This window comes from Heteronotia binoei, chromosome 3 (assembly GCF_032191835.1).
Source record: "Heteronotia binoei isolate CCM8104 ecotype False Entrance Well chromosome 3, APGP_CSIRO_Hbin_v1, whole genome shotgun sequence".
Taxonomy (NCBI): Eukaryota; Metazoa; Chordata; class Lepidosauria; order Squamata; family Gekkonidae; genus Heteronotia; species Heteronotia binoei.
This window is the reverse complement of record NC_083225.1, coordinates 155,774,595-155,918,773: the sequence shown is the minus strand read 5'-3', so window position 1 is coordinate 155,918,773 and position 144,179 is coordinate 155,774,595. Positions and strand designations below refer to the sequence as shown.

General features: G+C 42.2%; 2 protein-coding genes across 4 annotated transcripts; one reads left to right on the top strand and one right to left on the bottom strand.

Annotated features, from left to right (window-relative positions):
* Positions 1–39,248: 39,248 nt before the first annotated feature.
* RFXAP (regulatory factor X associated protein) lies at positions 39,249–143,903 on the top strand. Of its 2 annotated transcripts, none has more exons than XM_060234674.1 (3): positions 39,249–39,944; positions 41,520–41,627; positions 42,201–44,991. In XM_060234674.1, the coding sequence occupies exons 1-3, from the start codon at positions 39,432–39,434 to the stop codon at positions 42,309–42,311; spliced, it is 732 nt and encodes a 243-aa protein (XP_060090657.1). In that variant the 5' UTR covers positions 39,249–39,431; the 3' UTR covers positions 42,312–44,991. The 2 variants fall into 2 exon arrangements, 1 of the variants encoding a protein (XP_060090657.1); XR_009555201.1 differs by lacking the exon at positions 39,249–39,944 and adding an exon at positions 143,882–143,903 and having other exon boundaries at positions 41,493–41,627; positions 42,201–42,369.
* SMAD9 (SMAD family member 9) lies at positions 55,304–77,923 on the bottom strand. 2 transcript variants are annotated; one of them, XM_060234666.1, is made up of 6 exons: positions 77,326–77,923; positions 74,368–74,622; positions 72,822–72,959; positions 69,305–69,526; positions 67,206–67,462; positions 55,304–56,026 (listed from the first exon to the last, which is right to left on the bottom strand). In XM_060234666.1, the coding sequence occupies exons 1-6, from the start codon at positions 77,735–77,737 to the stop codon at positions 55,883–55,885; spliced, it is 1,428 nt and encodes a 475-aa protein (XP_060090649.1). In that variant the 5' UTR covers positions 77,738–77,923; the 3' UTR covers positions 55,304–55,882. The 2 variants fall into 2 exon arrangements, with proteins under 2 accessions (XP_060090649.1, XP_060090651.1); XM_060234668.1 differs by having other exon boundaries at positions 55,306–56,026; positions 72,849–72,959.
* Positions 143,904–144,179: the final 276 nt, after the last annotated feature.

The window sequence follows — 144,179 nt, the reverse complement described above, 5'->3', positions numbered from 1 at the left end:
AGCCATTTAGCCACAGCTTGCAACGCCAGGTCCAAGTTTTCTGGGACACAGGCAGGCTGGCCATCCATAAGTAGATAGAGCTGGGTGTCATCAGCATTCTGATGGCAACCAAACCCATACCTTCGGGCAATCTGGGCAAGGGGGCACATATAGATGTTGAACAACATCGGGGAGAGCACTGCCCCCTGAGGCACCCCGCAAGCGTGTGTCTCTGGGACAGTTCATCCCAATCACCCCCCTTTGTCCCCAACCTTCAAGGAAAGAGGAAAGCCATTGTAAGGTCAGCCCCTGAATCCCCGCATCGGCAAGATGGCAAGTCAGCAACCGATGGTTGACCGTATCGAATGCTGCCGATAGGTCTAACAACATCAGTACCGCTGAGCTGCCTTGATCCAGATGCTGCTGAAGATCATCCACCAGGGCAACCAGCACTGTCTCCATCCCATGACCCGGGCAAAAGCCGGACTGATGGGGATTAAGAACAGAAGCATCCTCCAGAAAACTCTGTAGTTGCAACGCCACTGTCCTCTCAATGAGTTTACCCAAAAAGGGCAAATTCGAGACCGGCCAGTAGTGTGCCAATTCGGCCAGATCTAATGTTGATTTTTTCAAGAGAGAGTGGACCACCGCCTCTGAGTGAAGGATGGGGTATAAAGCCAGCCTCCTCTTCCTGTTAGTTGGTTGGGTGGACTCTTAACTGTATTCAAACTGCAGAATGAAATTCTTGAGTGTTCTATTCTGTTTCTTTGACAGATATTCATGAAATAGAACCAGCAGGAGTGTCAAATATGGTATGCTTCCTTTGGGTCAGTTTTTGGGGGGAAAGGTGTTTTTTTTAAATTGACCACAAACATTTCAAACAACTCTTACAAATGTAATTTGGCCACCAATGGTCTAGGCTGAGAACTGTGTTTTGTTTTGTTTTGTTTTCAGTTTTTGAGGCATTTTGGGAGAAATTACTGCATCCTGAGAACACATGCATACTACTGAAGGGAGTTGGAGGTTTTTAAACAGAGATAGATGGTCATCTGACAGCAATGCTGATTCTATGAGTTTAGGGGGAGGTATTTGTGAATTGAGCAGGGGGTTGAACTAGATAACCCTGGAAGTATCTTTTCTTTTCTTTTCTATTTTCTTTAAGAACACAGACTGGAAAACATATTTAGAATTGGCAATCTTACTTCTACTGAAATGTGAGTATTCATATTAATATATTCAAAACAGTTTTCAGCTCAACATTAGGAAAGATTTCCTGACAGCAATTCCTTAGTGGTACAGGCTTCCTCAGGAGGTTGTGGGCAATGCTGATTCTGTGAACTCTTAGGCAGATCATGAGAGGAAGGGCAGGAAGGGTTGTATCAGGGCTTAATTCTTGTGGCCCTTTCTTATATGTCCAGGGAAGTGCTGATTGCCACTTTGGGGCCAGACAGTAATTTTTCTCCAGGTCAGTTTGGCCAGGGATCCTGAAGGGTTTTGTTTTTGTTTGTTTGTTTGGAGCAAACAAATCTTCCGGGCGTGGAGCAGATGTCACTGTGGGGCATGGTGGGGAAGGTGTTTGTAAATTTCCTGGTTTTCAAGTACTGTAACTAGTAGCGACATCAGTAATTTTTTCCCCTTTCCTTGCAGGAATTGTGATTCTCTAGGTTCTTACTTAAATGGAGATACCAACATCAAAAATGAACATAATGAGCATAACAAACAACTGTTTCTTCCTCCCTCCTTCTTTGCCATGGAGATTGCCAACCTTCAGATGGGGCTTGGAGATCCCCCACTATTACAGTTGACTTCCAGATGACAGAAATCAGTTCCCTTGGAGAAAATGGCTGCTGTGAAGGGTAGAACCTACAGCATTGCTCCCTGCTGAGGTTCCTACTCATTCTAAACCCCACCCTCCCCAGGCTCCAACCAATTTTTTTAGGTATTTCCCAACCCAGAGCTGGCAACCCTAGATGTGACCCAAATAGGAAATGAAAACAGATAATATAGTTTGGCTATATTAGTCTTCCAGGATGAACAGGTTCCTGGAATCACTTTACTTTCTGGATCCTTCCATCTCCCCACAAATATAGTATCATCTTTCAGTCCAATGAAGTAGTCTGCCATCCCATATAGGCAGAGAGTGTATAGCAAATTAGCATACAATATAATGAAGATGTTTTAGTAGATGCAAAGACCAAACAGGAGTAAAAAGCTATGTTTATATGGTCACTGTTTGTTTTGATTTAATTACCCAGGCGGGGATATAGTGAAGCAAATATGTCAAAATAGGTGACTAATGTGTAAATGTATTCTTAATTAATTGAGATCCTGTTGTTAAAACATCTTCATTATGTTGAACATTAATTTGCTGTTCACTTTCTGCCTATATGTGGGGACTGTTAACTTCCATTCCAATGAAACTGAGGAAGTGTGCATGCACACAAAAGTTCATACCTTGAATAAAACTCTGTTGGTCTTAAAGGTGCCACTAGACTGAAACGTTGTTCTGTAGATCACCCATAAAAGTGGTGAAAAGCAGTCTTAAGTGATCTCCAGGGAGAATTCCATTCAGTTTTCCTGAGTATATCACTGATCAAAAACATTTTCAAACAATATAATGTTTTTATTTGTAAGGGAAATGGGGGTGGAGGAAGATTGCAAGTAATGAAGTATTACTTTTTCATCCTGAAGAGCAAGGTCAACATCTGGCTTTTTGCAAATATTAGAAAAGTGTAAGATTTGTGCTACTGCTGCTAACACAGGGCTGGCAGATCACACTCAATGTAGCACTCAGGATACACCCTTGACCTGAAGCAGGTACTACTAAAAACTGAGAAAGCCTTGTGTGGTCAGTCATTTTTGTCTCTTATTATCATGAGTAATAAAGTCAGTCTCAGTGTTCTGAGCCTTCCCTGCAAAACAGGCACAAAGATCCTCAGAATTTCTCAACGAAATAGCTATAGGATTTGTCTGTCTCTTACTCAGAACTTAAGCTTGCCTTTCCACTATTCTCGCATTGCAGCATTCATTATTGTAATTTGACACCTTGGGGACTGGAGGGAATAAAGTGGCAAGTCATCCAGAATGTGTTTTTAATAAACCCCAGCTCCCTGGTCACCTGGAATGTTGCCAGTCTGTTGAACCCAAGTGACTTTCCATGCAGACCTAGCAGCTTTTAAAAATCTGACTACAATGGGTGGGGGGGACCACAAAATGTTGACTCAAAGTCAATATCCACTGTGAAAGCTTTAAGCTTCCATCCCATCCATCTTGTGATGAAGTACCAGCCTGCATTTCCCATGTTATGTTTAATCCCATTAATGAGCAGGAAGACATTTTGTCCACTGTGCTTCCCTGCTTAGCCTTTGGATTTTTAATTTAAAATAGAAAAATTCTCACCGAGTCAAGTGCTATATAAAAGGTTATTGACAGTGGAACTGTTACTAGAAAGCAAAAGAAATTCCCTTGTTAAATGGGATATGCTGTAGCTAATTACACCAATTCTGCTTCTGGCTGCCACCTTTATTGTAGAGCGATATACTATGATTTGCTTGGTCATTTGGCTACCACAGTCAAAGGCTTGGAGGATTTGATCCTTTGAATAATTTATTCTGTGTTAATAATGTTTATAGCAAAACTTAACATATTGGGGGCCCACTAGCACCTTTTATAGCAATTCTGTCAGTATTTCCCTTACAGCACTTATGGTTGTCTAATTATTCATTAGATTTTTATGCCACCCTTCGTCCAAGGAGTTCAGGCCAACACAGGCTATCCTCTCCCTCAATTTTATCCTTACAACAAACCTGTGAGGAGATTATGCTGAAGGAGTACTAATTGTTCCAGCATCACCAAGTAAGCTTTATGGCATGGTGGGGATTTGAAGTCAAGTCTCATCCACTCACAGTCATGTACTCTTAAGTGTCCTTATACCTTGTAATCCACTTTCTGTATTCCTTATAGCAGCGGTGTCAAACATGTGGCCCAGGGGCTGAATCAGGCCCCCAAGCAACTAGCTGTCATCTGCTTCCTTCTCCCTCTCTCTTGCTTCCTTCTCCATCACAGCTTGCTTTGCCAGGTTTGCTCAGTTGCACAGGAGCTACAGAGGAATGCAGGGAGGCAGAGGTTGCTTTGCCAAGCTCTCTCAATCACACAGCACACCTACTGAGCCAAGCCTCTCTTCTGTCTATTGGCTGAGGCTCCTACCCCTCATTCCCTGGGGAAGGAAAGAAAGAGCCTGAGCTTCCTTTGCCCAGGTCCTTGGATCCCATGGGAGAAATACAAAGAAAGCACCTTTAAGACCAATGAGTTCTAATGTTTTAAGCATGTTTTATTTATTTTTATGCTTTACAGCCTTATTATGGTACTGAATTTTATTATTAATACCATCACTTTTCTTGGGCCAAAAACTGCTGTATCTTGTGAAATGTGCCCTTCCCATCAATGATGCACTTTATTTTGTTCTATTGTTTTGGTTTTTAATGTATTGTTTTAAATTGAAATTGTAAGTTTTAATTGTTCAATTTATGTTGCAATCAGCGGAATATAAGCCTACTAAATAAATAAAAAAGGGTTTTTAAAAAACAAACTTTAATTGTGTTTGTGTTCTTTATAAAGTTTATATCTCCGCTACATAATCTTTTGGTTTAAAACAATTTTATTGGTAACATATGGTAATAAATATTTCTTACATCTTTAATAACTTCTTTTATCTATCCCATATATGACTTTCTATCCACCCCTCCCCCCCATTACTTGACCCCCGCCGGTGTTATTTACTTAAAATGCTAATATTTAAAGGCACCCTTAACTATTAAAACAAAAATTTATATTCTTCTTCTTTCTAAAACTTAATCATTATCAAAAATTGTCCAATGTCCTTTTATTTTCCACTTTTTTTCTACATATCTTCTAAACTTTTTCCACTCCATCTTAAAAATTTCTAAATCATAGCCTCTTAATATTCTTGTTAATTTGTCCATTTCACTCCATGTCATAACTTTTATAATCCAATCCCATTTCTCTGGTATTTTTTCTTGCTTCCACAACTGCGCATATAATTTCCTAGCAGCTGAAAGCAAGTACCAAATTACAGTTCTATCTTCTTTTGGAAATTTTTCCATTTGTAATCCCAACAGAAAAGTCTCTGCAACTTTCTTAAATTCATATCCCAGGATCTTAGAAATTTCTTGCTGAATCATGGGCCAATACTTTTTTGCTCTTTCACAAGTCCACCACATATGGTAGAAAGAACCTTCATGTTTTTTACATTTCCAACATCTATCTGGCATCTTATTGTTCATCTTTGCCAATTTTTTAGGAGTCATATACCATCTATACATCATTTTAAAACAGTTCTCTTTAATACTATGACACGTTGAAAGCGTCATAGAATTCTTCCACAAGTATTCCCAAGTTTCCATCTGTATTTCTTTATTTACATTAATTGCCCATTTAATCATTTGAGATTTTACTACTTCATCCTCCGTAGACCATTTTAAAAGTAATTTATACATTTTTGAAATTAATTTTTCATTGTCCCCAAGCAGAACTTTTTCCATTTCTGTTTGCTCTTTTCTTATTCCTTCAGTTTTAATATCATTTCCCACCAAGCTCTTTATTTGTTGCATTTGGAACCAATCATAGTTATTATTCAGCTCTTCAGCAGTTTTCAATTCTATTTTGCCACCTTGTATTTTTAATAATTGATTATATGACAACCACTTTTCTTCACCTATCTCAGCCGTTATTTTTATTACTTCAGCTGGCACTATCTATAACGGTCTTCTCTCATCTCCATATTTCTTATATTTCATCCATGTATTTAACAAATTATTTTTTATATAATGGTGAGAGAAAAAACCGTCCATCTTCTGTTTTCCATAATACATATACGCGTGCCAGCCAAATTTATTTCCGTGACCTTCCAGCACTAAGAGTTTTTTGTTTAACAGCGTTATCCATTCTTTTATGTACACTAAACAAACTGCTTCCTGATATAATTTTAAATTTGGTAGTTGAAATCCACCTCTCTCTTTTGCATCTGTCAAAATTTTCATTTTGATCCTTGGTTTCTTCCGAGCCCATACAAATTCTGAACTTTTTCTTCGCCATTTATCAAATTGTTTACTATCTTTCACAATGGGAATAGTTTGAAACAAATACATTATTCTTGGTAGAATATTCATTTTAATTGCAGCTATTCTACCCAGCAATGACAAATTAAGTTTATTCCATTTTAATATATCTTCATCCATTTTACGCCATAGCTTCTCATAATTATTTTTAAACAGATCAATATTCTTCATTGTTAACTCCACACCCAAATACTTTATCTTGGAGGTAACTTCACAACCTGTTAGTCTCTGTTATTCTTGTTGCTTATTTATTTGCATATTTTTACATAGAAGTTTTGATTTTTCTTTATTAATACAAAATCCCACCAACTCCCCATATTCTTGTATTTTTGTATGGGGTTTTCATTTATAAACATTATATCATCCTTTTATTTTTAATCCTTCTATTTCTTTATCTTCTTGGATCTGCATCAGCAATATTTCAAGAGTCATTATAAACAACAATGGGGAAAGCAGACAACCTTGTCTTGTACATTGCTAATTATCATATCTTCTGTAAGATCTGCATTTATACATAGCTTTGCACATTGTTCAGTGTATATTGCTTTTACCATTCTTATAAAGCTTTCTCCCAGTTCCATTTTCTCCATTACTGCAAACATAAAGTCCCAGTTTAAATTGTCAAATGCTTTCTCTGCATCTGCAAAGAATAATGCTACTTCCTTTTCTGGATGTCTTTCATAATATTCTACAATATTTACAACAGTTCTAATATTGTCTCTTATTTGCCTTTTGGGAAGAAACCCCGCTTGATCTTCCTTTGTAAAATTTATCAAATGTTGTTTAAGCCGTTCTGCCAATATTCTTGTATCTATTTTATAGTCATTGTTTAATAGCAAAATTGGTCTGTAATTTTTAACATTCGTGACATCTCTATCTTCCTTTGGTATCAACGAAATAACGGCTTCCTTCCATGTGTTTGGTATTTTCCCTTTCATTCTTATCGTGTTCATCAACTTCCGCAATTTCGGTATTAACTCATCTTTAAAGGTTTTAAAATATTTAGCTGTATATCCATCTGACCCAGGTGCCTTTCCATTTTTCATTGCAGTAATTGCTGCTTCAATTTCTATTTTTTTAATTGGATCATTTAAAACTTTTCGCATATTTTCTGTTAAGGGTTCTATTTTTATCTTTTGTAGATACTTATCCATCTTTTCTTTATTTATTTTAACACCTTTAAACAACTTGGCATAATACTTAAAAAATTCTCTTTTTATTCCCTCTTGGCTAACCACCTCTCTTCCATCTACCACAATTTTATTAATAATTTTATTTTCTCTCTTTTTCTTCAGTTGCCAAGCCAAATACTTTCCAGATTTATTTGCTCCCTCAAAAGATTTCTGCTGCAGTCTTTTCAAATTCCATTCCAATTCTTTATTTAACAAATGTCTCATTTGCATTTGTACTATTGTAATTTCCCTTATAATTTTCTTTTTCCCTGGCCTCTTTCTCAACTCCCCTTCTTTTTTCTTTATTTCATTTTGAATGTTCAACAGCTGTTTTTCTTTTGCTCTCTTGTCTTTATTATTCAAAGTAATCAATATTCCTCTCATTACTGCTTTATAGGCATCCCAGACCGTCTGAAATTCTATATCCTCTTTGTCATTCACTTGAAAGAAAGCTTTAGTTTCATTTTCTAGGTATGTCACTATTTCTTTATTCTGTAGTAAATCTTCATTCAATCTCCATCTTCTCAACTTCTTAGACAATTTTGTAATCCACATTATTGGATTATGTTCAGCCTCAATTTTGGGTAAAATCTCTATTTTCCTTGTTGTAAGACCTAAATCTTTAGTGCCCCACAACATGTCAATTCTGGAAAAAGTTTTATGTCTTGCTGAAAAAAAGGTATAGTCCCGCACTTCAGGGTTAAATTTCCTCCATATATCCTCCAAATTTTCTTGTTTAACCAATTCAAAAAAAGACTGGCAATTTTCCTTCTTTGTTATTATTTTTTCCCCTAGACCTATCCAGTGAATTCTTAATGGTTCCATTAAAGTCTCCCATTATCAAAACTTGGTCATAAGCCAGTACATCAAATTGTTGTATAATGTCTTTTAACAAAGCATCCTTTGCACCATTAGGTGCATACAGTCCCAATAACAATGTTTTTTTGCATTTAATATTATTTCTACTGCAACAAATCTTCCATCTTTATCTTTAAATACTAATTTTGGCGCCAATTCTTGTTTAATATAAAAAATCACTTCCCTTTTCTTCTGTTCAGCCAATGAAAAAAATTCTAACCCCAATTGTTTATTCCATAAAAATTTGTAATCCTTTTGTTTAATATGCACTACTTGTAAACAAACTATATTACAATTTTGCTTTTTAATCCAATGAAACGTTGCCCTTCTTTTTTGTGGTGAATTTAGTCCATTTACATTCTAAGACAATCATTAGTAATCCATCATGGTGCAAATTCTTTATATTCTTCATAAAATCTACGCAGTTCCTGTGCAATTGTAATTGTGATTCTTTTCCCCTGAAGTTCAAAGCTCAAACCTTCAGATATTATCCATCTAAACCTCATTTCATTGTCCCGTAATTTTTCTGTCAGTTTTCTGTATGTTCTTCTATCATTTATCACTTGCCTTGGCAACTCCTTCATAATTCTTACTCTGCTGCCTCCCACTATCAATGTCTTTTCAAAGTTTTTGTTCATGATCTTTCCCACCATTTCTTTTGTCATATATCTTATGACAACATCTCTTGGTAAATTATTTTTCTTGGCACAGAGTGAGTTCACTCTGTACATATAATCATACCTATTTTTAGTCTCTTCAGGATCTTCCTCCAAAAATTCTGCAATTATTTTTATTATATATTCTTTCAGGTCACCATCTTCCTTTTCAGGTACTCCTCTCAGATGTATCTGAGTCTCCATCAGTTTGCAGTCATGGATTGTCACTTTTTCTTGTATTTTCAACAAGGTAGAGTCATGTACTTTCATTCTCCCTTCTACTTCCTGCACTTTTTTAGATGTTTCCTCTGTCTCCTTTCTGAGATCTTCCATATCTTTTTAAATCTCTTCTATAATTTCTTTTTTTGATGCAGTTATCATCTCTCTCATGCCTTTCATCATTCTAGCCTCTATTGCCTCTAATTGATCCTGCATTTTCTCCAATGAAGCAGCCCTTGTACGGGTTTGCTTGTGTTCTGACATTTAAAAACACAGAAAACTTTTATCTCACCAATTTGAAATTTAACTATCAAGTTCAAAAGATTAGAGCTTGCTTTTTACAACAAGCCTAATTTCGCCATCCTCCGAGCTTTCCAGACCGAAATATTAATTTTTAAAGTTTTTAAATCCTTCAAAATGGCGGTTGCGACTTTTTGCTTCTCTCTAAAAAAAAATTTCCTTTTAAAGGCTTCTAAAGTCCATTATAAACAATATGTCCAATAGTATTTATCCTCTTATCATCATCTCAATTATTTCCAACAGTTTTTAATGTCCCGAACACTTTAAAAATATTATTTTAATTTTGACCTCCTTGCAATGGCTGCTGATGTTTCTCAATGGTATTATAATCCTAGAGTAGGCTTTTTGTCAGCTACTTCCTGCTTTGCTTGCCACCAAATCTCATTTTCACTGGTAAAGAGATCTCACGATACTTGACGTACTTCCTGTGTTGATTTTATATGCTGCAGGTCTGTGACGATGGTGCTCTTTTTTCAAAACCGAAAGTAGACCAAACAATAAATTCCTTTCCACTATTTAGCTCTGTCCTTTAAATTTACAAAGTCCAAATTTCACCTCTTCCTCCCTTATTCTTCCAAGCTTTCTAGATTTCCATTTCCCACCTTCTGAATTTATTCTGTTTAAGTTAACTGTAAATAGTCCCGGAATGAAAGATAGTAATCTCTACCTTTTCTGCCAATTAACCAGATCCACATCGGTCTTCTGTAGCTTTAGATGTTTAGCAATGTCCAAGAAGGTTAGGATTCTGTCGAGCTTATGTCAAATAAATGACTCTGAGAACTTCTGCAGATGATGAAAGTGCAACTCTTCTCCGGAGACCCCTCAAAGGAGCCCCCCCCCCCCCCCGGGACTCCCTTTTAGCCAAGGTAAATCTCCTCAAAGTTTTCTGTGCATATCTTGGACTAATCTCTAACTGAGAAAAGTAGGCAGTAGGCATTAATTTGCCTTCCACTACCCCAAACAGAAGTTCCAGCCTGCTCCCGTTATGAGAAGCAGCTCAGCTCGGCATTTTCCTCCCCCAGAAGTCCCTCTCTGCTATCTAATCTTAAATAGGAACACACATGGCCCAGCCTGACAAGGTCTCATTTATGTCATATCCAGCCCTCATAACAAATGAATTTGACACCCTGCCTTATAGTATACTTTTGCCTTAGCTCATTGTTTGCCTCATTGTACCTGTAGCCCTGTAGCCCTCATAACAAATTAATTTGACACCCCTGCCTTATAGTATACTTTTGCCTTAGCTCGTTGTTTGCCTCATTGTACCTGTAGTCCTTTCACATTGTTCACTGATTGTTTTATGCTGCCTGATTTCACCATTTTATATCCTTTAATCTAGATCTCAGCCAAAAAGGCAGACTATACATAAATTAATTTAAAATAAACACTAGAATGTACTGATGTACTTGTCACATCTTCACTCCAGACACTGATAAAAAGAATGAGCATCCTCGGAATTTTAGAATTTAGAACTGAATGAGGAAACATATTGACACACCAAAATGCAACTTACGTTGTGCGGGGTCTGCTCTAACAATGGCATGTATGGGTCTAGCTAGCAGCAGACTTGATAGCTGTAGAAGGCTATAAAATCAGTAGCAGCCATATGGACCCCAAAATCAAGGTACAAAACAAATCCCTTCAAGTTTTTTGTGGGAAAAGGACACCCCCCTCAAATGTTCCTTCTTGAATAATGTGTCCAAACATGTCTTTTGGGGGTTTTTTTTTGCTAAGGGTAAGACTCTTGTGAGTGAAAGAATAGGGACAGTTTGTGCCCATTTCCCATCTTTTACTTCAGATCCCCACATTATGCCTAACACTGTTCCTGGTGGAGCCCTGAACCCAATGAGCAGCATTTCAGGGGTCCAACATGGACAATAGTGAGAGAATGAGGGAAAATTTTCTTTCTGCAAGCGAAATCCTGCTAATAGTTGCTTGGATATAACTTCACAATTGCAAGACAGAAATAATTCCTAGAAATGTAATAGAGCAAGATCAATGCTAGAACTACTCAATATGGCCAAGATGACCACTTAGGGTGATCCTGGAAGAGATCCTTCTATGACATCATAATTTGCCTTGTTCAAAAGTCTGATAGTCTGATTAATTCAGTTATGCTTCCTATGTAGTGAGATATTTTCAGGACTATAGTGAATAATTTGCAATGAACATTATGAACATGTTGGGCTTCTATAGCTACTTCCCAAGTGTCAGAGCAAGCAGCCCAAAATCCCAGGCTCAACAGCTCTTAAGCCTAAATCCAATAAGAAAACTGCATTGTATTTAAGCCTGTTAAGTTCCCACTGTCCTACACAGAAAATATGAACAATCTCTTTCTCTTAGAATATGTGTTTACTCAACACAAGTTGAGCTAGATTAATTCATACTCACAAAAAGCTCTCTTTTTTTGAGGAATAAACAGCCATAAGATTTCTATGGTCATATAAGCATGTCTTCATACCAGTGATTCATTATCTGAGCAATGCATATTTTCACTGGCAATGGTTCTCTGGCAAAAAAAACGGTCTTTGCCAACATATGCAGCCTGAGATCTTCTAGCTGGTGGTTCCAGAGACTGAACTTGAAACCTCTATATGCAGAACATTTGCTCAGTCACTAAGTAACAGTCTGTTCTCCACTGTTCCTCTGTTTTAAAGAAAATAATACAAACTTTAAACTGTGATATTTGTTATCCCTCCCTTAGCTATAGCCTCCCCAGACCTTATTAACCATGTTCCTCCTATCCATCTCTGTCCTTTACACACAGCTAAAATTACTTTGGACTCCAAGACCAAAGGCACTTCATATCGGACATGGTGAACAACTATGTGCTCACCTAGGCTTGGCAGTCCCCAGGTCCCAGCGGGGGTTCTCCCGCTTTCCCAGGCTCCTTCCCACTCCCAGTGAGCTGGCTAGCGGGGGGAACCTTTGCTCCCACAGCCACCATGTGCCTTTCCACCTCCAGGCGCTTCAGACTCCACTTGGAAAGGCTTCCTCTTGGGATGATGTGTCTGTGTCTTTAAGGCTGAATGGGGGTGGGGAGTATGCAGAACAACATGGCTGCTCCCAGTGGTTGTGAAAGCAGCCCAAACCCTCCCTTGGTTGCACAATCTTTTCAGAGGTCGTTTGCATAGGAAAGGTAAACTTGAACCTTCGGTTGCTCTGTGTTACTTTGAAGAAGTTGGAAGGTCAACAACTCGTGAGTAGAGATGTCAATCCCTCACTTCAGGGTCGTCATAAACAGTGGGGGAAGATGTCTGCTGGGCACTTCATTATTCCCGACGGAGATCGATTTCCATAGGGTATAATGGAGAATTGGGCTGGGATATCTGGGGCTCTGGAAGGGCTGTTTTTTGAGATAGAGGCACCAATTTTCAGCATAGCATCTGATGACTCTCCTCAAAATGCTCTCCAAGTTTCAAAAAGATTGGACTGGGGGTCTAATTCTATGAGCCCCAAAAGAAGGTGCCCCTATCCTTCATTATTTCTAATGTAGGGAAGGGATTTAAAAGGTGTACGGTACCTTTAAATGTGATGACCAGAACTCCCTTTGGAGTTCAATTGTGCTTGTCACAATTTTGCTTATGATTCCACCCCCTGTCTCCTGGCTCCACCCCCAAAGTCCCCAGATATTTCTTGAATTGGACTTGGCAACCCTATGCTCACCACTACATATGCTCTGCAGGAAGTAATGACCTGTCTCAGGTTCCTAACTCATAAACCTATACCGTTACACAGGACAAGGAATACATATTTGTTACCTGCACATTATTCTATATTTGTAAAATATTTTTGTCTGCCTCTAAAAAGTACCATTTATGAGGTAGCCATAAGGCCCGATTCAAACATTCAAGTGTGAGGTGTTGCAAAGTCCTCAAGTGAGAACTGTACAAGGTCATTGATTTTAAATATGTTGTGTATAAAATCAAAGAAAAGTCTACAAATATAGCTTCTTTTAGGCATAGTTACAGACAGGACCTATTGACTTGGACTAATGCCATCAACAGCCCACCTTGCTTCCTCTGCTTACACTTAACTTAATCAAGCGACAATTAATTCACCCAACCCATTAGCTCATCCTGTACTGGTACTTAAAGTTCATCAAACCTCTCCCAAATCATTGTCCATCCCTGGTAAGCCCATCAAGGTATTGTTTTGGGATCATGTCATCGCAGCCTGAGGGTGCATTTTTGCACCACATCCCCCCATATGAGTTTCTTTTTCTCTCTTGCAGAGAACAAAATGCTGACCACTGCTCCATCTTGCTCCTTCTGTGGACATCTCCAAGGCTGGTAATTACTAGGGGTGTGCAACCCCACCCCCCACGGAATTACATGGATTCGGAAATACACAGGGCCCAAAAGATACGAAATACCGTGTATTTCCTATTACCGTACTCAGAATAGCCGCATATACGGTAGATGCGCGCTATTTCCAAATATACGGCCCCATTATACCCTATGGCCATTGAAATCAATGGCAAAATAGGGTATATTGGAAGCCACCTGGAGGGCAGGGGGTTTGAGGGAGAGCCCCCAAATTTGCAGGGGACCTTCAAGGGACTCTCTCCTACAAACCCTCCAAGTCCCAAAAAGATTGGGCCAGGGGGTCCCATTCCAGGGGCACCCAAAGAGGGTGCCCCTATCCCACCATTATACCCTATGGGCCATTGAAATTAATGGCAACGTAGGGCATAATTAGAGGCTACTGAGGGGCAGGGGGTTTGAGGGAGAGCCCCAAAAACTGCAGGGAACCCACAGGGAACTCTCCCCTATAAAACCCCGAAGTCCCAAAAAGATTGGGCCAGGAGGTCCCTGTCTTTGCGCTCCCCAAAAGGCGCATTGCCACCAATGATAGTGAAAGCCCAATTAGCCACTTCCTCCACTATAATTGCTGTGGGGAAAGTGGCTCTGGCCAGAGCGTAGTTTGAGAGAGAGGCCCCAAAACTGCAGGGCAGCTTCTGGGGACTCCCCAGTATGAAACCCCCCTGGCCCAAAAAGACTGCACCCATCAATGGGCACCCCAAAAGGAACACTGCTCCCAATGGTGAGAAAAAACCATCTATACGGAAGTATATCTATATGGAAGTATACGGGGAGCCATATACGGCTCCCGTTTAATGGCCTGAAAATGGAATCGGAAGTATACGGTGCCGTATACTTCCAAATCAGGGGTGATTCGGTGGTCTATGCGGTTCGGCCGAACCGAATGCACACCCCTAGTAACTACTGTCTTCCCCCCCCCACACACACAAAAGCTTTCCTTCTTTTCTCCCTTCTTTCCTCTTTGTTAGCGCTTGTATGTGGTTTTACTGTGTGTTTGTGTATGCATTTCTGTCCATTTCTATTTTCTTTTAATACAAACCTTTCCAGTTAAACATCTGCCCTGGTTTATTTGAGAATTCTCTTAAGGGAAAAATCTCCATAAACATAGGTGGAGATCCCAGTTCCCCTCTCTCACTCTGTCTCCTTAAAACTATTTCCCCCAACTAATTAGGAATCTGCCTCTTTGGGTAACAAGAGGTAAGGTTCACTCGAACGGGATGCCCCAGAAGCCAAACATAACTGCATTCTTACTAAAAACATTTGCTTGAAGCTCTTCCACAGTCAATTGTACATACCGACATATCAAAAACAGTAAACTTTACTGAATTTATTTCCCAGCCCACTGTATGTGCAATAATATTTTTTTAATTGAAGTTATATCTCTTATTCTTTTCTCTCTTCTATAAAGGGGATAGCTTTTCCGCTGAGTAATTTAGCCAGTGAGCCCACAAAGCTATAAATCTCTTCAGTGTTATTCTGTCATACTGAACTCCATGCATCCCGTTCACAACACCTACTTCACTAAAATGAAATTGCTTTGAAGCCTTGTGTCTTCTTCCCATTAGGAGTTCTGCCTTTCCATATTCTGTTGAGCCCTTTGATATGGTAATGATGTTGGGATGAGGGATCTCCTGCTATGTTTTAGATGTGGTAAAATCATCCTCCCCACTTTCTGTTGTACACTAAAGACAGCTGGACATGTTTCAAAACAATGTCTCTGGAAAATGAGCATTTACAGCTGAAACCTCATGATACTTAACTAATGAGTTGCACAATGAATTGATTCCAGCAATATGGCCCTTTCAGTACACAGAGACATTCTTCTCAAGAACTGCTAGGATGGATTTGTTCCAGGAGACAAGACTTCTTTCAGCAGAATCTAAAGCTTGGCTCACACACAGAGACACACATATGAACACAGTTTAGTCACTTGGTTATTCAAGAACTCAGAGCCAAATGGTGTCTTGACGCCATTGGGAGGAAGGTGGTGTTGCCAGCTCCAAGTTGGCAAATTCCTGGAGATTTGGGGGGTGAAACCTGGGAAGAGCAGAGTTTGGGGAGAAAAGTAGAGTTGCCAACCTCCAAGTGGAGCCTAGAGATCTGAAATTACAGATGATCTTCACACAACAGAGGTCAGTTCCCATGGAGAAAATGACTGTTTTAAACAGTGGACACTCTGGGATTATACCCTGCCAAGATCCCTCCCCTCTCCAAATCCTGCCCTTTTCATGCCCCACCCCCACCCCCAGATAACCAGGAATTTCCAAACTGGACCTGGCAACCCTAAGAGACCTTAGCAGGATGTAATGCCATAGGTTCGACCCTTCAAAGCAGTCATTTTGGGGGGAAATTCCTGAAGATCTGGTGGTAGTTAGTGCTTGAGGAGGACAGAGCTTGTGGAGTAAGCCGGGTCAGGGATTCCAGTCATATGGGGGTGGAGGAGATATGGCAGTGGGTCCAGGTCTTTGTGGTTTGGAAGAGGCAAGAGATGCAGGAATGCTCAGACCCCTTTCCACCTGCGTCCCATCCCAAGGCATGTCAGTTGTGGGGCTAGGACAAATTACCTGGCTCTGACATTGGTGTTGATTAATGCCAGATCTATCAACAACAAGACTTATACTCTACGGGACTATTTAGTAGAGCAACAGATAGATCTGTCATGTGTGACTGAGACCTGGATATGTGATGGGGAAACTGTAACTTTGAACCAACTTGCCCCTCCTGGGTTCTTGGTTCTCCACCAATCCTGGATGACCAGGCGGAGGGGGGGGGTTGCATTGCTCATTCATGACTCTTTTTCTTTCAGGGCACTCCCTGCCCCAAATATAACCGGTATTGAATGTGTCGGCCTGGTGTGGGAGGCTGAGGAGAGTTTGGCAATCTGGGTGGTGTACCGGTCGCTTAATGCACCCCCAGAGAGCCTGCCTGCCCTGTAGGATGCGGTATTGGCCTGGGCATTGAATTTCCCCAGGTTATTGATCCGGGGGGATTTCAATGTCCACATTGATGATGCGGCATCCATGCAGGTGCAGGACCTAGTGTCCTCCATGGAGACACTGGGACTCAGCCAGATTATATCAACCCCCACTCACCAGGCTGGTCACACACTGGATTTGGTTTTTGGGGCCGGGATAACACCTGGTCTGATAGCTGCTGATTCAGTTCCATGGTTAGATCATTATGCCCTGAAAGTCTGAGCTGACTTGCAGCCCTCCTCCTGTTTAGGCAACGGGCAGATTTATGCTCGCCCACGGAACCAATTGGACCCGGGGCAGCTTCAAGAAGCTCTGCGAGATCCAATGCCCCCTGATTGGCCATTAGATGAGCTATTTGAGAACTGGTAGTCCCAATTCTCTGCTGCCATCAATGACATCGTCCCCCAGCACCCTCTACGTCACTGTACCAAATCAGCCCCATGGTATACCCTCGAGCTGAAAAGGATGAAACAGCAACTTAGACGGCTAGAGTGAGTGTGGCAGAGATCTTATGATGAGGAGGGACCCATTATGGACCCATTTATGAAGGCCTATGAGAAGGCAGTGAAGTCTGCTAAGAAGGAATTCTATGTGGTCTCCATTGCATCAGTGAAGTTGCACCCGGCCCAGTTATTTAGAACAATTTGAACATTGACTACACTGCCAACAGGCAATCCAAAAGTTAGAGAATTGGATATAGGCTGTGAGGTTTTTGTGACCTATTTGTGACTCTCCGCCAGATTCTCCCTGCCGCAGTTGATACAGTACGGTAGCTGGAAGCCCATTGCCCATCTATGGGTCCCATATTGGACCACTTCAGTCGTCTTACTTGGGAAGATGTGAACAGGATCTTGGCTGCAGCGAAGCTGACCACTTGCCGATTGGACCCATGTCCATCCTGGCTTATTAAGTCAGGTGGTGGGGGCATCCAAGACTCTTTAGCTGATATTAACCTTTCCTTGGAAACAGGGATTTTTCCAGCTAAACTTAAAGAGGCAGTGGTCTGTCTGCTTTTGAAAAAGCCATCGTTGGACCCTGGTCCTGACCAATTACCACCCACTCTCGAACTTACTGTTCCTGGGTAAGGTAATTGAGAAAGCGATGGCAGAGCAGTTTCACGGTTTCCTGGAGAATACTTCTACCCTTGTTCCCTTCCAATTCGGCTTCCGTCCTTGTTGTGGGATGGAGACTGCTTTGGTCGCCCTCACAGATGACCTTAGAAGGCATCTGGATCGAGGCGGGTCAGCGCTGCTACTGTTATTAGATTGTTCAGCAGCATTTGACACGGTCGACTATGACCTCATGACCTACCGCCTTGCCGATGTTGGAGTTCAAGGGGTGACCTTACAGTGGTTTTCCTCCTTTCTCCATGGTCAGGGATAAAGGGTGGAGATTGGTGAGCAGACCTATCGGCAGCACCCACTTGAATGTGGTGTGCCGCAGGGAGCTATTTTCTCACCAATGATGTTTAACATCTACATGCACCCCCTTGCCCAGATTGTCCGAGGTTTGGGGCTGGTTTGTCACCAATATGCAGATGACACCCAGCTCTATCTGCTGATGGATGGCCATTCAGACACCACCCCAGACCATCTAACCAGGGCGTTAGAAGCCATGGTAGGTTGGCTGCACTTAAGCCAGCTGAAGCTAAATCCAATTAAGACAGAGGTCCTGTACCTGGGTCGGGGGGGGGGGACCAAGATCGGGCATCCGACTACCCACCATAGCTGGCGCCCCTTTGGTGCCAGTTCAAAAGGTGAGGAGTCTGGGGGTGACACTGGATGCCTCCCTTTCTATGGAGGCCCATGTCACAACAGTTGTGTGATCTGCCTTTCACCATCTGTGGCAGGCCAACAGCTGATGCCCTATCTGACATCCCAGGACCTAGCTACAGTGATCCATGCAACAGTCACTTCCAGGTTGGACTACTGTAACTCGCTCTATGTAGGCATGCCCTTGAGGCTGATCTGGAAACTTCAACTGATGCAAAATGCAGCAGCACGGCTCCTAACTGGATTGCCTACATGGGCAGGCAGTCGACTGATGCTGTACACACTGCATTGGTTACCGGTTGAGTACCGGATCCATTTCAGAGTTTTAGTACTGACATTCAAAGCATTATGTGGCCTGGGACCCACATACCTGCAGAATCGCCTCTCCCTATATGAGCCCCGAAGGGCGTTGTGATCGGCCAACCAACACCTTCTGGTCATCCCTGGCCCCAAGGACATCCACCTTGCCTCAACTAGGGCCAGGGCCTTTTCAGCCCTGGCCCCAATCTGGTGGTATCAGCTCCCGGTAGAGGTATGGGCCCTGTCAGATTTGTTACCCGTCCGCAGGGCCTGTAAGACAGAGCTGTTCTGCCAGGCATTTAGTTGAGGCAGGCGGGCGCCCTCTACTCTGTTGCCTATACCATCAGCTGCCCCCCCTCACAATGATCTATCATCTGAACCTTTATATATGGGCCACTGAATGATTACACCTAAAGCCGCACTATGTGCAACCCACCTCTGCTATTTAATGTTGATGTAATGCTGTTGTTTTAGTTGTATTTATTGGTTTTATTATATCTTTATGTGATTTTTATCTGTATGTGATCCGCCCTGAGCCCATCTGGGAAAGGGCGGAATATAAGTGAACTAAATAAATAAATACAAATAAATAAGCTCAGCAGGGTTATGATATCACAGAGTCTGCCCTCCAGTGCTGCTCTTTTCCTAAGAGAACCTGACCTCTTTTTTCTGGAAATCAGTTGTAATTCCATGCCCCACCTGGACGCTGGCTGCTCTAGAAGAAGGTGCATTACTCTTTCTGCTCATCCTCCAAAGCTGCTTTTCTGCATTCCCCTTTGGGGAAAAAGACATTATGCTAGAATTTTGAACAGGAAATTAGTCTGAAACACAAACCATGAATGCTAAGCTTATGCAGAAGAGTTAAGGAGTTCCTCATGTGGTCTCCTACTCAAGAATTCAGTCTCCTGAAGCTGCTTACATTTTAATTTTTTAAAGTTAGGGCACAATCATATCCAATGTACATGTTGGTCCTCAGCTAAATGTGTAAACTGTGTCAAATGTGAAAAGCTTTGTGTCTGTGAAGTTCCTGGATGACGTAAAAATGGTTAGATCAGTAATGACTCACATACACGCAAGTAAGTGAGAAAGGAAGATATGTGAATCAACCCAAAGAAGTCTGCGGCTGAGCTGTGGATGCTGCTGTGCCTGGGATTGGCTTATTCATAAGCAGCATTCTTTATAATTGACTGGGCTAGTACCACTTTTGAAATTCTCTTCCTTCAACAAATATTTAAAGTTCAATGTTATTGCCTGCATAAATTCTGATATGTGGAATTTCCACAGTAAATGTCAGGCCGAGCTCTTCTTTTATTCATAGTGAGATATATGCATAAATGTTTCATTCAAAAAGAACACCCCACCCCTCAACTGGTCCCCTGCTGTCAGAGAATCACATCCCAGGGTTAGCGAAGGCAGAGGCAAGCTAGGCTCAGATGCCCCATTTCTTTATTCAAAAAAAGGAGAAGAACTGAAATTTTGAGATATGAGAGTCTGCCTGGTCTTCTCTCAGAAGAGGTGCCTTGAAAAAACACCCAGGGCTTTGAGGATACTTTCCAAGGGTTAGCTATGTTAATCTACTGTAGCAAAATAAATTAGGAGTCTGGTGGCACTTTAAAGACTAACAAAATCCATACCAGCATAAGCTTTTCTGAGTCACAGCTAACTTTGTAAGAAGCATGAAGGGCTTGGTCATTAGGCAGATATATTCGTACTCAAAGCCCCAGGCAACACCAAAGTGACAGTGGAAAGATATCATAAAGAGAGGCCAGTTGAAAACGGTGTTGAGGGCGCCTTAAATGCTAACATAGTCTATTCTAATATAAGCTTTCATGAGTCAACTCACTTCTTCAAATGCATATAAATGTACATCTCCATGGTGGGTTAGACTCCTCATGTAAGGGGGTTAGAGAAAAGTCTAAGCCAAAATTACCTAGCCTCCCTCATTCTAAATCCCATAACCATCTCTGTGGACCTAGGGAGACTGCTTCCACTGCTGTTTCTTTGACAGACACAGACTTTTAAACCCACCAGGGATCCTCTCCAGAATTTAGAAAGTGACTCTGTCAAAGGAACAATTTCAAGCAAAGTCCATTCAGGCAGGACATAACACTTGTCTTATTGCATAGGAAGGGCGCCTTTCTAGGCTTGCCAGCTCCAGCTTGGAAAACTCCTGGAGATTTGGTGGGCACTGGCAGCAGTGAGTAGAGTCTGGGAAGGAGGAGGGCGATCTGTTGGGATGCAGTGAGCTCCCTCTAAAGCTGCCATTTTCTCTGAGGGAACCAATCTCTGTAGTCTGGAGATTCATTGTAATAGCAGATCTCCAGGTCCCACCCCAAGGTCTGCAACAAACCTTGGGGTGGGGCCTGGAGATCTGCTATTACAATGAATCTCCAGACTACAGAGATTGGTTACCTCAGAGAAAATGGCAGCTTTGTTGCAACCTATTGGTTTCAGTAGTACATATATGCACATAAATGTGTTTAGGATTGTAGCAGAGAGGAATAAGCTCCAATGGTTTGGACCTCTTGCCTCCTAAAGGTTGAGCTTTCTATGCATTTTATATTAAAGCATCTAGTCCAGCCTTTTGTTGATAACCCCTGCATCAGATGCCTGAACTTCTAGGATGGGTTGATTGTCCAGACCAGACCAGACAGCCACCAAGGGTGAAGAAGAAGAAATTGGATTTATACCCCACCCTTCTCTCGGAGTCTTGGAGTGGCTTCCAATCTCCTTCCCTTCCTCTCCCCACAATGGATACCCTGTGAGGTAGGTGGGGCTGAAAGAGCTCTTTCAAGGACTGCTCTTGAGCAGAACAGCTTCTGACAGAGTTATGACTGACTCACAGTCATTCTAGCTGTTGCATGGGGAGGAGTGGGGAATCAAACCCAATTCTTGCAGAATCCATGCACTTAACCACTACACAAAACTGGTGCCACAATTCAAGGCATGCTCAGAGGAGCCGAGAATTTTTCAGGTGCAGCCACACTTGCTGCAATTTCTTAAGCAGTAGTGCAGGAGGTGCACACAGCAAAATGACTTGAAGGTTTAGTAGCAGAGAATGAGGGATGCTCAGGAAGCAAGGCAGCCCAGCCTAGCTATGATTCTCAGCCTCACTCAGAGACAAAATGGGGTCTGATGTTGCTTCACTTGAGCTGCAATTTTGTATTTATATAGATATTTATACCCTGTTTTTCTCCCCTACACAAAGCAGCTTAAAATGTCATACTTGTCACCTCCTCTGTTTTTATCCTCAAAACACCTACCTGTGTAGTAGATGAGGCTGAGAGAGAGTGACTGATCTGGTGGACTGGTGGTCCACTGGTGGACTGGTGACCACTGGACTGGTGGTTAAATAGAAAGCTTCCATGGCAGAGTGGGGATTCGAACCTTGTCTCCCATATCCTAGTTTGACACTCTGTCCACTGCATCATGCTGACTTCTTGTTCCCTCCCAAATCTAGTGGGATGCTAGTGTCAGCAGTTGGTCCCCCTGACTAGGTAATGAAAACATTAAACCAAAGTTCTCCTGGCTGAATTTCACCAACCAAAATGAGCTACTCCAGTCCTATTTGTAACCTGTCACTAACATCTCTTTAAGTGCTCCTTCTTAATCAGCGATGATTCTGCCTTGACTGTGACATTTGCTAAGAATTCCAGAGCAAATCCTGGAGGGATGATGGCAGTTGAACATAACACTTTTGCTAATGAAGTACTTTACTCACTGATGGTGTCTGGAAAAAAGACTCCTCCAGGGACGGTCTTTCATTGGCTCCGAAGCACTTTCCCGCCTGATGAAAGCATGAGAGGCCATCATCGGCGAGTGAGCAGAATGTGAAAGTGGATGATTTTAATTTGCTGTGGCATTACACAAAATCTCTGCAGCATCATATTCAAAGCACTTGTGGTGCCCAAAGGGAAAAAAAAATCAGTAGGTATAATGTCAGTACCTGATGCAATATTCATAGGATCAGCATCATTTGATGGCAGCTGTATTTTAAGGGGCAAGGTTTGGATTCATTTATGCTGTCTTTGTGAAGAGCCATTTGACTGACACACAGACATGTCTACTTAAACAATAGCTGTCCAGAATGTAGCACCAAAAACAGCCAGCTGGCATCTTGCAGGTGAAATATTACTTTGGAAGCAATTTTATTCAGCTCAAAGAGTCCCTATCAAATTTTAATCAAGTTATAAGAAAAGTTTACTCAGTTTTCCTCATAACGAAAATGCAAAAAGTTGCTCAAACTGTTAGAAAGAAATATAATCCATTCTTCAATACTACATTTCTCTTCTTAATTTTGTATGGAGGTCCAGGTCACAGAGGCTGCCGGATCTGCCTTCTACCATCTATGGCAGATCAAGCAGCTAGCACCATATTTATCCCCCCCAAGACCTGGCTACAGTGACCCATGCAATGGTCACTTCCAGACTAGATTACTGTAATTCCCTCTACACTGGTTTACCCTTGAAACTGATCCAGAAACTGCAGCAGGTGCAGAATGCGGCAGCTCGCCTGCTGACTGCATCATCTGTACGGGTGAGCATGCAGCTAGTGCTCTGCAGCCTGCACTGGCTGCCTATAGAATACTGGATCCATTTCAAGGCTTTTGGGTCAGCTCAGGAACCTGAGGGAAGAATAGACAGATCCCCCTTTAACTTAAACCACTGAAATAGCACACAAGGCTTTCTAAAGTTCAAAAATAACAAAATATTTAATTCATCATAAAGGGGAAAGGTCAGGTGGCAATCAAGGGTAAAATTTCTAAGATAAATCGATATAGGCACAGATTACAATTCATATGTTTCAAGCAGTTGAGACTTTCTTAAGCTTTTCACAGTGACTTAGAATCTTTAAAATGAGAGGCTTTTGTTTCAGTGTTTTCTGAATACTCCAGTATACTTTCTTGAGTGTATTTGGCTCTTTTGGTTTCTAGAAAGTAGAAATACTCTGTCCAGCACCCAGACTCCTTCACTAAACACACCAGTACTCTTCTTGAGTTTTGACTCCTCAGGATATACAAAGCAGTTTCTAAACACACCAGACCAGGGGTCACTCCACTCCTTAGAACTGTCTCCCTTTTCCAACTGGGTAGAGAGTTTTTTCTCTTACTAGAAGAGCTATCCCATTTTCTGAGCTGAATGGTTGTCTTCACTTAACTACCCACTCCTCCTGCCAACCTTCCCAATACTCCATCTGGGTTAAACTGCTCTCAGGGCTAAACACAACCCCCATAAGTACAAAACCCTTCTCTGTCAGGACTCCAGTGAAACTGTCAGTATGAGATGCTGTGGAGAAACGCCATCTTGGTTAGTGTTGGTGCTTGGTTGGAGAGGAACATGAAACTACTAGGAAGGCTGTGTGGCCTAGCCTTCCCTTCACTCCCCCCCCTCCCTTCCGGAGTTAAACCATCAACTCTAGAGGGAAAGCCTCCTAGAGGGGCAGGAAGTTCTTTAGCCTTCCCCTCATTCCCTCCTCCCTTCTGGAGTTAAACCAGCAACTCTAGGGGGAAAGCCTCCTAGAGGGGCAGGAAGTTCTTTTGTTCTTTTTATTTTAGTTAGGCGGGAAAAGGCCAGTTCTAAGCTGGCGCTCAAAGGAAGAGGTTGCCAGTGTGGGGGCTCCTGACTGTGGGAGAGGCCTACGCAAGAGGAGGAGGACCCCAGGCAGTCAGACCGAGTAAGTCATCCACAAGGCAGGGCAAGTTTAGACCAGGGACAGTAGGATGCATTTAAATCCACCTTTTATTTGTCATGCTGGTTGCTGTGCGGGTGCTGTGCTGTGCTAAACTTTTACAGGCAACTGTTTTTGTTTTGTTTTGTTTTTCTTTTCTTTTCTTTTTCTCTTTTAATTAAATATTTTTACTGTTTTGAATGCTGGCAGTCAAACTCTGTACCACATAGATCCCCAACCGCTTTAGACCACACTTTATGAAGGGGGCCCCAGGGAAAGGGGGAAGGCCTGTGGTTGGATAAGGTGCCAATCCTCCAGGGGTTCCCCGAAGAAGTGCTGTGGTCTCTGTGAATCCCAAGTACAGGGTGGCAGAGGACCTTGAGGCCTGGCCTCAGAGCTGGAGAGGGGGGATTGGGAGTCCTGTTCCTCTTAATCTGAACCCCTAGACTGAGCAGGTGGTGGCAGCGAGCCCAAGTGGCCAAAGGAGAAATAGCTTCCTCCAGGAGTTGGCGACTCAATAGAAAGTTGACGGGACTGGGTCTGAAGGCAGAATCGGGCCGGTTCCGTCACAGATGCTTTTCAGTCAGGACTGAATTCAGACTCCATCAGCATCCAATCCTTCTCTGTCAGGGCTAGACTCAGACTGCCCTCTCCTCAGCATTCAGCTCTCAAGTATTTCTCTGCTCAATTAATGCTAAGCAATCAAATTCCTTGAAGCAGCTTGTCACTCAAGGCTCTCTGGCTCTGTGAGGAATTAACCCTTCACTGTCCATTACATGTTTACACAGCACTTCTGGGCTTCTAAAAGTGCAGTCTGTCACAGTGACCTTGGGCTAATCACATACTCAGCCTAACCTACCTCCCAGGATAAAGGGCAAAGAATAAATGAAGTAAATTACAATGACCCTGAGAGATAGGTTGAGGAAACAGTGACAGACCCAGTGATCTCAAAGTCTCAACAGAAATTCAAACACAAATCTCTGAGGAGAAGACTCAATGCTCTCTACTTCTGGTCTTGACTTTAATTGCATTCAGTTACTGGTTTGTACCATATAACTCCTCCCTGACCTGGATGGCCCAGGGCAGCCTGATCTTGTTAGATCTCACAAGCTAAACAGGGTTGGCCTTGATTAGTATTTGGACAGAAGATCAATAAGGAAGGCCAGGGACAGCCAGTGGCAAACCACGTCTGATTGTCTCTTGCCATGAAAACCCTATGGGGTTCCATAAATTGGCCGTGAATTGACATCACATAGATATACAGTGGAAAAGAAAAATCCCCCTGACTGGTAGCTGCAATACAGAGTAATCAAAATATAACTGCTAAACAGAGAAGATGAAAAGCACAAGATCTTCATGTCTTTAGAGCCGAAAGGCATTTTGTTTGCTTTCAGAGCTAAAACTCAAAATGCATCTGACAATTCGTCACATCAAACTTACAGTAGATTATTATGTCAAGTGTATAAAATCAGAGGAATGTCAGACATCACTATTGAAACCATCTATTGAATCCTTAATTTTAAAATGACAAAAAATTGCCCATGGGAGCATCAACCAATCAATTCCTCCCAGCACCAAAAATAGCAAAAATGTTGGCAATTTCTTCAGCATGCTTGTTAACTGGATATGAATTAACAAGGCCAAATGTAGTGAATGAGTAGAATTAATCTGTGCAATGAATTGTCAGATAATGTTTCAGACTAATACTTCTTCAGTAAGACTTAGTATCAGTCCTATGTATGTTTCATGAATGAGCTCCTTTGTTCTTTACAATAGATTGTATAATAAAAAGAGATGATGACAATATTTCATTCTAATTAGGCCTCTTGTAGCTTAATGTCTTCACTGCTGGCCCTACTCATATTCTCTATTTTCCTTATAGCAGCTGTTAAGGTATCTGGCAGGGCTCACTGAATGACAGGGCTATCAAAAATACCTGAAATTTGGAACATGACTTACCTAGCAATTTTATAACACTCTGTAAAGTGAGAGTTTTGTTATCTCTTTTTTCAAAATGGGGAGTTCAAGTGGATCCCAAAATGCCACTCTCAGGCCAGCTAGGAATCTGTGCAGACGCTGGAGGACTGTCTTAGCCTCACACATTGGCAGGTAAAGTTGCCAACATCCAAGTGGTGGTTGGAGATCTCCCAGTATTCCAGCAGGACTTTTTTTGAGCAGGAATGCACAAGAACATAGTTCCGTCTGGCTTGGCATCAGGGGCTGTGACCTAATATGCAAATGAGTTCCTGTTGGGGGTTTTCTGGCCATCCCATGAACTGGCCTTCCCATGCACTCACATGCCCTTGCCTCTGGGACCAGCAGGAGAACAGTGGGCGAGGGAGACTTTGGACTACATGTCAGGGCCAGTCCTGCCACTAGGCCAACTAGGCAATTGCCTAGGGTGCCAGCCTTCTGGGCACACAGATTTGGGTGCCCGCTATGTGACTCAGTAATGCCATCCGTGCATGGGGGGCACCAAAGTTAGCCTTGTCTAGGGTGCCCAACAATCTAGGGGCAGCTCTGCATGTCATCATCACACTTAGGAAAAAACCTGTACATGACATCAGTGTGTCAACCAACACTCTAGAAACTCTAGGCTATGAGAGAACATGATGTAGCTCTTTGTTAATGTGAATTGTAGTCTTCTCATAGGGACTATGATGAGAAAAGTTCATTGATTCTAATGGGTTTTTGCTTAAGCTGTGAGACAGATGGGGTGGGAGGAATTGTAGTCTCTGTTTTAGTGCAATTATTCCTGCAAAAACGAGAAGGCGAGATTTTGAAAATTATTATTGTATTGAAATACCAATTTTCCATTTGAAGCCAAAATGAGCAGATGGAAGCAATTTTAGTAACTATTGTATATCTGTAACATGTGCTTCAACAAACCCAAAATGCTACAAACGAGTTTTTTTTTTTCCCTCTTCCCCCACTTTTAATTGCATAGAGTATTTATTGTCTTCAAAAGGGCAGATGCCCTTAGAATTGGGACTGGGCCAGCTGATTCTGAATTCACATGAAACTCTGAACTGCAATAGCACAAATGCTAGTTTCAGGATGGCAGGGCACTGATTGTGTCACAGCTGTTCATTAGCGGAAATGCAGATTATATCTATACAAGGAAAGTTACTTACTAAAAGAGCAGCTGTTATTGGGGAAGGGTCACTGCCATTTTTCCTTTTCAGCATCCTTTTCACCAAGTCAAGTGATCATTGGTCCGCTTAGTATCCGATCTAATTGGATTGAAAGAAACCTGTTCCTTCATCTGCTGCCTGACATACTTTGAACTATTAATGCTAAGGATTGACTCTCTTATATGCCACCTTTCTCCAATGGGGAGCTAAAGGGACTTAGAATATTATTCTTCCCAGGCCTTGGATTCAGCGGGAGCTCACAGGAGTACAACCTTTCTGACAGTTCCACCTCCTCCTTCCAACCTTGTACATTGAATAGTAGGTGCAGCTGCATAACAATCCCTGGAGGAGCCCCACCACCTTTTTTTCTACAAAATGACCAGATTCTTCCCTCCTCTTCCATTTTATCCTCATGTCAATCCCATGAGGTAGTTTAGGCTGAGACAGTTTAATTGGCCCATGCTTAACAGAAAGCTTCTGTGACAAAGGCACAGAGATCAGTTCCCGTGGAGAAAATGGCTGCAATACAGGTAGAGTTGCCAGGTTTGACTCAGGAAATATCTGAGGACTTTGGGGGTGGAGCCAAGACCCAGGGTGTGACAGGCATGATTGAACTCTGAAGGGAGTTCTGGCTATCACGTTTAAAGGGACCATGCTTCTTTTAAATGCCATCCCTTCATTGGAAATCATGGAGGATGGGAGCACCTTCTTCTGGGGCTCATAGAATTGGACCCCCTTGTCCAATCTTTTTGGAACTTAGAGGGGTGTGTGGAGAGGTACCAGATGCTATGCTGAAAATTTTGTGCCTCTTTCTCAAAAAACAGGCCTTCCATACTCACAGACCAATTCTCTATTATATCATATGGGAATTGGTCTCCATAGGGTATAATGGAGTGCCCAGTAGACATTTCCTCCCCCCTCTCCTGAAGCAGGGGAAGGGCCTTCAAACCCGTGGATCCCCTGTCCCCAACTGGGGATTGGCGACCCTAGTTGAAGACAGACTGTATGGTATTATACTTCACTGAGGTCCCTTCCTTTTCCAGGCTCCATTACTAAACCTCTAGAATTTTGCCATCTGAACTTGGTAACCCTGTTTCTACACTCTTGTTCTGTGTATCACTGAGCCATGCTCTTTATTCTTTGCAGCTCAGGCTTTGACTTTGAGACTCAGCTTTGGGCACTTATTCTCAGGCCCCTAAGGTAGGAAGCTAAGCAAGCTCACAATCTTTATAGCTGTAGAAAAGAGCAAGAGTCCAGTAGCTCCTTAAAGACTAGCAAAAATTTGTGGCAGACAGTGAATGAGCTTTCATGAGTGAAGAAGTGAGAAGTGAGCAATGACTCATGAAAAAGCATATTTTGTTAGTCTGAGGGCTGCCACCCTCCAGGTGACGGTTGGCGATCTCTGGCTGTTAAAGTTGATCTCCAGGCAGCAGAGATCAGTTCTCCTGGAGAAAATGACTGCTCTGTGGCATTATACTCCACTGAAGTCCCTCCCCCTCCTAAACCCCACCCTCTTCAGGCTCCACCCTAAAATCTCCAGGTATTTCCCAACCTAAAGCTGGCAACCATAAATTAAATCAATAATCCTCTAAGTACATATATATTTTTCCTCATAAATATGTATTTACATTAAGGTTGCCATGTCCAGATTGGGAAATTCCTGGAGATTTGGGTAGGTGAGAGAGCTCAGCTGGAATATAACATGCTACAGAGTCCAGCCTCTGAATCTACCATTTCCTTCAAGGGAATTGACCTCTGTAGCCTGGAGAGCAGTTAGAATTCTAAGAGAACTCCAGGCCCCACCTGGAGTTTGCCAACCCTTATTTACATGGTACACATGGTGTGTGGGGTGGGGGGGGAGTGGATTTCAGAGCTCTGATTGCAGAAAACAAGCAGGAAGTGAGTTCTGTCAAACTAACCCAACATGCTTTAATAGAACGATGGAGAATATTATATGAAGTTGCTTTCTGACATTTCAAAGGCTATGGTTTGAGGGGGCTCTTCTTAATTTACTGAGCCAGAAGGATATCCAGAGCCAATCTTTACAGTTCTCAGCTGGAAACAGCTTCCTAAGAAGCTTTAATTACCTGGCACAGCAGCTGAGACACGTGCTTGGATCACGTCTACAATTGTTGGCTCCTGGGCTGGAAGAATCTTCTTCCATCAGTTGCAGTTTCTCATTTGAGAGCATTTTCTTTTTTTTCTTGCATGAGGCAGCCAGGTGGTAGCTTAATTACAGACACCAAGTGTGATCTCACTAGTATTCATGAAGGGCTTCCAAATACTGAAATTATTCTGATCTGTTGTTATTTTCCATACAGATTTGGAGTATATTAAATGCACGGGCATCACTAGAATGGATTATGATTTTTTTCCCCCTCCCAGAACAGGAGACTATTTTGTTTTGATGTGGAAGCTGGCTGCATATTTATTTTTTATGCATGTTACGGTGAATTTTAAGCAGAAAAGAGCAGATAAAATCCAGGTGCCTGGGGTGGAAGCACAGCTATCTATATGCATATCAAATAAAATAAATAGAAATGAGAATCTTGTTGCATTATATTGGGATTGGAGTCGTGATATGCCAAAATGAAAACTACTACCCCAAATTGTACTATTACAGAGACAAGCAGACAATAAAGGAAGGCATTTTGAAATGGAAGCATCCACCAAAAGGCATTGGAAAACTGCGAGCTGGAGGTGCGGAACTTGGGCACAGCAGGAAGAGTTTATCACGAAAAGTGGCAGTGCACAGGAGTTTATGCATCTCATGTTCATTCCCACTGACCTTGGGTGGTTCAGGCAAAAGTATTTTCCTGTTTTGCCCTCCCTCCCCCCCAAAATTAGATCTGTCTGGCCCTCCTGCTGCATGGCTATGTATTTAATGCCTAAAAGGCACTTGCAAGGCATAGAGCAGCAGGTAGCAGGTTTTTGGCACCAATGAAGGGCAGAAAATTGTTGTGAATTCTACTTCTTTTTCACTACAAAGGGAACCACTTGGATTTTCTTTATCAGGTGCCAAAAAAGTCAGGAGCTTTTCCTAAGTCCTAAACACTTGAATTAAATCCTGTTCATTTAAGCAGAAAGGAATGAATAGTTTCAGAGGAAAAGTGGCTGAGATGGAGAAGTATTCCTCCTCCTCACTAGACAATGCTTTACTCCAGGGTGGGGTTTTTTTGTAGCAGGAACTCCTTTGCATTTTAGGCCGCACCCCCTGATGTAGCCAATCCTCCTGGAGCTTACAGTAGGCCCTGTACTAAAAGCCCTATAAGCTCTTGGAGGATTGGCTACCTTAAGGGTGTATGGCCTAGTATGCAAAGGAGTTCCTGCTACAAAAAAACCCCTACCTTACTTGTAGGGATAAGTTGAGACTTCAAAATGGCCCAAGAGCAGGGCCCCCAATGTGATGCCTAAGGGTGCCATGGTGCCCGCTGACACCTTTCTTGGTGCTCATCAAATGTTTTTAAGTGTGTGGGGCTTTTGCAAGGACAGGCTTATAACTGGCCATTGGAGATTTGATAGGATGTGCAAATTAGGGGTCCCAAATCCCCCGCTAGGCCTGGAGACCCCCGATTTGGAGCCTCCTCCTCCCGCTGGCAATAAAAGGGAAAGCGGGGGGGGGAGGGAGAGAACGGCAGCCCTTCCCACCCAGCCCCGATCGCAGCAGCCAGAGCTCTTCCGTTTTCTCAGGCTGCTTCCCGCCCCCAGTCAGCTGGCCGGTGAAGGGAGGGGAGCCCAGCCACGCCCCCAAAGGACCATGTGCCTTTGCACCTCCTGAGGTGAGTGAGTTCTGTCTCCTGCATCAGATTTCCCAGAAAGGGGGGGGGCGGGGTGGAGGGGGGTGGAGAGGGAAACGTCTTCTCATAGGGTATAATGGGGAATTGATCTGGAGGTTTCGGGGGCTCTGGGGGAGCTGTTTTTTGAGGTAGAGGCACCAAATTTTCAATATAGTATCTAGTGCCTCTCCCCAAAGTATCCCCCAAATTTCAAAACGATTGGACCAGGGGGTCCAATTCTATGAGCCCCAAAAGAAGGTGCCCTTATCCTTCATTATTTCCTATGGAAGGAAGACATTTAAAAAGGTGTGCTGTCCCTTTAAATGTGATGGCCAGAACTCTCTTGGAGTTCAATTATGCTTGTCACACTCTTGTTCCTGGCTCCGCCCCAATGTCTCCTGGCTCCACCCCTAAAGTCTCCTGGCTCCACCCCCAAAGTCCCCAGATATTTCTTGAATTGGACTTGGCAACCCTAGTGCAAATTTTTACAATTGATACGGCAGCGCAGACGGAAGCTAATCTTCAGCAGCCTTTTTTGTAGCTGGCTCCACCTCCTGTGGCAACCATTTTGTAGCTATGCCCACCACGCGGTATCAGAATTCCAAAAGTGTTCACAGGCTCAAAAAGATAGGGGCCAACTGCCGTACAGTGTGTTAATGGTGGTGTCAGATGACCAACCCACATCATGTGATAACGTTGCTTTCTGCCCAGCTTTGTAATCCTGCTGGGGTCTAAAGATAGGAACAAGGAGGTGCTGAGGGGATGATTCCTGTAATTAGGAGGCAGTGGCTGCTGTTTGTCTTCTCTCACATGGAAGGTGGTTCTGATGGCACTTCCATCTCCTTTTCAGCCATTGCCACCTTTTTGAAAATGGGGTCGCTCATCCACAAAGACATGGTTGACATGGGCCTATCCAGACTAAGATCCCAACACCTAGCAATAAGATCTGCACAAATCCTGCAATCGCAGCATTTCAATCTAGGGAATGAATGGTTGCAATCATGGACGCAGTCAGTTCCATGTTATCCATAACCTGATAAACACCAACAAGAGGCTACAGGATTTGACTTGCCATGTAAAGTATGGAAAACAGCTAATAGAACAGGCTTGGGCAGTTGGTAGGGCTTGTGCCTTGGCCCTGAAGCCACTTGGCCTGCTCCTGGATAGGGTTTTAGCAGGAAGGGACTGGCCCTCATCAGAGATCTTTTTTGTCATGGCTGCAGGAGGAGGTTAGGTGGCTGAATGGAGTCCACAGCCAATGACCTTACTGCCTCCCCCCACCCCCCACCTACAAACACAAGTTCACTTTTCTCTCCAGGAACCTCAGATAACTGAAGCAGAAAGACAGCCACTGAGGGCTCCTGATTGACCAAGGATTTCTGAGCCAGAAATGGAAGTCCAGGTGACTGTGGATTTTTCTCAGCACTTTGGACATGCCAGAGTTGCAAAGCTGATTCTGTGAATTAGGCAGATCATGAGAAGGTGGGCAGGAAGAGTTGTATCAGTGCTTAGTTTTCATGGCCTTTTCTTGCACACTCAGGGAAATGCTGATTGGAACTTTGGGGTCAGGCAGCAAGTTTTCTCCAGGCCAGTTTGGCCAGGGATCTTGGAAGGGTTTGGGGTTTTTTTTGCCATCCTTTGAGCATGGAGCAAGTGTTGCTGGGGGTGTGTGGGAGAAGGTGTTTGTGAGTCTCCTCCATTGTGCAGGGGGTTGGACTAGATGACCCTGGGGTCCCTTCCAACTCTATGATTGTATGATTCATATGCAGGTTGCTTGCATTTGACCCTGGTGTTGGAAAGATTTGGAGAAGGGTCTTATCTCAACTCAGGGGCACAAGGCAGAGTCAAACTACACTGGCCCTAACCCCATTTTTAGTGTTGAACAGGCTCTGAAATGCACAGCCACATATACTAGAAATGGGAAATTATTGATTTCTTAAAAGCAGGTGATTATATTTTTAAAAGGCAATTAAACCAGGCAACTGGTTTGTTAAGTAACACAGAAATCTTTTCTGATATACAAAAATGGGGCTGCTTCCACACAGTATTTTTAATTTTCTTGCATGGAAAGCAGGAAGCTTAAACATCCACATGAGGTCAGGCTCATTCTAGTGCTCGCCCTTAAAACTGGACTAAAAGTAAAGATGTTCTAATCCAGCTTAAAAGGGAACCCATGGAGTCCTTACAGGAGAATGTCTGGGTGGATACTCCCTTCATCACCACTACAGGGAGGGGGACAGAATTGCCAACTCTGGGTTGGGGAATTCTGGGCTATTTGGAGGGTGGAACTCGATGAGGATGGAGTTTGGGGAGGCAGGAAGCTCAGCAGGGATATTATACCATATAGTCCACCCCCTCCAGCAGCCATTTTCTCCAGGGAAATGGGATCTCTGTCATCTCAGCTATAATTCTAGGAGATCTTCAGGTCCTGCCTGGAGGCTGATGATAAAGCCTAGAGTTCCACAATGAAGAATAGAAGTACAACCAAAAAATGTGGAAAAATAACTAAAGAATCCTGAAAATACTTAACAATTCAAAATATATATTCAATAGAAATTCAACAATATTACAATGCAATTCATTACCCTTCTACAAAAGCTCATTCCATTCTACAAAAGATCATACAACTCCAATACAATGTGCAAAGATAGAAATAAAGTTCATAAAAAGGCTCTCAATTCATATGTGTCAATTTCTTGACTTTAAAGCGCTCAAAGACGTTCACCCGACTCTGCGGGAAGAATAAAGTGCTAGTGCGGTCCAAATCTCGAATGCAGACGATTTAAATTCTAAGATCATTTCTTCAATCTTGCAGATGTTAAATTGAAACTTTCATCAATTTATAAAATTGTTGAAAATAGTGGGTCCTGATAAGCCTCAATAGTAAAGCTGCCTGTGATACTGTTTCATATTCCTTTGGCTAAGAGACTCTTCCCACATTCCATCATCCAACAAAATGCTCTGGAGTTTTGTAGAATGGAATGAGCTTTTGTAGAAGGGTAATGAATTGCATATGAATATATTCTATTGAATATATTTTTGAATTGCTAAGTATTTTCAGGATTCTTTCGTTATTCTTCCACATTTTTTTTGTTGTACTTCTATCCTGCCTGGAGGCTGGCAATCCAAAGGACAGAATTATGCTCTGCTTTCAAAATATGCTTTTATTGGCAGGTTTTGGTTAATTTTAATGGTTTTATCTTGGTAAAGCTGTCCCCATATGTCAGCTAAGTCAGGCTGCTACTGAAAAGCACAGGAGCACAGTCCATTTAAAAAAGCTGGTAACCTTAGCACAGGGATCCATTATGTCAACAAGAGAACTGGGGGAGGGGAGGGTACAGCATGGCACAGGTAAATGCCAGGAAGAAAGGTTAAGTGATTTCTCTCTGGTTTTGCATCTGCAGATAGCTTCCTTTCTACATAACCCAAAGTTGCATTGGTATTGGGAGTCTTATAAAGCAGTACAAGCAGCAGAATTAAAAACACAAGAAGACAATGGGATTATGAAATCCTTTGTGAAATGTAATTTTAAGAGAGTGGGATACGGCTGAAAACCATTGTAATCAATTCTGCTTAGAGCTAGGCTGTAGCAACATTTCAGTACTTATGTTGCATTTCCTCACACCTTCCACCTACCTATCTTTTTTCAAAGCAGTGTTGTAAAAACCTAAAGAACATTCTTGGTGTGCGCCTGCATTTTTTAATGGTACAAAAAAGCTTATAAAGTAATTTGCATTTAGATGGTTTTCTGTTTTTAAAAAAAGAACCTCGAGGATATATACATTTTGTAACCTTGTTTTACACTGACGTCTTTTATGTTACACCTAGTTGACAAAAGCACAAAAAACGTTTTGTATAATTTTTTAAAAATACTGTTCTAGGAGGGGAAGATAATGTTTCTTTTGCAGTTAAATTTTAAAAGCAAATCCCAGAGGGATAACCATGTTAAGTCTATTGCAGCAAAAACAAACAAAAGTCTTGTAGCTGCTTAAAGACTACACATTTCTATTCCTGTGTAAAGTTTCACAGACTAGGAAGTGAGTGCTAGTCCAAAAAAGTTTATGTTGAAATTAAAATGTGTTAGTCTGTAAGGTGCCATAAGACTCCTGTTTGTTTCAAAAGCAAATGTTGTGGGCAAGGAATGTGCCACTTATGCACCTGTGAAGCCCTCTTTTACCAAGTCAGATGACTGGCCTGTCTAGCCTGGTGCTGTCTCACTTCTCTGACTGGCTGTGTCTCTCTGTGATACCTGGATTCTTTTCCTGTTAACTGTTGAAATCACTTACATGAACTCTCCAGAGAGCCAGTTTGGTGTGGTGGTTGTGCAGACTCTTATCTGGAAGAACAGGGTTTGATTCCCCACTCCTCCATTTGCAGCTGCTGGAATGGGCTTGGGTCAGCCATAGCTCTCATAGGAGTTGTCCTTGAAAGGGCAGCTGTTGTGGGAGCTCTCTCAGCCCCACCCACCTCACAGGGTGTCTGTTGGGGGGGGAGGTAAAGGAGATTGTGACTATTCTGAGACTCAGAGTATAGGGTGGGATATAAATCCAATATCGTCATTGTCATCTTCTTCTTCTTTGTCTTCTTCTTCCAATGAGCTACAGCCCCCTTCCACTCAAAATGCTTGAACTACATTATTAGACAATACATTTAACTAACTTTTGGACTAATGATCCTTATTTGCTAACAGTAACATTTTGGTCTATTTTGTGCATTTGGTGAACAAAGGGTTAACCACAGACAAGTACTGCTATAATTTTAACTCAGTATTTTGGACCCACACTTTGTAACCTGTACCTTTTGGCTCCATATTCTTCTCTTCCTTCTCTGTAAAACATACCCTTCTCTCTCCGCTCTACCCCCATTTCTATTGCTGCTTTTCTCTCTGTCCCCTCCACAGCTCTCTCAAAGTCATAGTTCATTCTGTTTTCTCACTTTTTAAATAGGAAGCAAGGACATCCCTGTAATGAGCACGGTCTCATCTTTTACTTTTTGCCTTCCCTACAGAGTCATCCAGGCATTGTTCTATGGAGCCAGGCCAACCAGTTCAAGTTCTGTATTTGCTTCTTTTCATATGGAAGTGTGGCATCATGGCCTATGTTATGGGGTGTTGCAAGAGACTGGGCAGGGGGTCAGTGTTCCATGGATCCTCAGTAAGACACAGAAGCCAGGGGTGGAGCGAAAGAAAGTCCTATTTTTATTTCTAATTGCAGTTGCTCACAAACACAAGGGAAAGACTCATCCTAGAGAGGCAGCAGAGGATGCTTTATACCTCAGAAAGGCTGAAGTTCTGGGTTGGGTGCTGAAACAAGTAGCCTTGTAAGGTTGGGGCTGGAGTAGGCAGACCTGCATAGAGGAGGGCAGACACCACATATGGGCCTCCTCAGGCCTCATTTTGGCCAGGAGCTCACAGGAGCAGAGCTCCAGAAACTCTAAACTTTATTGTGCTCTTTCCATTTATCCCCACCCCCCAAATACTTGCTTTTGGATTCCATTGTTGAAACCCCCTGCAAGAATTTTGCTGAACTCTAAGATTTGACAACCATTCTAATATTTCCCCCACAAAAAATGGGAAAAATCCAAAACATATAAAGCAGAGAGATGGAAATCTTCATCATGCCCTGTGACCACATAGGAGAAATTTAAAAAGTAGTTCCTTTTTTATGTATCGAGTCAATAACCACAGAAATAAATTATCTATCTATAAGTATGAGGGGAGTAAGGTTTCATTACGGCAATGATAATTAAAGAAGCATTTTAAGGTAGATGCCTTCCGGTGATGTCAGGGGTGTGTGGCATATGCAAATAAGTTGTGCTAATAAGCTCCGGCACCTCTTTTTCTACAAATGACCCTTGGGCCTCCTCCTCTAGGACTACACCCAGGCTCTCCTTGTGTTTGGTCTACCTTTCCTCACAAGGATAGACTGCCAGGGCCGGATTAACAATTAGGCCAAGTAGGCACTGACCCCATGCCTTTAATCCGCTTCAAGGTTTTAGTATTGACGTTCAAAGCCTTGCGCGGCCTGGGACTGGCATACCTGCGGGACTGTCTCTCCCTATATGAGCCCCAAAAACCATTACGATCAGCCGGCCAACATCTTCTGATCATCCCTGGGCCCAAATCCCTCGACCAGGGAATCAGCTCCCTGGGGAACTAATTCCCCTATAGGGAATTAGCTCCCTATAGAGATTCAGGTCCTTCCAGATTTGTTACCATGCTGGAGAGCCTGCAAAACGGAGCTGCTCCGCCTGGTCTATGGTTGAGGCAAGCAGATGTCCTCATCCTATTATACCATCTAACTGGCCTCCTACCAATGACTGCCACTTCAACTGGGGCCAATACTGTTGACATCTTAGGGCAACTTAAGGCTGCCCATGATAATTACGCCTCATGTGCTCAAACCATCCATGCCATCTTAAATAATTAATTTTAATTTATTGGTTTAATTGTTTTAACTATTCTGATGTTTTATTGTTGATTTTACTGTTTTAGCTTGTTGGAATCCGCCCTGAGCCCTTATGGGAAAGGGTGGACTATAAATGTACAACATAAATAAATAAATAATGGGCCCCAGGCCAGCTTTCCCCCCTGGTTTTCCCCCTGCTTGCAGCCCTCCCAGCCTGCACATGCAGCAAGCAACGAAGCCACTCTTTGCCTGACTTGCCTGGTGCAGCTGCTGCTAGCATCGTCACCAAGTTTGCCTCTCTCTGCCTCTTCCCCACAGTTTTGTCAAAGGTCCTTTTGAGAAGGGGCCCGCAGACTGCACCGGGGGCTGCGGGTGGTGGGGCAGGTGCTCCAACTCTGAAATAATTTGTGAGAGGGCCCTGAGATTTTGACTGTCTAGGGCCTCTACAGGGTTTAATCTGGCACTGTAGATAGCAGAGTGTGGCTGGGTCACCAGCCACTTTGTCTGCCCACAGACTGGCCTCCTGCCTCTCAGGCTTAGAAGGACAGACTGTGGGGCTGGCCCCTTGGTCCCTGCAGTAATGGCCTGAAACAATCCCCCAAAGGTGGGCACAATCCCAGAAAATGCATTGGCGGGCACCACATTGGGAGACCCTTGATCTAAGCACGTTTATGACTACATAGTGCAGCTGTGATGTACAAAATGAAACCTTCAAAGCATTAGGGTATATATTTGCTTCATGTAGCACCATGCCTGCTAAACCTTAGGTGCTAGGTGAAAACTTATTTCTTTAAAAAATCATAGACCTCATGATTTTTTCTCCTTTCAATGATATTTACATTGGTGTCGATTTTTTATTACTTTTAATTATTTGGTCTGATGTACTATACCATTTTAATTCTCTACTTCTGTGTTTAAGATATTTTATAATATGCTGCTGTTAATAAGAAGCTATGCTTTCTATTGCTGTTAATTGATCTTTTATAATGTTTTAATGTTTTGTTAAATCCCATGGTAATTGTGAGCTGCCTTAGGAATCTTCTGATGGGAAGGTTTTGGTTACTATTATATGTTAATTTTGTTCTACGAGGATAATATTAGATATGAACCCAAAATACTACACTTTAGGAAACGTGATGACATCAATACAATCACAACAAAAATTTATTTCTGTCTTATGACACTTTCTGTATTATGATTTGTGCCTTGGGAGTCTTTGTTTGCATTTCTTTCCAATTCTATAAATCTAGCTCTATTGTATCGTTAGACAGTCTTATGCCGCCTGATCCATTTTTAAAAAATGTTTTTAATCCACCCTGAATCTCAGCGGGAAAGGCAGGCTATAAATAAAGTAAATGAATAGATACACAAAATATGCGAGCTTCACATCTGTATAACAATGCAAACCAATTTTCTTTCCGGTCCAGCAGCAACGTAAATACCTATTGCAGCCCACGGTAGAGGTTCTTCTGTTGAGCATGCGCATTACCGGATGAGGGGGGGTGAGCTTTCGTTGAGGTTGCGCAGTCGAGTGGAGGAAGAACACGCGTGCGCAAGATTTTGCGCTTGCGTAGTGGGTGGTAACCTGTTACCACGGGCGCTGTTCGTTTGCCGTTGCTGTGGCAGCCGGAGCCTTTCGAGGCCTGGCTGGGAGACTTTCGGGCGGGACGGAGGCCCCAGGCGGTACCAGCGGCAGCTCCGCCGCTTTCTCCTCCCCTTCCCCATCCCCGCCGCAGCCGCTCACGCTGCTGGTGATGCAGCCCTGCGGCGGGGGCGGAGACGGGGAGGCAGTGGGCGCCGTGCTGCAGCCTCAGGGGGGCCCGGCGGGGCAGGCCTCTTCCGAGGCGCCCCCGACTCAGGGCAGCCTCATGCTCTTTTACGAGCTGGGCCCCGCGGGCGAGGCGGAGGCGGAGGCGGACGGCGAGCCCGCAGGCGGCGAGAGCGCAGGCAGTCCCGGCGGCGGCCTGGAGGATCTGGACGACGAGGACGAGAACGGCGCCCAGTCTGGCGGCCGCTGCAAGAGCTGCACCTACCAAGGCTGCAGTGAGACCACCACACAAGTGGCCAAGCAGCGCAAGCCCTGGATGTGCAAGAGGCACCGCAACAAGATGTACAAGGACAAGTACAAACGCAAGAAGAGCGACCAGGCCTTGGGGGGCGGAGGAACGGTAGGCCCCGCCGCCGCCACCACCACCACCACAGCAGCAGCGCAGGGAGGAGGAGGAGCCGCTGCCGCCACTGCCCCGGCAAGCAGTGGGCGAGCTGAGGTGAGGGGCAGAAGGAGAGCCGTCAAGAACAGCGGCAGGCAATACGTTGTGTTAATGGGTTCAACTAACTGGGCCTGGCGTTCGAACAGGGTACAGCCAGAATATGGGCTGTTACTGTCTTTCCAGTAATAAAGAAGAAACGTTTCTTTAGTGACTCGAGAGATGATGGGATGCTGTGTATTTTTAGGGGCCTGGAGAAATGACGCTTGGGTCAGTACCGAAGGTGCCGCTCTGTGAAAGTGGCAGGCTCATATGATCCCATATAAAAATAAACAAATACCCTAAGTCAGTTCTCAAATCATGCTTTACCTTAGAGACTACACTTTCCAAGTTTTTGGGAAAATACAAGGAGCTTGCATATAGAGCGATCCATGGGCTTCTAATCTCTGGAACACTGCTTTCCATCCTCTCTCCCTGCGCCCGCCACCCCCCCCCCCCATCTGTGTGTAAGACAAAGCGAAACACTCATGTCTCACGTTCTGGTATTGGCATAACTTGCTCTTTCATATATTTGAGGATATCCCCATTCCATTCATGGCAACATGCATAGTTCTGTTAAAAGTTAATGCTGTAGGGCCTGCACTTAATTCTGTGGAATGCTGCTGCTGTTGGATGCATTGTTACGCAGCCACTCTGAGGAAACTTGTACTATGCAGTAGGCTGTGGTAACGCTTGCTATTAACAGAATAGCTATGCCAGTCCACTTTGCTACACTACTGCGATGCTAGATCAACTTGAAGAAACCACAGGTCCCTGATATGCCTCCATTCTAGAGTTGTTTCACACTTCCTTTCATAAACATAATTGCTGTTAACATTGGTATGGGGACGTGACACCTCCAGATACATGTGATGGACATAGGGAAGGAACAGACTGTTGTCCCCATTGTATTGTGGAACAGTGTTAAAGATGTATGAGGAAGCACTCCTTAATTTGAGCATTTTTTGTTTTTCTAATGGCTTCTAGGATTATATTATAATCAAATTGACTAGACACATTCAATTTAGATCTGTGTGTGAAGTCTGCATCTGATTCCCACAACAGTGACCTTTGCTAGAATAGCCCTTGTTCTTGATCCTTTTTCATGAAGGGCAATACTAGCTTTGTTTTGATATGCGAAACTGTGTACTAAAGACATATCAACATAGAGAATTGTGTTGAAGTGGTCAAATAGGAGCAGATGTTAAGATTTGCTTGAGCCTGAATGTTCTCATTATTTTTGGAGGGATGTTTTAGTGAAAAATGTCTTAAACCAGTTTAAATCTTACAATTGTAGGCATGACCTTAGTTATCACGTAGTAGGATTATAAACATAATGAATTGTAGCTGTGCATCAGTGATGTTTATATTATTTCCCTCACCTTTTGATAGAAAAGTCAATAATAGTGAATAACATACAATGCCAATAATATTGAATAACATACAATGCCATGCAAAATGGAGGCACTTTTAGAATAATGTAATGCTAGAATTTTTCAGGAGACTGATGTCTCGTGGTAGGGCTTTTTTCTAAATGTGTGTTTTAATGACAAAGGAGTTAAGTTTTTATTTATGTTTTCTTTATTTTGTACTTAGGATTGCACTGAAAATACAGGTTCTGCATCAAAGCAAAGAACAGGTTCTATTGGTGATCGACCAGCAAAGCCTACACTTTTGGAGCAAGTGTTGAACCACAAAAGACTGGTAGGTTAATGAAGTGTAGCAGTGTGTCAGTGATGTTTATATTATTTCCCTTACCTGTTGATAGAAAAGTCAATAATAATGAATAACATACAATGCTAATAATAGTAAATAGCCTACAATGCCATGCAAAAATGAGGAGGTACTTAGCAAGAAAACTCAAGCTTCAAAGAGTCCTAAGCATGCTTACTTTTAAAAAAGTAATGTTTTTAGGTTGTATACATCAAAAATGGAATATGTTATTTCTTTATATGCTTTAAACCAATCAGTTGCCCCAACTAGTGTTTTAATTTATTTTCCATTCAGGCTTCCAAAATTTAAAAGTTTTAAAATTATTTAAAACTTGCATTTTCCCCATATTTATCATCTAATGTTTATTACCTTCAAAGAGAGAAGCCATGTTAGCTACCTTACCAAAAGTTTTAAAAAAATGATTGTTCATAGCGTTTAGTCCAAGTTCCAAAATTCCAGAAATTCTGAAGCTGTCAGAGGAACCCCATTTTGGGGAAAGACATGGAAATTTGGGGGGAAATGGAATATAGGGTATCTAACTTAAAGCTATTCATCTCTTTCTAGTCACTTCTTAGAAGTCCAGAAGTTGTCAATTTTTTACAAAAACGACAGCAGCTGTTAAGTCAACAAGCTTTGGAGCAAAGGCAACAACAGTTCTCTGGAGCACCAGTGTGATAGTGGAGGATCGTTGAACATTTTCATATTAGAAAATAACTTCACCATTTTATCTGTTGTAAGAGAACATTGAACTGCTGTCATTGTGGAATGTGGTTTTACTTGCTACTTAGATTGTTCCAGGTTTGCTGACTTGTCTATTTGCCCTTTGTGTTTCAGTAATGGTGTTTGGCTTCTATTTATTTTAAATTTATATTAGTTTTTATGGATTTTTCCTTCACAGAAATATTCCATTAATTTTTTGGAAACTGTTCTGAGAAGGAGGCATATAAATTAATAGACCAAATCAAAAATGATTGCTTAAATGTTTTGCTATGTGAAAGGCTTAATATCTTAATTCTTTAATGGCAATCATTGAAGAAAGCAATACTTACTTTCTGTGGAAGTTGTAAAATGTAAACTTGGAGCCAATCCTGTAGCATATATTGCTGAGGGATGTATGTAGGGTGGGTGCTGGGCTCTCGGGTTTATGAGGAAAGCTCAGCAAGTTCTGGCCTACTTCTCCAGTGTTGGTGATTTGTCCCTCTGGTCAAACTAGTTGATTGTCATCTATTACATTAATTTACAATGTATCCCATGTTGGTATTAATTTTGTATACATTTTGTAAACATGGTTTTCAAGAATTAGTATGGTTATTTCAGTATATTACTGGCATCAATCATTAAAAGGCATTCATTTGAGCCTATTTATATTAATTTTCTATTTTAATAAGACTTATTTGTACCAGTGAACAAAAAATGTTCAGGGATGTATTAAAAGTGTCATTTTTGTAATTTTCAGGCGATTTCTGAACATGTTTAGAAATTTTTTAGTCTTTTTGAATAATAGGTATGCCATCTAAGAATTTTTGTAATCATATTTTTAAGATACAACAGTTGTGTTTAATATATTGGGCAGAATCCTACCGGGTTTTCTGCTACTACAAGAGGGGTAGGAAGCAATCTTGCCCTTCCGCACTGCAGCCTTGACCATGTGATGTTTTGTCCACTTGGGCTGTGTAATATCCAGAATAGTTTTAGGAGTCAAAAGGGGGACTTCCACCTTCTGCACCAATGAAATGCCTGGTAAAGCCAACCCCTTGTATTTACATTGGGGTCATTCCACCATCATATTAACCTGCTAGTTGCAGATAATCCTGTTGTATTTCTAGCATGCTTTTTCTAGAGAAAAAAATGGTATGCTGTGCTGAGATGCAAATAGTTATGTACATTTAAAATGCCCATGGTGCTTACCAGTTCTTACTGTTTGATTGAATAACAACTGGAGTAACATTTTTCAAACTCCACCCGAAGGGTATAGTTCATGCAGATTCTGTTTTTCTGCTTACTGTATTTATTTCATAGTGCAGCACTTCATTGGCCGTGGCCTGCTTGTGCAGTAAGGGATGGCTGAAATGTTCCAGCATTTTGTCGCTACTGATTAGGTGCCATTCTTTTCCAACAATGCTTAAGAATGTCTACCAATCAGAAATAGCAATTCTCTTTAATGATTTTATACAAAATTTCATAGCATTTCCTGCACTGAGAGTAGTTAGCTGGTCACACATCTCTACTTTAAAGTTAACTGAGCCCAAGTATAGATGAAAGAGAATTTTGTGAAAGAGGAACCTGGGAATACATACAAAATTTAGAGAACTGCTTCATCTAGACAAAATCATTTTCAGAGTTTACTTGGAAACAGGAAGTATGTCCTAGTAACTTTTCAGTAGTGTTTAAAATGATGTTTAGAGTAGAATTAACATACCATTTACAAATATGACTGAAGATCCCTTAACTATAGTGATGTGCAATGTGTTCTTCTTTTGCACAGACACACCTCCATAAATTTCTAAAGGTGAAAGTAGACCCAGATGCCAAGGAATTGGAATCCTTTGTGTGTGGGGAAGTTCCATGAGCCCATCTGTGTCTGTAAAAAATTATGCTTGAACAAGACAGTGGTTGCCACCACTGCTGAAGTTGAAATGAGGACGAGGAATGTTGTATAAATAGAAGTGGTTGCTGTGAGCACTAGTTGAGGGCCACATTCCTTGTTGTGTCATGGAAGCAAACTAAATGGTGAGAGGTATTCTGCATGGTACGTGGGATCTACACAATCTTTGCAAATAGATGTGGCTTAAGGATAGCTCTAACATACATTGTCCTGTCCAAATTGTTTGTAGCTTTTTATCTGTAGTGTTCTCTGCAGTTCTCTTTTTGAAGTGCTTACCCTTAACAGTAGTACCCACATTTTTGATCTGTGAATATTAACAGATGTGGTCTTAAGAAAGCATATCCTGCTTAAGCTCAGGGTGGACTAGAAGCTATGAAAATGGCTATAAAATATTTTTATCCATTTAATGTCCAATGTAGGAAAAACCACTGGATAAAAACTAGAACAAAATCAACAGCTGAATTGGGCTTTTTTTAAAAAAAAAAAAAACTTTGTTCAAATGAATACCACTTTATTTTGTTGCTTGCCTCTTAGAATGGAAAATAGTGTTGATAAGGTCTGAAATTCATTGTTTGTATTGAAAGACTGCTATAAAAAATAAGTTTGGATTTTTGTGCATTATTTAACTGAGCAATTACAAAAAGTTTTCACTGTAGTGTAGTAAATTCATTATCAATGGCTCATACAACTTGGAATTTATCTTACTGTTACCATATAGAAATGCTAAACTTAAATATATTGTCTACAAAACATTTGTGTGTGTGTGTGCGGACAACCAGTTACTTACGAGTGTCATCAGAAGTCTATATTCCACCATAACTGTTTTGCATCCCAGTCAGGCAATATTGCCAGACATTTTTATCAGCTGTTCCAGCTATGAAACAGGCTGAAAACTGGTTTGGGGAGCAATCCTTCTGAGGTAAGCAGTGAGCAGGCAAAAGCAGCTTGTCACTCTTGGGGTCTCCAACTTTCTGGTACATGGAGGTTTGCATTCGAGTGCCCAGTGCCTTTTACCATTCCTTTTTTGCAAAAGGAAAAAGAAGACGACTGCAGATTTATACCCTGCCGTTTTCTCTGAATCAGAGACTCAAAGTAGCTTACAATCTCCTATATCTTCTCTCCCCACAACAGGCACCCTGTGAGGTGAGTGGGGCTGAGAGGGCTCTCACAACAGCTGCCCTTTCAAGGACAACCTCTGCCAGAGCTATGGCTAACCCAAGGCCATTCCAGCAGCTGTAAGTGGAGGAGTGGGGAATCAAATCCGGTTCTCCCAGATAAGAGTCCGCACACTTAACCACTACACCAAACCGGCTCCCACTACACCAAAAAGGAGACCAGACATCTCCTGTACCCATTCATACAATGCTTTATATTCCTTACACACATGGTAAATGGATAGAGAGGGGGAGTGATAAAGCTGAGTAATATGGGTACCTGAGCTTTGCTGGCTAGTAAAGCACCCAGCATGGCCAAAATGCTAGTATGGAGGATAAGACCAAGAGGGGGCTGACAGAAGGAACCATGGAGACCAAAAAAAACAATGTTGCTATTGGGTTTTTTGCAAAAAAAGGGACAGAAAGAGCAGTAGGCGGTGCCTTTTGAGGCACAAAGAACAGTGTAGGTCTGAGGGAAAACACTTGAGGATAACAGCAGCAAATAAGCAGGTTGGAGGACTGCAGAGAACTTGGGAGCCGCATGCAGCTCATGGGCCACAGGTTGGGGACCCCTGCTCTAGCTCTTATTATTTTTCCTTCCTAACAGTATCTTCCAGCTTTGATAGTATCGCTTTTCTGTTTTGAGTAATGAACTAGCATTGTTCTAATCCTGTAGATCTCACATCTTTTTGGTATGTTTCTGCTTCTCCAGATCAGATCAGAATAAACATCTGTTCCAAGGCTAGAAATGAACACCAAAGTAAAACTTCTTCACTTAATTAACTTTATTAACAGTAAAAATAATGCACTATCACTGTTACAATAAGGTAATTTTAGTCAAAGAATTTGTTCATTGTGGCATGTCAAATTTATTCCCTGGCCTGCTTAATGAGAAAACCAACTTCGGTCGCAGCAAGGTTAGTGGAATACTACAGAATCCTTTCAATGCCTATTGCAGAATTTAGAGTGGCTTTGAAACCTAAAGTTTAAAAAGTTTTGAGATGTCATCTCTTGAGGCAAAGTTATGGGTGACACTTTATACAGCCATCTTTGTTATCTGCAGAAGTAGTCTGTAGAAGACTGTAGATTTATACCCCGCCCTTCTCTCTGAATCAGAGTCTCAGAGCGGCTTACAATCTCCTATATCTTCTCCCCCCACAACAGACACCCAGTGAGGTGGGTGGGGCTGAGAGGGCTCTCCCAGCAGCTGCCCTTTCAAGGACAATCTCTGCCAGAGCTATGGCTGACCCAAGGCCATTCCAGCAGCTGCAAGTGGAGGAGTGAGGAATCAAACCCGGTTCTCCCAGGTGAGTCTGCACACTTCACCACTACACCAAACTGGCTCTCTGCAGCATGCTGTTAATACTCCCCTCAAGAATTTAAACAATTCTGTAGCAGTTTTGCTCTGAAAACAAAATGAGGGGCAAAGCTAGTGTCTTAGATCCTATGAGCTACTTGCTAGATAGTCTCTGTTGTGGAGCACATTTTCTCTTCTTCCACTTCAGTTTACACAAATGTTTTTCAATGGGTGCCTTGCACAGATGGACATTTTAGGGAAGAGGAAGCATGCTTTGCAGCAGAAACTACCTAGTGAGCATGGAACTCTCACTGGATCCAAACCATAGGAACCAATCAGAGTAAACGGTATATTGCATTTTATTCTAACTGCTGACTATTTTCCTTGCAATACCACTGGTAGTCAAAAACAGAACCTTACAAAGCCACATGCATAGAAGTTACAATTGACTATGGGGTCTTAGGATGCTTCAGAGCTCATATTAAAAGAGTAGAAGCTTCTCCCCACTTCTCAAGATTAAATAGTAGATATAATAGTATGTACTCAGCCTTGTCCCTACCAAGTACAGTAGAGTACATCTACTCATATCTTACAAAATACTAAATTTCATTATCAATAGCTGCAATGAACATAATCTTAATGTATTAGTAATTATTTTTCATGTCCATTGAATACTGTTGCTCTGTGAATTAATTTTCTGCTATGCAGGTAACCATTCAAACTGATTTGACATTGCAAAAGGCCAGTAGTTTCAACAAACATCTATGGAATTTATTTGCACTATTATATATTATTTATACATAAGTTGCTATCCCATTTAAGGGATGGAACTGGCAGAGAGGATGCAAACAAATGCATATCAACATTCATAAATAATTGTAGTTTGTCATATTGGAACATCTCCAAACCCACAAGGCAGATGAGTATCTAGGACTTCTTTATCCATGTTTCAAAGGAGAACTAATGGCCTACTGACAGTTGTTTAGGATAGGGTGTTCTAAAGTACCAAGCATCAATTCTTTCCACTTCTTGTATTTCAGGGTTTCTACAGGGCTAAGGAGGGGAGGATGTATGACAGGATAAAAGACTATCTGCTCTCTTTCCTGATGGAAGGACTTTTCTTTAGTAAGTTATTTTTCTTGGGCTCTCCATAGGAGTGAGGGCTACAAAAGTATCTGGCTGTAGGAAGAGGATAATGAATGCAGACTCAACTGCCTACCTAACGTGGATTATGAGATCTGCAAAACTTTGTTTGCTGCTGTTTGAGGTTGGAAGAGAGCAGATACCTAAAATGCAGACTTCTGTCCCACAGTTCCAGTTTATCATGAATATACTAACCTAAGAGTGGGAAGCTTGACATGTAAATGTACCCATGGATTGTATTTAGGTCCTACTTTGCTCATACTGTCAAAGGAGGAACAGCAATTATGGAGAACTGCAAAGTTCTAAACATGTCCAGTCCTTACTGGCACATAAACGTAGGAGTAGTTGACATGACTGAGAGCTCTTGGACAAGAAGAGAAGATGTATGGCATTTAATAAATTATAAAACTATTATACAAATATACATCATAAGCAGCATTTCTCCTCAAACTCCCTATATCTTGGAAGTATAGTGGTGCTCTTTAAGATAAATGAGTCTAGTAGGTTAGAATGCATGTTTGTAAGGTTTTAATAGCCAGTATATATGCTGTACAATTGCTCATACTGTACAACCTGTCAACTCACTAGAGGTGCAAGTAAACTGGTACAGGCTAGCACAGAGTACCAGTAAGAAAGTGAATGAAGTGCAAACTCCTGTCTTCAGCTACAAGCCCCCTGAGAGAGGAAGTACCAGTAAGAGACGTAAAACTCTTGCAGTTAACGTAGAATTCACATAACATCACATATTCTGTCCTCACTGTTCCTTGGAGGGCTTGCCAGCAGCACAGGCTGGGCCAGCAGCATAAGGAAGGTGTGCAGGGGGGCTGGGCCTCCAGACTATTAGTTCAGCTTTCTGTGGGTCTCTGTCTGGGGCAGGGGACATGGGTATGCCTGCTGTCTGTGGACTGAATTTCATATGCCCTTCTCTATGTTGACTTCCTAAGGAAGAAAGTGACCCCCTTCCCCCCATTACACCAACAACTTCTGCAGTGTCATTTGTGATATTTAAAATGCTTGTTTTTTCTTTAAAAAAAACAAAACATCACATATTCTTGACAGTGAGAATTGCCAAAGATACCTTTTCAGTAAACTAAGAATGTTCAACCTGATATTAATCAGACATGAAACAGCTTTACACTGAATTAGATCACTGGTCTGTCAAGGTCAGTACTGTCAGCTCCAATTAGCAGTGGTTTTCTAGGGTCTCAGGCAGCGGTCTTTTAATCTTTTAAAGTGAAGATGCCACCAACTGAATGTGGGATCTTGTGCAGGCAAAGCAAGATGTTTTTCAACCACAGCCTATCATCATCCATAAACCTGTAATCCTGGAGTAATCATCAATTACATAAAATTCTGGCCTTAATAGGCTTTAGCTTCCCTTTGACAGATAGTTGAGTGCCTTAGCTATGTAAGTGTGAAGGATCCTAGCATTTGATGAAGCAAACTTGAATCCATGCAACTATATGCTGAAAATAAAAATGGAGTGGACTCTTAATCCATTAAAGCAAAATGCTAAAATAAAAATGTGTTCTTCTTTAAGATGCAGCAAGGATTTTGTTTGTTTGATGCAACAGCATAGCAGCTGCCCCTCCAGAAATTTCTTTCAACCATCAGTAAACACTCAATTGTCATCACTGACAATGCTATTTATTAGGTGGCAGATTTCTTGGAAGGCTAACTTCACTCTATACTTAATTTCTAAACTAAGCAGTGCTTTACATGAAGCTTGCCTCTTTTGACCTCAACCCATTAATTGTAATGGCAGATGTGTTTGGTTAATTGTAGTTACTGAAAGGGGAATGAAAAGGGTCTATTTAAGTGCCCAAATATGACACCTATTGCTAATTTATATGTTCCAGGGCTAAGTTCCTTCCCTGCCTCAAATTAAGTCCTACCAATACTTCAAGAAAAACAGCAGTTAAAATCCTCTTATTTCTTTTGGGCCTGTTAATAGACCTATGTTCCATGAGAATGGGATCCAGACAACAAATTCCTTTTATGTCTGACAGTTCATTATGATATAATTAACATAATTTAACTGGAGAATTCATGAATAATAGTTTAATTTCCTCCCCCCCCCCCCAGCAAAGCTAGTTTACTGTATCATGATAATTACTGGAGAATACTGATCTCTTGCAGTTACTGGTTAAGATTCAATAACATCACTAAAATGCTGATTTGTGGATAATGTACCCTCTACCTACAGGAGTCCATTTTACAGGCAGATTTCTTCATAGGAAAATATCAGACTTGAACACTATATGTGATTCTTTTTTTATGACACAGATTGAATGCTAGTTACTCCCTGATGATAACAATGTTCATGGAAAACCTGAATGTGCTTTGAACTGCTGACATACAGCTACCTTGACAAAACTATGTCACCTTTTCCTTAAACCAGCTATCAATAAATATTCCCCCCTCCCAACAGTAAATGGCTTTCCAGTGGCTTATTTATGAGCAGATTCTTTAAACATAATACTGGCTAAGAGCTATATAAAAACTTCTGGACACAAAAGGTTCCATTTAAATTGGAAAGTCATTACAGAAGCAAGAAGCAGTCAAAGCATTCCTATGAGACCCCCTGACTCAAAGACTGAAGGCTCAGACACAGTGCCATTTGTAAAACAGGGAAAGTAAATGGTTTGTTTTATGTATTTTTCAACTTTAATTTGTCAATAAATTTTGTTTGCTTCTCTGTTTTGGTTTTATATTTTCTTTTTCTTATTTCAGTGGCTGATTGGAACTCTCACAGTGCAGGTAATTTAATACTCATTACCATTATGTATGAAACTAACAATGTCAGCAGATTCCTAAAATTTCAGAGGCAAGTTTCTCATGATTATCACATATTACATACATCTTAAGGGTGTGAAAAGAGCCTGTGTTTGATTCTTAACACAGCAGGTATGCCAGCTATTTCAGAAAACATTTGGTTTATTAATTAAGACTGCAATAGATAACCCACACAGTGTTTTATGAGAGAAATTAGGGTAAAAGAACCACCTGTTCAATAAAATAATCTATAAAGTGATCTCCTGTGTGGAGGAATGTGTTTTACAATGGAGGTTTGGACAAAACTTTCACCTTGAGTTTTAAAAAGCTTTTTCTCTCTCAGCAGAGAAGGGGGGTGGGAATCACTACTAACCCAGCTGGACTTCAGAAATGCTAATTGCTCCCTGGCCAGAAACAATAAGATGGTCAAAGTCACAGCTCCAGCTGAACTGACAATGACAGCAGAGAATAGTTTGGAAGTTTAAAATGCTAGAAATGTGTCTTCCTGGAGACTTCAGGAAAGGCTTCTTTGACTCTCACAAGGGGTGGGCAAATAGAATAAACCGCTTGGCACAGATGGAAGAGGGTCTTTTTGGCTGATTCCATCTAGAGGGGAACTCTTATTCTTACACTTGAGCTTTTGCTGAATATGGCCATTGCCGTGCAGTGGTCTGCAGGCCTGAACACATACACCAAGGCAATCAAGTTGGGTAGCCATGTTAATCTGTAGCAGGAGAAAAGAGCAAGAGTCCAGAAGCACCTTAAAGACTAGCAAAATTTGTGACAGGGTATAAGCTTTTGTAAGTCACTGCTCACTTCTTTAGATAACTACTGGATAGCTACTGGACTCTTGGATTAATCTGGCACTAGACCTTTAATCCTAGTTTAGCTCTGTCCCCAAGCTGACATTCTACACTAAAATCATAGGAGTTACAGAGTTGGTTTCTCAGATTCTCTGATTCTAGTGTAGAATGTCAGTTTGGAGACAGAATTAAACCTGGATTAAAGGTCTAGTATGAAATTGGTCTTGTTCTTTTCTACTACCAAGGTAAGAGGAAGCTTTTGAAAACACTGTAACTTCTACGTTAAGAAGCCTAAGAATAAAATCAGCTAGGGGATGGAATAAGGGAATTGCATATGTACGCTTTCCTTTTGGATCCCTTCCTCAGTCTGTTGCTGTGCTGAGTGTATGTATGTGGACATTTTCTTTTTAATAAACACTGTATAACATTTAATGCTGGTAGCTGTTTTCTGTACCACTTAGACCTTCATTATTCAAACATTATTAAAATAAGCAACCAGAGTGACTAGGCAAGCAGCTAATTCCCCCAGGGGTACACAAATGCAACAAGCTGTGCCTGCAATAACCAGACACTGGGTAGTGGGAAACGCAGGCACAAGGCAAGGCCTTAGAATGCCTATGCAAGGAATGGAAGCCAGAAATCCTGGTGGGTAATTCCTACAAAGGCCAGGTTGGTGTCATGTGCCAGCTGGAGACTTGGATGTTCACTAGTGCCCAGATGCTTCAGAGGCCAAAATGGAACAATACTTGCAGGTCAGTGGGGCTTTTCTGCTCACCCTGTTTCATCCTGTAAAGCAAAATAGCCCCTGAGACTTTAATGGCCTTCGCACATTATGGGGAATACAGGCAGGTCTGGGATCCCCACACTATGTCAGACATTAACACAGTCAATTTGCATTGCAATTCCTGCATGTGAGGGTCAGAAGAAGCTCCAGCCTTGCCCCCCTGCACCACTTTCCCAGCCTAAGACAGCCTGGGGAGGAGGCACTATTAGCCCTCCTGGGGAAACCCACATATATGCCAGGGGACACATGGCATTCCCTAATTGCCCCCTGCTCCCTCCTAGAATGGTTCTAGGCATAACTTGTCCTTCCTAGACATGCAATGTAAATGATCTGGTAAATCTGGTCCATAACTTCAGAGGGAGGGCCTTGTTATATACTGATACTATGGCTCTTTTTTCCTGTTCACATATAACCCCAATGACCAGTTGAAAGACTAGCTTGTCTGTTCCCAGTCCTGTAAGAATATGAAAGTTATGCATTAGTTGAATCCCAGGAACTTTTGCTTGCAGATGTAGAACTTCCTTGGTTTCTGTTTCCCACAATCTTATGACACCTAAAAAGCCAATATGGAGGTTTGGGAAACCACCTCATTGACAAAATGCAGCCACGGGGAATTGAAGTGAGGAAGAATTAAGCAAAATAACCCCCCTCCTGCTCTTCCACATACAAGAAACTTGCTCTACCAAACTCCTGCTAGTAGGAGGGAGGTAAGGAAACATTTTGGCTGATTCCACCTCATTCTCCTCAAGGTCCTCCTCTAACCTGTGCCTGGTTGCATTCTCTCTATGAAATTCCCGTCAGCTTGGCTGGAGTGGGGAAGAGGGGGAAGAACGTGGAAGGTTGTGCAAGAGGCAAGGAAGACTTTCCTAGTTAAGAACAAGTTCATATGTTCAAGCCCAGCATGTCTCTTGCCTCAAAGACATTCTTTGATAATGTCACATGATAAAATCCACAGTGGAAACACTGAACAGGAATTTCCCATCCTAGTTCTTAGGAATATGCTACACTTGGCTCTGCTGGAACCCTACAACAGAGAACATCTCATGAATAAATGCGAAATGCTTTACAAACACATGCATACGTTTGTACTCCTTTTTGGAATCACAGTTTAAGCCCCTTTTGAAAATGTACCCTTGGCATCTGCACAACTAAAGACATTTCTAGTGTTTTTATAAAAAGAAAAAACAAAACAAAAACTGTTCTACATACGGAGTAAAATTTGGTATAGTGAAGCAATAAGCGTTTCTTTAATTTTTAATACTGAAGTTAGCTAATTGTTAATTAGATATATTTTTGGTTCTTACTAATATGCACACTGGAAATATTTAAATAAAATTATTGTTACTTTAAGTGTAACAGAACTAGAGGCTAAGAGTACTAAAGCACAGGTTTAGACCGAGGAATGGGCTGGACAAAGCTTTGCCTGAGGTCCTTCCTGTTAAGACTTGGACACTACAGCAGGCACTCAGGTTTGGCAACTAAGACAGAAATCCTGTCCTCTACAGCTTGAAAATGGCTTGTAAGAAGATGAGAAACTTAGAGATCAGCAGCTGTTTCCTGTATGACCAATTTAAGAAACAAATGGTGGTCTGGTACATCAGTCCTCACTCCCTAAAGGGGAGTGCCATCAAGTTTAGTTGCCCCTGACACCACTTCCCCCACATATCTTTGCCTGTTACCACTATCACTGCCAGCCTAGAAGCAGAAGAAGCATTCCTTAGAGCGCTGGGTTTGGCACAAGAACAGCCAGTTGGTGACTCCTAAACTAAAACAAATCTCTCTCTAAAGCACTACAAAATGGGCTACTAACATGCTCTACCAGCAGCCCAATATTAAAGAGCAACTTTTAACTGTAGAGACAAACACAGTGTCCGGCACTGTGACACAAAATCATTCTGACTCCCCCCACATGAAAAACTCTCAACCAAGCCTCTTACTTTCCAATTAAAGTCTCCTAAAACTGACCTTGGGGTAATGAGCCATCCAATGATCTGCTTCTTCCTTTTCCCTTGCTGCAACTGTGAAAGTGACCTTGGGCTGGCGGGTTATGCAAGCAGTGGCTCCTAACCCTTACAGAACTGGGAAAGAAAGTGGTTTCTACATTTGTACATCTTTGTACAAAATGGTACCTTGAGTTATCAGCAAGCTAGAAACTGAAGCTCAGCATATCTATCAAGTATATGAATTCTACACAAGGTAAATAAGAACCAACAAGCCAGTTTCCAAGCCAATAAATGCCAACAAGCCAGTTTCCTAATCCAAACTGCTTTTTGATCATGCAGTTCATCAGCAAAGGACAGTATGTTTATAGGAAACAGTAGTTTTGTGTAGATCTAAGTACTTTAGCACATTAAGCCTAATTCAAGGGGATGCATGTTCCATAGTCACACAGTGCAGAATCAGATGCTGTGTGCAGAACTCACCACCCAAAGAACCTCAGGTTGGAATATGACAATAAATAATCAACTGCAGCCAGAAACAGCAGCTGCATGATCATCTGTTGTAATTTAACCATCTCCTGATATCACAGGATGGTGCATCCTGACCCATTTCACTCCCTCCACCAGCAAGCACCATGGGGCGAAGTGGGGAAATGTACCCTGCTTTGACATCAGGATGTGAGTAATTCTGACATTATCAAGAGAAGAATTTAATATGCAGTTGTCTTCTTCAGTGGTGGCTGTGTATTTAACCCTATCCCAATGAATGGCACTGGTGGGGAAAAATACCATACCGACATCAGGACATAAGACAAATTTGTCCTAGACATTACAGAGAAGGGTAGGTAGGATCTCAGGTAGGAACCAATTTCCTATACTTTCAGGTTATGTTAAGTAATATAAGAGAGGTGTATGATTGGGTGCCACTGAAATTGGCAGCCATGTATTTAATATAGCATGTCTCTCCAACCTCAGATTTCATTTTAAATATTGCAAACACAGACTTGAAATGATGTGACTAACACCTTGTGAAATCTTGCAGATGTGTATGAGTCAGTGATGAGAGGGTTTGACTGCTAGGCATAGCTTTGACTCTACATAATTGAAAGAGGGAAAACGAATGGCACAAAAGGCAATACACTGAGTAGATCCATGGCGTATGGATCTATCTGTGCCATTAGCCATAACAGTTTACTGGCATCTGCGTAACTGGAGGCACCATGCCTCAATCACCAGGTATGAATGACAAAAAAAGATGTGGTCAGAGCCATGTGGACTTTCACAAGCATCTGACTGGCAGGAGCTGGAAACAGAATGTCAACTAGAGGAAACATGGCCTGGCTTTAGCATGAAAGTTCTTATGAATTTACATGCCATTTAACTGGACGTGCAAAATTTATGTAAATTATAGAGGTTTGCTTCTGTTGGTGCAGTTTTGAATTTTTTAAAGCAATATACATAAACACTGGCCTTACTGAAACCAAAAACATGTCTGTTGACTCTGGATTTCTGTAACTTTTTCCTGCAGACAGCAATACAATGGATCAGACTGGCACCATATTAATAATCACAAAATGGACCATAAAACATTCACCAACACCACCCTTCCAATAATAGACTATGTATATACACATTCATATATTTACAGCTACATACAGAAATTCAGGGTTGCTGCAATGGGAGAATTCTACCGGCAGCTGCCTGCAAATAGTGTTCATCCCACAGACAGGCTACAGAAATGATTCTTAGGAAACAGAAGAGATTGGGTTGTGCGGAGAACCCATTTGCGTCAGCACTTTATCTAGCCATTGCAACGGTCCATGGAGGTGGATCTCAATCCAGCACGGCGTACTTGTAACATCCTGCCGATGGTATTCTGCTCCCCAGCCCTACAAAGAAATGATCAAAAAGGTGATTGCTATTTTGTCCTCTAACTAATCAAGGAAGGTCTAGTTCTTTTGCATTCAGTGCAAAAACTGCATAGTCGTTTATGACTAGGATTGCCACAACCAGTATGGGTGGGGAACTTAACAGGGCTGTGAAGAATTTTATACACATGCTTGAACATCACTTAAACATCTCTTCAGTGACTCGCAGCTGACCATGTTCATGGTTTTTGTTGAAATACACTGTGTTTTCAGCTTTTGTAATCAATGCAAAAATAAACCTTTTCAATCATTTTTATTTTATTTATTTGTTGGATTTATTTTTATTTGTTGGATTTAAAAACCCAATGAATCAATCCTGCTCTTCCTGCCTTCCCACAAGGGGGCTCAAGGCAGGTAACATCAGAAATTAATAAGCATTAAAAACCAATTGATACAATAAATTCTTAAAAACAAACAATTAAAAGATGGCAAAATACACATTACATTACAGTATAACCCCATGAGCTGGACAGATGGTAACAGGAGTCACAACCAAGTTAATAATACCAATACTCTACATGGGCGGATGAATAGGGCGGCTTTTAGCAGGGAGGCCAAATAATTGGGGGTGTCCACTTCCTCAACCAAAGTTGTGGCAGAACAGCTCCATTTTACAGGCCCTGTGGAACTACAGTAGGTTCTGCAGGGCTTGATCTCAGGTGGGAGCATGTTCCACCAGGTACAGGCCAGGATAGAAAAGGCCCTGGCCCTGGCTGAGGCTAAGTGGAAATCCTTTGGGCCAGGGATAACCAGTAAATGTTGATCAGCTGAGTGCAAAGCTCTCCAGGAGGTATATAGAGAGATGGTCCCTTAGACATGTTGGTCCCAGATTGCTCAGATCTGTTTGGTGAACTCTCCCCAAGATTATTCACCCTTGAAGGAGCAGTAAAGCTCTTCTGCCTTCCAACAGACAAATTCCAACAATATTGAGCTCTTCAGACACATTGACTATTGAAGTGCAAGGAGCAAGCAAAGGCAGCCATGTGACTAAGCCACCTCAGGATACAGAGCTGAGAGCAGACGTGCTCCTTCTCTAAGGTTGCTGCAATTGCACTATTGGCACAGCAATTCCATTGGCGGAAGAGGGTACCTTTCAACCACAGATCCCTCTAAGTTGTGCTAGGGGGTGCTGGTACAATTTTTTAAAGGCTGCTCACAGATTTCTGTTTCTGCCCACAGATACCATTTCAGCCACTGGAAACAATGGAGGCACTTCTTTTTGAGGCTCAGAATTGTAGTCCCTGGTCCGATCTTTTTGAAACTCAGGGAGGTTCTTGAGGAGCAGCATCAGCAGCTGTGCTGCAAATTTGGTGTCTCTGCCTAAAAAAAAACCAGACCCCCCCCAAAACCCCAGATACCCCCGGATTGATTCTTCCCATTGACTATAACGGCCCCCATAGGCTAAAATGGAGCTGGATTTTTTTTTTTTTTGCCCACCCCTATTATGCTTTTCACTATGATTTCCAAACTGTCTTGAGTCACAGGGAAAAGTGAGATATAAATGTTTTAATAAATAAGTTGTTTGGACAGGTTGATAATATTTAAGCAACTTCCTGTTTTTTAGGTTAGGCAGGATTCTGGCAGTGATTGTTCCTCCTCTGTTATTGTTCCTCGGAACTTTCTGAGAGTTCCGTCTCCTCCTCCTGAGAGTTCCACCTCCTTGTCAATGGAATAGTATGTGCAGCTGCATAACAATCTCTGGATGAGCTCCACCACCTATTTTTCTACAAAACGACCCCTGGTTATACTTGATCTGTAATGCTGGTTGTTACATTTCACAAAAAACAAAAACCCAAAGTAGACTGCAAGAATTCTCCCCACCCGCAAGTGCTGATATGTTTTCTGAGGGTCAGTGCAGGCCTGGTCTACTGATATAGTGGACTAGGCCAGGTAGACCCATTCTCCAGATGTTAGGTCTACCAATATAGTGGAAAGCGGTGGGTAGACCTATTCTCTGGAGGCCAGGTCTATCAACATAGTGGAAAGGGCTGGGTGAGATTTGACAGATTTGTTTTCTCTTACGTTTAAATTATTCTTAACATATAGTTTAAATATAATTGAAAAGAATTTATTCTGATATTTTTACAAGTTTATGGATGTAATCTAAAAAACTAATTTATGCAGTAGTCAAATGTAGATTCACTCATAACTTTAATGCCACTAGCTTTGTTTGCTCACAAGTCTGTTCTACTGGAAGGGCAGCTATACATTGAATTAAATAAATAAAGTGAAATTTCTGCTCACAACATTGCAGAGCTTAGAGGAAATACTGCTTTCAACTATCGACCCGCACTTCACCCCAATGATATCTGCAAGGGTTCCCTGACCTTGAGCAAAATTTCAAGTAGCTCATTTGGCTGCAGCAGGAGCAAGCAAGCTGGAAAGTCTTGTTCCATGAGCTTCACTCTTTTTGCAGTGCTTTGGTTCTGACCCACTGCAATCCAGTTTATTGCACAAATTTTTGCTTACAAGTACTCCAACTTAAAAAGGGAAATCCCCTTCACCATGGGAACTGTTATTGCTGGATCTGCTCTAAAAATACAAAATAACTTTTGAGGTTTATATATTGTACATCTGATGTTTCTGGAATAAAACAATCGCTGAACCAGCATCAGATCCGTTGTGAAGTTCTTGTCTCATTAAGTGATTCTCCATCCCCCTCTGGTGGTGGTCTGAAAACAGTTTCTGGTTCATTTTTGTAAGTATTTGTTCTGTATAAGCCACATGGCACTGGAGTGCTTGGTGTGTCTTTTTTAACACAGTAATTTGCATCCTTGGAGCTCCTTACAGTGCAGTTGTCCAGGATGGCAGATGAAATAGTTTGTTCCACATTTTCAAGTGAGTCCCAAAGGGACATGATATAATGAAAAACGAGTTCTGTTCACAAAACTGGGCCCAAAGAATGGTGAGAGCAGGGCCAAACAATATTAAAGTCTTGGCATATTAGCCCTGTGTGACAACCAACAGGCTACTGGCAGGAAACCAGCAGAAGTACAGGGAGGCATGTGACAGTGCACTGTCACTTCCAGGGAAAACACGGAAGTGCTGTCATCCCTCTCTAGGAATTGCTGGAATCTGGCAATTCCTAGAAAGGTATAACATCACTCCAGGTTTTTCCCAGAAGTGAAAGGTCTGATGAGATCAGCCTTTACCATGCAGCTTTCCTTCCCCAAAGGTATTGAGAAGCCCTAATAAGTGCAAACACTATATAACCTTAAAGGACCAGATGCATTGAGGCACTAAGGGATGGGTGAGAGAGGCCCACTCCTCCAGGAACTCCAGCAAGGTTAGGGAATTTGCAATTCTAATACATAAAAATCTGCACATGGATGTACTTGATTCCACACACATACTGAAGGGAGATATATTTGCCTTTTACTTAAACAAACAATTCATATTTGTACTGAGCAATAAGCATCTAGTGTTGGTGGCCCTTTTCCCACTTTGTTATGATAGAGAACTTGAAATTACACTGTGATCACAAGAAGGAACTATAATATAGTGACGGGTCCTCTTTAAGACAAAAGTGGCAGGTGTTTCTTTACCTCATCAATGTAGATCACCCCTGCAAAGCCCTAAGCTTCATCAAGATTTGCATGATGTACAGTGCTTTACTTTAACATTTAGACTGAGACTAATACGTACATTTCTCAAAACTCATTTTGTCTGCTGTCAATTGGACTATTTTCTTTTTAGGGGCTTGTTCCAACTAAAGTGCTTTCTTGCTTTATTGGTACCTGTGTTATTTCAAGTCACTTCTGTTTCACTGATAGTCTGGGAGATCTTCCTTAAGGAGATTAAACACAATGACTAAACACAATGCTCCACAATGAGGTTGAAAAGGAGAATGGAGCTTCATAATAAAGACTTCCTATCTACCAGTGTTACTCATACGGTCACCTGGCCCATTTGTGGGACACTCCCAAAGCATATATCTAAGGGGATTTACCATTGCTTCCATCTCTTGCAAAAAAAGTCTGTTGAAAAGCTGAATAAACAATAAACTAAATTACAAGATGCCACAATCTATTTTTATTCTGCTTCTACTTCTGAGAACTACAACAGTATGATGAAACTTAGATATGAAATTAACAATTTGCTTTTATTGTAGTAAACAACATTATTGCGTGTCAACAGAAAAACAGCCAAATTACTGGCTTTTAGACTAGAACAAATAAACATTGGACAAGTTCATGCCACTCCAAAACCAGTTAGTGACCAATTCAGGAAGTTTTATTCAAGTCTTTAAACTAGACCAGGTCTCCTATGCAGAGACTGTTTCAAAGTTTCTGAGCAACCTGTCAACTTTGAACAAGAAACATCATGAATTTCTGGCAGCTCGTCCAATAGATTCTGAGATTCCAACAACAAAAAATAATTTGAAAAGTAGTAAGGCTTTGGGCCATATGGGTATCTTGTAAAATAGTATAAGGTCCTCAGCAGTCAACTGGTACCCCTCTTGGTTCAGACTGCAAAAGATGCACAAGATGTTCTGCCAAAATCAATGAATGAAGCAACTATTACAGTTCTGCTCAAGCTAGCTGCTCTAACTACAGGCCAATATCTCTCCTAAACACTGATGATAAAATCCTTGCAACAACTAGCAATATACCTTAAAACATGTGTTACATGTGTTGTTCCATCCAAATCCAGTAGGATTTGTCTTACAGAGGCAACATGCTAATCATGTGGTTGATATTATTGCTTCTTCAGAACTTTGGCGTGATTCTTTGTTGGATCCTGTTGCTGGATGCACAGAAGACCTTTGACAGGTTGAATTGGGAGTTTCGGTATTATGCAACACAGTCCTTTGTCATCCTGTCAGAATTTATTAAAGGTCCTTTATAAAGAACCTTGTTCTAGAGTAATTACTAATGGTTTCCACTTATATAGTTTTCCTGTTTCCTTTGGCACATGTCAGAGTTGCCCTCCTTTGACTTCTAGTGTTCTTTTTGAGGAAGAGTAGGTTTTTATACCCCACTTTCTCTACTGTGACCTTGACAGCGGCCTCAGACCAGGGTGTCTGCCAAACTTGCAAGACCACCGTCCCAGGTTCCTCCTTGGCCATTGCAGCACAAGTATAATCAGATACTTTAAACCCTCTGCATCGTTAGTTAGTTCTGAGCATCCAGCTCTGCGAGGCTTCAGTTTCATGCTCTCCCAGCCAGTTCTTCGATGCCTCCCTTTCTGTGACTCCAGCAACCTCCCCCACTTCATCAAAGCCAGCTAGCCAGTCTGCTTTTGCATTCCTGATTTGTCATTTCCAGTCCCTTCCTCCCCAGTCATGTTGTATGCTATCTCCAGCTACTGCCCTGCTTTGATAGGGTCTTACTTGTATGTCACATCTATCTTAAGAAGTCTCAAAGTGGCTTACAATCACCCTTCCCTTCCTCTCCCCACAACAGACACCTTGTGAGGTAGGTGGGGCTGAAAGAGTTTTGGGAGAACTGTGACTGGCCCAAGGTCACCCAGCAGGCTTCATGTGGAAGAGTGGGGAATCAAACCCAGTCTCCAGATTAGAGTCCACTGCTTATAACCACCATAACATGTTGGCTATAGAGCCCATGGCATGTGCCATCTGGCAATCAATGGGAATGGGACACTGAAATTCAGGCTCATCTTATGTGCAGATGGTGTACTAGTTCTGCTGTCTGATCCTGAGCAATCATTACACAAACTACCAAACCTCATCACTGAATTTAAAGAGATATCCCCATTAACTGTGATCAATCTCATCCCCTGGAAGGCATGAGAGGACCCATTTCATTGGATATTCACAATCTGTCACTATTTAATTTTGACGCTGGATCTGTCAAATACCTTGGCCTTATTGTTCTAAGAATTCCTTAGTTCAAGTGAATACAAAGTAGATTCTGGAACAGCTTTCCCAAGATTTAACTATGAGTGTCTGGGGAAGAATTAGCACGCTTAAACTGAATGCTACTCACATATTTATGTCTTGAGAGGTCTTCCAGTACATACACCCCAAAGATTTTACAAAAAGCGATTTTGTTCCATAAATTTATTTGTGGTCCCTCAGGCAGGCCTGAAAAGCTTCAGCTACCAGTGAAATAGTGAGCAAAGTGCTGTGAAATTGCAGCCAACTTATGGTGACTCCAGCAAGGGATTTTGAAGGCAAATGAGAGCAGAGTTAGTTTTTCATTGCCTTCCTCTGCAGAGTCTTCCTTCCAAGTACCAAACCTAAGCTTCTGAGATCTGACAAGATCGGCCTATAGTGTGCTGCCTTCCCTCTTGCCACCAGCAGGAGGCTTTAATCTCCATAATCTGCATCAAAAACACTCAGCCTTCTTGCTCTTCAATGTGAAATATTGGACTCTAGTTTCAGAGTAGAAAACATCCCAAAAGGCTCACTAAAAATGACCCAGCTCTATCCCCTATGTAAATAGGCAACCTTGGGTTTAAATCATTGCTTCATTTATTCTTTTGTAATTGAGCTACTAGGGTGGCACTCTATTGACCTTTCTCTAGTCCAGTCCTCAGAAATTCTCCCTAGATTATTATAATTATTTACAACTTTTAAGAAGTCAAACAAAACACAATCTAGATTCTCCCAGCCCCAGTGGAACTTGAAAGTGAATACTCCAACCCATTTATCCCAATGAATATGCGTTTAAATCCATTAAAGCTGCTACCCTGGATTTGTGATTAAAGCTCACTCATAAATAAATAAAAATGCATAAAATCTCTTATATAAATACACTGGTATCCTCTTAGATTTAGTCAGACACCTACAAACAATCTTGTCCACATGCTCTGGGGATGCCTCAAAGCCACACGCTTCTGGAAAGATGTTGTATAGTGAATTATATCCCAAACTGTGCCTCCTCACACCTAATAATCTAATCACAGGCTACATCCCAGCTTTATCAGCACTTCCCAATCATCACACATTATGGGTTCATAGGACAGACTTGGTTGCCCAGCAAATTATCTTACAGCACTCGAAATCTTGTGTTTCCCCCCCTCCAATAGGCCACATTTTGTGCAGCAGGAATATAAAATGTACAGTGAGAAATACTTTTGTGCAGTTGGCAATATGGGCTTTAAAAAAGAACACAATTATTTTTTAAGACAGATGGATACGAAAAAAATGTAAAGAAATAGAAAATTAAGATGATTACGGTTACCTCAGTCTTCATAACCATATATTAACATTGTATTAATGGGACTAACTACTTGAGACTAATCAGCTCACATGAAGTTTGAAAATGAAACACTTTATAAATGCAGCATTTACACAGCAATACAAACACAGAAAAGGAAATCCTGCCCCCCCCCACTGTGTCATGTGTCATGTCAAAATCTCCTTTGATTCAAGATGGCTAGATCATCACCATTTGGGACAGGGTGAGGTGAGCAATATTGCTTGCAAGTCTCTGAGAAAATTCCTATAAACCACATCTGGGCTCTTGCTTTATCTGTGTCTTTCATTCTGTGTTCTTGTTTATTCATCCATAAAAGCACTGATGCCCTTGGATCCCATTCAGTCATAGCATATTGTGATAAATGTAGAGGTATTCATTTTCTGACTCAATAGAGATTCTGTTTCTGTTTATGGACTTCAGTATGACATTTGTACTGATGAGATGTACAACATCAGCATTATGAGGCTTTGCTGCTAGAATATGTGCCATGAGAATGGCCACAGTTCTCTATTTGAATAACGCAAGAAAAACTGACCAAACAGGACAATGTCATCTTACAAACTTCATCAATGTTTTCAAGTTGAAAGTGAAAGTTCCACAAGTTCAGGGTCCATACCTGGCAACTTGTGAACTGCTTCCAGGTTTACTGAAGGCTGCAAACTAGAAATGGCTTCATAATCAGCAACATATCAGCATCAACTTCAGCGTGCTGATTCAGCAACTCAACAAGTGAATCAATATGACTTTATTACAAACAGCACCATCTTTCCTGTCAGAGAGTCCAAAAACCTGCCTTATCACCTGTGTTGAGAGATGCTCCATCTGTGACCAAGTAGTATACATGCATGAGGATATGTCTAGCTGGTTTTGATCTAACTGTGCTGTGGCTGGCATTCTCAACTGTATTCAGACTTCTCCTGCACCATGGCTAGAGTTCACTGGCACCTAGAAAATACTGCTTTTCATTGCCAAATCTTGTAATGATTTTCACCATGACATAAACATTGTTGATTCTGGTTTGGTCCATAGGGACCAATGTATCTCTAGTCAATGTCTTAACGAAGCTGTCACTGTCACTTTCTACAGTGCACTGCAGAAATTCCTTGTCAGCATTTGGAGAAGTACTGAAAGTCCATCTCAGTCTTGTGTGCCACTTCTGCAGTATTAGAGGGAAAAACAGAGACGAACCTACTCACAACTACTCTTGCAGGAAATGAACATGCACTCAGAGTCAGTTTCTCTGTATCTTCCTGTGTGCAAGAAGAGGCCACCAACTTTTCTGCCAGTTTTTCATTTCATTTCATAATGCCTTTCTCATAGATGTGAGAAATATGTGATGTCTCAACAGGTGTCAAGGTTGACAGGTGCAGTGCTTTAGCGCAGGGGTGGCCAACGGTAGCTCTCCAGATGTTTTTTGCCTACAACTCCCATCAGCCCCAGCCAGCATGGCCAGAGCTACCGGAGAGCTACCGTTGGCCGCTCCTGCTTTAGTGCTTTCAGTGTAATAGGATCATTCCAAATGTTTTTGAATTGTCCAGTCCTGTAAATATTACTGTCACATTCTTTTTCAATGGAAGGCACCGGAATAATCTGGAAAATAATTTTACTGTGTCAGGAAACATGTTCTACATCAAATGTAGTGTTGGACATTTAGATTAAAATGTTCAAAGGTGTTGTCTAATTTGAAAGCTGGTTTCATAACACCCGTTTGATCTGACATTCCACAACCAGACATAGTTGGCTTGGATGTATTGCTTTCAGCATCTCCAACAACAGTGTGAGTGCCCCAATTTCTTCTTGATCATTGGCAGATGAAGGAGCATTCGTTGTGCAGCAGTAAGTGTATATACATCAGCAAACACTAGAGGTTCATCAGCAGGTGCAGATAAGAGTGTAGTGGTGAGTGAAGTGCCAGCAAGTGGTGCAAGAGGTGTGTGAGCTAGCAAAGGTGGTGTAGGTTGGAAGGTAGAAGCCAGCACTTCAGAGAGTTTGGTCTTGCACTAGCAGTCTAGGATTGATGTTTTTTTTCATTCTGGTACAAAACAGTATAACTGGCACCAAAAAGAAATTTTAGGTAGGAAGGCTATACAAGGGATTAACAACTACTGAAAAAGTGGGTTAAAAGAAAACGGACCAACTGTTTTCCCCTCCCTTCTATCTAATTGTATCCTTATAAACAATCCTGATACTTGACCTAATCAGTAGGAGACTCCAAAGATGTTTGATGAAGACGGAGCTTCACTCTAGCAGCCTGTAAACTACTGTCTCCAAACCCACAGTTCTTCTTAACAGCCCTTCAATGGATTTCTTCCTTCTCAGCAAGCACCTCAGTACAGAACAGGCCTACTAGATTTCCAGCTCTTTGTGTAGACTCTACCTCCAAATCTAACTTTACTATCTGCTCTCAAGCACAACAGCAGGAATTATAGTATAGGCCACAAGTCATGCTACAATTCCCAGGCTTCTTTGCAGCGTTGTTGTTCTTGTTTGTCAGTATACATTTTGATCTACCTCTGTCAGAACTCATGTATCACATGACTGGAGTTCAACATTTCAAATCAGACCTCAAATCAGCCAGGCCCAGCCTAGCCCAGCAGACTGCCTTATAAACTGAATGTGGCCAAAGAGAATCCTGGAGACGCAATGAGTGATAGAGATGTAAAAATGTTTGTGCATTTTGAGCATTATCAATAAGACACAAGATTGTCTGAATTCCCAGCCTTCTAATGCAGTCACTTCAACCAGAAATCAGTACCTGATTTCTAAAAGGCTCTCTACCAGTTCCGGGAGACATACTCCCAAAGATAAAAATTAGACCCTTTTATTTTCACATCCTCTCCTCCTTTCTTTGGGGTCACTTTGGGGTCAGGTAGCAATTTTTCTCCAGGTCAGCTTGGCCAGTGATCCTGGGTTGTTGTTGTTTTTTGCCATCTTCTGGGCATGGAGCAGCGGTCACTGGGGTTTGGGGTGGGAAATATCTGTGAATTTCCTGTATTGTTCAGGGGGTTGGACTATATGCCCCTGGAGGTCCCTTCCAACTCTACGATTCTATGATTCCTGTCAGTCTCTTTCTCTTAATTTCTCGAATCATTCCAATTTCCCCTTCCCTCTTTTACATTATTCGTTTTTCAGTCAGAACAAATTTAGGAAGCATTCACAGGATTGCAGATTTTTGTGGTAGCACTGGTTTCTTCTGCAATAGGGAGAAAACCTTAGAATAAATCCTGCTTCCCTCTGTGGATGATTGGGTTAGTGATACATTAGATGTCTGGCAAGCTTTCTTTTATCTCCTTGATCAATGATGCCTCTCGCTATGTTAAAGTAATGTGCAGACCCAGCAGCTTTTCCCCAAGGGAACTGAAGCCATTCCTCCTGGCTTGCCTCCTAGCAACTGCAGGAACTCACCGCTCCACAATGGAGACCAAGAATACCACTAATTTCATGACTGTTTTGATCATATTTTACTTGCATCAACAGCATTCAACATCTCAGACACCCAACAGAAATGCGTATTTTTTACCTGTTAATGCACATGAAAAAGAGGGAAATTGCTCTCAACCAATCCAAAACAAAACAAATTGTTAAGCAAGTATCAAAACAGATTATAAACAATTGAATGTAGGCACATAGCCAACTGGTTGCAGATTGTAAATCACCCCAAAATGAGAACTGCAGTATGCAGATCACAGTATGTTTTATTTTATTTTTAATGTCTATTTGTTTCATCATTAACAAACATTTTATTTGAAACAGCTGATGTTTAATTACAGGGAGATATCAAGCTTCTTTGCTTTGAGATAATTTACAGTTTGCAACCAGTTGGTTCATTTCTTATATCCAGCTGCTTGTTTGTATTTATTAATGGCAGAACTTTTAAAAGAACCCTCTGCAAGTAACAAAATATGTCTACAATAAAAGAGATTAATGATGTCATTTGGTAGTGCAGTTTCACTTTGGAAGAAAAAAAATCTTACTTTAACAAAGCTCATCCGGATGGTACACATCTTGGTTAGCTCATACACCACCTCAAAGCCGTGATTAACTGACTGGGCGAGCAACTGGGCAAAGAGCTGGTTGTTGAAAATCTTTAGGCTGCAGCCACTGGGGATCTTGCAGACAGTAGCTGGGTGGAAGCCATGCTGATAATTACAATTGCGGCTCTGCACAAAAATGCTACTGTCACTCACACACTCGGCATATACCTCTCCTCCAACATAATAGAGGTGAACACCTTCAAAGTGAGAGAAAGAAACAATGTGTACTTTTTTGCTGTCTTCATCCACAGATTATTTGCTCTTAAAAAACCAAAAACAAACAGTAGCTCCAAAGTGTTCTATGCACAGTGCTTAATGCATTTTAGGGTACTTTACAGAACACAAAAAATACAGGCACCATAAAAATACAGGCACATCTACAAATAGGATTGCTCTCCAATAGAAGCAAGAGTCCTTTGCCACCAGGTCCTGGCCCCTTCTGCCGATCAGTTGGCCTGTGGGGTAGGGTTGCCAAGTTTGATTGTCCTGGCAGTACGGGATGGGAGGGAGCTATCCAGGAGTGTAAGGGGGGGGCGGGACACAAATGTCACGCAGAAGTGATGTCATCATGCTGGGGACATTGCACACCAACACTCTAGCATTTTGCCCAAAACTGTATGGTTATGATGGAGCTTTTGGCCAAAATGCTAGAATGTCAATGTGCAGTGTCCCCAGCATAGTGATGTCACTGCATCGATCACACTGATGCAAGATGGGCCTCTTAGAGGTGGGACTTCCCCCACTGGCCAGAGGTGGGCTGAAGCCCAGAAGATTGGGGGATTCCCTGGCCAGACCGTGAATCTGACAACCCTACACTGGGGAGACTTACCAGTAGAAAGAGGAAGGCCCAGACAATGTTACTTCTGGTGCACAGGAAATCATGTCATCATGCCAGTGACACTGGTGACACTGATATTTGGGCAAAAACTCTATGGTAGAAGCCATTTTTACCACAGGGGTTTTGCGCAAATGCCAGAGCATCACTGCACCATCGCAGCATGATGACATAATTTCTGCTGCATGCCTAGGTCTCCCACCATCTTCTTTTAAGTTTCCCTTATTCCCCGCCAGTTACCAGAAGGGAAATGGCAACCCTATCTACAAGCCCAGTACTTAAAAGTGGCATGCGAATCTGACTACAGAGTGGGTTATTAACTGTGGTGCAGACATTCTGCATCTTCAGTTTCAAACAGCTTGATTACTTGAGTAAAAGATAGGGCCCTTGCATTCTGAATAGTAAATGAATTGCTCCTAGCTGATTTGCTCCTTATACTTTATTTACTTCATTTATACACTGTCTTTTCCCCCCATCAGTCTCGTCTCCTCCATTTTATCCTCACAACAACCCTGTGATCTAGGTTAGTCTGTGCATGTGTTACCAGCTCATAGACACCCAACAAGCTTTCATGGCAGACTGGGGATATGAGCACAAGGTCTCCCAGATCTGATACTTAGATGCTTATGTAGAACCCATGTCCAACTAGACAACTTAGCATCAGAATAGGTTATCTGAAGCTCTGATTTTCTTTCTTTTCTTTCATTTTTTAAAAAGGTTCTGATTTTCTAAATCAGGGCTTGGCTGCTGGCCCAGGTACTTTCACTACTTATCTTTCTCCTCTGGCCTCTGCTATCCCTCTCTCCATTTCTGCTAAGCCCCTCCTACCTTGAAGACTGCTGTGACATCACCGCACTAAGGAGAAGGGCTTTATGGCCAACACAAAATGGAATTTTCATTGACATTCTGGCAAACCACAGAAGAACAAAGTTCTTGAGCAACTCACTAAGTTATATATTCTATGCACAACAGATAGTCACAAACTCTCCTAGGAGTCTCATGAACCATGCAAAGTGTACAGTATTTACCATGAAGAAAATATTTCAGACACACCCTAAATAGCCATGTGGCTAAAACGAGCTGCACAGAGATCAGGGTCAAATACTACTTCCAAGCACCGTTTCTTCTCATAACCAATGATAATCATCATAACAATAATATTACAGTTCAAAACATCTCACAATGAAGAAGGGTTTGCTCTTACCCTTTCCGATGTGTCTCCTAGTGTTTTCTATAGTAGAGTTCCTGTTTACATTAGACAGCAGCCCCAGGCAGAACCTGTTCTTATTGTTTGAAGGATCTGTAAAGCCATCTATAAGTATACTTCGAGAAGAGGCCTGAAAAGTCTCCCCTACTCGGTTATTGAGTTCATAATAGGCTACTGAACACCAGTGCTGCGGCTCTTCATAACAAACAGGTCGGAAGTCTAGAAGGACAATATAGAAGGTTGAAATGAAATCCCACAGTGACCAGAAAAGAGCAGAGTTCCTGTCTCTTCAGCACAACAAATATGACCATTATCAGAAGATGCCTCCATGATAAATTCTAATTTTCCAACTCAGTTATTCCAAACTTTACTTGCTATATTGTGATGACTTGCAACCACTTGGTAGCTGCTTGAAAATTTACCATGTGGCAACTGTAACCTGGGAGGGTAATCAGTAGCATGTAGCAGTTATCCCAAGTATCCAAACTCCTCCACTTCTCCAGATTTCTGACAGCTGCCTAGAGGTGTTTATCATGTGATTATGCCTACAGATGTTGCCTTGCTAATATGATTCCAGACACTGAGATGCATCTCACCAACCATCAGTGGAAGTCATAAGAACATAAGAGAAGGCCTACTGGATCAGGGCAATGACCCATTCAGTCCAACACTCTGTGTCACACAATGGCTGAAGCTCAGCTGCCATCAGGAGGTCAACCAATGGGGCCAGAACTCCCACTGTTGCTCTCCACAAGCACATAGAATATTAGTGCAATACACATAGTATTCCAACTATACTTTGGGGCTTAATAGACACTGCCGGACCTCTTCTCCATGTTTATTCAAACTCCACTTGAAGCTGTCTATGCTTGTAGCCACCACCACTTCCTGCAGCAGTGAATCCATATGTTAATTACTCTTTGGGTGAAAAAGTACTTCTTTTTATCTGTTCTATGCCTACTGCTCATTATTTTCATTGAGTGCCCCTTGAGTTCTTGCATTGTGAGAAAGGAAGAAAAGTACTTCTTTCTCCATCTTCCTGCAGCAGTATCCAACTAAATTCTAGGATGATGTACCTTTATATCACCATGTTCCTGTTATTCCAGCAATCCCTTTTGACTCCTGGAAAGATTATCCATAAATTTGCAGGACCCAGGACCCAGATAGATAAAAAGTAATACAAACTGGAAGACTGCAGTGAGGAGGGGGGATTGAACAAAATCTTTGGCAAGTGAGCATAAGTGTGTGGGGGGGGGGGGGCGGGATGCAATTTCTCCCTCTTCACTGCCTCATCTCAGTCCAGATACCTTTTGTCTGTATGGTCCCCATGAATCTGGACATCATCTGCATCATTCTGGCGGTTATTTGGATACAACCCATTGTATTGTTCAAAAAAGGAACTCTCACATGTACACGTTTTCTTTTCAGACGAGATGAATATGTGCAAATGGGTTAATAATAATAAGTTTTTAAGGTTAAGGAAAATGGATGCGCATGCCCCCCTTAATTTAGATGTTCCCCTCAATTTCCTCGTTATTGTGTACAGACACCCTCAGAACACAGTAACTATTTCTGAAGTATCCATTTTACAAACACTGTGTGCAGTTTGGATCTCCATAACTCAATAAAAGTGGGTTGGCAGAGCAGCAGGAACAGAGTTCTGCTCACACAAGAGGAATTTCCCACCTCCACCTTTTCACTGCCTTTGAAAAGCAACTCCCGGTTGTTGGGGAATCCTCCAGAATGGTACAGAATACAACATGGGTTGCGGGAGGCACAACTGAGGGGAGAAGTCAGCAGAAACCAGGAGCTTTGCCCCTTGCGAGCAGAAACAGTTTTCACTAATGTACTATAGATGTCAAATTTTATATTAGAGGAGAAATAGAAAAAGACAGTTAAATAATTTATTTATATCGTAGTTTCTCCAAAGCTTAAGAAACTTCACAAAACCAGAAGTGGCTTAAATAGAGGCTTTTTATCTAATAAGAAAAAGAGGACTGAGTGGAAGCCACTAAATGATGTGGAGATCAAAGAGAAAGTTTGTCACACTTGTCAAAAGTAACTCTCACAGTCCTCTGCAATGAAGGAGGCAGCAAGAAAAAAAGAACTAGGTCTTCACACAACATAGAACACACTGGGAATTCACTGCCACAGGACACAGCGCTGACCAGTAGGATATATGGCTTTTTAAAAATTCTTTGTTTATTTATACCCTGTCTCCTTCCTCAATAGGGACCCAAAGTGGCATACACCATTCTCCTCTCCTCCATTTTATGATTAAACGTGATATACCATTTTATTTATTTATTTAATTTCTAGCTCACCATTCTGGAGGCCCCAAGGTGGTTTATATTGTTCTCCATTTTATCCTCCCAACAACCACTCTGTGAGGCAGGTAAGGCTGAGACTGTGTGACTGGCCCAAGGTCATCCATTAAGCTTCCACAGCAGAGTTGGGATTCGAACATGGGTCTTCGAGATTGATACTCTAACCACTACTTCACCCTAGTTCTCATGCAGCTTGCATTATAATTGCTCCATAAGGAGAGGAAATGAAACTGTATTTCCTAAGCAATAGCCCCACTGCTGCTGCATGATAAACTGTTTTAAGAAAGCAGCTTGTGAAGTTTCATGGGAGTTGCTTTTGAAAGAAATAAATCACATAGTCTATAATAGTACTCTGGATCCCTACAAGTAGTTCTACTAGAGAGAGTGAGGCGAGGTTTCCAGGAAAAAAATGAATTGGAGATACTCTCATGCCTTAATGTGCTGGGACAATCTCATTTGATATCATGTGTGTGTTTTAGTGTGAGTGAGTATTTGACAGGAGATCTTTAACATATCTGATTAATGTAAACAGGCACACATCTACGACTTTAAACCTGTACAATTTGACTGGAATTTTCATAAAGTTGCTAATTTTTTTTTTAACAAGAAACATTTATAAAAAAAATGCTTGCACTAGTTGTCCACAGAAAACTACAGCAATGGAAAATTTTCTGCTTCACATTACTATTCAGAGATTATTTATTTGCTATGGCTAGCAAAAGCATAACCTTTTATTTAGAGCTGGAGCAATGGTCTGAGTCAGGGGTGGTGATTTTAAAAAAATGTTTCTTAAGAGACTAAAGGGGTGCCAGATGTTGTAGTGAACCATAGAAATGACAGGTTCTTCATCTCTACAGCCCTACAGAGAATGAACTAAAAAGGTCACTGGAGTCTGTTTTGCTACCTTGGGCTTTCATTACCAGCCTAATAACTGAACTGTTTGATCTGTCCTGTGAAACAAAAAAACAGCTAACACTGAAGTTTTCAAGCCACTGCACACAGTATGATCCTAAAAATATTCCAGACCAAGCAATAGATCGACACAAAGAATCTTTTGGAATAAAAGATTTGAGTTTGTTGTTGTTAAGGATCACTGCTGTTAATGATTTTAGGTACTTCAATCAATGGACTGTCAATCAGGCATTGTCCACGTCTTTCCCTAGAAAGCAATACAAATATTTACATACGCTTGTGTTCTTCATCTGCAGATTTACCTCCATTGGGCAAAGACAACACTAACTGACTCTCTGCAGGTGGGTGTACAGGACGTCCAGTGTGGTTTCCTGGTGTTTCTCTTGCATGATAAGGAGGAGGTGGTGTTTCAACTGGGAGGAAAGGCAAAAAGACACTGGATTTGACACTTTATTAGAAGACCAGCATATGCATTCACTAGAGAAGGGCTTAAAACACAGCACTGGTTCTTCTGCTTTTTCTTAATGTCTAGGTTATGGCTGATTCAGCAAAAGAACTGGGTGAAACCAGCATCTATATATGAAGTTCATACCTCTGAGATTCTTGATAATTTTTAAAACAAAGAATGGAACAAAAATATATGAATTAAGTAAGTAAATAGCAATAACATGGCATTTCTAAATATCAGTTTATCTGCTTCCTTTATTATCAAACAGAGGCAACATGGGAGAAAGTTTTAGAACGAAGTGGTCAATTAACAAATTTGTGGGACCCTATGGCATTCACCAAGGGTTTGGGGCTGTGACTCACAGCCAAATAGACATGACAAGATGAAGTCCTGTCCACCCCACTGTTTTAAAGCTATGAGAGCCTGCAAGGTGGGGCAGGCTGAGGTATTCTTTTGTAGTCTTCCCTACCCTGTCTGCCTTTAAGTAGCAAAATAGCTACATGCTCACATGCAGTGGCTATTTCAGCACTTGTAAAGGTAGAGAGGGGGGAAGAAGGAGGAGGAGATTGGATTTATACCCCACCCTTCACTCAGAGAATAAGAGTGGCTTACAATCTCCTTCCCTTCCCCTCCTCAAAACAATCACCCTGTGAGGTAGGTGGGGCTGAAAGGACTTTGAGAGAACTGCTCTTGAGAGAACGGCGACTGACTCAAAGCCACCCAGCAGCTGCATGCAGAGGAATGGAGATTAGAGTCCGCCACTTTTAACCACTATACCAAACTGACAATAGGTTCTCTTTAAAAAAAGAAATATTGCAGCAAAATCTAGATTCTTTCTTATGAAGAAAGGCAAAGTGTCTGGGGCATCTTGCTTTAGAAACAAAGATTACTTGGGGTTAGATGAAAAGTGTTTTAAAAATATGACTGGTAGGTACAGAAGGTGGAGGAGATTCCTTTGTCATATACTACTATAACATTTCATTGTCTGGTAGATTATTAAGAATGGACAAAAAGAATTACCATTTCATACAATGCGCAGTATGGACCATCCTGCCACACTGTGTCAGTGTCTGTCTAGGGATGACCACAAGTACTTAGATGGCTTTAAAAGTGGGATTAGACAAATTTCTGCGCACACACAGAGTATGGTGATGGTACCACAAGAGTTCCAATGCAGTTATGATTCCCAGGCTGCCTACTTCTCCTAAATCTCTGAAAGCCCCTTTCACCTCCAAGTATCATAGTAAAACAATTGTCATGTGCTTGAAACACTGGAGTAATTTTCTTCATTGAAAATTTAGCGAATTTCCTTGCTCTCTGAAAAAAGCATTGGGTACTAGAAAAGGTGTCCGTGTCTTGAGGTTTTCCCATACCTGTGACTTGATAAGGACTTCCTGGTGCAGAAGAGCTTCCTGGAGAGTCTGGGTAGCTTGCGCTGTTAGGTGACTGAGAGAACATATTGGGTGATGCTGGAAAGGGAGTGCAGGGAGGCTGCTGGAAAGAATCAGGATAGGTTGCATTGTGAGGCATCAGAGGCTCACTGTGAAGAGACGTGTTCCGGAATTTGGCAAGGAGGCTGAGATGTGGGTTAAACTCACTATGTCTTGGAACCAACACTGGAGGCAATACTAGAACAAGAAAAAGAAGGCCCACATCATCCTTCTTACACTATTCCTGGAATGTTGACATCAACATGTTAACTCAGAGTAAAGAAACGAAATGCAGTAGGAATTCCACAAGAAGAGACCTATGAACTCACAGATTCCCTACCCCATCTCCCAGCCAGCATCTTCCAATCATTTCTTCATTTTCTCCCCACACCTAGTTTCATGTTTCCAGACCCCTCCCTCGAGTCTCTCTCTCAGACAGACACAGGCATGAAATCTATTTGTGAAGAAGATGCTTAGTCTCTTGTTCTTCACAGTAGGTTTTCTCATGAGTAGAACCAACTGAAGCTACAATTAAAGACCCTCTTACCCCTACATGATTCCAGGGAATAGTGGCATCACTCCTATCACAGTAGCTGACTCAGTGAAGCCAGGAAGAAACCTGCAGAAGCCACTGTCAACAGCCCGAATTACTATTATTTTAAAGTCCCATCCCTTACAACTAAAATAAAAAAAATATAAAACAGACTTCTTCCTTTCCCAGCTATCGTATGTCATACATTTGACCTACAAGAAGATTTATCAAAAAATATTAGGATGTTTATTTAATCTTTCCAACCAATATTAATCATTCAAGAGAAAATGTCTGTGCAAAGACTAATTATAACATTCAGTATTTCCAAGATAGAAACTTATATTACAGTTCAACAAGATTCCCACAAAAGACTTGTTACATGTAAACGGCTTTGGGATACACCAATCAGGATCTGGAATCATGGAGTTGGAAGGACCTCCAGGTTCATCTAGTCCAACTCCCTGTACAATGCAGGAAATTCACAACTACCTCCCGCCAAAAAAGAAGATGGCAAAAAAAAAACACCCTCTCCCGGATCCCTGATAAAACTGGCCTGGAGAAAAATTGCTGCCTAACCCCAAAGTGGCAAACAGCATTTCCCTGGGCATGTAAGAATGGGCCATGAGAACTAAGCACTGATGCAACCTTCCTGCCCTCCTTCTCGTGATCCGCCTACGTTCACAGAATCAGAATTACTGTCAGATGGCCATCTAGCCTCTGTTCAAAAACCTCCAAAGAAGGAGAGCCCACAATCTCATGGCTTCCATTTAGTACTAAAATGAATATGAAAATCAGATGTGTCTGCTTTGGAAAGCAGCAGTAAAATAATCAGAACAGGAGAAAAATTTTAATTTGCAACTTATGTTTCCCCTGCCCACAAAAATAATCAACAGTAAGAGAAATATAAAGTAGCAAGGATGGGGGGGGGGGGGCAAAGTAATAAGAATTTCTGAAACTCTGCTTTAGCACCATCAAAATAATGGCTCTTTTTCACATTAACTGCCTTTCAAATTTCTTGAATCTGATTTGTGACTAGTTTTTGTAAAATTGGGTCAAGCAGCCACCAGTGTACAGAGATGGGGCCTGTTCACATAGCCAACACAGGTTTTGTTGCTACACAAGAAGTACTAGACAGGTTGTGAATGTTGGCTCCAAATCAGTGGCAAGCTGGGTGGGCATATTTGCATAATATGCTTGCACATGCTAAAGATGAAACACAGTGAAGTGCCAAACCTGTATCCTACAGGTGTGTACCACTATGCAGCCATCACTTAGCTCATAAAACACTTTCATGTATCTACCACAACCCAGATGGCTGAACCTAATTTGCTATTACAAAGATCACTAGCAATCACACAACAAATAGGTACAAGCCTTGGGGCAGTCAAGCATAAATTCAGTGGGAAACTAAAACCAGCCAAAACTTCAGCACCTTGGACAAGGACAAATATAAGAAAGGCTATGAGAGAGGCATATAAAGCAAATGAAGAATGGGTGTTTATTGTTTAGCCTGCATTTGAAGCACCCAAAATCACAGTTGCTTAAAAAAAATATTGTACAAATTGCACAACCAACTTCCTAAGTCCCAATACTGGGTGGACATAAATGGTGTAATTTAGCTTTTTAAAAAGACAGTTCAAAATGAAGTGCATCGGGATAAGCTGAACTTGTGGGAGAAGTGATCATGTCTTTACAGAATTCAAAGCAGAATTGATGTGTGCTGGATAATTACCAACTTGCAGAAGCCATGTCAATTGCACAGTAAAGTTGAATTGCAAGTAGTGCCTATAAGAAAGCAAACACTTTATCTTACAGACTCTGCCCAGATATGGTCAACTCCCATTCCCATCATACTAACCATGGTTTGGACTGGGATACTACTGAAAATTACCACTGATGGAAGGAGCTCCATCTGCAGTATATGACTCTTTTCTCCTCCCTCCCACTGAAGCCACAAAGGCCACTCCTGAAGGATGGAGTACTCTCCTCTTCTAGAACAGCATAAGTTGGAAGTCTGCAGTGTGTGTATGGGTGGTGGGATCAGCAAAAATCACACACACACATCAGTGAAAATTAGGCAGGATTCATTTCAGTGGCTGCTATCTCTTATATGTAGTCTTATATTTAGGAATAACTAAGCTTCAAACTGCCAGAAGTTAGCAACACTGGATTTTTTTTTCATTACTATTCTGTAATGCACTTCTTGTATGACTGCTGGAATAAGCCTTTAAAAGGCTTGAATGAACCATGTTTTTATCCTGCATTAGTAAAACCTCTTTCCTGTTAATGGAGTAGGAGGTACAGTCTGTTATGTGACACCCACTGCTGTGATCACCTTGACTGAAATGATCTGTAGACGATTTACTTACCTGGGGTTTCCACCCGCCGATAATGGTAGGGATTAATGCACACTTCTTTCTGCTTGGAGCCAAAGGGGAATTCACAACATTCCAAGGGCTTTAATTCATGATGAGACTGTAAATCAGGCCACCGCCACACTCTGCAGTAAATGACATGTGGCAGACCTTTACGATGAGATACCTGTAATCTCCCATCCAAAGACCGTGGGATTGTGACACACTTACTGGGCTGTCCAGGACAGCTCAGTGCCTTCTCCAGCTCCTCCATGGCACCTTTCTTTTTCTTCAGCTTCTTTACCAAGGAATCAACAGCTTTTTCTGCCCACTTCTCCTCTTCATCTCCTTGCTTCCAGCCTAGCAGTCTCTTTACTGCTGGGCTAGTGAAGGAGAACAAAGAACTAATAGGGGTGCTGGAGTGCATATGAATTGGAGATGATAGGTACAGTTGTAAAGCAAGGCCCAGGTATTTCACTTCCTCTCTCTCCAGCAACAAGGCTTGGATAAAAAATATAGGAAGGACAGCTGTCTTTGAAGTCAGGATCCTCCACACATTATCTTGAAAGTTGTTCAGAATATTTCATCTCAAATGTCTTTAAATGTTGAAGAAGTCTGCAATTAAAAAACAGCATTTAGTTGGGACACTGAAATTTCACTCTACACTTTTTCTGCTTTTTTGTATTAAAATAAACCTTTGCCTTTTGTCTTTCAAATACATATCTTGTGAATGTCAGAACCAGACTTTTAAGCATTAGCAAAATTCAACAGGAACTTGACTTATGAAAGATACAGTGAGAAAGTATTTGGGAATGATCTCCACATCTCTTCCATGTGATGCCCTCAGTATCATCACTCCCAGACATCTTCAGTTTCAAATTTTCTTCAAATTCAGCTACTAGAAGTAGAATACATTAAGCAACTTTATGCAAGAACAAACAGTACTTGTTTATTCAGTGTTTCAGATCTGAGTACTCACAAACAGATGAGGAGGAACACACAAGAGATGTTTATTGCTTCAGATGAGAGGTTTTTGTGATCAAGAAGCATCTTAGGGAATTCCGCCCCCCCCCAAAAAAAAATCATGAAGTAGTAATCAAGATGGCTAGCCATGGTAGTCTGTCTGTAGCAGTAGAAAAGAGTAAGAGTCCAGTAGCACCTTAAAGACTAACAAAATTTGTGCTAGGATATGAGCTTTTGTGAGTCACTGCTCACTTCAGAACTTCAAAAAAGAAGTAGTAATGTTAATCTTCAGCTTTTGAGATTCATAATAGTTCTCTTATTTCCTTAATTCATTTCCTTTCTTTCCTGTATAGTAGTGGCAATGTTCATATTTAGTCTCTTTTGCTTTTGACTACCAGTTCAGCATTTCAGTTTAAAACTAGTGATTTTCAGCCCTCACCTGCATAGCCTGATCTTGATGGATCTTGGAAGCTAAGCAGGGTCAACTCTGGCAAGTACTTGGGTGGGAGACCAGAAGTCAGGAGGCAGAGGCAGGCTTTATTTTATTTTATTTATTTTTATTTCATTTTATCAAATTTATATCCCGCCCTCCCCTGACGGGCTCAGGGCGGCTAACAAACAACAAATTAAACCACATAAGCATTAAAGACAAAATACATAATAAAGTCATTCATACAATTTACAATCCTAAAACCAAGATGTGCATTTCTAATTTCTCTGATGTTCTTGTTTCAGTTATAAAATTCAGTGGGGTTGTCAATGCTATGGAGTAATAGCTACCTCCCTTCAACTGTTAAAAGCAAGTTTAAATAATTCGGTCTTACAGGCCCTGTGGAACTGTGGCAGGTCCCACAGGGCCCTGATGTCTTCGGGGAGGGCATTCCACAAAGCAGGGGCTATTACTGAGAACGCACTGGCTCTAGTGCTGGACAGTCAAGCCTCTTTCGGTCCGGGGATCTTAAGGAGATTTTGAGACCCTGAATGGAGTGCTCTCTGGGGCACATATGGGGAAAGGGGGTTCCAAAGGTAGGCAGGTAGTCCCAGGCCATATAGGGCTTTAAAGGTTATGACCAGCACCTTGAAGCAAATCCGGAAGGCCACAGGCAACCAGTGCAATGTTTCCAGCACAGTTTGAATGTGCACCCATACAGACAGCTCCATTAACAACCTGTCTGTTGCATTTTGCACCAGTTGCAGCCTCCAAATTTGAGTCAAGGGCAGCCCCATGTAGAGGGCATTACAGTAGTCAATTCTTGAGGTGATCATTGCATGGATCACTGTTGCCAAGTCGCTGAGCTCTAGGTATGAAGCCAGCTGCTTATCTAAGATGATAAAATGCGGATTTGACAGTGGCTGTTACCTGAGCCTCCATACTCAGCCACTTCTCTGAATATCCTCCATGCCCCCAGTGAAGGTTAGTCATCAGAGGTCACCATGACCTCCAGGTGCACATGCATACACATACAAAATTTAAAAAAACCCTAGTGGTTTTCTGACATAACACTTTAAACTAGCTAGGTTCTGTGCTATTTGTCCATGCTTAGGGCTTTTTATCCAAACTAGTTTTAGTTGGTGGATTGAGGAAAGTCATATGGAGACATCAGTTCTTTTATAGGCTGTGTCAATTTATGAAAGCCAAGATAAGAAGAGTACTTTGTGTAGAATATTAACACCAGGCAACGGATAAGAAATAACCCTTCTTGAAGTTTCATACAAATTCATCAGCACTTTGCTCCATGGACAGTTACTAAGACACACTGGGGACTTACTCAGGAGGCAAACACTAAACTAAATGATAGGGGCTGCAATGGCAGTGTGCATATGTTTATTTATTCAAATATTTATATTCTGTCTTTCTTTCTCTGGTGAGTTGAGGCAGCAGTTGAAACCATAAAAATATAAATTAACACTTATCAGTATAAGTACAAGGACAAAATAAAATTCTTTTCAGCTCTAGTGATGATCTCCTTGTTGAAAAATAATAGTTCCTAATCCTGACAAGATAGAGGTTTTCTGGGATAGTAGAAATACACATCTGGGACTTCAGATCTCTCCTGTCTTTGATAGGGTTGTAGTTCCCTTGAAAAGCCAGGTTCATTGCTTGGTAGTGCAACTTGACACAGCTGTCACTTAGAAATCCAGGGGGCTGTGGTGGTTTGGAGTGCTTTTGCCCAGTTTTTAGCCACAGTGATCTATACTTTATCTAAGCTGGACTTCTGTGATGTACTCTATTTGGGGCTCCCTTTGGAGTATTTGGAGGCTGCAGTTAGTGCAGAATGCTACAGAGATAGACTGATGGACGGGGCCAGCTATCAGGAGCACATAACCCCAATATTACAATAATTATTCTGGCTACCAACCCACTCTTGATCCCAATTTAAGGTGTTAGTAAGAACATAAGAACATAAGAGAAGCCATGTTGGATCAGGCCAACGGCCCATCAAGTCCAACACTCTGTGTCACACAGTGGCAAAAAATGTTATATACACACATACACTGTGGCTAATAGCCACTGATGGACCTGTGCTCCATACACTGTGGCTAATAGCCACTGATGGACCTGTGCTCCATACACTGTGGCTAATAGCCACTGATGGACCTGTGCTCCATATTTTTATCTAAACCCCTCTTGAAGGTGGCTATACTTGTGGCCGCCACCACCTCCTGTGGCAGTGAATTCCACATGTTAATCACCCTTTGGGTGAAGAAGTACTTCCTTTTATCCGTCTTAACCTGTCTTGACCTTAGCCCTATAGGGTTTGAGACAGGGGTATCTAAAGGACCAGCTTCTCCCATATGTTCCTGCCTAGAAATTAAGATCATAGGGAGAAGCTGTCTTGACTGACCCATTCTGTTTGATGGATACACAAGAGAGGGCTTTTTCAGTGGCAGCCTCAAGATTAAGGAACAACTTCCCAAGAGAGGTGCCATGGCCCTTTACTTTCGATCTTTAGGAGGCAGTTGAAGATGGTTTTGTTTTGGAGTGTATCTAGTTAAGCTTATTAGCAGTCCTGATTTGTTATTTTAAAATTGTTGTTTTTATAGTTTTAAATGCATTTTATGTGTTCTATGCTGTAAGCCACCTTGAGCTCCATAAGGAAGAAAGGAGGCTAATAAATATATTTTAAATAAATAAATATGGTTCCATGGAAGCAGTACTCATAAGCAGACATTGAAGAATACTACTACAATTTTTTTAGGTTTCAATAAGGGAAATGCAATACTATGAAGCCCTTAGTCTTCTAAGAACTTTTTTAAAAAACTTAAGAAATTAGAGTAAGGTCATACTTCTGGGAAGAGGTTTTCTTTCTACAAACCTGCTCCAGACATAACAGTATCATTCTTTAAATTGAATTAATGGTTTGGAAATTGTGTTTATTGCTATAAATCACCTTGGGTATTCTATGAATAGAAAAGACTGTGTATGTAAATGCCTTAAATACCCTTCAGCTCCTAAAATCCCTGAAAACTAATTATTTTAACATTGCCATCCCTGTAGAAGGAAACATCTGGGTTTTGGTATTTGTGGGGGAAAGCTACACTGTTGTTCCCAATAAAAGAATATCAGGTTTTGCCGACGATGCTGCTGTCTTATCCCTCACCAAAGGGATTAATGCGTTCTTTGTCATCTTTTATTTGATACTGCACCCAGAACTCCTTATCCATCAACTATGATAAGACCAAAATCCTGCTGTTCTCCAAATGCCTTAAATACCCTTCAGCTCCTAAAATCCCTGAAAACTGATTATTTTAACGTTGCTATCCCTGTAGAAGGAAACATCTGGGTTTTGGTATTTGTGGGGGAAAGCTACATTGTTGTTCCCAATATAAGAATATCAGGTTTTGCCGACGATGCTGCTGTCTTCTCCCTCACCAAAGGGATTAATACATTCTTTGTCATCTTTTATTTCATACTGCACTCAGAACTCCTTATCCATCAACTATGATAAGACCAAAATCCTGCTGTTCTCCAAATCATGGAAACAGCATACCTGGAAAATTAATGGCAGATGCATTGACCAAGTTAAATCTTTTAGGTACTTGGAAGTTCTTTTCCATTATAATTTGAAATGGTGCATGCATCATGATCAAGCCCTTCTTATGGCCAAGAACAAGCTATCGGCGTTAACTCATTTCCATTATCAAAAAGGCAATCAATTTGTCCCAGCCGCTTTGCGAATTTTTTGAACCACACTACTCTCTCAGCTACTCTATGGGATCCTTGTGTGGTTTCAATGTTTCAGCAAAAACACCGAAAAAACCACAGCTTCTTTTTTAAGCTGCATCCTGGGCATTCTCAACTTAGTGCATTATCCCACCCTGTGTGCTGAACTGGGTCTCTACACAGTAGAGTCTAGAATCTGGATTACCACAATCAAATACTGGTTCCACCTTCATTTCCATCCCTTACCCAACAGTCTGATTTCTCTTTTATTTGCAGACCCTTTTACGCCTAAATGGTTCAGTACTCGGGAAAATTAAATCAATTGGTATCGATCTAGATTCATTGACAAACTGCAGTGAAACATATTTCACTTGATCCGCAGGAGAATACTGGATACTGACTCCCAATTAACAACTGCTGAAGCAAGGAGGTACATGCTCACCCTGCTTCTTGGACCTTCCCCCTTCCCAAATTTGCATGGCTCAGTGCTTCTCAAATCTAATAAGCCCACATCAACGCCGAGCTTTTATGTTGGCCAGACTCAACATATTTCCATTGTCCATGGTCGCTGGTATATATAAGGGTATCCCTTATGAACAGAGACAGTGCAGATGTGGTAGAGAACATGACTCTATACAGCACATTCTACTAGACTGCCCGTTACTTTCCCAGCACCAACGGCGCCTGATCAAACCTCTCCTCTTAACCCTCAACTTGGTGACAAACAAAAGGATAGAGTTTTTGTTGGCTGACAGATGTTCCTCAATTACTGAGCAGGTTGCAGAAATTCTGGCCCTAACAGTGAATAAGAAAGAAATTAAAAATGGAGCCAGGTAGGGAAATACCTTGCCCCACTTTTCTTAGTAAGTTTTGCATGTAACATTGTATTCCCATGCTAGTTGGGCTTGCAGATTACTGTGGTTTGCATGTCCCATTTTGAAATTCCTTTGGACCTTGTTTTTCTTTTCTGTTATGCCAATAAAGGTTATGTCTGACTGTCTGACAATATCAGGTTTTGGTTTTTGGTTTTAATCCCATTCGAGAATCACTTCACAAACAATAATATATTTAAACACTCTATCCAAGTCTTTCAAGGTCCATGGAATAAATGATTATATGATAATGTTGGGAAATTCACCTGATATAGAATTCAAACACATACTTTTTTTTTTATGCTGACAACATATTCAGAAAGATCCTGTGACCCACAGGTGGGATCTGACAGAGTTTAGGGATCGGTGTGTTAAATTTTTGTTATATGCTCACGAACTAGTACTTGGGCTCACACACAAACCTATGGACTAGTATCAGCGGGTAGCCATATTGACCTGCAGCAGAACAGCTAGATTCAAGTCCAGTAGCACCTTAGAGCCCAACCAGATTTCTTAGTTATCAGCTTTGGAGTGTCAAAGCTCCCTTTGTCACAGCTATGGGTGGATTCCAATCTCTTTAAGTGAACTGAAAGGGGGTGGGAGAGGAAAGTCTGCTACTACCTTTGAAATGGGAAGTCCAGCAATCAAACAACATAAAAGAAAAAGCAGCACCAAAGCTACTTATCTGAAGGTTAGCCACACAATGGTTAACAGACGTAAGCAAGGTTTCCATCCTGATAAGTTAATGTAACTTCACAGGCCTGCAATCATCAGATCTTAAAACTAACATTTCTGTTGGAGAGCACTGTCCTCAGACTCTTTTAATTCCATTTTCAACAACGTTTTAAATAAACACATTTATCTTTTTATTTTCAGTCAGATCAAACAGGCCACTAATGACATCAAGACTTCAGTATTACAACTGTTAGAACAAAGGGATTTATGCAATATAAAATAAAAGTAGGCCTATGAAAAGAAGAAGAAAGGAAGAAGAAGTGGTTTTATACCCTGCCCTTCACTACTCAAAGGAGTCTCGAAGCGGTTTATAATCACCTTCCCTTCCTGTCCCCACAACAGACACCCTGGGAGCTAGGTGGGGCTGACAGAGCTCTTTGAGAACTGCTCTTTGAGAACATCACTTTTGCCAAATCACCATCCCAGTTCAAGTGTCAGTGTAAAGCATACTTCAGCTTAGGCTGACACTTAGACTCTGAATTCTGCTAAAGAATTCTTCCTCATTAGGGTTTGTAGAATCTTTCGGGATCAAGTGCCGTGTTCTACTGGAGAAAGTTTTCCTTCCAGACATTTCGTTCTCAGCTGCGGAGAACATCCTCAGTGGCGTTGCAGCCGGAGCAGGCGCTCAGACCTTCTTGGCTGCTGTGCATTGAGAACACGGCACTTGATCCCGAAGATTCTACAAACCCTAATGATGTTACCAGCCATGAAAACCTGAAATCTTTGATAATTCTTCCTCAGGATAGGAATACTATAGTAAAGGCAAAGGAGACTTTTTCCTTCATTCTAAAGTGAACCTGTCTGACTTTTCCTGTCAGACTCACTGACTCCAAACTCTGTCAGGAACCAAATGATTGCCTTCAGAATGGTTCCAACTGACAGAACCTCCAGAATTGAATGAACGGAACTCTCTTCAGAACTGGACTGATCACATAGCTTTTCTCAGCTGGCGCTGGCCAATCAGAAATCAAGAGCAGCCCATCAATTAAGCTCCCAATTCCAGTAGAGTGAACCTTTCATCCCCCACATCTCTGATTCTGCTGAACTAGGAACCTGGGTTTTAAGTGGTCATCACAGTTGCATTCATATGTCATGTTAACCTGACTGATTTTAAGCAGACAAAGTTGACAAACAAAGCTTTGTTCCTAGGCTCCCACACACACCTCATCCCTTCTTTTCCTTCCTTCTTTCACAGAGTACAGTGACGAAGTGTTTAAAACTATCTCTGATTACCTATGACATAAAAATGCAGGTCAACCAAAGTCCATTTCCCCCATGCAGAAACCAGGATCCTAAACCATGGTTTCATCTAGGCTTAGAATTATGGTTTGTGGGATGGAAACTAACTCCAGTTAACTAAGGGTCCACCTAAATGTTACAGTGCCTCTAGGCCCAACCTGTGGACACGAACACTATTTACAGCTCAACTTGACCATATAAAATGTTGCAAGAGTCTAATCTGCAGCACAGCAAAATCAGGAGATCTTGCTTCCCCTCCTGCATGTTTTCAAGTGCCAAAACATTCTGTTTCAGCCCATGTATGGGACAGAGGGTGGGGTACGACAGGATTGCCCAGTCTTACTATGATGCAGGTCTGATCAGGACTGGCTCCTTGCAGCATTTTTAAATGTCCAAGTTCAGCTCTAAAATGACTTTGGCATACATGAGCTGGCTTCATGGATGCTGTAATGTCTAGTCTGGCCCTAAGCCAGCTTTATATGTGAGTGATTTGTGTTTAAATTGGGATTCTTTCATTGTGCTCTCTGCAGGTGCAAGCTAGGTTTGTACACAATGTTTACTTCATATCAGTTACCTTAACATGATGATGTCTGAATGCAGCTAAAGTTGTTCTTAGGATAAAATTGAATAGTCCTACGTAAACTGTTTTGTGATCTTTGGAGAAAAGGTAAAATTCAGTTGAAATATGTAATAAATAAGAGTGTTCTGAGAGCTGACACAACCACAATCAATGGGGGATTCTAAAGAGAGAGTTGTTAAATTGCATCGCACAAGGTCTTATGAGGCAGACTTGACTTAGGATCCCTGCAGATTTACTGTTCTGATGTGAAAACTTAACTGAGAACAAGAGGACTGGACGTCTGCTGGCACCATCCTCCACCACTCTAAACAAAGTGGCTTTTATCATCCAGGATACAGTGTGCCATAGTGAGTCAGCCAGAATGAGCAAGGTACACCATGTGCATAATTGCACTGGTGGGAAATAAAATGACAGCAATTGGAAATTAAAGAGATATTGGATAGTTTGAGCAGAAATTGGTATTGACGCATTCTCAGAGGCTATTTTCTCATACAGATGATGTCAGGCCCCTGGAAGGACAGAAAGTTTTTTATTGCTACCTTCTTTGAAGTTCAGGAAGCAACATGACACTCTAGACACAAAGGACAGAGGTCATGAATGAGCTGTGCATTGCATAACAGGTCTTGAGTTCCACACAACAGCCCACATTATATCCAATAAAGAAAAATGCTAAAAAATGCTTCTGAGGCTTCAGTGGATGAGTAAATTTATCCACATTATGAATTATGCATCTGAAAACATGACATATACATGGAATGACATAGTAATGATATTGTCTAGCAGAAACCCCTGAAATTGACAGAAAGTGAAAATGTTGGGCAAGACAGAGACAGGAAATAAATGTGATCGCTTCCTTTGGGGCACATGGCAGCTGCACTTTTACTCAGTCATATTTCACATCACTTACCATTTGATTCTTTTAACCAAAGATGCCAAGAGTTTGGGGTCCTTTTGCATGCAAAGGAGTTGCTCTACCACTGAGCCACACCCTCTCCCCAGACTAACCAGTGGCCCAGAGTGAAGGATGGATGGAAGGCAAGTTAGAGGAGGCTGGCATCATTAGCCCATCTAGAAAAAAGGAAAGGTCCCCTGTGCAAGCACCAGTCATTTCCGACTCTGGGGTGACGTTGCTTTCACAACGTTTTCATGGCAGACTTTTTATGGGGTGGTTTGCCATTGCCTTCCCCAGTCATCTACACTTTCCCCCAGGAAATTGGGTACTCATTTTACTGACCTCGGAAGGATAGAAGGCTGAGTCAACTTCGAGCCAGCTACCTGAAACTTCGAGCCAGCTTCCACCGGGGATTGAACTCAGGTCATGAGCAGAGCTTAGGACTGCAGTACTGCAGCTTTAACACTCTGCGCCATGGGGCTCTTTAGCCCATCTAAGGGGCAGGCAAAACAGTAACTACCAATAACCAGTTTTGTGTAGTGGTTAAATGTACAGACTCATACCTGGGAGAACCAGGTTTGATTCCCCATTCCTCCATATGACCTTGGGTCAGTTATAACTCTCTCAGAGCTGGAATGGCCTTGGGTCAGTTATAACTCTCTCAGAGCTGGAATGACCTTGGGTCAGTTATAACTCTCTCAGAGCTGTTCTGCTCAAAGAGCAGTTTCTGGGAAAGCTCTCTCAGCCCCACCTACCTCACAGGATCTGTTGTGAAGAAGAGAAGGGAAAGGAGATTGTAAGCTTCTCCCTTTCTGGTAGTGAAGGGTGGAGTATAAATCCAATCTCTTTTTCTTCTTCTACTATGCCATAAGTGTCCAGGGCTTGGCTGAAAAGGGGGAAAGGATGATCTGGCTGCTTCCTTCTTCTCCCTGCTGCTGGTGGTGGTGGTGGTGGAAAGTGCTAACTTAGGAGACCCTAAGCGGTTTTCAAAGCAAAAGGCATTCAGGGGTGGTATGTCATTGCCTGCCTCCATGTTAGGACCCTGATATTCCATGGAGGTCTCCCATCCAAACATTTGCCAGGTCTGACCCTGCTTAGCTTGCAAGATCTCAGATCAGGATAGCCTGGGCTATCTAGGTCAGATCCTTCTCCTTTCTCTACTCTACTCATTACTCTGCTCATCCATTGTTCATGCCAGCACCACTGAGTCCACAGTGGGGTGGGGATTTTTTAAAAAATGCATTTGCCCACAAATGCTGATTAATTTAACAAACATTAGTTTAAAAGCAAACATTAATTTTAAAAACTGGACAAGACAGTGATGAAAAACAAAAAGGCCTTCTACTTTATGAGTTTTGCTCATTACAAGGCAGAGCCATAGAAAGCTTTTTGGTTTCCTAAACAGAAAAACAACACAGCCTCTGCTGGAAAAATATTACAAAAAAATCAGTAACACATTGAACATTGTTTAGATGGGTAGCTGTATTTCTCTGTGTGGAAGAACAAGATTCAGGTTTGGTGGCACCTTGAAGAATAACAAGATTTCTAGACTATCAGCTTTTGAGAGTCAAAGCTCCCTTTGCCAGATACCTTTGACTATTGAAAGCTTTTACCCTGGAAATACTGTTGGTCTTTAAGGTGCAACTGGATTCAAATCTTGATCTTCTTTTGCAGACTGACATGGCTTGCCACTTGAAACTAGAAACAAATAAGTTAATAAAACAACTAAAATGAGTAACGACTCAGCAAGTCTTCTACTCAGATATTCACAAGGACTATGCAAAGAATTTGAGGTTCTCATTGACAAAAGTCAAAAATGGATCAGAACTGCACAACGCATTATACTAAGTTTTAAATTCCATGCCTTGCTAGAAGAATATGTATTGCTTATTATGGGATTAACATCTAAGGTTTGAACATAAAGCAATACAGGCCATCATATGGGGTTATGCAAGTATTCCCATCATCTGGCGTAACAAATCCCAGAATGCTGGAAGCATTCCTAACTCCTTGATTTTTCTTTTCTGCAGTCCACATTGCCTCAAAAAAGCTATTGAAAGCTTGCAGGTGGCACTGTCCAGAATCCACCATCAAAATTCTGATTCCAGACTTTGGCACCATACTTATGTGTAATACATACCCATCCACTTTCAGTCTGTAACCAAAAGAACGTACTCGAAGATGCAACGTACATGGAAGGAAAAGCAGATTTAGAGAACACTGTGGTTATGGTGAAAGTTAACTTTGGTCCAAAACAGAACTCCAGAATCCCTAATATGTTCTGGACTGTGGCAAGTCACCTGTTTACTTGCCATTTAGAAGTCCGAAGAAAATGCTGTTGCAAGAAACAGGAAGGCAAACACAGTGATGGGAGGGACTGGCAACTTTAAAATGTTTAAATTATTACTACAAAAATATTTGTAGTCACCAAATGTTTACACCAAAACACCTTTGTAAATTAGAAAGAAAATACAACGAAGTTGCTATTTGGTGTAATTCATTAAGATCGATATAGCTCAGTCCTTCATAATGGTCATGGAAAAAGACTTCTGGTTATTTTTGCTACAAAAGACTAACACAGCTTTCTCTTCTGGAACAGTCAGTGATGATGCATTGAGAGGATTATCAGCTACTCTAAAACAAAAGGAACGTAAGGCACACCTCTGTGCCAGGGAGCCCCATGAGTCCTGGACTCTGCCTCAGAATGTTGGGGCCAAGGAGATCCACAGGAGCAATCAAAACGTGGACAATATTCTAAGGCTCTGCATCTGCTCTGTTTACCTGTAAGGAAGCAAGTTGCTGCATCCCCAACATATGACATTAAAATGGCTTAAATTTACATAAAAGCACAGCGATTGAAAACCTTTTGCACAGAAACCCTGCCCCCTTTTAGGGGGACTGTCTTAGATTTAGGGTCAACTTCCTTTGGGTTAAAATGCCACATCCAGGGCTTTTTTAAAGCAGGAACGCACAGGAATGCAGCTCTGGCTGGCTTGGTGTCAGGGGGTGTGGCCTAATATGCAAATGAGTTTCTGCTGGGCTTTTTCTACAAAAAAGGTCCTGTGCAAAACTACAGTGACATTGAAGAGTGTAGCCTAATATGCAAATGAGTTCCTGCTGGGTTTTTCTACCCAAAAAGCCTTGGCTGTATCTTGTAGAAGAAATCAGGTGTTTTTGTTGTGCACATTTTCTAAATACTTTATTTATAGTGCAATCCTAAGAACACTTTGCTGGGAGCAAGCCCCTTGAATAAACCCAAGCAGGATTCTGAATAGACTTTCATAGCATGACATAATTAATTAAGCTTATTTATAGATCACCTCTCACCCCAAAAGTCTCTGAGTATATACAGCACAATAAAATCAATTAAAAGCCAGGGCAATACAATAAAAATCAGCTGAAGTGCAGGGAAAAAACTTCAAAAATACATAATAGGTAATGAAGTGACATAGAGATTGGCACTGCCTGCATACTCAGTCTTAGGCTTCCCAAATCCCCCACCTGGGTGGGGGACCCCCAATTTGGAGCCTCCTCCCCCCGCTCGGCAAAAATCCAGAAAGCGGGGGGAATGGCGGCCCTTCCCACGCAGCCTAGCTCCCAGCAGCTTCTCCTCTCCCCTTCCCACCAATCCCTGATGCTTCTCCTCCTCCCTTCCCTTCCCTTCTCACCTCGGATCGCAGCAGCTTCTCCTTGCCCCTCCCCTTCCCACCCAGCTCCATCGCAGCAGCCGGAGCTTTCCCAGGCTGCTTCCTGCCCCACCCCAAAGGACCATGTGCCTTTGCACCTCCGGAGGTGGTGAAAGGCTTCAACTTTCTGTGTCTGTGTCTTTGTTACTGTGAAGAAGCTGGCTGGTAAGTAGAGAGCCAATCCCCTACATCAGATTTGCGAGAAAGGGCGGGGGGGTGGAGGAGAGGGAAATGTCTTCATTATTCCCTATGTGGAATATTTCTCATAGGGTATAATGGGGAATTGATCTGGAGGTTTCAGGGGCTCTGGGGAAGCTATTTTTTGAGGTAGTGGCACCAAATTTTCAGTATAGTATCTAGTGCCTCTCCCCAAAATACCCTCCAAGTTTCAAAACGATTGGACCAGGGGGTCCAGTACTATGAGCCCCAAAAGAAGGTGCCCCTATCCTTCATTATTTCCTATGGAAGAAAGACATTTAAAAAGGTGTGCTGTCCCTTTAAATGTGATGGCTGGAACTCCCTTGTTGGAGTTCAATTATGCTTGTCACACCCTTGTTCCTGGCTCCGCCCCTAATGTCTCCTGGCTCCACCCCCAAAGTCTCCTGGGTCCACCCCCAAAGTCCCCAGATATTTCTTGAATTGGACTTGGCAACCCTACTCAATCTGTATACTTATAATTAGAAGACACTGAAAATATATCAACAATTTCTCCTAGACTAGATTTCATGTTTATCCTACTCTGCCCATCTTCTACAGTTAGGAGTGACCTTCACTCACCCTATATGCATTGATTTTTTTCGAAGTTACTATTTCAGACTGACCTCTCTTTGTAACACCTCTCCAAACCTTACTGTCCATTGCATGTAACTCTAAGTATAAATAACAACTATGGGCATATCCTCCATAAATCTGATGAAGTCAGGGCTGATTCAGAAAAGTTTATGCTGGAATAAATTTGGTTAAAGTTGCCGCTGGAATAAATTTGGTTAAAGCTGCCGCTGGACTTCTGTTTCAGTCCAAACAAACAGCCAAAATGGCAGGTCCCCAGTTTCCAGCCTCACCTTTCCTCTGATAGTATAAATGTGGTGGCACAGGAAATGCTTGCTGAGAAGAACAGGTACTTGATTTGTCCTATGAACACTGATTCTCCTGTACAAATGCTGCTCTTCCCCACCCTCTGCAACTGTTTTCTCCTGGTGTCCTGTGTTTCGAAAGAGATCCTGGAACTGGAAAAATATTGCACCTGCTGGAATGGCCTTGGGTTAGCCATAGCTATCACAGAGGTTGTCCTTGAAAGGGTAGCTGCTGTGAGAGCCCTCTCAGCCCCACCCACCTCACAGAGTGTCTGTTGTGGGGAGAGAAGATAAAAGAGATTATAAGCTGCTCTGAGTATCTGATTCAGAGAGAAGGGCGGGATATAAATCTGCAATTCTTCTTCTTTCCCCCTGCAAGAACATCCCATACATTTGCCTTGTAACCAGTGCTCTCTCTGAGGTGAGTTCATGTGAGCTAGCTCACTGTTTTTTTAGCAGCTGGCTCACACATTTTTGTCTTAGCTCAGCCTGCTTAGGAAGGATAGCCCCTGAGTAAACTAATTTATGCAGTAGTTCACAACCTTAATGCCAGTAGCTCACATAGTAGATTTTTCTCACAAGACCCCACAGCTTAGAGGGAACACTCCCTGGAGGAGTGCAAACACAAACATTTATGCTGTGCAACAGAACCACATAAAATGGAGGAGACACATACTGTGTTATGGAAATGCCATGAGGAAAGGAGCAAGCAATGTCTTTGTGCATACTAAAGAGTGGTGTGTGTTTATGAAGAATCATATGAAGATTTGTTTTAATATATATGAGGTTTTTTAAATCTTCTATTTTTAAGGCACAGGATATTTTCTTTTTTAATAGAAGTGAGCTTATAGATGGGCTAGTAAGATTTTTTCTTCCCCTTCTTTACAAGTGACTTAAATATCAGGCTAGAAAAAGGCTGCTGGATGATGTCACAGAAAGCATCACATCAGTCCAAAGGCTCAGGAGAGGGGCTGTCTAGACAGATGTCGCACTAAACTCTTGTATACTGCCAGATGGTTTTGGGGGGTGGGGAGGATACAGTGCTGGAGTTATTACTAGAATCCAAAGGGTGGCAATTTAGATAGCCACAAGAATTTAAGAGGAATAATGCCTGCAAAGATAGTGGTCTCCACACACAACGAATTAAAAAGGCAAAATGCTGTACTTTTGTTTCAAGCTTGGTTTGCACAGTACTGAAAAGATATACATATGCACCACATGGATATTTTTAAGCTATGTGGATTATTTGTCCCAGGCTGCCCATGATTCCATAGGAAATCTGCATTCCCCAGGGATGTCTCCCCAGGTTTCTGCATTCCCCAGGGATGTTTAGCATTTGTGTGCTCAAATGCTAAAGGTGCAGAAAATTGCAGCCCCAACAGGGCAGAGAAAGGCAGTTCTCAGCACCACTTCTCACTTTAACACAGCAACCTGGGCACCATGCTGTATTTTGCTAGTGCTTCCTGTGACAGACACAACAGACAGGGTTCAAAGACGTGCTTTGCACATACTCCAGGGATAAGATAATGCCCATGAGATTGTTAAACTTTCTTATATTTGAATAAAATATTTAAAGGGGGAGCAATGTTAGTCTGTTGTAGCAAAACCAAAGAGGAGCCTTAGAATCATATAATTATAGAGTTGGAAGGGTCCCCCCAGGGTCATCTAGTCCAACCCCCTGCATGATGCAGGAAATTCACAAGTACTTCCCCTAAGTTCACAGGATCAAAATTGCTGTCAGATGGTCATCTAGCCTCTTCCAACTTCCAAGGAAGGAGAGCCCACCACCTCCTAAGGAAGCCTATTCACTGAGGAATAACTGCCTGGAAAGATGTTGAACAAAACAGGCTCCAGGACAGATCCTTGAGGCACTCCATTTGTCACTCCTCTCCAAGAGGATGAGGAAACATTCACAAGCACTCTTTGGATGCAATCTGTCAGCCAGTTACAGATCCACCTAATGGAAACAGGATCCAAACCAGATTTTACCAATTTGTCCACAAGGATAGTATGTGGAACCTTATCAAAAGCCTTACTGAAATCAAGATAAACTATGACTACATCATTCCCCTTATCCAGCAAGGTAGTAACTTTTTCAAAAAAGAGAGATAACAAATAATGTTGCCTTGTTGGATTGTAAAGACTAATAGCTTTGTTATGAGCTAAAATATATCTAACGAAGTGGGCTCCAGCCCACTTATGCTATCTATTAGTCTTCGTGGTGCCACAAGACTCATTTGACTAGCAGATATCCTGTGCCATACCATACACTGCTTTGGAGCGATCCTTCAGTCTTCAAAGCAGTGTGCCTTGTGGTGGGTAGAGTGTATTAAAAAACAAAGTCAAAGTCCCCCAGAAGCAGGAGACCTGTATTCTCAAAGCCATTGTATGCACCTTCTGATATGCTGCCTGCTGGCCATGCACACATTCACGCTTTATTTTTTTACAAAGGCAAACCCACTGGTGGCTGCATAAATTGTAAAATGGCACTTAATTCTTCTAACTCTGTCTTCTGTGTGAGTGTACTTTTCATTCCTATTTTGAGCAATTCTAAAATTCCACCTTGCAGAAGGTTTCCAGCAGAACATCAAGAAAACTGTTTGTATGCTCTACTAGCTGACAACTGTTCACAAGAAGTTCAGCAGCCAGAAATTTGAGGGACAAAATGGCATGCTCCAGTTACATATTCCCCCTTCACTCTCCTTCCCCTTTCCTTCCCCTTCTCTGAAGAGAAGCCCTTTGCCAATCTGTCCCTGTGACCTCTTGCTCTGCTCTGGTTGAGAATTCTCTGCATTCAGATTCTTTAAAAATGAACTGTGAACGACATCACAAAAACACAGCCTGTGATCACATACAAAACTGGTCCATTCTTTAATACATATAAAAGCCTTCAGGCATAATGCTTAACAGAGGAAAATGGGGAAAACACCAGAATTTGATGGAGTTGAGAGAGCACTCGTAACAGGAATATCCAAGCTCAATTTTACAGCAGTTTTCATTCAGATTTTCATTTCATTTCACTTCATTTTCTGTTCTCATGGGTGGCACGGGCAACAACCAAGCACGCTTGAGAAATCAAAGGGCCATTCCAAGACGGCAGCCATTTCTCTTGAAAGGGTTGCTGTGTCTTTAAAAGCTGCATGATTTAGCAAGTACTCAACTTGCCCTATAATTGTGTACCAGAAAAGCAGAACCTGTAGAATTTCTGTCTACCATGGAATGGTGGTAACTATACATATATGCACTCCAGTTAACGGCTCATAAATTTCCCCTTGGGTGCTTCCTATGGTGAGCTGTCAGATACCCGATACTCTTAACTAAATGTTTCTTTAGAAGAAAGAGCTTTTCCATTACATAGGTCCTTAAATGTGTTACTGTAAAATCGCACAGAAATACTAAGCTATCCGAAGGTGACTGTAAACCTGAGGGTACACTATGTGTTTTGTTCTACATTCCCATCTGAGTAGGCCAATCACATTAGTCTACTGAGAAAAGAATGGCTCCCGCATCCCCCATTACCAATTGGCCAATTCTTACCCTCTTCAAACAGTAAGGCAAACATTTGCTGTTCTACAGAATCAAAGGATCATCTCCAGCTCCATAATATTTCTTTTTTTGACTTTGCATCTTTGGGATATAACACTTTGGTCCAAGAGCCCCTTTCAAGGGACCCCAAGGGGACTTGCTTTCCCAGTAGGCCTTTTAGGACTTGAATGGCAGCCACCCATGCTGTATTACAAGCTGCTTTTAAAAGTCTCCAGAGTTTCATTAGTCTGCTGTGTAGAAGAAAATGGGTGTTTAGTTTGGATACAAACTCAAAAGCCTTATGAAGTATCCAGAGCAGGTTCTGAAGTAATTCTCCAGGCTACAGCTCTACTGTGCAATCCTGCAATCCATAATGTGTATAAATATCACTGACTCTGAAGGAACTTTGGAGCTGCAGGCAAGATTGCAAGATTTTTTTAAAAAAAAGACAAGATGTACATGAGAACAAATGTTAAATCAACAAGGCTGGCTAGCATACATGTGCAACGTGAACCCAGCATGTGATGGAACTGTTCTGTTGCCATTCCAGACTTTGACATGGGGATACCATACCACATACCAAAGAACCTCAGCCATATTCTGCAACTACTGAAAAACGATGCCTTTGACCCACAATATAAGTCACTAATGGAGGGTGGGAAACTGAGGGCTTTATTCCTCAGCCAGGACTACGTACCCACACTGATGTCATGTGGCAATTTAAAGTCATGCTCAGTGGGCAAGATTGCAGCTGAGAGTCAGCATGATGTAGTGATTACACTGATGCACTAGAATTTGGGAAACTCGGGTTCAAATTCTTACTCTGCTGTGGAAGCATGCTGAATGTCCTTGTGCCAATCACCTAGCCTCCCTCACAGGTTTGTTGTGAGAAGAGGAAAACAACATAAGCTGCTTTGGGTCCCTCCCACTGGAGAGAAAAATGGAGTAAAATTAAGTAAATAAGTAAAATAGGTAGCTTTTCCCACACAGTTTTGAAGGCTGCAAATGAGGTTACTGTGCTGCTGAAATGGCAGGATAGTCTGGTGACACTGGCCACATATTTTTGAGGCTCCAACCTTTCTCTCAGGAGCTCTGATTAAGGCTCTCAGCTCTCCCTTCCTCCATTAGATTCAAGTCCAGCAGCACCTTGAAGACCAACAAGGTTTTGGGGGGTGCAAGCTTCTGAGAATCAAAACTCCCCATATCAGATATCTAGCTTTTCTCCTGCAGACCAACACAGCTACCCTCTGAAACTGCCTGCTTCCAGTCTATCCCCAAAACACCTGTATGATGTACAGTAGGTTGACAGAGAGGCTGATCTGATACCCTGATCACTACACCACACTGGCTCTTTAAAACTCCAAAACCAGTTCCAAAACTGACCCAACAGGGATGAGTGTTTGTTATACAGCTGTGCCCCATAACAATAACCTCCTTTCCTCACCCAGCTTGCAGACACATCTTTGTTAACTACACTGGGCATATGGCTATTCCACAAATCAAGTTTGCCCAGAAACCAGGACAGGAAAAGTGTACAGTGCACATTACCAACTTCACCCCTAAAGTGCCGCATGTTTTGTATTCTAGCAGCACACAGATGGTAGAAAGTGCTATCACTTCACAGCTGCCGGGTTTTCAAGGCATGAGAAAAACAGTTTTATGTACTTATTTAAAACATTAACCACCTTTATCTCTTGCAGAACTCATGGTGGCTTACAATATAAGGCAGCCATTGCCTGCCTCTGCACAGAAACATGGACTTCCTTCGGGGGGGCAGCAGAGGGGGGTGCCTGCCCCAGGCGCTGATGGAGGGAGGGCACCAAATTGGGTATAGAGTCCATTGTATTCTATGGGACCATAAGACAGAATGACCCAAAAGGGGGCGTCATTTTTAATTTTGTCCCCCCTCAAAAAATGTGAAGATTTGGTCCAGACTTCCTTGGTGGTTTCCCTCCATGTACTAACCAGGGCTGATCCTATTTAGCTTCCAAGATCAAGCTAGCCTGGGCCATCCAGGGCAGCATCACATTAGCATTCTATTCTAGTAGTTTTATGCTCACGAGGAGCAGGGTGAGTTACTTTCAGGGGCTTTTTGCCTATTGACAAAAAGCATACTGTAGACACAAACAGTGCATCCTATGACTTCAACTGAAAACGTAAGTACCTTATGGGTACGTACTGATGCCTTAAATATCCTATAGTCCAGTAAATGCTCCCAGGAAAAAATGTGCTTAGGAAGTACATAATGCTCTGTCATCACCACAATGTCACAAACCATGACACTGTAAGCATTTTTGCCTGCTCAGATGTTCAGGTCTTCAACATTAGTTGCTAATGTATTTTTTCAGTAATTGCAGATGATCAAAGCAGGGACAAACTTGGGAGAGTAGCATTTTGATTGCTGAGTGGCTGAAAATTACGTTCCTGTAGAAGGAAGTATAAAAAAAGAACAAAGGAACTGACCAGAAGATACTTCATCTCTGAAAAAATAAGACTAGTAGCAAAAAGACATCAGACACAACCCATAAGGATATTCTCTTGCACAAGGCTCACTGACCAGTTCTGTGATCCCATTCAATCCCTATTCCAACTGGGTTTGTACCAGAAAATAACATACCTATGGATTTCACCACAAAACTCCTGTGGCACCTTAAGATCAACTATAGAAATATCACACGCATAAAGTGGACCAAGAAAATAGTGCATGCACACTCATGCACAGGGGGAATAAATAGGTGGAAGAGGAAAGTTCACAAAATATAACAAGAATACAAATTAGATTCTGATCGTTGTTGTATGCAGCACCGACTCTAGGGCACATAGACCATCTGTCCTGCCCGCTGCCATATGAATAACACCCCAAAATACACCCTGGCAACCAACGAAAGAACCCCCACTACGACAAGAAATAAAACCAGAGACCAACAGAAAATAAATTTAGAAACAGACCAATCTCCAACAGTACATGACCCTTATCCTACTTCAAATGCCCTCCTGAACAATTCAGTTGTACAGAACTTCCTGAAGACCAAGAGGGCTGACACACTCCTTACACCCTCAGATATGGAGGCTACCCCAAAGAGTGCCTGAGAATGTGCTGTGGAGAGTGGCACTTTCTTGCACAAGGTTTTTTACATAAGGAACTGCATGCAATGATCAAAGCTTACACGCTTGTTCTCTGAGTCCTAGGTTAGGATGAGTTTTAAAGGTAATAACCAGCAACAAACTAGAAACAAACAGGTAACCAGTGCAAAGATTTCAAAATAGGAGCAATGAGTGCCAAGCAGTTCCCTCCAGATAATGAAGTTACTACGTTATGGTCCAAATGAAGTTTCCAGATAATCTTCAAGGGTAGTCCCATTTAGAGCATGATACACTGATCTAGACTTAAGGTTACCACAGCTTGGATCAATGTGGCTAGATCACATTTCAAGCTAAATAATGTCAGAAAAGAGCACCTTCTACCTCCAGGCAAACTGTTTTAACTGGAGGCATGGATCTCATAGGAGGAAAAGGTCTGTAACAGCAAAGCTTACCCCATCCACAGAGCCAGTTTGGTGTAGTGGTTTAGAGCAGCAGACTCTAATTCGGAAAACTGGGTTTGATTCCATACTCCTCCACATAAAGCCAGCTGGGTAACCTTGGATCAGTCACAGCTCTCTCAGCCCCACCTACCTCACATGGTGTCTGTTGCAGTGAGAGGAAGGGAAGGTGATTGTAAGTCACTCCAAGACTCTTTTGGGTAGTGAAGAGTGGGGTATAAAAATCAACTCTTCTTTTTCTTCTTCAGCAAGTCACTCAATCCCTCCAAGTATTACAAGGCAACATCACCTCTGTCTTTTCCAGATCCAGTTGCAGCTTATTTTTCCTTAGCCACTTGACCATGGCTGCCATACAGCTGCAAGAATGTACAGCATGTATTCTTTCAATGAGATTTTCTGTTAACTATATAGCACTCCAGATACAGATAGCAGTTGAAATTTTATTTATTTATTTTTCGCATTTATATCCCGCCCTCCCCGCTGAAGCAGGCTCAGGGCAGAAATTCCAACCCACTACAAATAACAGCTTTTATCTCACGTATTTTAAATGTTTTTGCTTATGCTATGTTATAGCCCTTTCATAAACACTACACTCACTATACTAGATAATGTCTGTTGTTGGGAGAGGAAGGGAAGGTTAGTCCAACTCAATATATATATTCATTTCTGTTGGGGTAACCTGACTTGAGCCACACAAGATGCTCCAACTGTATTTTACCTATTCACTCATGCAAACAATCTTTTAGCAACAGCAATGAGGTAATTCACTCACATGCAATTCTGTTAAGCATATGAAGGAAGTGGAAATATATCCAGCCAAGAGTTCTTCCACACAAGCTGTGCAGAGCTACACAATTCCTAAACAGATAAAAACAATTCTAAATTTGTTTTTAAATTGTTCAGTTTTACCTACAGCATCTGCTAATGGCAAATTACTGATCAAAACAAAAGTTGCGTATCACTGTCTTTCAGGCATTACTTCCCAGAGACCACACCAATAGACACTTACGATACATTCACAAAGATGCATCATATTTACCAAAACTTTACATCTGTGGTCTGTGGGGAACTATATTTTCCTCATGTAACAATAAAAATAATAAACCCCGAATGCTCAGAGAATACAATAATCCCTAACAAAAATGAAACTTGGACAGAAGGTGCACTATAGTGGGAGAATGTGAACTAATTTAGCAAATGAAAACCACAGAAGCTTTCAAAAGACAAAGGATAGATGGCTCAAGAATACTGCCATCCCAATTACTGAATAGTCAAGAGCCAAGTCTGATCATAATGCTATGGACCACACACTGAATGTTGCTAAAACTGGTAATCAGGGGTCATTTTGTAGAAAAATAGGTGGTGAAGCTCATCCAGGGATTGTTATGCAGCTCCACTTACTATTCAATTGACAAGATAGGTAGGTGGAGAGGAGGAGGGGGAACCCTCAGAAAGGTTCAGGAGCTGTGCTCCGGAGAGCTCCTGCTGAATTCAAGACCTGCTGGTAATGCCCTGACCTGGATAGCCCAGTTTCATTAGATCACAGAAACTAAGCAGGGTCAGCCCTGGTCAGTATTGGATGGGAAGCCACCAAGGAATATCAGAGTTGCTAAACAGCAGCAGGCCATACCAAACCACCTCTGAATGTCTCTTGCCTTGAATACCCATTTGGGTTGCCATTAGGGATGTGCAAAAAAAATATTCGGTAGTACACGGATTCGGAAATATACAGGGGGGGGGGGAATACGGAATCCCATATATGTCTGGATTCCGTAGTTGAAATAGCCACATATACGGTCGATGCGTGGCCCCATTATACCCTATGGGCCATTGAAATCAATGGCAAATAGGGTATATTTGAAGCCGCCTGGAGGGGAGGGGGTTTGAGGGAGAGCCCCCAAATTTGCAGAGGACCTGCAGGGGACTCTCCCCTACAAACCCCCCAAGTCCCAAAAAGATTGGGCAAGGGGGTCCAATTCCTGGAGCACGCAAAGCCAAACCTAACTTCACACCAGAGAATCTCTATAGGACGCAAATGCACTATATACATCTATCTACTCTATGAACCTTGCCACACAAAACACAATCTGCTCAAGGTCTGCTCTGCAGACCTGGCTGCAGCAAAACCAGATGCCAGCTCTCCAGTCCTGCCCCAAAGAACGCGGGGAGAGCTGGCCAAGCACAACAAGCATGCTGGCTCTGGGTCTCTCACCCAGGTGCCAGCTTCCCTACCACAGAACACACAATCTACAGATGCCAGCTCTCCAGCCCTGCCCCCAAACAACACGGGGAGAGCTGGCCAAGCACAACAAGCCTGTTGGTTCTGGGTCTCTCACCCAGGTGCCAGCTTCCTCCCCCCCAAAAAACCAAAACCAGGAAAAGGGACAACAGGAGAAGGCCAAGAAACTCAACTGTTTAAAAGTGGCCTTTTCACCAATAAGAAATCTCAGGCCAAATCAGTCAACAACACCCCCCCCCCTAAAACCAGAACCAGGAAAAGGGAGACAACAGGACAGGAAGATGCAAAACCTGCAGCAATAGAGAATAGATCCAAACAGAAGGCCAACACAAACTCAACTGTTAAAAAAATGGCCTTTTAAACAATGAAAATTAGGCCAAACAGCACCCCCCCCAAGAACCAGAAGAGAAAAGGAACAACAGCAGCACAACACAGCAGCAATAAATCAAACACAGAATCCTTTTAAAACAGTAAAAAAAACCTTAACTTTTAACAATACAGGAACTTTACCAACCCCTCCCCCTAAAAAAAACCTTCATCCTAACCCCAAGAAATCCAAGCCACCCAAATCAGGAAAAGTAAAAGGACACTGCACTTTTAAAAGTCCTCTCACTAAAGTAAGATATGGGCAAATTGGCAAAAAAACCCCACCCCAGGCCCCTTCCCCCAGCAGAACCCCCCAACCCTAACCCCAAATAAGCTACGCACCACTCAAATCTGGATAAGTAAAGAGACTCCGAGTCTTAAAAAGTCCTTTTACCAACTAAAATAAAAACAAGAACCCCAAGACTGTCTTACCTTAGACGTCTTCTCTACTCCAGGCAAGTCTGGTAAGGCTGAGAGAGCAGCAGCAGCTGAGGCCAAGGGCCAGCACAGCACAATCTCTCTCACACACCAACACACACCAACACAGCAGCAATGGAGGAGTCCAGCCAGGCAGACTCCTTAAAAATGTTCTCTGGCCCTACATAGAGCAGTTTCAAAAAATAGCACTGCTCTGTGATTGGCCAGACAACAGTGCTTACTTGGATACCCAAGTAAGCAAAAGATCAAAAGAAAAACAATGTTGCTGATGGCTGGGGGATCAGCTACACAACAGCCCTGCAAAGCATGCATTTGCAATGCATTTTGCAAATGCATGCTTTGGATTGGCTGCCGGGGCTCCTCTTCCCCCTCCCCGCCTCCCTGATCCCATGGAGGCTATGGGAGAGGAGGGAAAAGGCTACCAAAGGCGGGAAAGGAGGCAAGCAGCTCCCCTGAGGCTGCAGAAGTCCCTTTCCCACCTTTTCCATTGACTTCCGTATACTTCCGAATATCTATACGGAAGTATACGGGGAGCCATACTTGGCTCCCGCATAATGGGCCCCAATTGGATTCGGCTGTATGCGATTCCGTATACAGCCAAATCAGGGGTGGTTCGGCGGTTGATTCGGTTCGGCCGAACCGAATGCACACCCCTAGTTGTCATGTCAGCTGTGAACTGATGGCGGCAAAAAAAAGAAGAGTGGGAATGTCTGTTCAAAATTTTTGCTAGTGTGCTGTTTAAAAATATTGATAACATGGAAGTGGGTTTTTAACACAACGGAACAAATACAGCATTTAAACCAAGAACTGTGGCAGCTTGTTCAGCACCACGGATTTTTTGGGGGGAAACAACACATGAGATCCATGATTAAGCTGATTAAACTGTATCCAGGATGGAGTCCTCTTGATGCTTCCAAGCAGAGGCGGAGGGAAGGAGAATGAACAAGGCTTGGCAAGTACTCATCCAGCTCATTGCCCGACTGACTGGGGTGTTCCTGCCCCTTTTCACTGGCATGGCGACTTGTGGCATAAAAGTGCTCTGACCCTGGTCAACCCCAATTCTTTCCAACACTGGTGAAAGGGAACTCACCCTTGCCATGACCCAAAGATGCCAAATTCAACTCTAAGCAAGCTTGGGACTGTTCTGAATGTAAAGGACAGTTGTGTTGGACTTCCCCATTCCTGAGCTTCTCTGTCTCATTTAGAATTGTACCTGTGCATCTCTTGTTCTTATTTGTCTCTTTGCAGTTGTGTAAGGGAACCCTGCATATGCCCTTGATAACATGGGGACAAAGTAGAGAAAGACATCAAAAAGGGAGTACAAGCCAATCACACAACCTGTTCACCTCACTTTTCATAACATCTGAAACAGCTTCCTGACATTTGCAGGGCTTGTTTCTTTACTCCTTGCAGACTTACTTCTTCTATCTGAAGAACTATGATATTTTGTGTCTAAAACCTAGAGCAATCTGAGATTCATACAGAGAAGCAGAAGGACCATCGCTTCTAGAGACTCAGCGCCTCACACTTGACAAGTTTACCTCAAAGTTTCCCCTAACTGTGCAACACTTCGTGTCCAGTGGTAACGAACCCAAGAAAATGGGAAGGTACAGAAAAGCAAAATATAGGTGCATTTTCTAGCCTAAATTTGACTCCTAGAATAAAGATACAACAATTAACCATCTCACTTGCTAGCCTATGTGGGGCTGGGGGTGTCTCTTATGCGATTAGGTGCCAGCATCCCAGATGAATGACTATGTAGTACTCTAGGCTATTTCCCTTTATAATGTATTATTCCCAAATCCTGAAATCAGTCATGCAATCCCTTGGAAAGTCCTACTGCGAGACCAATTTAGCCTCCCCCTCCCGAATACAACTTTTTGCCCATGTTAATTAGGTCTAATTAAACAGGAGATCTTTGCTAATGAGGGTTCAGGATCTGTACTCCATCTTGTCCACAGAACAATGCTTTAATTGAGCAAATGTGGGGCAAACTGAGCCAGTCAAACAGCTCACAGCTAGAAGAACTAACAACTTTCATGACTTGCATACAGTTTGCTCGCTACCTGGGCTAACCAACCAATCATGGGTGATCAAAGATTTCAGGTTTTCACGGCTGGTAACATCATTAGGGTTTGTAGAATCTTTCGGGCTCAAGTGCCGTGTTCTACTGGAGAAAGTTTTCCTTCCAGACGTTTCGTTCTCAGCTGCGGAGAACATCCTCAGTGGCGTTGCAGCCGGAGCAGGCGCTCTGACCTTCTTGGCTGCTGTGCTGCAATGCCACTGAGGATGTTCTCCGCAGCTGAGAACGAAACGTCTGGAAGGAAAACTTTCTCCAGTAGAACACGGCACCTGAGCCCGAAAGATTCTACAAATCCTAATAATCATGGGTGAGCTAGGATAAATTTCTTGGCTATCGTTAAACAGAACAGAGGATGGAGGTTGGCATGGAAATGATGGGCAGTTCAAGGTGCAACAATGACATCACAGCACACTGACACAAAGATTGATCTCAAATTTAATTTATTGTCAAGACCGCAAGTCACATAAAACATATTGTAAATTATCACTTTAATTCAATAAAAATAATGCCATTAAAATGATAGTGCACTAAGTCACCATCATTATTCATTTTCATTACAGCCAGCTATGATATTGTCCAGGTGTGAGGGTATATACTGATTCACCACTCAGGATCTCACTACGACCTACCAGTTCCATGCACCATTAAAATGCCATTAAAATGATAGTGCACTAAGTCACCATCATTATTCATTTTCATTACAGCCAGCTATGATATTGTCCAGGTGTGAGGGTATATACTGATTCACCACTCAGGATCTCACTACGACCTACCAGTTCCATGCACCATTAAAATGCCATTAAAATGATAGTGCACTAAGTCACCATCATTATTCATTTTCATTACAGCCAGCTATGATATTGTCCAGGTGTGAGGGTATATACTGATTCACCACTCAGGATCTCACTACGACCTACCAGTTCCATGCACCGTTATGATGACACTTAGGTAAGATGTGGCATTCATGGTGGCTAGCAATGGCTACTGATAGGAAACGACTGCATAGCCTGATCTCATCAGATCTTAGAATCTAAGCAAGTTCAGTGCTTGGACAGGAGACCATCAAGGAAGGCTCTGTTGAGGAACGCAATGGCAAACTTCTGCTTTTTGCTTGCCTTGAAAGCCCCTTGCTGGGTTTGCCATAAGTCACTTATCAAGCACATCCATACCCAGAAAATCTTTTAGGATCCTTTAACCTGAATATTGGTATATTGTAATTTTAAAGTGCTACCTAATATGTCAAGTTTTATTTTCCAGCTGTTTAAAGCAAAGATTGGCATTGGAGCAACTAGGGTTGCCAGCCTCCAGATGGGGCCTGGCGATATCCCGCTTTTGCAACTGATCTCCAGCTGGCAGAGATCAGCTCCTCTGGAGAAAATGGCTGCTTTTAAGGGTGGATTCTATGGCATTGTATCATGCTGAGGCCCCTCCCCTTCCCAAACCCCATCCTCTCCTGGATCCAGCTCCAAAGTCTCCAGGTATTTTCCAACACAGCCCTGGCAACCCTAGGAGCAACACAAGCTTATTTGAAACAAAGTCAGATTATATCAACTTGAAGACTTTGGACCAAATGTGCACTGGGAATTCCATGCTTCACAGATGTGCACAGGCCTGATTCAGATAAGGACTGCGGCATGTGAAGAAAAGGAACTTCAATCTTATCCCCGAATTTTCTCAACTTGAAATGGTCCTGGGAAGCAGCTATTTTCCCTCCTGAGAAACATGCATGTTGCCATCATTACATGGAAGTTTCCATTCAGAGCAAATAATGGTTCCCCTTGCCCAGGACAAGTGATCTAAACTTCGATGTTCAAGTCCAGGAGCATCTTAAAGACCAACAAGTTTTTCAGGGCATAAGCTTTTGAGAGTCAACATCCACTTAGTCAGATATGACAAAGGGAGCTTTGCCTCTCAAAAGTCTATAACCACAAAGAGAAGGGAAGAGAAACTAAATAAACCAAGCAAAACCCTCCAAAGGAAGTTTAGAATACTAAGGGGCCAAATGTTAAAAGATCAATAGTTATAGACCAGGGGTGGCCAAAGTTGCTTAATGTAAGAACTGCATAGAATAAACATCAGATGTTTGAGAGCTGCAAGACATGAAGATCAGATGGAGGAAGGGAGGGAGGGAGGAAAACAAATAGATGGTGAGGGGGAAAGGTCAGAAGAAAGCAACTTTATCTTTAAATGCATTCTCCAAACTGTCAGCTGGCTTGGAGAAGTGATTTAAAGAAACAAATGCCTTCTCTAAGCTGGGCAAAAGGATGGTGGGAGCTTTGAGAGCGTCACAATATGAATGAAAGAATCACACATGGCTCCTGAGCCACAGATTGGCCACTACTATTATAGACAAAAGTACATGTTTGTTACAAAAACATATTTTAAAAAAACTTGTAGTGGTCCAAATGAAGCCTCATAAAATTACCAACATGAGAAATGCAAATGAAAGATACATATATGACCGGATGCATTTCAGCCTGCAAAGGGCCTTCTTCAAAGGTCAAAATACAACAAAGTCCCAGTTACACTTTTAAATCAATAAACAATTAATATAGGACCCAAAGTGGAATGTTCCAATATGGAAATGAATGACACAATTTTTGGAAGGCCTTACGTCAGCAACAATCACATATACAGCAAACAATAATATTACAAATATTGACCTTCCAGTTTATCAGGGCCAGTGTAACATCAGTATGTATCAGTGCAGACACACCCTTACACCCCGGTCTTGAAGAAGCTACTGGATTTGCCTCTTGCTCTTCTATTGCAGACCAACACAGCTGCCCACCTAAAGAAACTTCAGTGTGTGCATCTGCTCTTACTTCTGAGTAAACATACTTGGACTCAAGCTGTAAACAGCAATCATAACAACAATAAGTTAGAGAAGTAATTTGTCAGCCACTTTGAAACAGATGCAATGATGGTAGAAAAAACTACAAGAATAATCCTCTGGGAATCCATTGGAAACATTCTCACGCATAAGCTCCATTAAGATTTATGTGAACTGCAGTGATGCATTTAGGTAATTTTAGACTCTGGTCTTAATGGTCTTATGCCCCCCTCTTCACTTTAGGTGGCAATGTATACATCAGACAGGACCTTGTAGTCTGCTTTTGGGGATCTCTTGCTGAATGCATGAGTTGTGGTCATTGACTCATGCCCCAAAGTGCAATCCTGACAGCACCACTGGTGAACTGTGCAACAACATAGATGAGACTTCTAGTTGTGACAGGTAAAACTGAGCTCTTGAACCTTTTCATATGTCTTTACACATTTTCCCCAACATTCAAGCACCTTTCTTTTGAAAGACATATTTAAGAAAATGCATAGCCTGGTTGACAATAATAAAATAAATAAATAAATGATGGAGACCTGCAAGGGTTAAGGCAATTAGCCAATCAGAAAAACAGCTCTGCATAACCCACAAACGTTTGTTGAAACGTTGACCAATGTCCTGCCTATTGTTCTGGCATTTATTGTCCTTAAAAGACTTCTATAATATTAGCTGTGCAAAAGACACAAAGGCAATAAACTCTTATTCCTGAAAACTCTGCCTTCTAAAAAGAAACAGGTCTTTACCTGTCTTTCTCTACAAAATATTACATCTTTCTCTTATCTGCAGTGCTTCCTGGACAGCCACAAACTTGACTACATTCCAAAAACTTGTATATTTTTTCCAAGTCTCAGAGCTGTGTAAAGATTAATTCAACGAAAGATTGCTCCTGGCTTGTAATTTGTGCTTCCCTTCCCCCACTTTTTTGTTTGTCTTGCCCTTGGAACAGGTTTCATTATATATGTGTTCTTCCTTGAGTCACAGAAGTTCAATTATGTGCTGAACCTAATCTCAGCAGCAAAACAAAACAGGAGTTCAATGGCACTTTAGAGACACAGAGAATTTATTCCAGTATAAACTTCCACAAGATCTTATGCTGGAATAAACTCTAATGTGGCCCTGGAGCAACCCAGGTCTCATGGTTTTATCTCACTGTCTGAATATTCCTGAATCCTGGATAGCCATATGGGGATATCATATACATAACTTAACAGTGTGAATACAGCTAAGTACTTTCACAAAGCTCAAGTTCCAACAATGCTGTTATGACCCAGTGAGTAAATCCCTTCAGAACTAAATAAACTTGGATTCCCTCCATCAGTAGGAGCCAAAACATAAAATACAATAAAAGTCAATATCTTAATCTATGTAAAACTTGGGACTAGAAGTAACAATTTAATTATTAAAACTGATGTTCTAAGTTTTGAACCTGAAAGATAGTATGTGTTATCTGACTATAAATGAAGAAAAATGACCATATTCCATTGACAGGTGATGTCCAGCTACTTCATTACAAAAAATAGCCATCTAAGAAAAAAAAAAAAGCTTTTGCAAAATGTACCAAAGCTCTCTCTCTCTCTTAATTTAGAAAACAGGGAAAGGAATCAAAACAGAGGTTTGGAAAGGACTTGACAGCGTTTAACTAGCCATAAAAACGTTGCTTCTTGCGTTCCTCCTTTCCATCACAATACTGGCGTCAGTTTGTCTCCTGTATCTATTCTCCCCCCTCCGCGCGCTTCCCTCTCTCTCCCTCCCTCTTCTCCGCAAGGATCTGGCATTTTGCAAGCTAAGAAGAACAAAAAAAAAAGGGAAAAAAGGGGGGGGGGTATTTCAGCGCAAGGAAGCTAACTGTCCTTAGTGAAATCCCAGCTTTCTTGTTAAACATTTCCACTTATTTAAAAGAATGAAGCCGTAATCTCCGGGTTCAAAGACAAGCCGGAGGTCAAGAGCTCCTCAATTACACCTTCTCTCCAGTTAATGACCTCCGTCTCCTGAGTCAGCAGCCAGCAGTCAGGATAGCTTGGGGGGAGGGGAGGACCCTCTTCTTAGTATGCCGGCTTTCCCTCTGGGCATGTCTGCTGCTGAATGGCACCGGGGCAACAGCAGCAGCAGCACGAGGGGGCAGAATCAGCACCGCCCCGGGCAGGCCGAGCGCCAAGAGGAAACTGGCGGCTGCCAAAGCCCCCCTCGCGGGGCCGCTCGGAGGGCTTAGCACCTTCAGCCCGAGGTCAGGCGCGGCGCCGCTGCTGCCCTCACAAACCCGACGCCGGCGCGCGGCAAAAAGCGAGGGGGAAAGTTTGCAAGTCCCTAACCTGAGGCGGCTGCAGCCAGCCAAGAGCCCCGAGCGCAGACCAAAACAACAACACTTGGAGAGAGAGAGGGAGCGAGGGAGGGAGAGCGAGAGAGGAGCCTCCGCCTGCAACTGGGAACTCCGGGAGCCAAAGTGGAAGGCGGCGGGGGCAGCTTACCTGCCTGTGGCGTGGTTGGCTCGCCTTCCTCCCTCGGCCGCCCCGTCGTCGTCTCCCCGCTGCTGCCCCAACTCCTCCGGAGCGAGCTGCTCACTCGGGGGTTGTTTGGTGTGTGTGTGCGCGCCTCTCTCTCACTCTCTTGTCTCTTTTTTTTAACCAGGGACGCGGCTGCAGCAACCCGGCGGCGGCCAGAGCTATGGCAAGCGCAAGAGCAGCCCCAGCCGGCGTCAGTCAGGCGGGAGCCTCCGAGCTTGTATTAGTGCGCCGACCTGGAACGCGGCCAGGAATCCCTTCTGACTGACGGCCTGGCTGGGAGGCAGCCTCGCCCGCCAGCGCGCTCCAGCACACCCCCCCCCCCCCGCCGCACAGGCCGAGGCGGGGAGGAGAGAGGAGCTGCGGCGACAGGCATCGCGGGGCCCTGCTCGCTTCATCCCAGGCCGCTTGATCCTCCGCGCTTGACCCAGGGGGCGCGGCTGCTGTTTGACCCCGCCGGCTGCTACACCAGGGAGACTTCCTGCAGCTCCCCGCGCCGCGTGTTATCTTTATGAGATGCCAGTCTTCCTCCAGCGTGTTCAGGGTAGCTTTTTCTCTCACAACAGCCCTAGGAGGCAGGTCACATCGAAGGCTCCGACTAGATTTTTTGCATCCCAGTTCCTTCCTTACTGCAAGCCCGGTCCCACAATGGCTTTTGTCCATTCAGATCCCGGAATTCCCAGGATGGCTTTGTTAGGTGATCAAAGGCGATCCCTCTCTTCTTCTGCTGGTTGGATTTTACATAGAAGGTGTAACTACCCTGCAGTCTCCCACTGTGCATGAGCATTGTTCACAGTGTTACAGATAACAGCGCTTACATCCTGCATGTATATGCATATATCTGTTTGTAAGAAAGAGCTAACAAGCACTGACTTCACAAATGAAACTGGTACCTGGATAAGTATGGAGTTTAAATCATATATTTTAGGTGTGCATTAAATGAGAATTGTTCAATGCATGTGTAAATGAAAAAAAAATCAAGAGTACATTGTATGTGGGTTGTACATGTCTCTGCTGCAGCCTGGGAACAGGCAATGGGGAATGGAACATGGGTAAATCTAATCTCACTCTCTGAGCATTCTGCATCAAACTGACTTTTCCTACACCCACCCTTTAGAAAAAGAGCAATACAGACAAATGACACACATAAACACACACTGAGTTCGCTATTGCTATATAGGCCTGGAGGTATCACACATTAAAATATAATGCACAACAGTGTCCTGTGCTGTAGATAGTGCTGGCCCAAACAATCCAGGGAACAGCCTGCTAGTGAGAGGAGACATATAGTTTGAAGTAGCCCATAGCTTATTCACTGCAACCAAGAAATTAAAAGGAGATAGTGACTGGGAATATGGTTGGCAGGAAAATACCTGGAGACTATAGGGGGTGGATCTGGGAGAGGGTGGGGTTTGAGGAGGGGAGAGCCCTCAGCAGGGTCCACTGCCATAGAGTCCACTCTTCAAAGCAGCCATGTTCTCCAGCTGGAGATCAGTTGCAAAAGTGGGAGATCTCCAGGCCCCACCTGGAGGCTGGCAATCCTAACTGGGAAGGGCAGTCATGAAGGAACTAGAAAAGATTCTAAGTGTAAGAATGTGTCACTGGCAACCAATATCAAGATAATTCATAACATAGTATTCTCTATCACTATGTATTAGAACATAAGAACATAAGAGAAGCCATGTTGGATCAGGCCAACGGCCCATCCAGTCCAACACTCTGTGTCACACAGTGGCAATTGGTTATTATTGGTTAGTATTGGTTATTATGAAAGTTGAACAGTAAAGAAAGCTGAGTAATTTGAAATTTGGTGTTGGAGGAGAGTTTAATGGATTCCATGCACCACCAAAAAGACAAGTAGGTTCTAGGTTGAATCAAGCCTGACTTCTCCATAGAAGCTAAAACTAGGCTGTTGCACTTTGGTCACATTTAGAGAAGACAAGACTCACTAGGAAAGACAATAATGCTAGGAAACACTGAAGGCAGAAGGAAAAGAGAAAGACCCAACATGAGATGGATTGGCTCTATAAAGGAAGGCATGGCCCTCAGTTTGTAAGACCTGAGCAAGGCAGTTACCAGTAGGATGTTTTGGTGGTTGAAAATTCATAGGGTGACCATAAGTCAGAAGCAACTCAAAGGCACATAACACACATGGCTTACTTTTAGAATAAAATGGTGTGTGAATCATAGAGTCGGAAGGGACTTCCAGGGACATCTAGTCCAGTCCCCTGCACAATGCATGAAATTCACAACTACATCCTACCCACACTCCCAGTGACCCCAACTCCATGCCCAGAAGATGGCAAAAACAAAACAACCCTTCCAGGATTCCAGGCCAAACTGGCCTGGAGAAAATTGCTTCCTGACCCCAAAGTGGTGACTGAGATTTTCCTGGGTTTGTAAGAACTATCAGTTCCCAGTATAAGCTGCTCACACCTTTGTAATTAATAGATAACTCATAACTAGAAACCATTTTCAGCTTAAATTATAATCCCCTCTTGGTTTGCTTGGTGTCCTTGGGTCTCTCTCCCCACCCCCCACCCCTTGCAGCCTAACCACCTCACAGAGTTGTTATGAGAATAAAATGGAGATAGGGAGGGCAATGTATACTATCCTGAGCTCCTTGAAGGAAGGGCAAGATAAAAATGTATGGAATAGATGGAAGGCTGCCATTCCAATTAGGAGAAGCAAGGCAGGGCACTTCAGGCATCAGATTTTGGGCTGACAATAAAGGCTGGCACATTGCCAATCGTTTAAATTAATATCATAGGAACTCTCCTGTGGACTGTAGTAGCTTCTCAGTCCTCCAGGAAGTGAGAAATTTACCACCACTGAACTCTCAGACTGCAACCAGCTGTATCCACAGGTCACTTGTGCACTTGTAACAATAGCATCCATATGGAGACTACTGGATTTGGCTCCATATTTTTATTACAGTATGTGTGCATGGCAGTGAGAGAGAGGTGCTGGTGTTGGTTCTGTTGGATTCTCCTCTCAAGGCAGATGAAATGACGCTTAAGAACATAAGAGAAGCCATGTTAGATCAGGCCAATGGCCCATCCAGTCCAACATTCTGTGTCACACAGTGGCCATATATATATATATATATATATATATATATATATATATATATATATATATATATATATATATATATATATATATACACACACACATACACACATACACACACACACACACCCTGTGGCTAATAGCCACTGATGGACCTCTGCTCCATATTTTTATCTAACCCCCTCTTGAAGGTGGCCATGCTTGTGGCTGCCACCACCTCCTGTGGCAGTGAATTCCACATGTTAATCACCCTTTGGGTGAAGAAGTACTTCCTTTTATCCGTTTTAACCTGTCTGCTCAGCAATTTCATCGAATGCCCACGAGTTCTTGTATTGTGAGAAAGGGAGAAAAGTACTTCTTTCTCTACTTTCTCCATCCCATGCATTATCTTGTAAACCTCTATCATGTCACCCCTCAGTCCACGTTTCTCCAAGCTAAAGAGCCCTAAGCGTTTCAACCTTTCTTCATAGGGAAGGTGTTCCAGCCCTTTAATCATTCTAGTTGCCCTTTTCTGAACTTTCTCCAATGCTATAATATCCTTTTGAAGGTGCGGCGACCAGAACTGCACACAGTACTCCAAATGAGACCGCACCATCGATTTATACAGGGGCATTATGATACTGGCTGATTTGTTTTCAATTCCCTTCCTAATAATTCCCAGCATGGCGTTGGTCTTTTTTTATTGCTGTTGACATTTTCAGTTAGTTATCTACCACGACCCCAAGATCTCTCTCTTGGTCAGTCTCTGCCAGTTCACACCCCATCAACTTGTATTTGTAGCTGGGATTCTTGGCCCCAATGTGCATTACTTTGCACTTGGCCACATTGAACCGCATCTGCCACGTTGACGCCCACTCACCCAGCCTCAACAGATCCCTTTGGAGTTCCTCACAATCCTCTCTGGTTCTCACCACCCTGAACAATTTAGTGTCATCCGCAAATTTGGCCACTTCACTGCTCACTCCCAACTCTAAATCATTTATGAACAAGTTAAAGAGCATGGGACGCAGTACCGAGCCCTGCGGCACCCCACTGCTTACCGTCCTCCACTGCGAAGACTGCCCATTTATACTCACTCTCTGCTTCCTATTACTCAGCCAGTTTTTGATCCACAAGAGGACCTGTCCTTTTACTCCATGACTCTCAAGCTTTCTAAGGAGCCTTTGATGAGGAACTTTATCAAAAGCTTTCTGGAAGTCAAGGTAAACAACATCTATCGGGTCTCCTTTGTCCACATGTTTGTTCACCCCCTCAAAGAAATGTAGCAGGTTAGTGAGGCAAGATCTTCCCCTACAGAACCCATGCTGAGTCTTCCTCAATAACCCGTGTTCATCAATGTGCCTACTCATTCTGTCCTTGATAATGGTTTCTACCAACTTTCCCGGTATTGAAGTCAGACTGACTGGCCTGTAATTTCCCGGATCTCCTCTGGAACCCTTTTTAAAGATGGGGGTGACATTTGCTACCTTCCAGTCCTCAGGAACAGAGGCAGATTTCAATGAAAGATTACAGATTTTTGTTAGAAGATCCACAAGTTCAACTTTGAGTTCTTTCAGAACTCTCGGATGTATGCCATCCGGACTCGGTGACTTATTAGTTTTTAATTTGTCTATTAGTTGTAGGACCTCCTCTTTTGTCACCTCAATCTGACTCAGGTCTTTCAACACCCCTTCCAATATTAGTGGTTCTGAGGCGGGCAAACACTTCTCATCTTCCACAGTGAAGACAGAGGCAAAAAATGCATTCAGCTTCTCAGCCATTTCCCCATCCTCCTTCAGTAATCCTTTTACCCCATGGTCATCCAAGGGCCCCACTGCTTCCCTGGCTGGTTTCCTACTTCTAATACTTGTTTCTACTTGTTTCAATTTTTGTTGGGAACCACCCTGCAGATGCTGTAGGGGACTGAAGAACTAGAATGTTGTCATAATTAAACAGAACACATTTTATATTCAGCAAGCCACTATTCTTAGGGTGTTTTCATGTGTGATGTATTATGCTAAAGTGTATGTGTGCAGAAGAAAAGCCAAAAAGGGCAGTGAACTGCCACAGTGAGTGGACACAATGATCACACTCCTGATAGGCTATGAGGAGTTGCTGCAAGAATGTGTGTGGAAGTGAGAGAAAGTGCACCAAAAACTCCCCAAGTGGAAGCTGCATTGCTGATACATCTACTGATGCATTTACAGTAACATTGAAAGCAAAGGGAACATTCCATTCATGTGGAAGCAGTTTTTGTCATTTGTTAAAATGGCAACATTAGTTCTAGGTACATTTGTCTACTTCTGTCAAGAATCCCAAGATGTCAATTTAGACCCCTCCCATTACTTGGAATTAATGGCTGCAATCACACACACTAACTAATGGACTTTCAATCCACTTTCAATGCACTTTCCAACTGGATTTTACTGTGTGAACAGGCTATCCAATTGGAAAGTGCACTGAAAGTGGATTGAAAGTGCATTATTTAGTGTGTGTGATCACAGCCTGTCTTCTGTCACATTCAAACTCTGCTCCTGGGCAAACTCCCTTGGGAATTTCTCCTGTTCATACCCCATTGAAGCAATCAGAGCTGTTCAAGACCACAATCATGTCTCAGTGTAACTACCCTTCATTTCAGTGGTGATCACACAAGAACTTCCTGTGCCCAATAAAACTAAGAATGATATTCAGACAGTTGAGTTAACTTATACTACTTTATTGACTAGATGCTAGTGGAATCATACTGACATTCTTGTACATTGATGGGTTAATTTATTATTTCTTTATTATTTTTATTTATAGCCCACTCTCCCAAATGGGCTCTGAGCAGGTAACAACAGCTGATCTCTGATGCATCTGTAAATGTTAACATTAGGTCTACTCATAAGTAGATATCACATTATTCAATAGAGCTCACTCCAAGGAAAGCATTCTCAGGACCACAGCCTTGCAGTGCAGTGCAGTGCAGAATTATTCCAGTCTAATCCCACTGTGTGTTTAGTGTATATAGGACTGTGCTCTTGTTGTTGATCTCTTGCAAAACATATCTTGGCATCCTAGCTCTTGCAAGGAGATGTATTAATGTTGACATATTTTGTTTTATATAGCAGCTTGACTCTTACGAACTTCCCCTACTTGTCTTAGTTGCCAGTGGCATCTTAGGTTTTTCTCCAGAAGAAAAGCACTTCATATCCTTGTTCCTTGATGACCAGAGTAAAAGCAAATTACTTGAGAGAGAAAAGTTAACAAGCAGTTGAGGCATTAGCCCCTGCTAGCAGCTTGCTACACAAAGGAAAAAAAAGTCACATCTACAAAAGCCAGTTTCAGATACCACAGAAACTAGTCTGGGGGAGTACTTTCACACTATCAAGTTTGGCTCTCTACATCAGTACAACACATGAATGAGTACAACATGAAATCAGTCCCTGCCCACCCTTTGGGCCGACAGCCTTTTATTGCATTGCTGGAAATAATGTCATCTCCTAATAAGAATGGCCCTAATTGGCATTTGAGTAACCAGGACATATTGATTAAAATTTCAGGTCCCTATTCTAAGCCTCTGAGCAGGTAACAACTGAACTGAACAACTGTCTATACTGAACATGTGAAGTCTAGGACCATCACATTTAAGAAGATTTGATGATACTTACAAGCAATGAAGAATAAAGACTGCTTTAAAAAAAAACTGCTTCGCAGTGAATGTCCACATTGGCTTGGAGAGCCCAGGCTAGCCTGATCTTGGAAACTAAGCAGGGTCAGCCCTGGCTAGTACTTAGATGGGAGATCTCCAAGGAAAACCAGAGTCATGATGTGGAGGCAGGCAGTGGCAAGCCACCTCTGAACATCTCTTGCCTTGGAAACCCTATGGGGCGACCATAAACCAGCTGTGACTTGATAGTTTTTTAAAACTAACATACCACACAGGCTGTCTATACTGAACATGTGGATTCTAATAATTTTATTTTGCTCAGGAGGAAAACACAATGTGAGAGTGGCAATGGGAGAGCATGTTGTTCTGATCACAGGGTGTGATATGCAACATTCGTAATACCTTTCCTTTTGTTGTCTGTGGGCTGGGTTTTGAAGGACAGAGCAAGCAAACAAGTTTAAATGCTGTAAGGAGAGCTCTGTCACAACCACCACTCCCAGTTGGGAAACACCTGAAGATTTTGGGGGTGGAGCCAGAAAGGGGCGGGGTTTAGGGAGGGGAGGGATTTCAGTAGAGTATAATACCATAGAGTCCACCTTCTAAGGTGGCCATTTTCTCCAGGGGGAGTGATCTCTGTCACCTGGAGATCACTCTCCAAGCACCACCTGGATGTTGGCAACCCTAAGAGAAGCCCAGGCTGGAAGGAATCTGTAAAGCATGCTACAGAATGAAGAGAGAGAGAGAGAGAGTGGGTGTGATTTAAAGACCCATCTGCCCAGCCTTATTCTTCTCCCCCTGAGGGGTTCTGAAGCAGGATCTCATTTCCAACATCATATCAGCAGTGGTTTCAGTTCCTGCTCTGTGTTAAGTTGGGAAGAGGTATTATGCCCAATGCTCCCTCTAAACTGTGGAGTCTTGTGAGCAAAAATTAAAGTTGTGAGCTGCTGCGTAAATTAGTTAGCTCTGGGGCCATATTTTATGGGCTAAGACAAAAATGTGTGAGCTGGAGGCTAAAAACCTGTGAGCTAGCTCACACTAACTCAGCTTAGAGGCACTTTACACCCAGGATATTTAATGACATAGCATCAATCTGCTATTCCAACTTATATTACCCTTGGTTGTTGTTTCTGCCCAGTCAACACAAACTAACAACACCCGACCCCAACTTGTGATTCTTTTAATCTGCTAAAAAACATCTCCATGACTTTGCATGGAGAGCCAGTTTGGTGTAGTGGTTAAGTGTGCGGACTCTTATCTGGGAGAACCGGGTTTGATTCCCCACTCCTCCACTTGCACCTGCTGGAATGGCCTTGGGTCAGCCATAGCTCTGGCAGAGGTTGTCCTTGAAAGGGCAGCTGCTTGGAGAGCCCTTTCCAGCCCCACCCACCTCACAGGGTGTCTGTTGTGGGGGAGGAAGGTAAAGGAGATTGTGAGCCGCTCTGAGACTCTTTGGAGTGGAGGGCGGGATATAAATCCAATATCTTCTTCTTCTACTACTAACTCACTGCCCACTTTCTCTATATTTAAGACTGCTTGCCATTCCATCTGATGAAGTGTGCTTCTAGCACACGAAAGCTTACATTCTGAATAAAACTTTGTTGGTATTAAAGGTGCAACTTGACTCCTTTGTTCATCTTAGAGAGGGAACTGGTTATACCTCCTTTAAAGACTCATATCTCTCCTACACACACAGACACAGACACACTAATAACAGTACAGGCATCTGAGTTAAGGCTTCAATCCCTCTCCCTTCTGCAAGCAGCTCTGGTCCCCATCAGGACTGTGGGTGCAGTGCGCCTTTTGCAACCACCCTCCTGCTCTCAGTGATATCTAATGCAGCCTTTAGGGTTGTTTTTCTCTTGTTGAGCACAGATTTGTTTTTTTTCTGTTCTCCCTCTATAGCTACCATAATATACCAAATAAGGGTTTTGGAGACAGCAGGGAGAGCGAAAGATGCAGAGGGGACATGGCGGCCAACTAGCCATGCAGTCTCAGAGAAGGATGGCTTTCCAGAGCTTTTGCATCGTATTTATTTCCAGTGTACTTTTTAAAGATAAAAAAGGAGACCTCTTGAGATTTCTGCAGCTGGCAAAGTTATATTAAGCCTATGATGAGCGGGCTTCTCCTAAACCTTTTTACAGTTTTAACCTCTGCTTTTTCTGTAACTCTGCATAGTAGACGTGGACTACTGCACCCTTCTTAAATCTTCGTTCGCGAAGTCAAGCCGAGAGAGAGAGAGCATATTTTTGGCTTTATCATCCTTTTATTTGGGTTATGGAACTCACATTTAATAAAGAATTTTGGATTTCTTCCATCTCTGTTTGTTCAAGTCAATCAATTTGGTGGTTTTAATTAATTTTATGGTTGCATTTCCTTGTTCCTTGAAACTTTTGTTTTGTTTTGCATTGCATTGTGCAATTTGTTTTCATATGCACTGTAAAAATGACACCTGTTTGAGTAATGTTAAGTAATTTTTCTCCCATTGTTGGATTATTTGTGTAGCAGCCTTGCAGTGTAGTCCTTAACTCTCCTGAGCCCACTGGATCACACTAATTCTTTTTAGGATTACATTATAAAGATTCTTCAGTGTGCATCTCTCATTTGCTTTTTTCAGTGCATAGGGGAAGCTTGTTAATGCAAGTTATGATTTTTAAAAGAGCCATTCTTCATTTGAGTGTATTTTCTGGTTAATGTAGGTTTTGCATTGAATTACAGATATGGTAGATGCAAAAAATCAGGCTTAATTTTGAATTTCTATTTTTCCCCCATCAAGTCACTGTTGATTTATGGCAACCCTGCAGGGTTCTCAAGGCAAGAGGCATTCAGAGGTGGTTTTGCCTGTCTCCCTGTGTGGACAAGCTGATCCAGTTGCCAATCTGTAGCTATAAAACGCTGATGCATAGGATTGTCTATAGTAGGAAACCTCCCAGCAATCCAGAGGAGATTGGAAGGGGAAAATGGGATCATGTGCCAGTGTTGCACCAGTACCATAGAATTTCACTGATCCTAGAACATTCCACGATTTCACTTCCACTTTTCACCAGAAGTGATGTCAGTGCACTGACAACATGCTAGTGTCCCAGTCTCTTCCTCCTATATGCTACCAAGGAGTTGCTGGCTGCAGCCTGGAAACCATACTGGTGTAATACCCAATGGTACACAGATCTAATCTCAAAACACGTGTAACATTTTTTTTTTAATGTGCTGCACACTGGTGTGTTCTTGTCAGGGAAAATGCCAATTAACCCTTGTGGACCCTGAAGTATATGAGATTGTTTTGAAGGCTTCTGTCAATGCCCATGACTGCAAAAGTCAATCCAACAGTACCACATTTAAAATAAATTAGAGTTCCAATCCTGCTCTGATCCTATGAACATAGGGTTGCCAGGTCTGTGTTGGAAATACCTGGAGACATTGGCGGTGAAACTGGGAGAGGGTGGGGTTTGGGGAGGGAAGGGGCCTCAGCATGGTACAGTGCCATAGAATCTACCCTTCAAAGCTGATTGTCTCCAGGGGCGCTGATCTCTGCCAGCTGGAGATCAGATGTAAAAGCAAGAGATCTCCAGGCCCCACCTGGAGACTGGCAACCCTGAACAAGCTCTGTGCACACTAGATTGCCATGGCTGTGAAGTGTTCTTCCTCTTCCACTAACGCTTCTGTTTCTACAAGATTAACAATTTTCAGTGAGCCCTTACACAAAAACAAGTACTAGTAGCAGCGATACCATGTTCCATGGTAGAGATTGTCTAGCATGCACAGAAATTATAGGCTAGAGGAGCCATGAGAGAAATTTGTTTAATATCTCCAGATGAAGCATTGCTAACAAACACCGGGATTATTCTAGTGGACCTGGGTTGTACCCAAAATGCCATTCCATGGGTGCATTTGCACTATACTAAATAATGCGTTTTGCAAGTGGATTTTTGCTATTCTTACACATTAAAAATCCCGTTGCAAAACACATTTTTGGTGTAGTGTGAACGCACCCCATGGCTTCTTTTTTCTACCTGCATCCTAGTTTCACTCCCTTTTTTCTGTCATGGATACACTGATTCTTTGTGCATCACTGTGCAAATCTGGAGAGTGAGAGAGGAAATCACTTGATAGGAATTCTTCCTGTGCCCTCTTTTTATTCCTTCTTGTTTCATTATTTCTGCCACAAAGGAAACTTTATTGGAAATAATGTAACCATTTAGGTCCCTTATGCCTTTCTCATTTTTGCATTATGTTCTAGGAGTGCAGTAGAACAAATACATGCACCTGGAAAAGCTATGAGGTTTTAAAAATGCATCTCAGTAAGTATAATTATCAGCAGGGCTTTTTTGCAGATAAAGCTCAGCAGGAACTAATTTGCATATTAGGTAGGCTTCCCAACCCTCCCGCCCTGGTGGGGGACCCCAGGATTTCCACCCTTTTCCCCCGCTCCCCCAAAAAACGGCAGTGGGGGGAGGGGATGGAAACGGCGCCCGGGAGCAAGGCCAGCCGCCGCATCCCGGAGCCGGCGAGGCCGCCGCGCCACTGCTGCCCCCTCCCCTCCCACCACAGCTGCTCCTCTGAGATGGGCCCAGGCTGAGCCCATCTCAGAGGAGCAGCCAAGAGGCGGCAGCAGCGCAGGGGATGGCGAGGCAGGCCAGGAGCATGGCGAGCCGCGAATCCGGGCCCTTCTAGGACCCGGACTCGCAGCTCGCCACGCCCCTGGCCCGCCTCCACTCCCCCCCCGCTTCCACCCCAGAGGCGGAGTGGGCGAGGCGGCCGCGGCGTGGCGGCCTCTTCTCCGCTCGCCGTGGCTGCTCCTCCGAGATGGGCTCAGGCTGAGCCCATCTCGGAGGAGCAGCCACAGCGAGCAGAGAAGAGGCGTCAGCTGCGCAACGGCATCGCACGCTCCGAGACGGGGCGGCTCGCCGTTTCCCCCCCTCCCCCCTAGCTCCACCCCAGTGTCTCCTGGCTCCACCCCCAAAGTCCCCAGATATTTTGGGGGTTGGACTTGGGAACCCTAATATTAGGCCACATGGAGCTGCCAGATGGAGCAGCTTCCTGTGCATTCCTGCTAAAAAAAGCCCTAATTATCAGAGGAAATCCGTTGTACATTAGGGAGCTCTTAAAGTAAAATTAGCAATCTGTCACTTTTTACAAGGATAAAATTATAGAACTCTTTATCTTGGGGGAGATTTTGATAACAGACAGATCATGATCAGTCTAAATGCGAATCAAGTGTATTTTATAAATAGGGAAGGTCCTTATTTTTGTAATGGTATTTTGTATTTAATCCCTTACATTAGTAAACCTTTCAAGAAATTACACAGGAAGGATTACTATTTTTATTTTAATTATTATCTTTATTATTGTCATAAAGTATTTGTTTGTTTGTAAGCCTGTTTCTCCCTGAATAAATAATATTATGTCTAAAACAAAACAGAGCCAGACAGTGAAATGTAACTGTTATATATGTGACCCCATTAGTGCAAAAATTATTACTCCAAGAGCTTACAGCAGCCAAGCAGTCAGGGTAAAAAAATATTTTTTTTTGCTAAACTAATAGCAAATAGGAAATAGTAACCATGGGAGAATAAGATTTAAAAGAACAATACATGGTCTGTTCAAGGTAAGAAAGTAAACTTTTGGCTCAGCCAAAATCTCAGATTATTAATATTTGAGAAATCAGCACAAGAAAGGAAAAGAGACATTTGGTACAGTCTTAACTGCATGTGACTCACTTTTGGATTAGGCTGATTCTTAGTGCTGACAATAGAAAACAGCTCCAGCTTTTGCAGTGAGCTGTTCCTATGATAAATTGGTTTGCCTGAGCAATGAAAGCAGTTGTGCCTTCCCTTTTGTGAACACAAACATGGCAAGTTATTTGTAGCACTGGCACTTTACAATAGGACTCAAAGAATGCTACCTTTCATGCATTTTAATATTCATCCATCCATCTTGGGACTGGTGCCCTAAGTAACCCTAATATGATGAATAATGTCCATGTTTTATTATTGCTTCCATTGATTTCATTAACTGACTCCAGTGTACATTTGTATGCATTTTAAACTGCTCCTCTGGTACTTGCCTGGCTGAAAATATATGTATGTTTCTCATTGTCTCATCTGGCACTGATTCAAAATTTCTAAGGCTTCAATGCTTCCTGAGTTTCATTCATGATGTCAGAAAGAACCATCAGTCACTCACTGCATGCATGTTTACATGGATTCAATGAACTCTTCACCCTATCAGCTGTAATGGTTCTCTCTAACTGAGAATAGCTGCCCAAAGGTAAAGAAATCATGTACAGATATCCATTACCCAAAGCCCTTGGGGCTGTGCCAGTGAGACGTTTTCACAGATTATAATTGTTATCAGCGAGCAAAGGTCAATGATGTAGTGTGCTAAATGCTAAAGAGCCTGAACTCTGGTGTTTTGAGAAGCGGGGTGATCTCCACAAGATATAATTGCAGGAACCAGCTATTAATTTGGCACAATGAACATTTGTCCTGCTGTTTAAGGTGACCTTGAATAGATCCAATACTTCACTACTTTATTTTGCTGACGGGATACCAGAGCTGCTGTGTGCGACAATGGATGGGAGGAAAAAGAAACATGCAAGAAAGTGAATGGAGAAGCAGAAGTTGGGGCAGAATGATGCTTGGATGGGGGACGCAGGCAGTGATCATAAAAGAGATGGAAGGGAAGACACAGTAAAATTGGAAGGAATGGGAAAAGACTCTATAACAGGGGTGGCCAACAGTAGCTCTCCAGATGTTTTTTGCTTACATCTCCCATCAGCCCCAGCATTGGCCATGCTGGCTGCGGCTGATGGGAGTTGTAGGCAAAAAACATCTGGAGAGCTACCGTTAGCCACCCCTGCTCTATAAGATGGGCAAAGGAGAGTGGACAGAGAATTAAACTAAGGTGTTGTCTTTATCTTAGTTTATTACAATCTGAGATCAGCAGTCAAGAAAATTAGCAATACATAATACACTCTGGATGCATAAAATAGAAAATATACAATTAATAGTAATAATAACAAAAACACTAGACCATCTTCTTATGGCTTCGGATAGGTTGCCATATTGGTCTAAAGCAGCAGAACATTTTAATTAAACTACCTTTAAGGTAGCAAGATTCTGTGCTCTGGCATGTTCAACAAGGTAGAAGAACAAAGTGAGTCCAGCGGCATCTTTAAGATCAACAAAGTTTAATTCTGAGTATAAGCTTTCATGTGCACACACATTTCTTCAGATACATTGAAATGGAAGTTACCAGTCCATAAATATAGGTAGAAGATGAGCAGTTAATTAACATACAACATAATGAAGGTGTTTAACAGATTCAAGGGCCAAACACAAATAACAAGCTTAGTTTATATGGTTATCATTAGGATTAATTCCAGGGGTGAACACAATGAAGGAAATAAATGTCAGAATTAGAGATTGATGGGCAGATGTATCCTTCAGTGGAATGCTGAAAGTAATTGGCTGAAACCCTGCCATTACTCTCCATCTGTCTCCTTCCAAGCATGGAGGTGACCTTACAACATCTTCTTCTTTGGAGTGGGGCGATTGGCTCTACACAGAATAAAACTCTGTTGTCTTAAAGGCGTCACTGGACTCACTTTGTTCTTCTACCTTGTTGAACATGCCAGAGCACAGAATCTTGCTACCTTAAAGGTAGTTTAATTAAAATGATCAGCAAGATGAAGAAGAAAAGTATAAAAATAATTTGATCAGCCTGGCTATTGAGTTGGGGTAATGTATGTATTTCTAATATCCTGGTAAAATCAGCAATGTAAGAGGATGTAGTCAATTGTTTCTTGCTTCAGCAGCACATACACTAAACCAAGATGATGATCCACTAGCTATTCATTGTAAGTATGATAATGCAGAAGATGAGGAGCTTTCCAGTTTAAGGAAAGGACAATTAATGTTGCAAATAAATGATTCTTCATTTTTTTCAAAGGAAAAAAATGACTTGTGTACTAAGAGATGAGTCTACAAAGTCCAGTTTCTCAGTGACTCAGAAATTTATTTGAGAATCTTTCATTCCTTCTTTTCTGTGTCAACCAAATCCTTTTCTGAAAACCTAATAATTGAGGAAAATGTTGCCCATTTCTCCTAACAATAGACCCCCTTAATTAGAAATGTTTCTGGAGTGACAAAGCATCTTTTTGTATAGGGTCTCCTGTAAATAGCCTCCCCCAGAAATATATTTGTCCCTTAAAACACACACACATAACAACACTAAACTTTTTGCTGTATATCTGTACCACCTTTGTGTCATCCTAAGAATCTGAATTCATGCACTAGCTCCCAAACTATTCCCCATATTCTCATTTGTAAAGCAGGTAGGCTTCCCAACCCTCCCGCCCTGGCGGGGGACCCCAGGATTTCCAGCCTCTTCCCCCGCTCCCCAAAAAAACGGAAGCAGGGGGAGGGGGAGGAAACGGCGCCAAGGAGCGTGGCGAGCTACCCCATCTTGGAGCGGGCGACGCCACTGCGCTGCTGCCGCCTCTTCTCCGCTTCACCGTAGCTGCTCCTCCGAGATGGGCTCAGGCTGAGCCCATCTCAGAGGAGCAGCTAAGATGAAGCGGAGAAGAGGCAGCAGCAGCGCAGTGGCATCGCCCGCTCCATCTCTGAGGTAAAATCAGAGAAGGGGAGGGTGGAGGCAGGCCAGGAGCATGGCGAGTCGCGAATCTGGGTCCTTCTAGGACCCGGACTCGTGGCTCGCCACGCTCCTGGCCTGCCTCCACCCTCCCCTTCTCTGATTTCACCTCAGAGGCGGAGTGGGTGACGCCGCTGCACTGCCGCCTTTTCTCCGCTTCACCGTAGGTGCTCCTCCGAGATGCGCTCAGGCTGAGCCCATCTCGGAGGAGCAGCTACGGTGAAGTGGAGAAGAGGCGGCAGCAGCGCAGTGGCGTTGCCTGCTCTGCTCCACCTCTGAGGTGAAATCAGAGAAGGGGAGGATGGAGGGAAGGAAGGCATTTAAAAAGTTGTGAGGTCCCTTTAATTGTGATGGGCAGAACTCCCTTTGGAGTTCAATTGTGCTTGTCACACCCTTGCTCCTAGCTCCACCCCAGTGTCTCTTGGCTCCACCCCCAAAGTCTCCTGGCTCCACCCCCAAAGTCCCCAGATATTTCTGGAATTAGACTTGGCAACCCTAAAAGCAGGCCTACTTTTAACAACACTCTTTATAACCTCAATGACCATTTAATAATGTAACTGAGGGCTCTTCCACATCCACATTTTCCTCGCTTGTGTGTCCCTGTTGCTTTAATACTCCCTCCCCCCTTTCCAATTCAATATTACATTGCTGTATGTCTAGCATGAAAATCTGCAGTGAGATATATGCCAGATATACGGCAATGTAATATAGAATGGACTGCTAGGGGGAGCAAAACATAAGAAGAAAAGGAAAAAAACCCCAAAGCAGCAGGGTCATGTAAGCAAGGAAAATGAGAATGCAGAAGAGCCCTGAATCATTTACACCATTTGAATCATTTACACCATTTGAAGCATAATTTTATGTACATCCATCTCAATCTTTGACTATGTTTATGATAAGAAATGAGCTAGATGTTCCTTAGGTTCATGTGGCTCTCCCCTCCTCCACCCTCTCTTCTCTTCCGGTGCATAGGACAGGGATTTAACCCTGTTTTGATTGGAGCAAACTAGTGTGCTGTAACACCAAAGCCAGGAAAAAAATGATCAATGATGGTTTATTTTCTAATTTACAAACCAGATTTTTAATCCAAGAGTAAACTATGGTTTAGAATCCTGGTTTGCTGACCAGAAAATAAATCACAGACTGTCATATTGCCTAATTAGAACATCATCAGATAAATTCATCCTTTACTAGGGATTCTACAATGTCCTCACTGTACGCCAGCAGTGAAGGGAAGAGGTAGGGATAGGGAACACACAGCCAAAAATTCTTGCTTTGTTCATATCATACAACCTTTCTGCATTAGAGTTACTTGTCAATGTATTTTGCAACCTACAACCAGGACTTTTTTTTAAAGCAGGAATGCACAGGAAAACAATTCCAGCTGGCTTGGCATCAGGGGATGTGGCCAAATATACAAATGCATTACCACTTGGCTTTTTTAAATAAAACAATGGTGATGTCAGGGTGTGTGGCCTAATATGCTAATGAGTTCCTGCTGGGCTTTTTCTACAAAAAAAGCCCTGTCTACAACCATCTCCGGATGCTCCCTGAAAAATCCAGGCTACTGCAGTCTGAGAAACAGTTGGAGGTTTCCTGCTCTGGGTTGCGACATCCTGGAGATTTGGGGGATGGAAACTGAAGAGGGCAGGGTTTGGGGAGAGGAGGGGCCTCTGTAGCTGTAATACCATACAATCCACCCTCCAAAGGAATCATTTCCTCCAAGGGAACTGATCTCTGCAGTCTGGAGATCAGTTGTAATTCCAGGAGGCTTCACTGGGAGCATGGTAACCCATCCTGATTTCTCACTAGGCTTGTTCTGGGTGGAGAGCCCCTGGTGCTTCTCTCCATTTTTGCACCCGCTGCCACAGAGCTGTGAGTTGGTGTGCCACTCTCCCATGGCAAGCAGAAACCACTTGTAAGAGAATCTTGCTTGCTATGGGAAAGCGGCATGCCAACTTGCATCTCTGCAGCAGCTTGTTTAAAAATGGAGAAAAGCACCGGGAGCAAAAGGGCTCTCCACTTGGAACAAGCCTAGTGTGAAATCGGTCCCAGTCTGAGTAAGCAATGTTGACCCTAAGGTCATGTCTTATATCCCTGTTCTGTTAAATGCATGTAACCAAATGAACAAACTTAGTAAATACAAAGTACAGCTTGTGCCTTTCCACATCTCTCTTTCCATAGCTGACATTCACCATCTTGGCGTCAAAGTTGTGAGACTCTGTATTGTTTTGTTCTGGGAAGCACAAAGCAATCTGCTGGACACAAATATGCACAGTCCTGAATATCTCTAATGCACTGTTGGCTACTTTGCCATCATATGGACAATCAGGAGAGCACTTTCACACAGCAGATTATTCAGGGTTTGGCACAATTGAGAGCCAGCTTGGTATAGTAGTTAAGAGCAGTGAACACTAATCTGGAGAACCAGGTTTGATTCCCCACTTCTCCACAGGCAGGCAGCTGGGTGACCTTTAGTCGGTCACAGTTTTCTCAGAGCTGTTCTCTCAGAGCAATTCTCTTAGCCCTTCCTATCTCACAAGGTGTCTGTTGTGGGAAGAGGAAGGGAAGAAAATTGTAAATCACTCTGAGACTCCAAGTGGAGGGTGAGGTATAAATCCAACTCTTTTCCTCCTCCTCCTCCTTCCTGAAGAAGTTTGCAGATTACAATTCTGCATATATTTGGCTTCTTGGACCAAGCAGCGAACAAACTGCTTGCTCAGGAGAGGAAGGAGCCAGGTGACTTGCAGAGAAGAAACTTCAGTTCTCAGTGTGGCAGAAGTCCAGACCAGATTAGCATCTCATTTTGTGTGTAAATGGACTAATGTGCCTTTGTGTGCCTGAGAATAACATAAAGGTGATTGGCCATATGTGTGTATTTTTAACAAGGTGGGTTGTGCATAGGAATGGAGGGTCAGGGTGGGCAAACAGAAACTGGTAGTAAACAAAATCAACCACATTGCGGGGGTGTGTGTCTATTTTTAAATTGTTTTATTTCTTTGAAAATTTCTCTGTAAATTAAGTTATTTAAAAACAGCAACTTCGGAATGTCCATATAAAGGAACACAGGAGATTATCTTCAAAGAGAACCAGGTTTCAGCCAGCCTCTCAGCAAAATACCAAATGCTTTAATTCCAGCCTCAGCTTCATCTCTCTATCGGAAGACTTAAAGGCACCATATTCTACTAAAGATTTTTTACAGCCAAAAGAAACTCTTTGTAACTATGCCCTAATGTAATAGGCAAAGATTTGATTAAAATAGCTACAGTAAAAGCATCTTATCAGAATGCTGAATGAAGACAAACTTGGTTACTCAAGAGACGGTAGTTTATAGCACTGGAAATACAGATAATGCTAATGGACTTTTCACCCTTTAACCAGGATGGCAAAATATTTTGAGGGTCCAGGGGAATACCTTAGTTCCCAAAGCTATTGGGGGGAAAAACCTAGTTTCATATCAGACAAGAGAGAGGCTCTGGCTCCATGGTAGAACCTCTGTTTGGCATGCAGAAGGTTCCAGATTCAGTCTCTAGCATCTGCAATTAAAAAGACCATGTAGATTACAAGGTGATGTGAAAGACCTCTGTTTGAGACCTTGGAAAACTTCTGCCAGTCTGAGTAGGCAATACTGGCCCAGATCGACTAATGGTCTGATTTGGTACATCCTGTGTTCATGTGTTATGCTGGCCTTTGAAGGAAAACTATTCCAAAAACTATTTTTATGCTTAAGTTATTAGAATACATAATAGTAAATAAACATCTCAGCAAGGGGCAGCAAAATAAGATATGCAGGGCTTTTTTTGTAGAAAAAGCCCAGCAGGAACTCATTTGCATATTAGACCACACCCCCTGACTCCAAGCCAGCTGAAACTGCATTCCTGCTAAAAAAAACCCCAGAAGACGTTTAAAAGAAGCTAAAAGAATCAAAGGAACCATAAACTAACAAAGTAATAGCTAAGCAAATTATATTCAAAATACATATGATGCTACAAAAACCTGAATTCAGATTTTCTTAACAGACAAGAAATAAATAGGTTTCAACTGTATGTATTATACATAAACATTAAGCAAACTGGCTTGAATAACCAGATCCAGTGTATTCAATGGCACTATGAAGCAGATGCTTTCTGATGTTTCTCAGTATGGTTTATGAGAGGCCAAGATGCAAACTGTCAAGTTATTCCAGTCCTCTGGTTAAAGCACTTTAACTGAATGTTAATTGCATTCCTTGTGATGACAGACAATCCAAAAGGAAAGGGAAATTGTCCACTTACCATAGGTATTGTCATGCATTCTTCGTGAGGCTGGTTTTGAAAATCGATCCTTCCCTGGCTGGCTCCTCCCATCACCTCCTCATGCTCCTATCTCTGCCCCAATCAACACCTCAGATGACGGGGAGCCCCACCCACTGTGGCAACCAAAAGGATTAATCAGAAGCATCCTGATACATCTCTGTGGGCTCCAATCTGTTCTGCTTTCAATCCAAAATGCTGGTTTTAAAGCCCTGAACATTTTGGGACATGCTTTCTGGTTGCTGGATGGTTATCATATTGTTGTAATCCTCTTACTGACTGAAAAGTTTTTGTCACCCTTGTAATCTGCTTTGAGTCCCAGTGTAATAATAAATATTGTACAAGTCATTTTCCTCTACCTGTGTTCCTAGCCCAAAGTATGGGTGTACCACAAAAAGACTTCTTTGGCCAGCATCTTAGATTAGATCTCTGAATACAGTTGCCTATTTTTTCGTACTCCTTGCTAATTCTCTATTTTGTATCTGTACCTTGTTAAGACAATAGTTATTTGCTGATTAAGTGCTTTGGGAATTGCTATATCCAGAAGCAGGAGTTATATTGTCTGGGGCCTCTTGACTCCCCAGATATTCAAGGGCTGCCCTCCTCTGCTGGGAGAGTGGGGGAAGCATCTTGCAGTGATGGACAGCAAGCTGGGGCAAGGCACCTCCAGCAACCAGTGGAGCTGGACTGCTTGGCAGCTGGGGCTCATGAGGAGACATACTGTGACAGGAACCTGGCAAAACAACACACACACACACACACACAGCCATCCATGTGGACACAGGCATCAGTGAGCCAGAGGCTGCTGATGGGAAACAGGCTGGAGATGGGCCTGCTGACCTACCCAAGAACAGACTATTGCACCCTTCTTAAATCTTCGTTCGCGAAGCCAAGCCGAGAGAGAGAGGGGCTCCCCATCACCTTAGGTGTTGATTGGGGCAGAGATAGGATCATGGGGAGGTGAAGGGAGGAGCCAGCCAGGGAAGGAGAGATTGCATTGGGGCACAGAAAAAGGGGGTAGAACTACTTCCCTTTAATAAGAATGCTTCCCAAAAAGCCAGGGAGGAAGACTAGAGGATTCCTAGCTGCAGAAACTAGCAGCCAGGTGATGAAGCCTCAAAGCTCCTTGGGCTGAGGTAAAACCACTATAGAGGGCAAGCCATCAGGCCAGACTCAAAACCCACCACACACATGTATAGAACAGACAGAAATTATAGCAGTCCCAGGTCTTTTATGTGAATTTTACATGTACGGAGGACTCTTTGATGTGTCTGGCCCCACAAAGGGACTGCTTTGGATAACAGCTGCTTCATACATGACATTTTTGTTTGTTCCAATCTCTGTGGAGTTTCTTTGTGACCTGCACAGTAATCCTAAAAAGCATAACTCCTTTTAAATCCACTGAGGTTAATGGGATTAGAAGATATAACTCTGCTCAGGATTGCACTGTTGGTTTTCAAGATTTTATTAAAGGAATCCATGAAACTGAATCGTCAATACTAGGACAAGAATGGCTTGTGACTATCCATGTCTTTTGATTTGGGCTTCATTGATGAAAGGCAGGATATTTCATCAGCAGAATATAAGAAATAAGGAAAACAAACATTTCAAAGCCTAGAGATAATCTGAATGGAAATTAATCGCTCAATGCCATGCATTCACAGGAGTTGCTTCCAGTTTTAATGTAGTTAAAGTACAGGTAACAAATACAAAGTGAGTACAAGTTATGTGAGCCAGTACACATACATTAGCACATGGCGTTTACACAGTATTCAATTCCTTAAAAAGAACTTTACTCTGACAAACTGTGAGAATCCTTGGTCCAGAGTATTCATAGATGGTGGGAAAAGGTCTTACTGTCAACAGTCTTCTGGCTTTTGGAACGGTACTTTAATTAAGCCATTAACTGGACTCACTCCAGTCATTTCCAACTTGGAGTCTCAAAGAAACTGAAAAAGAAATGAGAGCTAACCTGTTTTTTTAGGCCTGAAGAGCTGCCAGGATGACAGAGAGAGAGTGCCAAAATTTGGCTCTAAAGAGTTTCGCTAAAACCGTTAAACACCCTAGAGATGGTGCCATGCTTACCGAGTCTAAATGGAGATGACTCAGCAAACAGATTCCTTCATTAACTCTCTGTGAAAAAATACATTCACATTGACATTTCTAATCCTCTTCTACAGAGATGGGGAGCATTTTCCCATGTAATATCATGCAGGGCTTTTTTGGTAGCAGGAACTTCTTTGCATATTGGGCCACGCCCTGCTGATGTAGCCAATCCTCCAAGAGCTTACAGGGCTCTTCTTTCAGGGCCTACTGTAAGCTCTTGGATGATTGGCTACATCAGGGGTGTGTGGCCCAATATGCAAAGGAGTTCCTGTTACAAAAAAGCACTGAATATCATGCAAACATGACAGAATTCAAAATAGCTTTGTATGATTCTGGGTTGTGTGAAACAGTATAACATTAGGCAATGTGGAGCCTGGATGAAGTTGCCAAGAACATGACATGCATTAGATCTTCTGTAAGACAACAGTCTCCCAGTACCATTGTAGGCTGTTCTGTTATAAGCCACATTATAAGCTACAATGAGTATTAACCTCTTCAGTAGAAATCATGCTAAAAAGAGCCCCATGGCACAGAGTGGTAAAGCTACAGTACTGCAGTCCAAGCCTTCTGCTCACGACCTGAGTTCGATCCTGGTGGAAGCTGGGTTCGGGTAGCCAGCTCAAGGTTGACTCAGCCTTCCATCCTTCTGAGGTTGGTGAAATGAGTACCCAGCTTGCTGGGGTGAAAGTGTAGATGACTGGGGAAGGCAATGGCAAACCACCCCGTAAAAAGTCTGCTGTGAAAATGTCGTGATGCGACGTCACCCCAGACTTGGAAATGACTGGCGCTTGCAGAGGGGACTACCTTTATCTTTTTAGAAATCATGCTATGATAATCCACATGAAGGTACTCTAAATAATAAACCAGAAGAGCACTCCTATGCAAAATTAGATGTGTAACTCTGTTTAGGATTGTACTGTAAATGATTGCGCAGTGCATCAGGCATCAGGCATTCCCTTCCCATCTATTTTGCTTCCCCTTCCTCACTTGGCAAACAGGTGTGGGGTTGAGCTGAGCTTGCTTTTTCCTACTTGATGTAGCACAGACTTTCTTCTATTGTCTTAGTTCAAGAGAAGTATCATACCACATTGCATTTTGCATTTTTCTACCCAATTTGAAAAGATATGCAGGGGTTGGCCTGGCATTTTACACTGAACCGTAAATTTGTGTACTACATTTACTTTCAGTATCTTACATATTGTTCCAGATAACAGAATCACCAACAAATCAAATGCCAAATTGCAGAGTTGAACCTGAGGACTCACATTGCTCACCCAGTAATTTATTATCGGCTTTTATGATGGACCAAAATCTGTTTCTGGGCCCTTCCTAGGGCCATCTATGTAATATGTAGTACTTGTGTGTGGGGGGGGGGAGGTGTCTCAGAAGGCAGAAGGGGAGAGAAAGACAAGTTATTGATTTGTTTATTATACTGGAAAGTGAGGAAGTTGACACTTGATAAGAAAGCAGTTTAACTGATTTAGCAGTTCTTTCCATTTTAGTAGGGTCTTTAATTGCAAAACTGTTGAGTATTTAAGTTAAACAGTTACTCCATATAGCCAACAAATCTAATCCTGTGAACTCTGAGGAAAGAACATGATATCGGTGCTGGAATTTTCCTCTAAAACTCCCTGTCATTGTTCACCTCAATGAAATTGTTAACAACAACCCTCAGTGCCCTGATGACTCACAGCCAGTTTTCAAAGTTCCAGTGTCCTCATGAGCTACATAAAGAATCCACATAACGTGCCCTGAAATGGAACAGGAAACAAAAATGCACTGATATTTATTCTCGGTATAAAGATTGTTGTGGTTGTCATGAAATATTTAATGTAGCTTTACTTAAGGATCTCGGTGTGTGATTAAGACGTTTACTAACCCCTTAAAAGTCAAACCCTTGTAGAAGATCAAATAATTATATACCTGAGTGACAAACAGAATATACACTCTCTCTTGCCACAGTTTCTACATTCAAAGACAAATTGCCAAACTTGGGCTAATGTTCAGATTTTCCATTCTGAGAAAGGATAAGACATTTTGAATTATAGGCTCTGTTTGTGGCGCAGAATGTTAAAGCTGCAGTACTGCAGTCCTAAGCTCTGCTCACGACCTGAGTTCGATCCCCGGTGGAAACTGGGTTTTCAGGTAGCTGGCTCAAAGTTGACTCAGCCTTCCATCCTTCCAAGGTCGGTAAAATGAGTATCCAGCTTGCTGGGAGGAAAGTGTAAAAGACTGGAAAAGGCAATGGCAAACCACCCCGTTAAAAGTCTGCCGTGAAAATGTTGTGAAAGCAACGTCACCTCAGAGCTGGAAACGACTGGTGCTTGCACGAGGGACCTTTCCTTTCCTTTCGTTTGATATGATACAAGTATATTATGGATGGTGTACAATGCACATATTTTTTCACTTATCATAACATTGACAAATTAAGTCCAAACCCTTGTCCTGGATCATGATATCTTGTAATGAAAAGCTCTCCTATTATGCCTGCTACATGGGTGTGCATGTATGCGCACATGCACGTACACACATTTGCATATTACAGTACAAATTAAATGAGAGAAAAAAGATAAAATGTTTATTTATAAGCCTCCTGTGTGTATTTTTTTTTTTAGTTTTTAACTTTTTTATTACATTTAACAACAACAATAACAATATATATATATACACACAAAACATAAACTTAGGGATGTAGACAGCGGGATGCATTATATACTTATATCATTAGAATACAAATCCTTTGTTCTAACCTAAACCAAATCATACATACTACAGTTAACCCCTTTTTACACTATATTCTTATTATCTTTCCCCCATAACCATTCATACAATAAGTTCCATTTCCCTTCTGTTTGTCTATTTGTTAATTTCTTCTCTTAATATCTCCATCAGAGTATCTACCTCAGCTCAGTCTAGAACCAACCAAAAATACTTTCTTTCTTCTACACTGTGATCCAAAAGAACATTTGGCATTTCAAGTCATCTTACTTTATTTATAAATTACACAGTATCAATTTAATTCCCTGCAACAACAACAACAAAAAACCCCCAGCAAGTTTGGAATACACTTTAATACAATAAGTTCCGTTTTCCATCTATCTAATTGTTAATTTCTCCTCTTAGTATCTCCATCAGAGTATCTACCTCAGCTAAGTCTAGAACTAACGAAAAAGAAAACTTTCTTTCTTCTACACTGTGGTCCAAAAAAGAAGGAAAAAAAAAACATTGGCATTTCAAATCATCTTACTTTGTTTGTGAATTGCATGGTATCAATTTGTTTCCCTGCAACAAAGCAACCAGCAATTTCGGAATACACTTTCTTCAGTTTTATTGGTGTAATATGCCAACGATATAACTTTAATGATTTGTCTCTCATCGTCTGGCAGACCAATTCCTTCATTTTCCTCCTAATACACCTTATATAAACCTCTCTCAGCAGGCAGTGTTCCTTGAAAAAAATAAGGCAAGCTCTATAGCCATTTTCTATATCTTTCTCCAATTCCTTTTTCTTCATACCAAGAACTGGTGTCAAGATCTCTACTATCACCTCCTTTATATGGTCATACCTATCCTCTGGAATATTCTGCATTCCTGAAATATGCTCTACCTGCACCGTTTCTATTCTCACTAATCTGTCCCCTTCGTATTTTTGAACTTTTTCAATCTCCTCAGACTTTTCATTCACTACTTCCAACTTTCCTTCCACATATTTTGCAGATTGTGTCAAGCCATGAATCTCTTCCTTTACTTCCGTCAGTTGCTTTTGCAGGCCATCTAATTTCTTATTTACTCCATCTAATTGTTCTGTCAGATTTGCCTGCACCTGACTCAATGCATTCATAAAATACAATTGCATAGAATTCTGCACTTCCTCTATAACTTCCTGTGAGGACATTATCTCCATCAGTTTTAAAGTTGCCAATAGTGGGACTAACCTATCTATTTTGTCTTACTTGTATGTCATACTCATTTTTCTATTATCCAAGGTCTTACTGACACCCCAATTCCAATTCATATACTACTACTTCGCCTTACTTCACTCAAAATTCATACATCACCTTCCTTTAACACTCTCACATACCAGTTGGTTTTTATATCCTTAAATTACTATTCTTTACCACCAAACACCCTTCACCTGAACATTCACATTAACTCATTACATATAGAAAATCATACAGAAAATCAGCAGTAATCAAATTAACAATAGTTAATTATTCAATCCATTAATTATTTGTTAACTGTCTCTTTTGAATCCTTAATGTTCCCCAACCGCTTATCCTTCTGTCTTCCTCTTCTTCTTCTCCTTTTTCTTCCTCTTCCTCTTCTTAATCTCAATCTCTGCTCCTCTCTTCTGCTACCAGTTCAAAAAGCCAGTTCAGTAAATCCATTCCTGTTCTTCCACATCTCTGCCAACGGAATTCCAGTTTCTCCACCTCACCTCCGCCCTTGTGTTCCTGGAAACTCTATACTAACATCAAAAGTCTCCCATCTTCAGATTCAACTCATTTCAAAGGTCCAGTGACTTTATTTCCACCCTGTATATTATAACCACTGTTGAGCCTTTATTTAGCTCCCTGTCTCTTTAAGAAAATCGCCATGCACAAGCATATGGGAAAAGGGAGAGGAAAAGAGGTTCGTGAAGGCTCCCTTTAAATTGTCAGAAATCTCCTGCTTCTTTCCTCTTTTCCCCCCTTCTTCACCTCCTCTGTCTCAGTGCTCTTCACAAACTTTTACAATCATAGCCAGTCTACGACTCCCAACCTCTGCCGTTGCTGCCAAGGTAGTCCTCCACCACTCCTCCGCTTTCTACCTTTGTGCATTCGCCAAACCAGGTCTCTTTCCCCCCAGCGTCGGATTCCACTTGAAAGTAGGGGCAAAACAACGCACTTAGTAAGTTCTTTCCTTCGTTTATATCTCCAGTTTAGGGTCAGATATACTTTCCCCCCCCTTCTTCACCATTTATTCTGTCCTCCAAATGCCGCTTCGCCTACTCCCCTTCTTCGGTGGTCACAGCTAATTCGCCATTAAGGCGTCTGGTCTATCCGGGCTTGAAGTAATATGTTGAACGGGCTCTATGCTCAGAAAAACCGGCACAGAGCACCCAGCACTCCTCCGCACGAGTGCCCCTCCAACAGAGGCACCACCGAGTTCTTACCAACTGAAGAACCCCCCAAAAAAGACCAGCACAGACGCTGCAGAGCCGGAGCTCCTACAAACACGTCTGTTAGCACCGTGCCGTTACCGGAAACAAGCCTCCTGTGTGTATTTGAACTGTCTGATATAACGTCTTCCTGTTTTTTAAGATAAAAATAATAAAACTAGGTTTGAGATTGCATAGTGGGATGATAACACATTCAACAGCAACTACCTGTGTCTGCCTTTACAGGCAGATAAAAATATTTATCTGCTACCTTTCCTCTTGCTTCAAGGTTTTCTGACCCTTTTGTGTTGTATACATACTCTCAAGATTCTTCTCCAGCACCACCTTAGCAATTCGCTTCTACTGGATCATTTGTGCTGGCACTGTTCACACTAGACTGGGGACTGGTAACAATGGCACAGGAAATGAACCACATCAGCTCTGCCATTCGCTTCACAGATTATTTGGGTAACAATGCAAATCAAATCAATAATAATAATAATAATAATAATAATAAATTTTATTTCTATCCCGCCCTCCCCACCTCGGCAGGCTCAGGGCGGCTAACAACATTTCATAAAAACGTACAGTGGTTAAAAGCCTTTAAATTTAACAATATAAAACAGTAAACATTAACTTAACAGCATTAAAACAGTCCAGTAAGTGCAGTTATTCAGCGGTATGGTCTTAAACCGCATTGGCGGATGCTTAATTGCCGATCTTCTTAACAGTCCAGGTGTGCGAGCTTAAAAAGGGCGGTCTTGCAGGCCCTGCGGAACTGATCAAGGTTCCGCAGGGCCCGCACCTCCTCGGGGAGTCGGTTCCATAGGGTAGGGGCCGCGGTTGAAAATGCCCGTACCCTAGTATTCTGATATTTAGTCTCCCTCGGCCCGGGGATGGTCATTAGATTTTTCCCAACTGATCTCAGTGCCCTCTGGGGTTCATACGGGGAGAGACGGTCCCTCAGGTAGGTAGGTCCTCGGCCATATAAGGCTTTAAAGGTAATGACCAACACTTTGTACTGGACCCGGTAAATCAACGTCATTCCCACACTGTTCAGTGACCATATATGTTTGTCTGTGGTGAACGCTCATCTCAGGAAAGCCTCTATAGCTGCTCATGAACCAGCTAGTCCTTAGGGCTGTCTGTGGCACCAGAAAAGGTTGAGACTTCATGAGGACATAATTTCTTGCAGCCACTTCACATACTCCTTTTTTTTTAGATGAATACCTCTAATTTTAAATTAAATAAATGACAGAGCTGACATGGTTCATTTCCTGTGCCATTGTTACCAGTCCCCAGTCTAGTGTGAACAGTGCCAGCACAAATGATCCAGTAGAAGCGAATTGCTAATGTGGTGCTGGAGAAGAATCTTGAGAGTCCCTTGGACTGCAAGAAGATCAAATCAGCCAGTCCTAGGGGAAATCAACCCAGACTGTTCCCTGGAAGTTCAGATGCTGAAACTCAAAAACTTTGGCCACCAAATGAGAAGGGAGTGCACACTTGAGAAGTTCCTGATGGTGGGAAAGACAGAAGACAAAAGAAGAAGGGGACAGCAAAAGATGAGATGACTGGACAGCATTACTGATGTAACAAACACGAATTTGAGCAGACTTCGGAGGATGGTGGAAGACAGGAGGGCCTGGCGTGACTTTGTCTATGGGGGTGCAAAGAGTCGGACTTGATTGTGCAACTGAACAACAACAAAAAGCCCCCAGCTTTAATTTAATATTAAGTCAGCACTTAATTGATTGAAGATTTGTAACCAAATTTGTAAAAAGTCTTATCCACATATTTTGAATATACAGTAATAACTGTAGCATTGTCTTTTCTCTCACTAGATGGCAGTGTTTTTAGGATAATTATGTCATGAGAAAATACTACTGTATTATGAGATAAATACTAGTACTGCATCTTAAAATGTAAAATACATAGTGGTTTACACATCCACAAAATAATAATCTAGAGAGAACCAATCACAATTCCTCTTGAGAACAGAGGGCCTTACATTAAGTTATGAATAACATATCCACTTTATTTCAACAGAACTTCAGCACAATTGAGAGCCGGTTTGGTGTAGTGGTTAAGTGTGCGGACTCTTATCTGGGAGAACCGGGTTTGATTCCCCACTCCTCCACTTGCATCTGCTAGCATGGCCTTGGGTCCGCCATAGCTCTGGCAGAGGTTGTCCTTGAAAGGGCAGCTGCTGTGAGAGCCCTCTCCAGCCCCACCCACCTCACAGGGTGACTGTTGTGGGGGAGGAAGGTAAAGGAGATTGTGAGCCACTCTGAGACTCTTCGGAGTGGAGGGCGGGATATAAATCCAATATCTTCTTCCAATATCTTCTTCTACAATTCAGCTTTCTCAGCACAGCTCAGCTTTCCCTATGTTTTAGTACTTATCCCTTACCGATCATTGTTTTGCTTTGCTTTTTTGGGGGGGGGGGAATGTTTTGACAAATTTAGGTAGCTACAGTTGCATTTTTTTGAGTTTCTTAAGAAATTTCTGAATGGGGGATGGATGGAACTTGTTTTGGATATATATATGCATGCAAATATAGCCACCTGAACACATGTAGTGTCATGTAGCACTCCAGGTCTCAACATGAGCATAGGGAGGCTGCTTAAATCCTTGAGGTTCCAGAAAGCTTATTCCAAAATTAGCCATGTAGTTTTGTTGCAGAATTAGGGTTGGATTGAACCTCAGTCACCTGCCTATCCTAAACATATGCTATTTCAATTTCTGTAATAATTAGCTTCTAGCTGAAACTTTGGTTCTGTTTCCCAGGATGCTTTAGGACACTTCTGGTGATCTGAACTTTCTGGGGCAGATAATGTTGTACATGACTTTTGGCTTTTGGACTGTTTATATACTGTCACATTCTAGATAGATATAAATATCAAAATCTAGCTCCCTGGGACTCTGTTTGAAGCCACAGGATGGTGGCTACACACAGTCAGAGATACCATATGGTACATGTCCTAGGCGGTACAGAACTTATTCAAATGCAAGACTAGATTTCTCCCCAGGTATGCCATCACAAAAAGAGGGGTTTGTTAAGAATTCCATTAATGAAGGTGGACAAAACAATGCATGACTTACTCAGATACATGCAAACTGCAGCACAGTAATACTTACAGCTAAGTGGAAAAGTAAAAGCTGCCCAACTCTGGACAACTGGATTGACAAGATACAAGAATATGCAGTCATGGCAAAATTGACAAATTATATCTACCAAAGACAGAAAGGTGAATTAGAAAACAACTGGAGAGTTTTTTATGATTACTATAACCAAGTCTTGTAGTTAGATATCTGAATGGTTGATTTGTATATGATAACATTATAAAATAGACTCAACACAAAATATTATGTCCATTGATTGTGCTTTTCTTTATTGTAACAAACTTTAGCATGACAACTTTATAATGGTTCTTCTGAGGCTATCTATATTACATCATATATAGGGTTGCCAAGTCTAATTCAAGAAATATCTGGGGACTTTGGGGGGTGGAGCCAGGAGACTTTGGGGATGGAGCCAGGAGCAAGGTTGTAACAAGCAAAACTGAACTCCAAAGGGGGAGTGCTGCCCATCCCATTGAAAGGGACCACTGCACACCTTTTCAATGCCTTCCCTCCATTGGAAATCATGAAGGATAGGGGCACCATCTTTGGGGGCTCACAGAATTGTTCCCTCTGGTCCAATCCTTTTGAAACTTGGGGGGTGTTTTGAGGAGAGGCACCAGATGCTATGCTGAAAATTTGGTGCCTCTACCTCAAAAAACAGACCCCCCCCCAAACAGCTCCAGATACCCACGGATCAATTCTCCATTATACCCTACGGAAACTGGTCTCCCTAGGGACTAATGGGGTGCCCAGCAGATATTTCCCTCCCCCTGCTTCCTGATGACCCTAAAGCGGGGGGAGGGCCTCCAACCCGGGAGATCCCCCGCCCCTACCTAGGGGTTGGCAACCCTAATAATATAGTAGAATAAACTAGAAAGCATGAGAATACTATAGATCAGGGGTGTCAAACATGCAGCCTGGGGGGCTGAATCAGGCCCCCAGAGGGCTCCTTTCAGGCCCTCGAGCAGCTGGTTGTCATCTGCTTACTTCTTCCTCTCTCTTGTTTCCTTTTGCATCACAGCTTGCTTTCCAAGACTTGCTCAATTGCACAGGAGCTACAGAGTAAAGTCTCTATTTTCCCCATTGGCTGAGGCTCTTCCCTTGGGGAGGAAGGGGGGGAGGGAGAGCTTGTTTTGCCAGGCTGTCTCAGTCACACAGCAGAGCTACTGAGCCAAGCTTCTCTTCCTTCTGTTGACTGAAGCTCCTCCCCCTCCTAGTCCCCAGGGGAAGGAATGAAAGAACCAGAGCTGCCTTTGCCCAGTTCCCTGGACTGCACAGGAGAGATACAAAGAAAGTACCTTTAAGACCAACAAGTGCTAATGTTTTAAGCATGTTTTATTCTTTAATTGTATTTGTATATCTGCTACCTAATTTTATATATATATATCTGCTACCTAATCTTATTGGGTACACATGTGGCCCGGCCCAACAAGATCTCATTTATATCAGATCCGACCCTCATAACAAATGAGTTTGACACCCCTGCTATATATTGAAGATGAAGGTTCTAATAGGCAGCTATCCTGACCTCTAAATAATCATGTGATATTATGATGTTCATATATTATCATACGCACACATAGGGCTCATTTTGTAGCAGGAGCTCCTTTGCATATTAGGCCACACCCCACTGATGTGGCCACTCCTCCTGAAGCTTACAGTAGGCCCTGTAATAACAGCCCTAAAAGCTCTTAGAGAATTGGCTACATCAGGGGTGTGTGGCCTAATATGCAAAGTAGCTCCCTGCTACAAAATGAGCTCCGCACACGCACACACAACTTTTTTGTTGAAAAAGTACAGCGGAAATTCATTTGCATATTAGGCGACACCCCTGATGCCAAGCTGGAACTGCGTTCCTGTGTGTTCCTGCTCAAAAAAAGGCCTGCATATATACATATGTATGAAATACTCTTGTTAATATGCTAATACATTGTGCTATGTCATGTATTTGTTAAACTAATTTCTATATAATTTCCTACATATTCATATATTGTTTAAGGAATATCCTTTGTATAACTGCTTGTATCTTATGTAATTATAATCAAGCTTACTTAAATGCTTTCCCGCTTTTTCTTTTTTTTTGTACCCCCATTAAAATCTAATTCTAATAAAAAGAGAGGGTTGTTTTACATTCATATATAAATTACAGTCAAATGATAATTTGTGTGTGTGTGTGTCTATCGTATTTAAGACAGTCATCTTCCATTCAGGTAATCTTCCTTTCTGGTAAATAAGGTATATGAAAGTGCTATCATTATCACTGCTATTCAGTGTGACATCACCAGGTCCCAAGATGTTACAAGCCTCCAATCAAAAAACTTCAGAGCAGATGCTGGGAACCTAGCAGCCATATTCATAATACAGTGGTTCAGGTTTGCCTAATGTGAACACTTAGCTCTAGAACTATGGATTATCTGAGGTTTCTGGATGGTCCCACGTAGTATTATTTTAGTATAACCAGAATGCTCCTGTCAGAGCTTTTTTTCCTGGAAAAAGAGGTGCTGCAACTCTCAGTAGGGAATGAAGGAGAAACTCATGGATCTCTTCATGAAGTTTTAAACATTTTTTTTTTTTTAGAATTTTGTTTCCACAAAGAAGTTCCAGAACCCCATTCCACCGCATTCCCCCAAGAAAAAAGCCCTGGTTCCTGTTATTTACACTTCTGATTATGATTATCCATATGTTTTGTAAGCATCTTTGACTGCAGAAATATTCATGCTGTTGAGTAATCAAAGCTTGTGAGAAGTACTTTGGCTCTGCTCCAAGGGTCTTTGGGATAAAGAAAGATTAATAATTTCTGGACCAAGGATGATCCTTACTTCCATTCTCAGGTGCTGAACCCACAGTCAACTGGGGCCCTGAGGGGTCTCACAGATACTCCTGGTCCTTTGTTGAGGCTTTTTAGCTTCAGGGTTCACTTTTGAGGATGTAAGCAGACATTCAGCAAATACTCCTGTTGTAGCAGATTAAAAACTGCCTTTAAATTTATTCGGTCATTCAAATAATGAAGAGCATATGCTAAGCAGGAATCACTCTCAAACCACAACAATGGCAAAGAAATAGGCTTCCCAATCCCCAGGTCCCAGAAGGGGATCCCCCGTTTTTACAGGCTTCCCCCGCCCCCAGACAGCTGGCTGGCGGGGGAAGCCCCACCCCACAGTCACCATGTATTTTTAGAGCTCCTGCAGGTTTAGAAATCTGCAACCAGGTCCGTTTTTAAAATGTGTGCCTTTAAGGCTGAGCAGGAAACAGGAAGGGCTTCATGGGAAAGGGTCAGTAACAGTTTCATTGGAGAATGGCCCCTCCCTTTGTTTTGCTTTCAGTTTTCAGAGCAAGTAAAGTTCTGCAGGAACAAGACCCAGTAAGTATTTTTGTGAGAGAGAGAGGGAGGGGGCAGGGGATTTCCTGGTTTGGAGGCCCTCCCCCCACTTTAGAAAGCGTGTGGGGGGAGGGAAATGTCTACTGGGCACTCTATTATTCCCTATGGAGAACGATTCCCATAGGGAATAATGGGAAATTGCTCCACGGGTATTGGGTCTCTGGAGGGGGGCTATTTTTTGAGGTAGAGGCACCAATCTTTTAGTATAGCATCTAGTGCCTCTTCCCAAAATACCCCCCAAGTTTCAAAATGATTGGACCAGGGGGTCCAATTCTATGAACCCCAAAAGATGGTGCCCCTATCCTTCATTATTTCCTATGGAAGAAAGGCATTTAAAAAGGTGTGCTGTCCCTTTAAATGTGATGGCCAGAACTCCCTTGGAGTTCAGTTATGCTTGTCACACCCTTGTCGCTGGCTCCACCCCCAAAGTCCCCAGATATTTATTGAATTGGACTTAGCAACCCTTCAAAGAAAACAGCAACACTATACTTGCTCCAGGTAGAGACTGAGTCTCTAAAATGTTAAATGCTTGCCAGTTTACCTCTCTTGAGTAATTCTAGAACCTGACTTTCTCATCTGGAGGTTTAAGAGAGTCCGTTCCAGCTTGAATAATCCTTGACATTCTGGCTTGAAGTCATGGAGGCCTCAACCTCTTGTCTTCTCTGGTGTAACCACTGCCCCGTTAATGTTAAGTATCCCTCTAGGGACTTTCCAAGTGTCTCCTTTCCATCAGCACCAAGCGCCCCTGGCCAATCAGGGCATAGTTGATTAATCCCTGTTGCTATCTGGCAACCAGATATGAGCGTCTTATGCCAGCTGGTCAAGACCACCAGGTGCTTTTGATTAATACTTAGCCCAAACAGGCTGCAACTAACCTGTAAAAACATATAGCTTGACCACAATTAACGAAAGTCTTGAGATCTGTAAGTGCTGATCCTTACAATAATAAAGTGTAGAAACTGCACAGATAAATTGACACTGAACATGAAGATTGTATTTTAAGCTCAAATACTACCAACACAAGTGCATAAGCAAAAGTATATTAACTAGTTTCTAGGAATTTGCAAATTCAAATTTACCATTTGTGTAATTGTTTCTACTTTCATTATGAATCTTGTGCCAGGTTTACCACTCTGATGTGAACTGCCAACCATTTACTTGTTTTACTAGTTTTAGTTCTCCACAACCTCCGTAAGTCATAATGAGAAAGGACTCTTGGAGAAATAAAGGATAAGAGAACCATGGATGCAGCATGAGTTCTTTGATGGAGGGACAAGATTAAACTGTAATATCAAATACAGAGAAAGATACATAGACATAGTGAAACTTCCCAGTGCTTAAATAAGAATCCCCTTTTCTGGATTTCTGCCATTCTCTCTGCCTCTGGTATATATTTTATAATAATTTCAAACACTGCAGGGCAAAGGAAGCAAAGCTAGGTACTGAGAGAAGCCAACATTAACAGAACATCTGAAGAATTATACTTTCAGCAATGTGTCTGTAATAATATAAACCCCACATCTGTGCAATGTCAACCATTGTCTAACAAGAGATTGATACAACAAATGTCAGGGGGAAAGTTATGAAATAATATTACACTGTTTGCTGTGCATCAGCCATACACAATATCCTAATCTGCTTTTTGTTTGTTTATACCAGTTTTTTACAGGCTTTAAAAGCAAAATACCAATGTAAGAATAGATGAGAAAAGACAAATGTTCTAGAAAACATTTGAATAGGACCAG

Coding starts and splice junctions, on each gene's coding strand:
- RFXAP (XM_060234674.1), top strand. CDS start 39,432: ATGCAGCCCTGCGGCGGGGGCGGAGACGGGGAGGCAGTGGGCGCCGTG. Junction 39,945..41,519: donor CAAGCAGTGGGCGAGCTGAG/GTGAGGGGCAGA, acceptor TTTTGTACTTAG/GATTGCACTGAAAATACAGG. Junction 41,628..42,200: donor TGTTGAACCACAAAAGACTG/GTAGGTTAATGA, acceptor ATCTCTTTCTAG/TCACTTCTTAGAAGTCCAGA.
- SMAD9 (XM_060234666.1), bottom strand. CDS start 77,737: ATGCACTCCAGCACCCCTATTAGTTCTTTGTTCTCCTTCACTAGCCCA. Junction 74,623..77,325: donor TCGGCGGGTGGAAACCCCAG/GTAAGTAAATCG, acceptor TTCTTGTTCTAG/TATTGCCTCCAGTGTTGGTT. Junction 72,960..74,367: donor AAGTCCTTATCAAGTCACAG/GTATGGGAAAAC, acceptor CTTTCCTCCCAG/TTGAAACACCACCTCCTCCT.